Here is a 144,179-nt window from a genome sequence, read left to right as displayed (position 1 = left end):
GCTGGAGGAAAACCTAAGGATATGGGTCCAGATCCTCAAAGGTTTTCAGGTGCCTAACTCCCATAGAGTTTAGGTGCCTACATACCTTTGAAGATCTAGGCCATACTGCCTCTCCATCCACACTGTACAGAATGCAAAAGGAGCCTGTATGTAAGTAAGGAAAAGTAGAAAAGGAAGGGGGCTGGTATGAGAGAACAGAACAGAGACCATGATGTGAGCATAAAGAGGGAGTCTGACTCAGAGGCACAGCAAACAAGGAGAGAAGAGGGCTGGAAGAACAGATTTGAGAGATAGCAATGGGAGGAGAAAAGCAAAGATGATCACAAAAAAGAGGGAAGAAGTGAGGACTGGAATGGGAAAAGACAACTGTCTGAAGTGTTGCAGTGTTTGATTTGTGGTTAATTATTTCTAGAGGGGTTGGGAAAACATCAAAATAAACTGGTGACAATCCTGAATATTTGAAATCTTTGTTCTGTTAGTTTCCAATACTACATTTTCAAAATTTTCTGTGAAGTTTTCGTTTTTCATTTTATTTTTAAAAATGATTTTTAAATGTTTTGGTATTACATTTATGAAAAAAATCCCACCATTTGACTAAACTTATCCATCAGAATTGGCCCCTCTCTTCCTCCTAGTACACCCAAAGAAGTGGCTGCAAAATTAGGGAAGGATGACATTCAAAAAGGGAATCAACAGGTTTAAGGAGAGACTTCCCTCTCCTGGTTAAGACACCAGGGTAAAATCCTTGCCCCACTGAAGTCAATGAAAATCTTGCCACTGACTTCAGTGGGACCAAGATTTCACCCCAGGCCTGGAACACCAAGGAAAGGAGGTCCAATTCCACTAGTACCACACTGTTTCTCAGACCATTTCCAGGTCACTGGATTTTCCTGGGGGACAATGCGTCCTGAGAAGGAGATTCTTTTCTCAACTTTTTCCAAAGATGAACTCTGTGGATGTGGGAACCCCTGCTGAATTGTCTATCCTGACTAAGCTTACACTGTGCTGATTACTCCTAGTTCACAGGGGGTGCTCAGTACCTTGCAGGACTTTCCAAGGAGTCCTGAATTCTAACAGTTATCTACCTCACAGCCCTGAGTGCTAATGCTGCTGGGGAATCTTCTCCAGAGAAAAGGACAATTTTCCATCCTTCAGTAGCAGGGTTGTAATAGGGGGCCTTTCTGCAGAAGAATCTCTACAAACCAACAGGAGAGGAAACGGGAATGGATTTGTTCAAAGCTGGTCTCTAGAGAAGACAAATTGTTAAATTCTGGTCCAGAAGCGAGCCAAGTAGATAGTGTCAGCACCAAGTAGTAGGAGACTCAGCAGGTGCAATCTCTCTCTCTGACAATGTAGTGGTGCTGAACCTTAAACCACAGAGTAGTCTCTGATAAAAAGAGGAATAATGAAAATTAGATTCATATCTGTGATAGGTTTGAGAAGCTGAAGCAGATTCAGGTTTCTCCCTGCTGGCCAGTATAATACTAATACTAATATAATATTGCAAAATCCTTATAAGCCTTGTGAAGGGTTCCCTCCAGAGTACAAAAATGCTATTTTGATGTGTGGTGTCCTACCTGGATGGTGGGATCACTGAGCCCACCAAACTGGGCTGTCCCTCACACTGTGAGCTAATGTCAAGCTACAAGCCTCTGACAGGCACTGCACTTACATAGCCATCCACAGGAAGGGATACACCCAACTGAGTTACATGAATAATCTCCCAGCCATTCATGAACCATCAGTAGGCTTCAGCCAATTCCCCCCAGCTCCCAGCCTTACACGCCTAAACTGTACTGGCTTAAACTGCTCAAGGCTCCCTTGGGCAGTGCAAGTTCATTAAATAGTTCGCCACTGGAATGGACATACACCAGCCTTTGTAATCTGAGCTGAGATTTCCCAAGCACTTTAACCAAAAATGCTCTGTTTTAGGTAAAATATAAAACAGATGTATTAACTGTAGGAAGATAGATTTTAAGTGATTATAAATAGCAGGTGTAGAGATCAGAGTTAGTTACCTAAGGAATAGAATTTAGACTGCAAATTTATTTTTAACTTAAACAGACTAAGCAAGATTTGGATCAGTCTCACCCTAACAGATGGTACAAGCAGCTTACAGTTCCTCAAAACACAGACTGGACCTACTTCGAGCCTAGGACCAATCTTCTCCAGTTCAAAGTCTTTGTCTTCCAGATGATTTTTTAGGTGTTGAAATGGGAGGGGAGGGGGAGATAGAGAGGACAAGTGATGATGTCACTGTCTCTCTTTTTATACCTTCTTCCAGCTGCTAGAAAGATCTTTGCTGTGACAAAGGGGACCAGTCAGTCCCCATTGATCAAGCAGTCTCCATTCTGTACATGCTTCTCTAAGGAGCCTCTGGGATAGTGGATTGTTTTTTTTTAATGGGCCATCAATGCCCGTCTGGTCAGTGATGGGTGCGCCTTTGTCCTTACTGAAAATCTGGCTGTGGGAATCTCACAACATATTTCAATAACATTTATAGCAAAACTTTGTAACTTCACATACAATGATAGCACATACAATCCAACAGGATATTAATTTTCAACAGATCAAGACTTTTAAAATGACACCTCACAAGGCATACTTTGTATAAAACATATAATCATATTGCAGTGGTGAATATGGGGGTTCCAGGGTGCCACTTTGAGGTACAGAGTATCACAGCTATATATTTACATTTTGTGGAAAGTTGCCTTCTAGTCCAGGAATGTAATCTATAGAGGTTAGTGGTTACAATGAAAATAGCTATATTAAAGCAGGGAGCATAAACTGCCTCATGAATAAAGGAAGCAAGAAAATCACAGAGTATAGAGATTCCATGGGCTACATAGATGTGGGTCTCTTGGAAGGTGCTAGCAATTCCCTACCCCAACGCTGTGTAACCATATAAATAGGGAGTGGATTGAAATTACAATTTGAGCAACAGCAAACTCACAAGGTTTTCTAAGGGCCCCATCTACTTTATTTTCTAAAGGCACCATAGGCATGGCGTTTCCTTCTGTGGAAAGGCAATTTTGCTAGAGCAGGAGACTATTGTGAAAAATGTGGTAAACTGTTGGGTTGTTTCCCTAGCCATGGAAGGGAGGCAAATGCCAAACCAAGTACCTTAATGTACTGGGAAAAAGTAGAACGGTACCACCCCTGGTCTGACAGCCTCAGGGGAGGAGGATGGAAGTCACAGGGAAGTAGAGCATCAACTGCAGCAGAGGGAAATGATCCCATAGTTGGGACCCTCCTTCCAGATGATGTTGTAGTATCTTCTTGTACTGAGGATACCTCTCTGTGGGAGGGAACTCCAGTTATTAGGAAGAGACTGGTATTAGTAATGGGCGATTCGATCATTAAAAACTTAAATAGCTAGGTTTGCGATGACTGGGAGAACCGCATGGTGATTTGCCTGCCAGATGCAAAGGTTGTGGATCTCTCAAAGCATCTAGATAGACTTATGTGTAGTGCTGGAGAGGAAACAGAGTTTGTGGTACATGTAGGTACCAATGACATAGGAAAGGATAGGAGAGATGTCCTTGAGGCCAAATTTAGGCTGCTAAGTAAGAGATTGAAGTCCAGGACCTCCATGGTAGCATTTTCTGAAATGCGCCCAGTTCCACGCGCAGGGCCAGGTAGACAGGCAAAACTTCAGGGTCTCAATGCTTAGAAGAGATGATGGTGTAGGGAGGAGGGGTTTAGATTGATTAGGAACTGGGTAACTGTAGAGGGGCAGATTGGCCGCCCACAGACCCAGAGTGGGAGGAGCCCCTCATTGAACCATGGTGGGTGGAGCCACACCTCGCTCAGCCCTCTCGCCAGAAGTTAGTGGGTGGGACAGGAAGTACAAAAGGCAGGCCAGAGAATTCAGTTGGGAGGCAGCTGCCAGCGGAGCCAGATGCCTCCTGTGAGCTCCCGAGCTGAGAGGCTGCTGCAGACCCTGAGGGAGCCAAGGATGGGCCAGGGCCATTTACAGACCCGAGCACGGAGGAGCTGCAAGCACTGACAGAGGCCTTCTTTCCCAATGACTAGGACGACCCTCTACAGAGCCGGGTACACCCTGAGGGGGAGTTAGGAAGTGGCCCAGGCGTAGCCAACCACTCTGACTACAACACTGACAGCAAGTGAATCAGCGTGTTGCGGTCAGGATCCTGCTCTGCCATTGCTAGGGCCCTGGTCTGGGATGCAGTGAAGTGGGTGGGCCTGCATCCCCCCCCCCGCCACCACAATCCGTGGGTAGCAGTCTCCCCCTCTCTGAGGCAAGAAGCCTGCACTTTTCGGCCCTCTGCCAGAGCTAAGAGGCCGGACTGCTTGCTGCTCAGCCTGAATGCAGGCTTCAGCCAGAAACTCTTTGCTGCCCTGCCCCCACCAGGGGCTAGGGCTCCGTAACTGTGTTTGTTGTTCGCCCCTGATTACAGACCCGAACTCACGTCCCCATCGCCCCGCTGATTCCCCACGTCAGGTGACCCTTGGACATGTAGTGGGGTGGATTAGACCCGGATCCGGTGGGGGAAGAGCCAGTCCCTCCAACGGACTACCCTTGGGAGAGAATGTGGGCATCGGCCCGACCCCTGCAGTAAGGGGCCCCACTGCAGCAGTTCGCCGTTGGGAACCCTAAAAAAAAAAGAGAGAAAAATGGAGCTTAAGAAGCTCATCAAATATCTTGCTGAGAGCTGAGAGCCAGCAGCAGTGCAGCTGCTGGGGGCACAGCAGCAGCAGTTAATACTCTTGGAGTTGGGAGCCCAGCACCAAGAGCAATGGCGCCTCCAGCAGCTCTCAACCCTGCTGCCCAGACCTAGTCCGGCCCCAGGGAATCCGACTGCTCCCTCAGTGCCCTTAAGGCTCTCCAAGACGGGACCCGAGGATGACCTGGAAGCCTTCCCTGTCACCTTTGAGTGGATCGCCGTAGTGGCAGGGTGGCTCCAGGAACAGTGGGCCAATCTCCTGGCCCCCTACTTGACTGGGATGGCGCAGACCGCCTACTGGGGGCTTCCTCTGGAGGAGACTATGGGCAGGTGAAGTAGGCCATCTTAGATGCCCTCCACATCACGCCAGAGACCTTCCATTGGTGGTTCTGGACGATGACCTACCCGCTGGGTGGCCGGCACCACATCGTAGCCCAGGCAATTAAAGACCTCTGCTGGCAATGGCTTCTCCCAGAGTGACACTCGGCGAGCCCTAGAGCAGTTCATCCAGGTGCTCAAACTCCGCGGTAGGGCTTGGGTACCCCACCACCACCTAACGACCTAGAGTGCAGCAGTCACCTTGATGGAAGACTTCTTGGCCACAGAGACCCACATCAGTCCAGAAACCTGGAGACCCAAACCCAAGACTGAATGCCAACTGAGGGTCCGCAGCCCCGACGGCCAGCCCCAGGACATCCCTCGGCAATCTGGACCCGTGTATTGCGGACACCCAGAGCAACCCAGCAAGGCGGTCTGGGACTCTCACTGAAGCTCTCCCCCAGAGACGCCACCGTGAGTAGGACATCCAGAAGTGGGACCCTGCTTCTCCTGAAGCCATTTTGGGCATTTACAACGAGAATGTCCTGAGATGGACTGCAGTTTCGGCCAGGTCTGTACCGGAGAGTCCTGTGCCTACAAGTAGTCCACCCCAAAGCTGATGACGCCCATGGTGGTGGGGCTGAGATGAGTCGTGGCCCTCCTGGACTCGGAGTGTGGGCAGACCTTCATCCGTCAAGGAGTTGTCCCCAACCCTAGAGTGATGGAGGGGGAGAGCAGACTCCAGTGTATCCATGTGGATGTGCGAGCATACCCCACATCAGGGAACTCCTGACGATAAATGGTGTGACAGAGGAAATGACAGTGGGGTTGGCCCCCACTCTCGCCTATCTGTCATCCTCGCCTGAGACTGGCTGGGCTTTAATGACCTCCTGGAGGAGGACAGCCTTGGGGTACCTCCTACCCAGCCGGACCTAGAGGGAGACTCCATTGGAGATGGGGACACCAATGCCGAAGATGGGGGACACCCTTGAAAATGTGGAGGGGAGGTTGGAAGGAGAGGACCCTGATGAGTCTGGGATCCTGACTCTGCCTCCAGATCCCCCAGGGGAAGGCCCCTCGATAACCCCCCTACACAACTTCCCTCAAGACCAGCAGAATGACCCTACACTCAGTGATGCCTATGACCAGGTGGCCAGCATTAACGGGGCCATGACGGACACCCAAAGAGCAGTGCGATGGCCCCAATTTGAACTCGTAGCAGATTGCCTCTATTGGGTGGAGCGGGACCCACAAACACAGGCGGTTCGGACCCAGCTGGTTGTTCCCCAGTGTCATCAGAAAGGCTTTTTGAAGCTCACACACGACATCCCTGTGGCCGGCCAATTGGGGCAAGAAAAGACCCTGGCCTGAGCCCTATCCCATTTCTACTGGCCAGGAGACCATCAGGAGATAAGAGACTATTGCTGCTCATGCCTGAATGCCAGTTGGCCACTGGCCCAGGGGTGCCGAAAGTGACCTTGGTCCCCTTGCCTGTGGTAGGTGTTCCCTTAGAGCATTGGTTTCCAAACTGGGGGGCTCTGTTAGATGTGTACCCTGTTGGGCATTAAGAAGCTGCAGACATCAGTGTATTATCCGCAGACAGATGGGCTCATCGAGCACTTCAACAGGACTTTGAAGGGTATGTTGAGGAAGTTCCCTCCACAAGAATTGCAGCAGTGGGACCAATTGCTCCTGCCATTGCTGCTAGCCATCCACAAAGTACCCCAGTCATCCACCAAGTTCTCCCCCTTCAAACTCCTGTACAGACAACAACCCTGCGGGATACTGGATCTGATGAGACACCTGGAAGCACACTGATTCAGCTTCACATGGACTTCTCCAATATGTGCTGCAATTGCAGGACTGACTCACTCGGGCAGGGGCCCTTGTACAGGAGAATCCCCAGGAGGCACAAGGGACCCAGGGCAGTGTTTAAAACCAGGGGGCCTGAGACTGAATTTTCAATCCTGGTTACTGAGTACTCCTCCTTCTCCCCTCTGAGGAGTTAAAACTGCTTGCCCGATGGCAGGGCCCTTATGACGTGGTCTGGTGAGTGGGGCTGGTCACTTACGAAGTCCACCAACCAGACTGAAGAAGAAAGAAGCAGATTTATCACATAAACCTTCTGAAGCCTTGGTATGCACAGGGTGGACTGCTAGTTACCCCTCGCCCTCCCAAGCCGGACTTACGTCCCCAGGTCCTTGATATGGCCAAGACCGAGGAGCCTCAACTGGGGGACACCCTCTCCCCGGGACAATAGAAAAAGGCTTGGTGCCTGCTGGATGCTTTTCATACAACTTTTACCACCCACCCAGGCCAGACTAGCATTGTCCAGCACACCATTAAGATGAAACCCAGGGAGGTGGTTGGGGAAACCACTCGCCCGCTCCTGCGACAGACACGGGAAATTGTTGAAAGGGAAGTCCAAACGATGATTGAGCTTTGAGTCGTGGAATGATCACAGAGCGAGTTGTGCAGTCCCATCGTGTTGGTTCCGAAGCCTGATGGGACCCTCTGATTCTGCATAGATTTCTGAAGGGTGAATGCGATATCAAAGTTCGATGCGTACCCGATGCCCAGGATCAATGAACTCTTTGATCATCTGGGGACCGCCAGATACATCACGACCCTTGACCTCATGAAGGGCTACTGGCAGATCTGCTTGGACCCTAACTCCAAAGAGAAGACCATGTTTGCTACGCTGAGCGGGTTCTATCACTTGACCCGGATGCCCTTCGGCCTCCATGGAGCCCCGGCAACCTTCCAGCGCCTGATGGACTGCCTCCTGGATCCCCACACAGAGTATGCCGTGGCCTACTTGGATGATGTCGTGGTCTACAGTCGTCAGTAGGATGAGCATTTAAATCAGGTGGCCAGCGTCCTCCAAACCCTGTGAGGGGCCGGGCTCACGGCCAAACCCCCAAAATGTTGAATCTACTGGCAGAAGACTACGTACCTGGGATATACCCTGGGCTGGGGCCTCATCCGCCCCCTCATAAGAAAGGTCCAGGCGCTGCAAGAGTACCCAGCCCCAACAACAAAGAGCCAGGTACAACAGTTCTTAAGCCTAACTGGATACTACTGGTGCTTTGTGCCCCAATTTGCATCAATCGCAGCCCCCCTCATGGCCCTCCTCACTAAGGAAAGCCCCCGCTGGGTACGCTGGTCGATTGAATGCGAAGACGCCTTCCAGGATCTTAAGGGAAGTCTATGTCAGGAACCCATCTTATTCAGCCCCAACTTCAACTGGGAGTTTTTGGTTCAAACAGATGCCTTGGAGCCGGGGCTCAGGGCTGTCCTCTCCCACCAGATGGATGGAAAAGAACATCCCATCCTCTACCTTAGCCGCAAGCTTTTTCCCCGCAAGTGTAAATACTCGGTCATCGAGAAGGAGGCCTTCGCCATCAAGTGGGCAATCAACGTGCTCAGATACTATCTTCTGGGGGGCCCCCTTCGTCCTGATCACCGACCATGCACCCCTGAAGTGGCTAAACGCCATGAGGAACCTTTAACGCCAGGCTGATGCACTGCTACCTTAACCTCCAGTAATACACCTTTACTGTCAAGCACCAGGCAGGTAAGGAGAATGCCAATGCTGATTTCTTCTCCCGCTTAGGGTGGAATCAAGAGACTAGCCCTGAAGACTGGGAGCTGGACTTGAGGGTTGGTGTCTGTAGTGGGGCGGATTGGCCGCCCACAAACTCGGAGTGGGAGGAGCCCCTCATTGAACCCTGGTGGGTGGAGCCACGCCTCGCTCAGCCCTCCCGCTGGAAGTTAGTGAGTGGGACTGGAAGTACAAAAGGTGGGCTGGAGAATTCAGTTGGGAGGCAACCGCTGGAGGTACCAGGCACCTCCTGTGAGCTCCCGAGCTGAGAGGCTGCTGCAGACCCCGAGGGAGCCAAGGACTGGCCAGGACCACTAGGGCCATTTACAGACCCGAGCACGGAGGAGCTGCAAGCACTGACAGAGGCCTTCTTTCCCGATGACCAGGACAACCCTCTACAGAGCCAGGTACACCCGGAGTGGGAGTTAGGAAGTGGCCCAGAGGTAACCAACCTCTGTCTGGCTGCAACGCTGACAGCGAGTGAGTCAGTGTGTTGCAGTCAGGATCCCCGCTGACCCAGTGGCAGACCACTCTGCCATTGCTAGGGCCCTGGTCTGGGATGCAGTGGAGTGGGTGAGCCTGCACCCCCCCCCCCCCACCACCACAATCCGTGAGTGGCAGCCTCCCCCTCTCTTAGGCAAGAAGCCTGCGCTTGTCGGCCCTCTGCCAGAGCTAGGAGGCCCGACTGCTTGCTGCTCAGCCTGAGTACAGGCCTCAGCCAGAAACTCTTTGCTGCCTGCCCCCACCAGGGGCTGGGACTCCATAATTGTGTTTGTTGTTTGGGCCTGATCAGAGACCCAAGCTCACATTGCCCATCGTCCCGCTGATTCCCCATGTCAGGTGACCTGCCAGAGACATAGTGGGGTGGATTGGCCACCCACAGACCCAGAGGGGGAGGCACCACTCCCCTTAACAGACTACAGGAGCCTTTTGGGAAAGCGGAAGCCTATACAGGAAGGATGGGCTCCACCTAAACCAAAATGGAACCAGATTGCTGGCACTTAAAATTTAAAAGGGGTTGTAGAGCAGTTTTTAAACCCAATGGCTGGGGGAAAGCCGACAGATGTGGAGGAGCACATGGTTCAGACAGAGACATCCCTTAGGGGAGGATCTATTAATGGAGGTTCTCTATGTCCTAGTAAGGAGGAGAGGATGGAAATATGGATAGGATCTGATGAGAAACAGTCAAATGAAAGTGTCCTATTCAATTACATTACATAATGGCAGACAGCTGGAAAGTGACAATATTTTAAGTGCTTATATACAAATGCTAGAAGTCTAAATAATAAGATGGGTGAACTAGAGTGCCTCATATTAAATGAGGATATTATAGGAATCACAGAAACTTGGTGGAATGAGGATAATCAATGTGGGACAGTAATACCAGGGTACAAGACATATCGGAAGGACAGAACAGGTCGTGCTGGTGGGGGAGTGGCACTATATGTGAAAGAAAGTGTCAAGTCAAATGAAGTAAAAATCTTAAATGAACCAAACTGTATGGGTAGTAAATCCAAGCTTGAATAATAAGATTATAGCAGTAGGGATATATTACCGACCACCTGACCAGGATGGTGATAGTGATTCTGAATTGCTCAGGGAATTAGAGAGGCAATAAAAATAAAAAACCCAATAATAATGGGGGAATTCAACTATCCCCATGTTGACTGGGTACATGTCACCTCAGGATGGGATGCAGAGGCAAAGTTTCTTGGCACCTTAAATGACTGCTTCTTGGAGCAGCTAGTCATTGAACCCACAAGAGGAGAGGCAATTCTTGATTTACTCCTAAGTGGAGCACAGGATCTGGTCCAAGAGGTGAATAGAGCTGGACCACTTGGTAATAGTGACCATAATATAATTAGATTTAACATCCCTGTGGTGGGGAAAACACCACAGCAGCCCAATCAGCATGGTAGCATTTAATTTCAGAAAGGGGAACTACACAAAAATGAGGAAGTTAGTTAAACAGAAATTAAAAGGTACATTGTGAAAAGTGAAATCCCTGCAAGATGCATGGAAACTTTTTAAAGACACCGTAATAGGGGCTTAACTTAAATTTTATACCCCAAATTAAAAAACATAGCAAGAGAACCAAAAAAGTGCCACTGTGGCTAAACAATAAAGTAAAAGAAGCAGTGGGAGGCAAAAAGGCATCCTTTAAAACAGAGTTGGGCAAACTATGGCCCACGGGCCGTCCTGCCTGGCCCCTGAGCTCCTGGCCTGGGAGGCTTGCCCCTGGCCCCTCCCCTGCTGTTCCCCCTCCCACGCAGACTCATCTCACTGCACTGCTGGCGCAATGCTCTGGGCGGCGGGGCTGCGAGATCCTGGGGCAGCGCAGCTACAGAGCCCAGCCTGACCCAGTGCTCAGTGCTCTGTGGCGCGGCTGCCTGTCCTGGTGCAGCCACGCTGCCAGCCACCGGTGCTCTAGGCAGTGCAGTAAGGAGGCAGGGAGTGGGGGCGGAGGGGGTTGGATAGAGGGCAGGGGAGTTCGGGGTGGTGGTCAGGGACTGGGGGTCAGGGCAGTCAGAGGGTGGGGAACAGTGTGGTTTAATGGGGGCAGGGGTCCTTGGGGGGGCAGTAAGGAAGGAGGGAGGGTTGGATGGGGCTGTGGGGGGCAGTCAGGGGCAGGGGTTCCAGGGGCAGTCAAGGAGAAGGGGTGGTTGGATGGGGCAGGGATCCCAGGGGGGAAGTCAGGAAGGAGAGGGGAGTTAGGGGTGGGGAGTCCTGGGGGCGGTCAGGGGACAGAGAGCGGGGGGGTGGATGGGGCAGGGGTCCCTGGAGGGCTATCAGGGGACAAGAAGCAGGGGGGGATCAGATAAGGGGCGGGGGCCATCCATGCCTGGCTGTTTGGGGAGGCACAGCCTCCCCTAACCGGCCCTCCATACAATTTCAGAAACCCGATGCAGCCCTCAGGCCAAAAAGTTTACCCGCCCCTGCTTTAAAAAGTGGAAGTTAAATCCTATTGAGGAAAATAGAAAGCAGCATAAACTCTGGCAAGTGAAGTGTAAAAATATAATTAGGAAGGCCAAAAAAGAATTTGAAGAACAGCTAGCCAAAGACTCAAAAAGTAACAGCAAAAACTTTTTTAAATATGTCAGAAGCAGAAAGGCTGGTAAACAACCAGTGGGGCCACTGGACGATCAAGATGCTAAAGGAGCACTCAAGGATAAGGCCATTGTGGAGAAACTAAATTAATTTTTTCTATCAGTCTTCACAGCTGACAATGTGAGGAGATTCCCAAACCTGAGCCATTCTTTTTAGGTGACAAATCTGAATAATTGGCCCAGATTGAGATGTCATTAGAGGAGGTTTTTGGAACAAATTGATAAACTAAACAATAATGAAACACCAGGACCATACGGTATTCACCCAAGAGTTCTGAAGTAACTAAAATGTGAAATTGCTGAACCACTGACTGTAGTTTGTAACCTATCATTTAAATCAGCTATCCTCCAGTCATTTGGTACAGAAGCTATTGTGACCCCAATTTTTTTTAAAAGGCTCCAGATGCGATCTCAGAAATTACAGGTCGGTAAGCCTAACTTCAGTACCAGGCAAACTGGTTAAAACTACAGTAAAGAACAGAATTATCAGACACGTAGATGGAACGTGATTTGTTGGGGAAGAGTCAATGTGGTTTTTGTAAAGGGAAATCATGACTCACCAATCTACTAGAATTTTTTAAGGGAGTCAACAAGCATGTGGACAAGGATGATCCAAGTGGATATAGTGTACTTAGCTTTTCAGAAAGCCTTTGACAAGGCCCCTTGCCAAAGGCTCTTAAGCAAAGTAAGCTATCATGGGATAACAGGGACAGTTCCCTCATGGATTGGTAACTGGTTAAAAGATAAGAAACAAAGGGTAGAAATAAATGGTCTGTTTTCAGAATGGAGGGACGTTAATAGTGGTGTCCCCTATGGGTCTGTACTGGAACCAGTACTATTCAACATATTCATAAATTATCTGGAATAAGGGGTAAACAGTGAGGTGGCAAAATTTGCAGATGATACAAAACTGCTCAAGATAGTTAAGTCCAAAGCAGACTGTGAAAAGTTACAAAGGGATCTCACAAAACTGGGTGACTGGGCAGCAAAATGGCAGATGAAATTCAATGTTGATAAATGCAAAGTAATGCACATTGGAAAACATCATCCCAACTATACTTATAAAATGATGGGGGTCTAAATTAACTGTTACCACTCATGAAAGAGATCTTGGAGTCATTGTGGATAGTTCTCTGAAAACATCCACTCAATGTGCAGCAGCAGTCAAAAAAGTGAACAGAATGTTGGGAATCATTAAGAAAGGGATACATAATAAGACAGAAAATATCATATTGCCTCTATATAAATCCATGGTATGCCCACATCTTGAATACTAAGTGCAGATGTGGTTGCCCCATCTCAAAAAAGATATATTGGAATTGGAAAAGGTACAGCAAAGGGCACAAAAATGATTAGGGGTATGGAACAGCTTCCGTATGAGGAGAGATTAATAAGACTGGGACTTTTCAGCTTGGAAAAGAGACGACTAAGGGACATGATAGAGGTCTATAAAATCATGACTGGTGTAGAGAAAGTAAATAAGGAAGTGTTATTTACTCCTTTTCATAACACAAGAACTAGGAGTCACCAAATGAAATTAATAGGCAGCAGGTTTAAAACAAAAGGAAGTATTTCTTCACACAACACAGTCAACCTGTGGAAGTCTTCCAGAGGGTGTTGTGAAGCCAAGACTATAACAGGGTTAAAAAAAGAACTCGATAAGTTCATGGAGGATAGGTCCATCAATGGCTATTAGCCAAGATGGGCAGGAATCGTGTCCCTAGTCTCTGTTTTCCAGAACCTAGGGGTGAGCGTCAGGGGATGAATCACTTGGTGATTGCCTGTTCTGTTCATTCCTTCTGGGGCACCTGGTATTGGCTGTTCTCAGAAGACTGGATACTGGACTAGATGGACCTTTGGTCTGACCCAGTATGGCCGTTCTTATGTTCTTAATGGGCCTTGCTTCTCAGTGTGATTTATTGTTTAAAAGCAAAGGACAAACAACACAAAATAAAACAACTCAATTGACAAATGCAGGCTATGTTCCCCAGAGGTTTTCCCCTGCCTCTACCACTCAGGGGAAAAACAGGAGACATCCTAGTCCTGTTGACCTCTGCCCCCACCTTCCTATTCCTTATATACCCCACTTACCCATTTGATACACATTTCTTAACCCATTCCTTTCCAGCCTGTTGCTTCACATCAGTCTTGTAGTTAAGACAATGGAACGGGAACTCAGGAGATCTGGCTTCAACTCAGCTCTGCCACAAATTTCTTGTGTGACCTTGGGCAAGTCTCTTAGTCTATTTCTCTAATTCCTAATCTTCTGCTTGTATCCTTCTCCCAATTCTTGTCCATTTGTGCAGTAATCTCTTCAGGCCGGGGACTCTCTCTCACTACGTATGTGTATACTGCCTAGAGCAACAGGGCATTATTGTTGATTGGGGTTTCTAGGTGCTAACATAAAACTCTTAATATTTGTGGCTACACCTTGGGAACTGGGAACCACAGTTCAATTTCTTCTGTGGGAAGCTTGTAGAATTAAGCTGAATTATTGGGAAGGATAAACTTCATATTAAGGGATGCCCAGATGTTGTTAATGAGAATGCTGACTGGTACTATGTGGTCTGTCTTCTATTATAATAAGGAGAAGCTCCCCTGAGATGATAACAAAGGTGGGCACTATACTTAATCGGAAGGATTTTAGTGCACAGAAAAGGCAGTTCTTCCATAAGGAAGTACTGAGAGGAGTCAGGGGCTTCCTCTGCGTTGCCCCTCAAGTCAGACATGTCTGCCTTTCACATTATGATGATTAGGAGAAGCAGGAGTTGTCCCAGAGGACGAGAAAAGTAAGATTCTGCCCAACTCTGTTCCCTCAGTGGTGGCATTTGTAGTAAGACTCCTCAAAGTTTTAAACTGACCTTATCAGAAGATGCCTGAGTTGCAGCTGCAAACCTGCCCTTGGGCAGTGGTATAACAATGGAAGCCTTCTTCACTGCAGTAGCTGCTCTTATCTCAGCTGGAGGAGGAATGTTTGAAGGACCAGTTTGCACTCTAATTTGCACTCTAACTTCAACAAATCCTGGAGCTAGCAAGAAGTTAGAATCACCAGAGAAGTTAGAGAGGGGGAAGACGGATTTGATCATCCAGTCCATCACCCTGCCAGTGTAGGATTGCTCCCTACAGTCACTTTTAGTGTATTGGCCTATCTTATTTTAAATGTTTTAAGTGATGGGCTTTCTAGCACTTCCCTTGAGAGACAGTTTTACATCCTAATATGTATCGCTATCACAAAGTGTTTCCTAATATTTTTCTTTCTTTCATCCCAATCTGCTAACTCTACCTCTGTAAACTGCGCAGAATAATTACTCTCTACTTTCCTTTCCCATCAAATAATTGTAACTAAAAGTCAGACAAGCTATATTTGATCTTTGCTATTTTAATCTTTGCTCATATCTTCCCTCCAGGCCGCAGCTCATTTTTGTTCCCTTCATCTGAATTGTTTTTGTTTGCAAAAATAATTTTAGTAATGGTTGCCTAGAACAGAATATAATATTCCAAGGGTGAAACCCTGACCCAGTTGAAGTCAAAGGAAATTTAACCTTTGACTTCAGCAGGGTCAGGATTTCAGCTAAGATATCAAACCATAGTGACTGTAATGCTTTCTGCTCCATGACATGATGCCTTTGTGTATGCACTTAAAATTGCACTGGTTTGGGGGGGGGGGGGGGTTTGCCGCCATATTGCATTGTAAACTAGGTGTAACTTGCTCTCCACTCACAGGCATAAAGCCAGGTATGAAGAAGGGAGGGAAAAGCAATACTCCTAACTGATTAGTAAGATGTAGATATAGCTGCAGTCCCATCTCCACTAGATACTTCTGCACAGCAGAAGTAATTTTTTTCAGAACGGCTGAATAGAAGCCCTGGGTAAAGCAGCTGTCTCTGGGTATGTCTGCACAGCAATTAGACATCTGTGGCTGACCCATACCAGCCGACTCAGGCTAAGGCTGAGGGGCTGTTTCATTGCTGTATAGGCTAAAACTTCTGGACACAGCATGGAGCGCAGGCTCTAGGACCCTGTGGGGTGGGAGGGTCTCACACCTTGGGCTCCAACGCAAACCAGGAAGTCTACACAGCAATGAAACAGCCCCTAAACCTGAGCCCTTTGAGCCTGAGTCAGCTGGTACAGGCCAGCCATGGGTTTTGCTTTACTATGTAGACATACCCTCTGAGATCACCTGAAGGAAGGGTTCAGAGTCCAGAGAAAGTGAAAAGCATTAGCCCCAGTGGCCAAAGGGTGAAAAGTTTCTCTGCAAGAAGGATACATTTAACTGTCTCCCCCCCCCGCCTTGTATTTTTTGACTTCTCATTCATCAGTGGATTGTATCCAATCACCAACAGCATAATGGAAGGAAGACATGCTTCTGTGACTTATACTGCAGCATGGAAGATCAAGACTGCAGGGATGCTGGAACAATTTTTGTAGTGGGAGCTGAGAGCTATTGAATCAAACTGTAAATCCTGTATATAATGGAAACCACTTTGAGCCAGTTCCAGCACCTATGCAAGACTGGGAAACTGGAGAGACTCATGTTTTCACCTAAGCCGAGATCCACAAAGGTGCTTAGGTGCCTACACCATATTCTGATGTGTGGCTCCTGAGTCTCTCCTGTTTGTTGAAGCTGTTCCACTGTGTATAAATATTTAGAGTCACTTGGCCAGAGAGAATAGAATGACTGTATAGTCCTGTGGTTAGGGTACCCATGGGGAGATAAGACTCATGGTCTAGTCCCCCTGCTCCTATGTCTCTTAACAGCTTCAACAGGAGAGATTGAGAATTTCCCTCCACCGCCCACATGAGAATATGCCATCACTAGTGATTAGAATACCCCCTTAGGATTTGAACGAGCATCTTTACCTCTTTTCTCCCTAGCAGGCAGAGAGGGGAATTAAACTTGGGTGTCCCACATTCCAGGGGAGTGCTCTAAGCACTGGGCAAAAGCTTATAAGGCAGGTGGCAGGAACTACCACCTTCCTCTCCCCCACATTTTATGTGCAGTGAGGCAGGCCTAACTCATCCTCCACAAGAAACAGCTTAGGTGCCTAAGCTGCCTGGCTGCAGGAGAGAGGATCGCAGTTGTGGATCACAAGCAGAGATAGGGGCCTCCCTCCAGCCTGGACTTAGGTTCCAAACTCTGAGAGGGACAGGACTTAGGACATACCCCTCAGGTTAGCATCTCCCATGGGCTAGCTTAGGCATCTTCCCATTTGGTGTGCTGGCTTTTGTGGATCCCATTCTATCTCTCCCCATGCATCATATAGGACACGTAGGTGCCTAATGTGGGCTTTATGGATTGCATTGTTGTTCCTGTGATTTTCTAAGTGCCTGAAAGTTAGCCTTGTGATGCTGAGTAATTCCCTCCATGGATCCGGGCCCTAGAGTCGTTATTAGGTTTAGCGCTATTGCTTCTCACTTTTGTGGTATCACCAGTACATCCAGCATACCAGAGTGGGGAACAGAACTACAGGATCAGCACTTTTAGGCTGATGTGTCCCTGAATAAAACACAAATGTCCCACCATCCTGTCATTTTACAAAGCAGTGATTTTGTAAACAGCTGCAGGCCCCGTGAGCCTGCCCAGCAACCATCTTCTACACAATTCCTCTACCCAGATGTTCCCTGCACACACAGTCCATTCCACAGGGTGTCAGAGAAGGCAAATTCAGGAGTGCTGCTGGGCTTGGCGGGGAAGAGACAGAAGCAGGAAGCCTTTCTTTCTCTGCTTACTCCACTGCCAAAACCCTCCTGTGCACACCTCCCTGACACCCCACTACAAGCATACTCCTAGTATCCTCGGCTTGGTCTGCTCTACAGAGTTAGGTAAACTAAGGCAGCTTATGTTGGCCTAATAATAGTGTCTACACTACAGCCTGGTCCCACCGATGTAAGTGCTCTACTACACCAACATCATAACTCCACCTCCACGAGAGAGGCAGGCTTATATCAGTGTAGTTAGGGTGAAGCAGTGTCCATGCAGATACTGTGTTATCTACATTGGCTGTTGGCTGTCATTCTTGTCAAGTTCATGGCTCCATTCTGGAGCCGTAAATTTGACAAGAAAGCCCAGGCTGCTGGTGGGCTCCTGCTAGAGTACGGCTGCCCCCCATTCTGGCTCCCTGCTCGGGGAGCTGAGAAACCCAGGCCAGCTGTCCCCTGCTCCCAGTGAGGAGGAGAGAAGCCCGGGCCGCTGAGAGCAGGGAAGCGAGATGCCCAGGTAGGCAGCTGGGCTCCCAGTGGGAGCTGCATGGAGCTGCGAGCCCTGGCTCTCAGCACCCCCCCCCCCCCGCCCCCCGGCCCCTCTCCCCCCACACTTCCCCTTTTCAGTCAGTGCACCACTGACAGAAGGAGGTTAGCGTGGACATGCCCCTAAAGTTTAAGCCCCAAGGGCCTATTAGATTATCTAGTCTGACTCCTGTATATGACAGGCCACCAACACCACCCAGCACCCACACACTAAACCCAACATACTTTGTGTGCCCACCTCAACAAGCGTCCTGTTTTTTCAATTTCAAAATTTGTTCACTATACACTTTGGTTGCCTGATATTGAAAACTCTGATAGGAATTTGAGATTCCAAGTACAGAAACACTGGCTAATTTTAGCTGAAATACATTTGTTGGCTTTGCTTTTGATAGCCTTTCCACAACAAATCATATACATGAAGACAATGCATTTTGAAGATGACAGCACTGCTCCTGGATTACTACATAGGACCACGTAAAGCTCTTACCAGCACCTCAAGAAGCAGTGGATATAACTAGCAGAGACTGAACTCTCTCTTTTTGACAGTGTTTATGTTGCCTGCTTTTTAATTCTGAGGCACTAACTATTTAAACTGTTCTGTTTGAATCTGAGCAGTGACCTTCCACTGCTTACTGTCAGAAAGATAAGTAATGACACTAATTTACAGTGAATGAAACAAATTCAGTTTGCAAGTTCTGAAATTCCAAGATTTTACTGGTATTTTGCTGATTCTCCAGACTATATTAATGGATTTATTTCACTGTTCAGACTGTTTTAATTATTTTTAATATATATGTTCGGAAGACAGCCTCATGCAGAATTTGGTTACTGTAAACTTCTGATATGAATACTGTAGGAGGGAATATGATGTTTAAAATCCGTGTTTCTTCTCTCTGTTGGTTTATGTTTTCAAGGTTATTTTTCTCAATTTAGAAGAGCTAGAAACTTTCTTTTAAACAAAGATTTTAAATGTGTCAAATACAGGAATAGGCTAAAGGAAATCCCTACTCCTACTGTGTGAATGCACAAGGAGGCAATGGGACAGCTTATGAAAGGCAAGCTGAATTTGGCCTTACCAAAAGTCATTCCCCCTAATGATAAACGAAATGACTGCTTGACAAACTTAATACTATCATAAGCAGGGCTGGCCCACAACATTTTGGCACCTGAGGTGGGGAGCTCAAATGACACCCCCATGCTCCCTCGCTTGGGCCAAAACTTTGAAAGGTCTCAATTCTGCCTTCTTCCTGTTCTACTCCTGTCATGGTACTGCTCTGCTACCTACCCCAATAAAGGAGAACTAACAACTTAAAATGCCTTGTTCAAAAATTTTAAGTAACACTTAACTTTCAAATACCTGAACAGCAAAATGTAACTTTTCTTGTCTGCATAGCAAACACTGGCATTTTTATCTGTTTGAATAATCAAAGTGGTGCTTTCCGTGCCTTCTTGGTTGCAAAGATGTGAACTGCTTTCTGAAGGTCCACAGTTTGGGCCAGCTCATGCTCTATTGAGAATGTTGCAAGGCCGACCAGCCTCTTCTGTGTCATTGTGGAGCATAGATGTGTTTTTATTTAACTTCAGCTTGGAGAAGCTGCGTTCTCCACTGGCAACGGTTACAGGAAGTGTTAGAAGTATGCGCAGAGCAACAAAAGCATTTGGAAAGAGGGTGGTCATCTTATTTGTGCACATGTATTCCAGAACAGCCTTTGGAGTTGATCCTGCTGAAATGTATCTTGAAAGGGCTTTCAGTTCATCACCTAAATCACTTGCATCAATATCGTGCATGTCATCACTGTCTCTAGTGCCCTGCATTGCTGGTATAGGCCTTCTTCAGGTATAGTGAGGAGTTTTGGAATATCATACAACATCCCAAATATACTGCTGTGTTCCTTGAGCTGCATGAAACATTCTTCAACTGATTGTATTGCACAGTCTAGCATCTGGTTAAAGAATTCAACTTTGAATTGTTGTTTGGGGTCTCTTGTGGGATTATTCCATGCCTCGTAATCAAAATGTCTTCTTCTTCAGTGACTCTTGTATTCTTGAATGGGTGGGAAAATAGCTTCAGTGTGAAGTTCCTCTGCCAACTTATGTGCACTCTTCAGAACGTTTTGAAATCCCCCGTCTGATCGGTAAGACTGTAGGTGTGACTTTGCTTTGTCCAGTTGTTCCATTGCTCCAGATATATCAAGGTCAACACCTTCGTGTCTCTTGCTTACATTTACTTCAAACAGAGGTGAAAGTAAGCCGGTACGCCCCAGTATGGCGTACTGGTAAGAGCCGGTGCGCTGTACCAGGACCGGCTTTCAGAGAGGGCAATTTAAAGCCCTGGTGTAGCAGCGGCGGGGCTGCAGTGGGGATTGAAAAGGCCCTGGAGCTCCAGCTGCTGCTACTGCCCCCCCTCGGGGCCCTTTAAATCCCGGCCTGAGCCCTGCTACCTGAGCCCTGGGGTAGCGGTGGCGGGGCTCTGGTGGGGATTTAAAGGACCCCGGAGCTCCAGCTGCTGCTACTGCCCCGGGGCCCTTTAAATCCCCGCCACAGCCCCATCGTCACTACCCCAGGGCTCGGGCAGCAGGGCTCAGGCCAGGATTTAAAGGGCCCCAGGGCAGTAGCAGCGGCTGGAGCTCCGGGGCCCTTTAAATTCCCTCCAGAGCTCCGCCGCCACTACCCCAGGGCTCGGGCAGCAGGGCTCAGGCCAGGATTTAAAAGACCCCAGAGCTCCAGCCCCTGCTACCCTCCCGGGGCTCTTTAAATCCCCGCCGGAGCCCTGCTGCCAAAGCCCTGTGGTAGTGGTGGTGGGCTCCGGCAGGCATTTAAAGGGCCGGGGTGGAAGCAACAGCTGGAGCCCCGGGGCCCTTTAAATCCCCGATGGAGCCCGGCCACCGCTACCCCTGGGGCTCGGGCAGCAGTGCTCAGGTGGGGATTTAAAGGGCTCAGGGCTCCAGCAGCTGCTACCATAGCGGAGCCCTAGGCCCTTTAAAGCTCTGCCAGAGTCCAGAGCTCCGGGGTAGCAGTGGCAGCCAGGAGCCCCCAGGGCTCCTCAGCGATTTAAAGCGCCCGGGGATTCGCTGCAGTATGTCATGCCACAACACTAAGCCTCACAGAAATTTGAAGTTATGTATGTTTCTGGTGATTCCATTTCCCTCTGCCTCTGTTCTCCCACGAACAGTTCCTGTTATAGCATCGTCCTCCATAATGGCAACTATGGCATCATCTATCTTCCCAATTTGGTGTTTGATAGGCTTTATTGCCTCCACTCAACTTTTCGATCCTGTGGCACTCAGTGGTTTCAGTGTCAGAGAGGATGTTCCAGATGTTGCTTCAAAATTTGCCATTGAGGAGTTGATGCAGAGAAAAATAAATAGATGCTTTGAATTACATTAAAAAATTCAGCAGCCTCACTAGAAGCTGATGCTGCATCACTGACCACCAAGTTCAATGAATGAGAACTGCATGGGACAAAAAAAGCTCAAGGGTTTAACTCTCGGATCAGTGTCTGCACTCCTCTGTTCTTTCCTCTCATGTTGGCACCATTATCGTAGCCCTGATCTCTCATGTCAGCTATCACAATTCCCGTATCTTCCAGTTTTTTAAGAAGCACATTTGTCATACCAGCTCCATCAACGTCAAAAAATTCTAAAAAATGCTCTCTGACAGTCCCCATTGCAGGGACATTTTCACTAGGTTCTGTTGTTGTTGTTACAAAACGCACCATTAAAGTCATTTGGCTGATGTCAGTCATATGGCTGATGTCAGGTGTGCAGTCCAGAATAACAGAGTAATATCTTGCTGACTTCAGATCTGCCACAATCTTCTATTTGACTTTCGTTGCCAGTAACTGTATGATCTCATTTTGAATTGTTTTTCCAAGGTAGTGGTGTGTGTACATTTCTTGCGTGGTGACTCTTCTTAGATGCTCCTGGAGTACAGCATCAAACTCAGCCATCAGCTCCACAATTTTAAGGAAGTTTCCATTGTTTGGCGCATACAGCTGATCTGAAGTGCCACGCAGTGCTAGGTTTTGGGTAGCAAGCACTCTCACAATGGCAATGAACCTTTTCAGAACATTTTGCCAGTAAAGAGACTCTGATGCAATCTTCTCTTGATGCTTATCATCTATGGTGGCCTTTAACCTTAGTCTCATCTCACGCTCTTTCCACCTATGGAATGCTCTCTGGTGATTTGCTGCCTTCTCATGGCATGCCAGATTTCTAGCCAGATTTTTCTAGTCCTGGGTTCCTGTAGAACCCAATGTGGCTGGAACACTAAACTGGAAGAGGTTGCAACAAAAACAGTATGCAGCATTCTGGGTTCTTGAGTACATAAGCCATGGCCCCTCCACTTTGGCACCATTGGGGATTTCATGCCAATAATGTGTTGGATGGAAACTTCTATTTTCATTGTCTTTGGGGAACATGAAGTTTTTCACTTGCTGTGGCCCATGCAGTACAAGGAAGTCCCTCAGGCTAGTGCTCAAGTGGGTCCACAGTCCTGGATCACCTAGACGTAAGGAACTAAACTCAGCAGCAGCTGTTTCTTGTGCCTCCACCACACTCTTCTCCGATCTACACTTTTCTTCAGTAATGTGCATGGTTACATCCATTTGAGATGGAGATATGGATGCTGCAGCAGCTGCCAGGTCACCTGCACTCTGACTAACTGGAAGATCAGGCATCTCCTCACCACTCACATCCACACTGGGGTGGAAGGCTCACCATGAACATTTGTGTCTATGTATCTCAGGAGAGCTCCTTCCTGCTTAGATAGAAAAGCTTCCTTTGATTTCTTTCTTTTTCTGAATGCCCAGGGGGGCGTTTTCTTCTTTCATTCATGACTGCTGTTCTGTGCCAGCTATAGTGGCTCTCAATGCTCAATTGATGGGGACAAATAAGCAGGCTGGTACCAGGGCCTGCGTGAGGGAAGATATCAGCGTCTTAAGGGCCTAACTGGCTCCTACTACTTCAGTTGACTGCCTGTTCTCCTCAAGTGGGTTCAGGGAAGCAGCAGGAAACAGGAAGCTCCCTGAGAAGCTGGTGCTAATCAGTCCAGGCTCCTGGGGGTGCTAGAGAGGTACATAAGAGGCTCCTCCTCCTCTCTCTCCCTGCAGCTCCTGCTGCATTCTGTTATTCCCTCTCACCTTTTCTCCTGCCTGCCTGTTATGTCTCTTGTGCCCTCCTTCCTCCAGCGCAGCACTTCACCATTTCTGTGCATCTAGAGCAGAGAGAATACACATGCACCAGCAGCAGACACAATTTTCTACACCCTGGGTCCTAGTGGTGCCCCCCCCCACCGTCTGGCACCTGAGGCGGCTGCCTCAGTTCCTCTCATGGTAAGGCCAGCCCTGATCATAAAGAGAACATCTTTTTAGTCATTACATCACCATATTACCTGATAAAGAAACAAATGTCAGTTTTATATTTTCTCAGGGTTGTTTATAGATAAAACATTTTGAATCTTAAATACGTCTGTTTAGCCCCTTTCCACTAGCTATTTGCTACTACACGCAGAACACCACACAGCTGAAGCTCTTTTAAGCATATTGCATAGCTGTAAAGGAATTTCACTGCATTCATGGCTGGGATGCTAAAGAATGTCTTTATTTAATTTACTGGAGGCTCCTACTCTCCTTTACTCCCCAAACCACAGAGAATAGACAGACAGAGTTGCAAGACCTAGTATATTTCCAGGTTAGTAACAAGCTTGTTTTATGTTTGGCTGCTAGTGAATGTATTTGTTTTTGAAACTGTTTTTATGATACAATGCTGATGTATGTTAATTCAACCATCTGTATCATTTCTTTGTACTACACTTTACAGTTAAAAAGCAGATAAAATTAGATAGTGGTAACTGTCAAAGTGCCAAAGTGCCAGATTCCTTCTAATGGGGTATTGATTATACTTGGATGACCTACTGAACACGTGTATTTTTGTTGGTTACCCTGCAGAATAACTTCAGGAATTTAAGTGCTAAAAATAATATTAAAGTATGGTAATATTTTCAGTATGTTATAGACCAATGATGTTTTCCATAAGAGAAACAAAATTAATATGAGTATGAGTTTCTCATGGAAGAGATGTCTAATAATTTATATTTTAATTACACAATAGGTTTATTTTAATATTTGTATCAAACTGTCAAGTACTTTTTCCTTTACATATATTGCTGGCCCAAAGTTAAATGTCCAAATTCTTCACTCTTCTCTGCCATAAAGATACTAAAACTCATAAAGCTGGAAGGCTAAGTCAGTTGATTAGAAATAATTTCCCGCCTCCCTACTTCTTGTAACTCTTAACCCAATAATTTTAAATACAAAGTAAATTTGTGAGTCTAAGGAAAACAGTAATTTTATTCCAAGTACAAAGTATGAGGATCTCTTCGGTCTTGTGGCTCTTACACTGACATGTAATTTTAAAACTTCTTGTAAACTTCTTGTAACTTCTAAAAGAGTGCTTAGAAATCCAAGGAACTATCCCCACTATAATCTGAAACATGCAAGGTTCAATCATATTTAAAGGTACTTGTTACTAGGAGCCATCTAGCAGAGAATTGTGCTATCCAAATAATGTTATAGCTTTTTCTTGTAGATATGGTAGTAAATGCCAATAGTGTGGTCTTACTTTATAACACAATTCTCAGACTAAATCCACAATCACATTGGTCAGGGAAATCATGCTGCCATAGATCCCTGATGGCAACAACCATAGAACAGGGTTTGCATCCACACAACACTGTCACAAACTGTTGTTAAATTAGGTTTTAACTCTGATCGGGACCAATTTCCTGGAACATTGTTGGTGCAGCCGTGGTTTAGATGAGAATACAACACAAATTCCCAATTTCTCTGGGCAGGCAATCCCTCAGACCAGTGTTTCTAAAATTTTAATCCTGAGCTTCCTTCAGGGAAATTAATCTGATTGAGCCATTCCCACCCTGCAGTTCTGCTATATATTATTAAAGACCTACACATCTTTCTTTTACTTCTCACCTGCTAGTCCTTCATGCACCCCACACTTTGGGAAATGCAGACATGATTCTTCGTTTCCTTTCTTACATGTTTTGATTCGCAGATACATAGTTAGAAATGTTGACATTTAAATTGTCATTGACATCACCTTTGTAGGTATAGCTGGCTCCCTTACAACAGGTATGCGTGTCTGTTTCTACTATAGCATTATTAATACGCAACCCACTGACTTCATTCAGTATCTGGACTAGTACATTGCCTGTTGTGGAGCAACTTTGCAGATCACACCTTATTTTGCCTTAAATAAATCCTCTGTGGTTAGAAGGAATGATGATTAACCACAATGGCAAATAACCTTTTTAAACCACAATTTGGAGAGGAAAGGTGACAGTGAATGAGTGAAATTTATCCGGGACAAAATTCAGACAAGCAAAAACCCATGATTACGACAAGCTCCAGATGGATCTAAACAAAATGGAAGTGCTCCACTACTCCTGTCATGAGGGTAGATTAATGTAACTTGAATAAATGTAAGAATTAATACCATTAATACATCTCTAAATTTCTCATATGCTGATTGACTCCCTAATCATAGGATATTTAAGGAAAAAGTCCCAGGATTGTCAGACGATTGTCCAGTGAGGATATCTGGTCTATGTACAGCAGAAGGGAAAAAAATAATATAGAATAATTGGCAGCGTTAAGAGAAAAGATTGAAAAATGATACTCTAAAGCTATGTCCTTGCCTGGGGCCAAATTCTCATTCCTTGTGTGTCCAAAAATCCCATTGGAGTCCACAGGAGCTTAAGGCATGCAAAGAATGCAGCTCTTTGGTTTACAAAATTCAACTTGTCACCTCATCTCAAAAAGGTCATAAAGGGGTGATGAAGATGGATTAGAACAGTGTGATGTTTGTTTATGAAGTGAAACTAGAGAGAAAACTGGGATTAGCCTGAGGATGTGAAGAAGAGACTTGAAAGAAGGTGTGTAAGTGTACTGAGAGTATAGCAAAAAAGCAATCCGATGCTCCATTCTAATTTGTGCCACAGGAAGTCACCATGACTAAGGGTATGTCTACACTACTCAAGTTACAGCGCGGCCACAGCAGCGCTGTGACGTGGGCGGTGTAGACACGCTTTATTGCCAGGGAAGAGCTCTCCCGGCGATAAAAAAAACCCCACCCGAAAGAGCAGTAGTGGTGTTATCGCCGGGAGCCAGGCTGAAACTGGCTAAAACTGAATGAAAAAAGTTTTAGTGCTGAAAGTGATAGTGTAGACACAGCCTAATAGTGTGTTTGGGTTTTGAGAAGACTAGATAATTTCATGATTAGCTATATGCAGTTGGGAAAGGTGATGGCAAGATTCTAACTATATAATAAAGGGAGTTAGTTGATCACCCTCTTGGGCTGAGAAAATAGTCCCACAAGACATAAGATTCTACACAAATTAGGGCTTGTCTATACTTAAAAAGCTACAGCAACGCCATTGCAGCTGCCTTGCTGTAGCACTTCAGTGTAGATACTACCTACACCGATGGGAGGGGTTCTTCCATCAGTGTAAGTAATCCATCGTCCCAAGAAGGAGAAGCTCAGTGGATGGAAGAATTTGTCTGTTGACCTAGAGCTGTCTACATGGGGATTAAGGTCGCCTTAACGATGCCACCCAGGGGTGTGGATTTTTCACATCCCTGACACGTAGTTAAACTGAACTAATTTTCTAATGTAGACCAGGTCTTAGTTACAGTGTTTGTATGTCTTTCTTGGAGGCACAGTATAGGTCATGATGAAAGGCATGATATCAGACTAGGTCAGGGGTGGGCAAACTTTTTGGCATGAGGGCCACATCTGGGAATAGAAATTGTATGGTGGGCCATGAATGCTCACAAAATTGGGGTTGGGATGTGGGTGCGGGCTCTGGGGTGGGGCTGTGGATGAGGAGTTGGGGGTTAGGAGGGTGCTCTGGGCTGGGACCAAGGGGTTTGGAGGGCAGGAGGGGGATCAGGGCTGGGGCAGGGGTGCGGGAAGGGGTGCAGGTTCTGGCTGGAGGTGCACACCCCTTAAATCCAGGGCAACATTCCCCTCCTTAAAGGCCATATATTTTTAATATTAAGGCCTTTACATATACTGTATATAACGAGTTTAGTGAGTTACTTTTGAAGGTTTTTAGCATTAGGCTCAAGGCTTTCGACCAAGACTAAGCAAAAATCTTCTCGCTGGCACTTTCTGGTTTCACCCCTCACCTTCCCTTGTTAAGGACCAAACTCTATGCACTTATTTTTGGGGAGTACTCATGGTCTATAAAACAGCTGACTTTGCAACCAATCACTCTTCCTCTGAATTCAGCATATCAGTACAAGAAGCACAACAACCAACACCACCTGAAACATTAGAATTACCACAATTAAATGTAAGGTCAAATTAAATCCCCAATGCTGTGGGGGACCATTTTAATAATGTCTTTTATTAATTTTGTTCTGAATTTTTGCTAATCCTTTTAATTACTTATTTAATTTAATTAGAAGCATGGTGGATGGTAATTATGACTTTGGGTGCCTTTTGCCTAGCAACTTACAAATAATTTTTAAATAGGAATGCTTAAATAACATTTTTATAATAATTAAATTTATTTTAATAAATACTGGCTTTTTTGTTATTTTTAAATATATATTTTGTGGCTGCAAGGTATTTGTGATTTTTATATTTTAAATTTTTAAGTAGGCTTTAAATTTTTAATGGGAGTATTTTACTTTTATTATTTTAAATTATGTTTTTTACTATATTAATAATTTGCATTTGCATGCATGCCAGGTCTAAGGAAACATTACTCTGGAGGGCACCAACAGCCTGCAAGAGGTAGAGATAGTTCTTCTTTGGGGATTGCTTTTATTTTTGTAAAACTTGTGCCACCCCATCCTGTATGCAGCTTACCTGATTTAAAAATATCCTTGGGGCACTGCTAAATTTTTTAGGTGTTGACCCGTTGCATTTATTTTATTTATAATTATTTTTATTGATATTATTTTGTTGTTTTTACCGTACATTTACATAAGTGACTGTTAATTTACTTTTTATTTGTATATGCTTATTTACATTGGGGTGAAATATATATGCTTTAATTCAATTAATTACAGGTGGTTTTAAAATTTATATTTTTGTATTTTTGACTATTTTATTGAAGCACCATTTAATTATTTTATTATTTAAATATTTTTTTGGTTTTTTATAATTTTTTTGAGGACCTCGGGCCTTTTAAATGCAAGGCAAAAGAGCCTTTTATTCCCTTTATGGTGTTTTTATTTGTAGTTTTGCCCTCAAACTTTCCTGCCCAATGTTTGGGTATAAAAGGGAGTGTTTCAGCCTAGCATAAATTGTCTTTTTTCCTGGTGCTTTCCACTTGGGAATGTCCATTCATAAATGAACTCAAAGGGGTTTACAGGTGGAAAAAGAATTAAAATTTAAACTAAAATTGTCACCAAATTGCAGTCCCAAAGTTCCATATTGCTGTTGCTTTTTCTTTCCACCAAAGTAGATGCTTTGTTGTGGCTTCTGGAGGTGAGTTGTGGGTGGGGTCACTTCTGTCCAATTGACATTTGACCATGTCCAAGAGGTATTGGCAGCACTGCTGGAGATGTTTCTGGTCACCAAGATCTACATTAATTTTTACTGTGTTATTTACTTTGCACGCCACTGTCATCCACAGGAAGTTTTCCCGTGCTGCGGGCACACCAAGTTCCGAATTCAGACCATCAGAGGAGGAGGCCTGCAATCCAAATGCCAACCAAAACAGCACTCAGGAATGCATCATTTCCAACATCTTCCAGCATTCACATAATTAATAATTTAAAACACAAAGCAAAACAAAACGTCTGCCCTCCCTATATAGAGGGAAGTATACTTTAAACATAACTTAAATATTTGACTAACTTATTAGTCTGTACTTAGACCCATTTGGGCCTAAGTCCTTTCCCCCTCCACCTTTTTCCTTTGGGAGGGGCTTTTTAACTCTTAATTGTGCTTTGAGCACCCACTTGGGGCTCAGCAAATTCATCATCTCTAATTTGCTTAGGGCTTGAATGGGCTGAAGACATAACCATTATTAATTTTGCCAGCAAGCACATATTTCACTGGGGAGTGGGCAGTTTTCAATAAAACAGGGGATAATCCCACCAGATATTCCCAGTAATGCAAAACCCAAACTACTGCCAAAACCTCCTTTTTCACAGGGCGTAAACCTGAACCGCGGCCACTGGGAGCTGCGGGGGGCTGTGCCTGTGGACAGTCAACATCAGCAAAATATCTTGCACCTGCAATCAGATTATCCTAATGGGCCATATGCGGGCCGCAGGTTGCCCACCACTGCTTTAAACTAGTTTTCTGAATCTTTTGTAACACCTTATTCAGTACTTTCAAAAAAAATTTTTTTGGGCTAAATACAGAGCAGGATGTTACTTACATTAAAAAAATCACACTGTCTTTCTCAGGCATCCCATCCCAGGTTTTAATTACAGAGGGACCCTGGCAAAACGCAACTGCTTCACTTGAAAGGTAAAGCAAATTTGTAATAGTGGTCCCAAGGTAAAGGGATAGCAAGGAAAGCATTGGCCAAATCCAAAACTGAGAACCACTGTGCTCCCGCCCCCCTGCTCCCCCTCCCCGCCCGCCCCACACACACACAATGGAGGTCATCACCTCCTGATACTTAGCCACTGTGGGAGCTATCAGTGGTGTCACCCGATCAAGGGGCGAAAATTAATTACTAGCCCCAGGTCTTACCATCACTTTTAAGGACCAGTCAGAGAGCAGCATTATTGGGTCTTGACTAAAACCTCTTGGTTTTAAAGCCCATAAATTGTTTCAGGCTGACTTCTGCCTCCTTTGGATACCTGTACTGCTTCTGGGGTGGGGGATCAGGGTCTGTAACTAGGATTTCTGCCTCAATTTTACCACATTCTATTTTATTTTTGGTCCACAAATTGCCAAAATTTCTGGATTCCACATGGGCCACTTCAATTCTTTAGATGCCTTAAGGGCCGCTATCTGATAACTTGCTAAAATCTTCATTGGTTCCCAGGATATGCCAGGAGGCATTTTTCGTAGAATCCTGTTAGCAAAATTAGCTGACACTCTTAATTTTTAAAAAATATTAATTTAAAAAAAATTGATTAAGACAAATTTCTTTTTATTTTATTTTTTTATATTTAATACAAAATATTTTTGCAAAGGGAACAACACTCTTTGTTTCATTAAATCCCTGTAAGGTCTTAACTCCAGCCAGAGGGCCAAAGAAATTCTTATTCTGGATACTTATTGAGGAGTAAGTGGCACCTGTATCTAACAACAAATTCTGTCTGAATGCCCCTCCTTCAAACTCCACATAAACCATGAATCTCCCCCACCCACTGGTGTCCAAATGTGTCACTGCTGAGGAAGTTGAAGGGTCCAGGCCTCCTACAGGGAGGCAACTGGCAGTGGTAGCAGTGCCCTCTGGATTTTCCCTACATGCTCAGCCAGCCTTAACAAAAATTCCAGGGTGAACAAGCCTTAAAAGCTGTCTTCAAATTTCCACCCACCAGGGATTAAGAGCTTTGACTCAACCCTTGAAGGTGCTATCTTCATTTACTTCCCCCCCTTTTTATGTGCCCTCCTTTAAAATTGTATTTAGCAGGAGCCATGGCTTTAAACAAGATTGCTTCCTGTGGACACAAACTTTTCAATCTTTGGGCCTGATCCTTCTCCTGGCAACCATATTTTCAAAGACAGTAAATACTTTCAGCGAGGTGGGCGGAAGGGGGAAACAGAAAGAGAAAAAGCAAAGAACAGGTGGAGACAAGAAAAGCAGAGAGAGAGGGGGAGAAGAAGCGGAGATGGGGAGTGAAAAAAGAACAACTTAGGGAGAAAGGAAAACCTAAGCTGAGGAAAGTACAGACAGCAACAACAAATCTAGAAGTAGGGTTCCTCAGACCAAAGCATCTGGACCCCTAGCCCCTATCCTGGCTCTGAGAGGAGAGTGGGAGTTGCTGCCACATCTGCCAGAGATCGTGGGTGCCAGCTATCTTTGCCTGTCATTTCAAGGCTGTGCTCTGGGTTAACGGGTCAACCAGTTTTCATGTGGCTCTAGCCTGGTTAAGGGTGAAGAGCTTGACCTCTACCCATTCTTCCCCTCTTGGGTTACCCCCTTGGGGACCAATCTCACTTTCAATGGGGGCTGTGAGCAATTTCAGCTCTTCCAGTGTTTCAAGCCAGGGACCCTACGGAGACTGCCTAGAAGAGTCCAAGGGAAAAGGAAGCTCATGGGGATTACACCTCATATCATTATAATGAGAATACGAGTCGATATCCTCATCTGACTGCCCCCCACTTCTAAGGCTACGATTCCCATGAATTGTAACCACTGTTCCCTTTTGCTCTCCCCACATGGAGCTGAGTGCATAACTTTGACTTTTACGTTCCCCGAGATCTGCCTGGCTCTTATCCTGGGATTCCTTTGGTAAGGCTGTAACAACAGATTCACTCAGTTTTCTGTTGTTTCAATCCAGACACTTCCTGCTCCAACCTGTTAATCTCTCTCTCTCACTATCCTGCTTCTTCAGTGCCAATATTTGAGCTGCCCTCAGTCTGGATATTTCTTTGTCTTAACTTTCTTTATTTCTGTCTTTAACTTCTTTATTTGCTTATCTGCTAGCATCGTTATCATATACTAACAGAGCTGCAGAACGCTCTGGGATTGGTAAAGCTCTCAGGCTTCCAAAAACCATTATTATGCACCTACATTAAATTTGCCAAGTTCTTATCCAAATTTACTTCTAGCTTTTCTTTCTTTCTAGGTGTTCCCTGTCCTTCTGACATATCTTTTTACTTAACCAGGCTTTTGAGCCTAAGCCCATAAATCAATAACGGAATGTGACCATAAATTAACTCACAGACTACGGCATGGAGAATTACAGGTTACCCTGTTCCACTGTCCCTTTCACCTATTGCAACAAACAAACATACAAACCACTTGCATCAATTGTTCCCTTCCTCTATACCAGCTCCTGGCTGATGCGCCAAAATCTGTTACCCAGGGTTTTCAGAACCTCCGACAGGGACAACTTAACTATTTCACTTTAGGCAGTGTTAGAAATAAATTAATAGGAACACAGCAATTTCATCTGATAAGATTCATGTAAGAAATATGCTTTATTTAAAACTGCAGTTTATTAGATTTAAGCACACACAAACATAAGCAATAGATTTAGAACATCCCAGATAATTACCTAACATCTAGAACGGTACTGAATAATTAACAGCAGGTTTGCAGTGGCCAGTTGCTCACCCACTGGGGAGAAAGCTTGTTAGGAAAAATGTCTCTCAAAAGTACACTTTATTTACTTTAAAGTACACTGTCATAAATATAAAGGGAAGGGTAAACACCTTTAAAATCCCTCCTGGCCAGAGGAAAAACCCTTTCACCTGTAAAGGGTTAAGAAGCTAGGATAACCTCGCTGGCACCTGACCAAAATGACCAATGAGGAGACAAGATACTTTCAAAAGCTGGGGGAAGGGAGAAACAAAGTCTCTCTCTCTCTGTCTGTGTGATGCTTTTGCCAGGGACAGAACAGGAATGGAGTCTTAGAACTTAGTAAGTAATCTAGCTAGATATGCGTTAGATTCTGATTCTTTTAAATGGCTGAGAAAATAAGCTGTGCTGAATGGAATGTAGATTCCTGTTTTTGTGTCTTTTTGTAACTTAAGGTTTTGCCTAGAGGGATTCTCTATGTTTTGAATCTGATTACCCTGTAAAGTATTTACCATTCTGATTTTACAGAGGTGATTCTTTTACTTTTTCTTCAATTAAAATTCTTCTTTTAAGAACCTGATTGCTTTTTCATTGTCCTTAAGAACCAAGGGTTTGGGTCTGTGTTCACCTATGCAAATTGGTGAGGATTTTTATCAAGCCTTTCCCAGGAAAGGAGGTGTAAGATTTGGGAGGATTTTGGGGGGAAAGACGTTTCCAAACGGACTCTTTCCCAGTAACCGGTGTTAGACATTTGGTGGTGGCAGTGATAAAGTACAAAGACAAAAGGTAAAATAGTTTGTACCTTGGGGAAGTTTTAACCTAAGCTGGTAAAAATAAGCTTAGGGGGGTTTTCATGCAGGTCCCCACATCTGTACCCTAGAGTTCAGAGTGGGGAAGGAACCTTTATTTGATAATTTTTTATAACTAACTTTTATAAAACACATAAGTTATAATGATCCCTACAATATTATTACTTTTTACATTTTTCATAAACGTTTAATATTAGAGCTGTCTAGAGATTTAAGGTTTTTAACCAACAAGGTTTTTAATCTTAATTCTTTACTTATTTGTCCCCTTTTCCCATTCTGGTTAGCAGAAACTGCCAGCTAGATATGACCTTGTTTCTAAAAGCCTGTCTCCAAATTAAACCTTAACTATGTGGTGTTCTATTTTATGAATTTAGAGTGGCTGAATGCATATAATATGGTTGCAATTAACTTAATCATATTCGGGGGTATACACACCCCTTAAATCCAGGGCAACATTACATACACACAGGTTCTCCCAATTCCTAAGGTGTGCAACCCCCTCTGGAGTATAAACCCAAAATTATACCATCTTGCACTGCACAGAGATCGGTACAGTGTAAGTTTTTCAACCTCGCAACATGTTTTGGTAACACATACATAGCCAAACTTCATAACGTCACATACAATGATAGCACATACTGTCCAATGAGATATTAATGTCTAGCAGATCAAGACTTTTAGAATGATACTTCACAAGGCATACTTTATACAAAACATATCCTAATTACATGACAGTGGTGAATATTGGGGTGCCAGGGTGTCACAGTATCAACTGCAAATTTTATTAACATTCTGTTGACACCCTCCTCTGGCTCATTAAGAACATAAGAATGGCCATACTGGATCAGACCAAAGGTCCAGCTAGCCCAGTATCCTGTCTTCCAACAGTGGCCAGTGCCAGGTGCCCCAGAGGGAAAGAACAGAACAGATAATTATCAAGTGATCCATCCCTGTTGCCCATTCCCAGCTTCTGGCAAACAGAGGCTAGGGACACCATCCCTGCCAATCCTGGCTAATTGATTGACCTATCCTCCATGAACTTATCTAGTACTTTTTTGAGCCCTGTTATAGTCTTGGCTTCACAAATACTTTCTTTTGTTTGTTTTGAATCTGCTGCTTATTAATTTGGAACATTTAGCTGGACACACCAGTTGTTTCCTTCTGTACAAGATGATCAGTTAAACATAGAATCAGATAAACAAATTTGGAAAATAAAGTGAAAAAGTCAACCAAAAATCTTTGAGGAGTTAAATAGCTATAGTAGAATCTCGATCTAAAGCGGCAAGTGTAACTCATACATTCATTAAAAAAATCAGATGTTAAATGCAAAAGGACAGACAGGGCTGGCCTTACAGCTTCTGATCCCTGAAATAAGCTAGGTTAAAGACTCCTGTGGGTCAAAGGATGGAACAGCTTTCACTTATGGCTTTCATTAACCAAACACAAACATTTAGGTCTCATCCAATCAAAACTGCAGAAAGCATTTTAAGCAGGGACTACTACACAAGGTGGTAGGGGTAAAACAGGGACCAATCAACTCCATATAAGATACTCTGTCAGGGACTATGGTCCACAGGGCTCTTTGGAGCTAGTAAGCTCCAACCTGCCATCAGTGACCTGCTTATAGTCCTCAGAATAGGAGTGAATTCTGACGGAGGACTCCAGTCATGGAATCTGACTGGCAGAATGTTGGGGTCCTGATTGGGTCACAACTTCTATATAAATCCAGCACAGAAACAGGAAGTTGTCCATGCAACTGGGTTCTCCCTGCTTTGGACTGCTTCCCCTGTGATACCTGCTCCTGATCTCCTGACCCTGCCTGACACCTGACTCCTGGTTTGGACTCTGATCTCCTGGTAACCTGACCCTGCCTGACTCTCAGTTTGCCCTTTGGCCTGTTTTGGACTGTGACCTTCTGGTATTGGACCTGCCCTGATCCCTGAGTCCTACTCTAACCACTAGGTCAGACTGCCCACACCCCAGTTGTGACACTCCATTCCAAAACCTCCATACTCAGAACTGTGTAGCGGAGACCCCTTTGGGGCACTAGGACCTAGGTAGCATCTCCCTCCCGCAATCCATGAGGCTGTGGGGAAAGAAACTGCAGGAAGGATCCAGCCAAAGCCTGAAATCCCACTAGCTGTCATAGATACACATGGTCTGGTCTAAGCCACAGGCCTTGACCAGTCCCATGGGAGTGACCTCTTTAGTATACTGGGCCCTAAAAACCCACACAGTTCCACAGGAGCAATCCCATCAAGCCCAGCAATCCCTGTCTCTGTGGCTCCCTGCAGCAAATCCAGGCCAGTCAGGCTCCTGTTGAAGGCTTGTACTGTACCTCTTCAAGATGCAATGGTCTCAGTGAGTATTTACAGTGACACTAGGCAGCCTTTCCAAAACAAGGTAACAATATTATTAGTCACCGGGCATACAGATTCTGAAAGTCCTTTGTTAGTAAAGATAGAGTTCAGCCTGGCAAACACTAGACTAAGGCACCCTTGAGCCATGCTGCCATCAAAGCCATCTTCACTCTCTCTCCTTGTCTCTGTCTCTTTCTCCTTCATTCCTAGTGAGTCTCTCCAAAGACCAGCTCTTAACCCAGCCACCTGACACCTCTTCCCTTTGTTCTCCAGCTGGGGCCTTTGTCTGCTTCACTGCCAAGGGGGATGTGCAAGGTTCAATTCCCTCCTCTGCCTGAGGAGAAAGGAAATGCCTGTTCAAATCCTACCTACCTCACAGGAGGGTGCCCTAATTACTGGACCACAGCATCATTCTCACCTCCTCTCTCTGTCTAAGCCAGTAACTATTCCAGTGGATAAATACTTAAATAGTCATTGGTCCAGAGAGAGAGAATGGGAATGACTCTGTAATCCAGTGGTTAGAGCACTCACATGGGAGGTGGGAGACCTGGGTTCAGTCCCCCTGCTCTAATCAGTCTTTCATTATTTAGCCACAGTGGAAGAGCTTCAAAAGGAAAGACTGAGGAAGTCCATGTCAGAACATCTCTGAACATCTATCTTCCCCGGTTTGTGAATCGGGGACTTAGGCAGGAGATAGGCATCCAGATGTTGAGAGTGAGGCAGAAGTGTGCATGCTCAGAGGCAAAACACAGACCACTAGTGAACTTTTACCCTGAAAACTTGGGGAGGGAGTTTAGGTACCTACTGGTTTGGCAGGAGTTTTATGGATCTCAAAAAGAAAAGGAGTACTTGTGGCACCTTAGAGACTAACCAATTTATTTGAGCATGAGCTTTCGTGAGGTACAGCTCACTTCATCGGATGCATACCGTGGAAACTGCAGCAGACTTTATATACACACAGAGATCATGAAACAATACCTCCTCCCACCCCACTGTCCTGCTGGTAATAGTTTATCTAAAGTGATCATCAAGTTGGGCCATTTCCAGCACAAATCCAGGTTTTCTCACCCTCCACCCCCCACACACAAACTCACTCTCCTGCTGGTAATAGCCCATCCAAAGTGACAACTCTCTACACAATGTGCATGATAATCAAGTTGGGCCATTTCCTGCACAAATCCAGGTTCTCTCACCCCCTCACCCCCCTCCAAAAAACCCCCCCACACAAACTCCTGCTGGTAATAGCTCATCCAAAAGTGACCACTCTCCCTACAATGTGCATGGTAATCAAGGTGGGCCATGTCCAGCACAAATCCAGGCTTTCTCACCCCCCCCTTTTTCTTTTTTCCCGGGGACACACACAAACTCACTCTCCTGCTGGCAATAGCTCATCCAAACTGACCACTCTCCAAGTTTAAATCCAAGTTTAACCAGAACGTCTGGGGGGGGGGGGTGTTAGGAAAAAACAAGGGGAAATAGGCTACCTTGCATAATGACTTAGCCACTCCCAGTCTCTATTCAAGCCTAAATTAATAGTATCCAATTTGCAAATGAATTCCAATTCAGCAGTTTCTCGCTGGAGTCTGGATTTGAAGTTTTTTTGTTTTAAGATAGCAACCTTCATGTCTGTGATTGCGTGACCAGAGAGATTGAAGTGTTCTCCGACTGGTTTATGAATGTTATAATTCTTGACATCTGATTTGTGTCCATTTATTCTTTTACGTAGAGACTGTCCAGTTTGACCAATGTAAATGGCAGAGGGGCATTGCTGGCACATGATGGCATATATCACATTGGTGGATGTGCAGGTGAACGAGCCTCTGATAGTGTGGCTGATGTTATTAGGCCCTGTGATGGTGTCCCCTGAATAGATATATGGGCACAGTTGGCAACGGGCTTTGTTGCAAGGATAAGTTCCTGGGTTAGTGGTTCTGTTGTGTGGTATGTGGTTGTTGGTGAGTATTTGCTTCAGGTTGTGGGGCTGTCTGTAGGCAAGGACTGGCCTGTCTCCCAAGATTTGTGAGAGTGTTGGGTCATCCTTTAGGATAGGTTGTAGATCCTTAATAATGCGTTGGAGGGGTTTTAGTTGGGGGCTGAAGGTGACGGCTAGTGGCATTCTGTTATTTTCTTTGTTAGGCCTGTCCTATAGTAGGTAACTTCTGGGAACTCTTCTGGAAACTCGTGTTGGAGAGCTGCCGAGCAGCCTCTTTCGACCTTCAGGAGGAGTCCACCTAGAATCCTTCTTTCTGTAGTGTACCAGCAGACTGGAAACAGCAGACTGGACTTCTACATAGAGTGCTTCCGCCAATGTGCACGGGCTGAAATTGTGGAAAAGCAGCATCACTTGCCCCATAACCTCAGCCATGCGGAACGCAATGCCATCCACAGCCTCAGAAACAACTCTGACATCATAATCAAAAAGGCTGACAAATGAGGTGCTGTTGTCATCATGAATAGGTCGGAATATGAACAAGAGGCTGCTCGGCAGCTCTCCAACACGAGTTTCTACAAGCCATTACCCTATGATCCCACTGAGAGCTACCAAAAGCAACTACAGCATTTGCTCAAGAAACTTCCTGAAAAAGCACAAGATCAAATCCACACAGACACACCCCTGGAACTCCAACCTGGGATATTCTATCTACTACCCAAGATCCATAAACCTGGAAATCCTGGGCGCCCCATCATCTCAGGCATTGGCACCCTGACAGCAGGATTGTCTGGCTATGTAGACTCCCTCCTCAGGCCCTACGCTACCAGCACTCCCAGCTACCTTCGAGACACCACTGACTTCCTGAGGAAACTTCAATCCATCGGTGATCTTCCTGATAACACCATCCTGGCCACTATGGATGTAGAAGCCCTCTACACCAACATTCCACACAAAGATGGACTACAAGCCGTCAAGAACACTATCCCTGATAATGTCACGGCTAACCTGGTGGCTGAACTTTCTGACTTTGTCCTCACCCATAACTATTTTACATTTGGGGACAATGTATACCTTCAGATCAGCGGCACTGCTATGGGTACCTGCATGGTCCCACAGTATGCCAACATTTTTATGGCTGATTTAGAACAACGCTTCCTCAGCTCTCGTCCCCTAAAGCCCCTACTCTACTTGCGCTATATTGATGACATCTTCATCATCTGGACCCATGGAAAAGAAGCCCTTGAGGAATTCCACCATGATTTCAACAACTTCCATCCCACCATCAACCTCAGCCTGGTCCAGTCCACACAAGAGATCCACTTCCTGGACACTACAGTGCTAATAAACAATGGTCACATAAACACCACCCTATACCGGAAACCTACTGACCGATGTTCCTATCTACATGCCTCCAGCTTTCACCCTGACCACACCACACGATCCATCGTCTACAGCCAAGCTCTGCGATACAACCGCATTTGCTCCAACCCCTCAGACAGAGACAAACACCTACAAGATCTCTGTCAAGCTTTCTTACAACTACAATACCCACCTGCGGAAGTGAAGAAACAGATTGATAGAGCCAGAAGAGCTCCCAGAAGTTACCTACTATAGGACAGGCCTAACAAAGAAAATAACAGAATGCCACTAGCCATCACCTTCAGCCCCCAACTAAAACCCCTCCAACGCATTATTAAGGATCTACAACCTATCCTAAAGGATGACCCAACACTCTCACAAATCTTGGGAGACAGGCCAGTCCTTGCCTACAGACAGCCCCGCAACCTGAAGCAAATACTCACCAACAACCACATACCACACAACAGAACCACTAACCCAGGAACTTATCCTTGCAACAAAGCCCGTTGCCAACTGTGCCCACATATCTATTCAGGGGACACCATCACAGGGCCTAATAACATCAGCCACACTATCAGAGGCTCGTTCGCCTGCACATCCACCAATGTGATATATGCCATCATGTGCCAGCAATGCCCCTCTGCCATTTACATTGGTCAAACTGGACAGTCTCTACGTAAAAGAATAAATGGACACAAATCAGATGTCAAGAATTATAACATTCATAAACCAGTCGGAGAACACTTCAATCTCTCTGGTCACGCAATCACAGACATGAAGGTTGCTATCTTAAAACAAAAAAACTTCAAATCCAGACTCCAGCGAGAAACTGCTGAATTGGAATTCATTTGCAAATTGGATACTATTAATTTAGGCTTGAATAGAGACTGGGAGTGGCTAAGTCATTATGCAAGGTAGCCTATTTCCCCTTGTTTTTTCCTAACACCCCCCCCAGACGTTCTGGTTAAACTTGGATTTAAACTTGGAGAGTGGTCAGTTTGGATGAGCTATTGCCAGCAGGAGAGTGAGTTTGTGTGTGTCCCCGGGAAAAAAGAAAAAGGGGGGGTGAGAAAGCCTGGATTTGTGCTGGACATGGCCCACCTTGATTACCATGCACATTGTAGGGAGAGTGGTCACTTTGGATGAGCTATTACCAGCAGGAGTTTGTGTGGGGGGGTTTTTTGGAGGGGGGTGAGGGGGTGAGAGAACCTGGATTTGTGCAGGAAATGGCCCAACTTGATTATCATGCACATTGTGTAGAGAGTTGTCACTTTGGATGGGCTATTACCAGCAGGAGAGTGAGTTTGTGTGTGGGGGGTGGAGGGTGAGAAAACCTGGATTTGTGCTGGAAATGGCCCAACTTGATGATCACTTTAGATAAACTATTACCAGCAGGACAGTGGGGTGGGAGGAGGTATTGTTTCATGATCTCTGTGTGTATATAAAGTCTGCTGCAGTTTCCACGGTATGCATCCAATGAAGTGAGCTGTAGCTCACGAAAGCTCATGCTCAAATAAATTGGTTAGTCTCTAAGGTGCCACAAGTACTCCTTTTCTTTTTGCGAATACAGACTAACACGGCTGTTACTGTGAAACCTGTCATTATGGATCACAGTGGAGCCAAAACTAGGAGTTTGGTGCCTGAATCTGGGGTTTAGGCACCTAGTTATGTTTGTGGATCTGGGTGTCACTAACTGCCAACTCTGAAATTCCATATGACTATCACTTGTTCTGCACTCCTGCTTCAGCCTGAAAACTGTGTTGAAGTCATTTATGCACATGCACAGGAAGGTGAGAACCCTCAACTCAGAATGGTCAAAAACTCAGGCAATGTCAGTGAGCAGAAAGTCTTTTAAATTAAACAGCACAGAAATTAGGGTAAACATCTTTGTGGAAGAACAGCATATGTAAATGTATAAGTGCTCCTACAGTATGATTTCTTGATCATGAAGTATGTGGTTAGGATACTCTTGAGGGCACTTCTGTTATTAGTTCTTCAACCCTACTTTTAGTTATTTTTTTATTAATCTTTTCTCTTGTCCTAGCAATATAGGATTGGACCTCAAAGGTCATCTAGTTCAGTCCCCTGCACTGAGGCAGGACTAATTATTTGACCATCACTGACAGATGTTTCTCTAACCTGTTCTTAAGAACCACCAATGATGGAGATTCCACAACTTTCCTAGATAATTTGTTCCAGTTCTAAACTCCCCTTAAAGTTAGGAAGTTCTTCCTAATGTCCAAAGCTCCCTTGCCACAATTTAAGCCCATTACTTCTTGTCCTGTCCTCAGTGGATACAGAGAAGAATTTATCATCCTCTTCTTTATAACAATTTTTACGTATTTGACGATTTATCATGTCCCCTCTCAGTCTTCTCTTCTCCATACTAAACAAACACATTTTTTTCAAAATTTTCTTGTAGGTCATTGTGGCAGGGCAACTGCCCCACACTGAGAGAAGAAGGGGGTTAAAAGTAGCACCAGGGAAGCTGTGCAGAACCCATGAATCAGGAAAAGGGTTATTGAGCCCACCAGTAGGAGGAAGGCTTGCTGTAGCAGCCAGTCAGGGCTGGAGAGGGCCATGTATAAAAGGCTGCTCAGTAAAGCAGAGGGCAATCTCTCCCTGGAAGGCAAGGGAGGAGCCTGCCTGCGCGCTGGGCAAGGGCAAGGGCAAGGGCAAGGGCAAGGGCAAGGGCAAGCTGCTGGCTGACTGACCACTGCCAGGCTGGGGTCTTGCAACAAGGGCTGAGAGGGTACTGGGGCTATGAGGGAAGTGGCCCAGGGAAAATAGGCAGCAGGTTGGAGGAGGGCAGTAGATAGTGGCTGGCTATAGGATCCCTGGGTCAGAACCCAGAGTAGCAGGCAGGCCTGGGTTCCCCCCTCCCCTTCTGCACCGCACTTGCCAATGAGGAAAATGGCCAGTATCCAGACTGCAGTTTGCCCCTGAGGTGAGGGGCTGGACCTTGGACTGCAGTTGGCTGCTGAGGCAAGTGGTGAGACTAAGGACTGTCAGTCCCCCCAGAAAGTGGGGGAGAAAGCACAATGGGGGCATAGCCAGAGAGCTGTGCCCAGAAGAGGACAGTGTGGTCTGGGGAGCGACGTGGGTCTAAAGAGTGGAGACAGCAGTGTTGGCAAGTATGACATCACTAGCTGAAGGCGGACTGGAAGGGCCGAGAGGTCATTCCCAGGACTGCCAGCAGGAGGTGCCATGGTGGTGACTCCTGCCCCATTACAGTCAAGTTTTCTAGACCTTTAATCACTTTTGTTGCTCTCCTCTGGACTTTTTCCAATTTGTCCATATCTTTCCCAAAGTGTGGTGCCAAGAACTAGAGAGAGTACACCAGAGGAGGCCTTCTCAGCTGCACTACCCCTGCTACTCCACACTGGGGGAGAATACAGGCAATCACAGTGGCACATACACTGACCTGTGAAAGACATGGTTGGTGTCCATGTTTCTGAAATGGAAATGACTGTTCTTTCTCCTTTATTTATTGAGTTTTATTCAGGTACTAATTTGTCTGTTTGCATGGGTATGGGATAAAAATCTATTTATGGAAACCTAATTATTCTTTAATAGTTCACAGTATATGCTGGCTGGGGCTGATATCATTCACAAAAAAATAGTAATAGATGCATATGCAATGTTATATTACCATACACAGCACTTATTACAAGGTTCATAGTGGGGTGCAAAAAAAACAATGCCAGGCAGAGCACACTACAGCAACACACATTACTGTGGCTCATTATTGAAATGGGCTTTCAAAAACCTCCCTAAGCTGAATAGCTCTGTGTTGAGCTGTTATAGCCCTGGTATCCAGCTGCTTAAAACTAGCACACAGCCATTTCACCTCCACTTCGGCAGAAACTTTTCCACTTTTGCTTCACAGATATTATGCAGAATACAGCAGGCAGCTATAATTAGATTTTTTTTCTCACTAAGGCCCTATCTTGTGAGTAGACAGCGCCAGTGACCCTTCAGATGACCAAAGGCACATTCAACTGTCATTCTGCATCTGCTGAGCCTATAGTTGAAGGGCTTCTTGGCGCTGTCAAGGTGAGCGGTGTTACAGTTTCACGAGCCATGAGAGTAAAGGGTAGGCTAGGTCTCCCAGGTTCACTATTGGCATTTCACCGTCCCCAGTGGTAATCCGCCAGTCTGGAAAGAAAGTTCCTGTTTGCAGCATTCTGAACAGTTCTATGTTCTTAAAGATGCACATGTCCTGCACCTTCCCTGACCAGCCCACATGGATGTCAATAAAGCATCCCTGGTGATCCACCAGTGCTTGCTTCATACAAAAGTAGCCCTTTCTGTACTCTGTGGCAAAGTGGTCTGGGGCCAAAACCAAGATATGTGTGCCATCTATCACCCCACCGCAGATTAGGAACCCCATTGCTGCAAAACCATCCACTATGTCCTGCACATTGCCCAAAGTCATTTGTAACAGAATGCAATTAATGGCCCTGCCCACTTGCATCACAACAGCCCGCCTGGTGGGTAGCAATTGGGAGTTGCAAGTTTCCACAGAGCGATTGCCATTTGCTTCTCCACTGTCAGTGCATATCTCATTTTGATATGGCTGTGCTGAAGGGCTGGGTCAAGCTCTGCACATAGATCCAGGAATGTGGTCTTGCGCATTCAAAAGTTCTGCACCAATTGCTCGTCATCCCAAACCTGCATGACAATGCAATACCACCAGTCACTGCTCATTTCTCGAGCCCAGAACCAGCACTTCACCATCTGCAGCTGCTCTGTGAATGCCACCAACATCTTCTAATTTTTTTTTCTGCGTCCCACAGCAAGGAATCGGCATGTTCCCAGTGGCTCCTCTGGCAGTTCTGCAAATACTGTGGGATTAGGCACCCCGTGCTTACCATGCTCATCACAATAGTGCAGAGCTGTGCAGGATCTATACTTCTGACACAGGTGGTGGACAGCAAGGAGGGACGTATGGGTTTGTGGGGATTTTGAAAAGAGGAATGAAACCTTAGAGGATGCAAGATGAAACTATGGGATGGAGACCATTGCATTATGGGACCTTGAAATCATGTTCCCAGTCACCCCTCCATGATTTGTTTAAGCCCCAGGAGGCATTGCAAAACCTTTCCAAAACTCCCTGCGATATATGGTGGTGAGTTGTATGGTGGGATAGTTATCCATGGTACATTACTCTCCGCATTGATGCACGCGTTCCTAATGAGGACATGCACTGTTGACACAAGGAGTGTAGTGTAGACACACAAAAGCTATTTAATTACGGCAGAGGCTGTATGCTGATGTAACTTTGGTCACCATAATTTTGTACTGTAGACATGCCCTCAGCGTAGACAATGTGTTGCTTACATAAACTGGTAGTGGCTTTCAGGAGCCATCCCACAATGCCCCACACTGACAGTACAATCGACCCAATAGTGCTTAGGTCGATTACTATGTGCACAGCTGACACAAGGAGCAAAGGGTAGACACACACAAATGATGTAATTACTGCAGCAGCTGTATGCTGAAGTAAGTTAGGTAGACTTTATTTTTGTACTGTAGACATGGCCTAAGTAATTCTTAATTTGATCTTTCCCTGTTTTAGTCTCAGATCCTACCCCATTACACTGATATTCACTCAATCACTGGTAACCTTTTTGGTGAAAACTGAAACAAAAAAAGCATGTAACACTTTGGCAATTGCAGTGTTTTCTGTTGTCTTTTCCTCCCCATTGACTAATGAGCCTACTCTGTCCTTGGTCTTCCTCTTGCTACTGATGTATTTGTAAAATGTTTAATCTCATTTTGTGCCTGGGCGTGAGCTCTCTCTCTGTGTGTGTGTGTGTGTGTGATAGAATATCAGGGTTGGAAGAGACCTCCGGAGGTCATCTAGTCCAATCCCCTGCTCAAAGCAGGACCAATCCTCAACTAAATCATCCCAGCCAGGGCTTTGTCAAGCCTGACCTTAAAATCTTCAAAGGAAGGAGATTCCACCACCTCCCTAGGCAACGCATTCCAGTGCTTCACCACCCTCCTAGTGAAAAAGTTTTTCCTAATATCCAACCTAAACCTCCCCCACTGCAACTTGAGACCATTACTCCTTGTTTCTGTCATCTGCTACCACTGAGAACAGTCTAGAGCCATCCTCTTTGGAACCCCCTTTCAGGTAGTTGAAAGCAGCTATTAAATCCCCCATCATCTCTTCTGCAGACTAAACAATCCCAGTTCCCTCAGCCTCTCCTCATCATTTTTGTTGCCCTCCGCTGGACTCTTTCCAGTTTTTCACATTCTTCTTACAGTGTGGGGCCCAAAACTAGACACAGTACTCTAGATGAGGCCTCACCAATGCCGAATAGAGGGGAATGATCACGTCCCTCGATCCGCTGGCAATGCTCCTACTTATACAGCCCAAAATGCTGTTAGCCTTCTTGGGAACAAGGGCACACTGTTGACTCATATCCAGCTTCTTGTCCACTGTAACCCCTAGGTCCTTTTCTGCAGAACTGCTGCCTAGCTGCTCGGTCCCTAGTCCGTAGCAGTGCATGGGATTCTTCCGTCCTAAGTGCAGGACTTTGCACTTTTCCTTGTTGAACCTCATCAGATTTCTTTTGGCCCAATCCTCTAGTTTGTCTAGGTCCCTCTGTATCCTATCCCTACCCTCCAGCGTATCTATTTCTCCTCCCAGTTTAGTGTCATCTGCAAACTTGCTGAGGGTGCAAACCACGCCATCCTCCACATCATTAATGAAGATATTGAACAAAACCAGCCCCAGGACTGACCCTTGGGGCACTCCGCTTGATACTGGCTGCCAACTAGACATGGAGGCATTGATCACTACCCGTTGAGCTGTACATTTCATATATACATCCTTTCTAACTTGACCTAGTTTCCACTTTTTGTATGACTCTTTTTTTTTTTTGAGTTTCAGATCATAGAAGATCTCCTGGTTAAGCCAGGAAGGTCTCTTACCATATGTCTTTTCTATGCATTCGGATAGTTTGCTCTTGTGTCTTTAGTAATGTCTCTTAAAAAAAATTGCCAACACTCCCAAACTTTTTTCTCTTACATTTTGTTCCTAGAGAATATTACCTACCAGTTTCTGAGTTTGCTAAAGTCTGCCTTCTTGAAGTCCACTGTTTTTATTCTGCTGTTTTGCCTCCAACCATTCCTTAGAATTAATAACTTTCACCCAAGCTGCCTTCCATCTTCAAATTCTCAACCAGTTCCTCCCTATTTGTCAGAATAAAATCTAGAATAGCCTCTCCCCTAGTCACTTTCTTCACCTTCTGTAGTAAAAAGTTGTCTCCAATATATTCCAAGAACTTATTGGATAACCCAGTGCTCTGCTGTATTATTTTCCCAACAGATGTCTGGGTAGTTGAAGCCCCCCATCACCACCAAGTCCTGTGCTTTGGATAATTTTGTTTAAGAAAAGCCGCCTCATCCACCTCTTCCTCCTTGTTAGGTGGTCTACAGTAGACCCCTACCATTATGTCACCCTTGTCCTATAACATCACTGAGCAGTATTTGTTTTATTACCAAAATGATTAGCCTTTATTTGAACAATATGCCACAAATGCAGAAAATCATTACGTTACATTAGTGATTAAACTACATTCAGTGCTATCAGGGACTGCTTAACAACATTATTTATGTTTTGCATAAAATATTACAGAACAACCTCAGACTTTGTAAGCCAATTCTATCCTTAGAATAATTCAAAAAGACTTCATGTTCCACAAAGTCTTTCTAGACAATTTATAGTATAGTTTGTGAGCACTGAAAACAAACTTGATTTAAAATCAGGAGTAAAATTTGTCATGGCAACTGTATATAGTAACTAAAAATAATAGATAATGTCTTGCATCAATTCACCCCCAAAGAATTTCAAAAGTTCCTTTAACCTCTAAGATTCCCAATAAGCTTTACAAACTATGGGCTTGAACTCACCAACTCTTACTTATCTGAGTTGTCCTACTGAAGCCAGTGGGAGTAATGAAAGATCTAATCATGTGAATAGAGGTTTGCAAGACTAGGCACATGCACGTATTATGGAAGCATTTGTAGAGATTCTATAGTGAAGCTTGCATTGAACTTTTCTCTTAATTCAGTATTATCTCTCTCTTTCACAGTCCAGTGACTAAATTTAGTTTTTAAGTTTATCACAATATCTGTTCAGAGGACAAGTGCATTTAATTTTCTATGACCTTTTGGATAAAATAGTTTTTTTTGTTTTTTTCTCAGAGAAAGTTAAAAGGGAATCCTTTGGCCAAAGGATTCAAACTACAGACACCGAACCAACAAAAGTCTCTTCCAATAGGCAGAGAAGCAGCCAATCAGTACACAACATTTGGGTGTGGGAGACCCAGGGCTATGGACACTGGGGCAAAACCCTATTCTTAATGGCTCTTTAATTTCCACAAGGAGACACACAAGGGGCTGAAAAATGCTAACGATTCTTCCTGCTCCGGCACAAGCAAAAGTAGATTAATGGGCATGGCATTACAACGCCTGAAAAAGCCAAAAAAATTTAGCTACCCAAGAGAACACAACTGCTCTAAAGAAAGTGAATACCATCTGTGATGGGCTGCCCATCCCACACAAGGCCTGAAGGATTAAATTAGGTTAATTAACCTGTAGGCTGAACCAGGAGAAAAGGCAGGATATGCTAAAGTCTAATTTGCTGATGTCATCCAGCTGAGGGGAGAAGCTGTGCCAGGTTTATAAAGGCAGGAAGCTAGCAACAGAAAGGGGGTTTGGGGATGAGCAGGCAGTGGTCTGCACTCACTCCCTGTAAAGAGGGAGGTGTATGTGAGGCTATGGGGGTCAATTGTCTGCAGTTACTCCCTGGAAGGAGGGAGTTTAGGCTGGTACACCCCAAGGAGCGGGGAGACAGAAGTTGTAAGAAGGAGTCCAAGGAAAGAGCACAGGCTCTGAAGGGAAAGCAGACCACAGCTGCCAGGTATAGAGTTCTTGGACTGAAACCCAGAGTAGTGGGCAGGTCCAGGTTCCCCTACGGGCCCCTGAGCAAGTGGAACCATCAGGGCAGTGCATGAGAAGACTGCCTGAGACTGTTGGTATGGAAATCCTTTGATTCCCTGGAAGATCTAATCACGTGAATAGAGGAGGGCCAAGCCACGAAGATGGAGTACTCTGAATCGCAGGGAGCAAGAGAGAGATGGCAGAGTGTGCAGCTCACAGAAGAAAGGGGGCCTAAGACCTGAGAGGAGCTAATCCCCAGATGTGGCCACAAGTAGGTGCCCCTGGTGCTAAGTAGAGCTCCCTGCAGAGGTGACATCTGTAGGGGGCATGTGGCATCACGTGCCCTCCCCTGATTTGTTGCTTGGCTTATATTGAGCATGCTCACATGGACTGAGCCTGCCCAGTAACGCTGCTGAAGCCAGCTGCCCTCACTCTATCTTCTCCCCTCCCCCCCCGACTATCAGCAGGCATGGGTCATCTCAGGCGCCCTGTCATATCATCCCAGATCATTTCTGTTCATTATAACCTTGTAATCAGTGACTCAAAGTATTAGAATTAGGCCACAAGTCTGAAGTCATTCCTGTTCATTTTGCATTGTCTCCTGTTAACTGTATGCAAGCTATCCTACAGACCTAATCTGTGCTGGTGACAGCAGGGGAAATGCTGCTCAAACAAATCAGTAAACTCATTGTTCCTCAAAAAAGCCTGTGCAGGATACAGCCTACATTCCTTGAGGACCCAAAACTACCATGGACTTAATTGGCCCCCTTTCAGGATTGCTCACAAGAACGCCAGTTAGTGACAACTGGCTTTTGTGGATAGTTGTCCACTGAGAAATGGAATGAGCCATCTATTCATGTCACATCCTATTTGAAGGGTAAATAAAGGATCAGCCAGTCATAACTGGTAATAGCATCCTGGGAAAGGTGAAAACAGCAGATGAAAATCTGCCCTTATTGCCATTGACTTCAACAGGGCCAAGAGTTAACAGTCTGGTTGTAGACTCTCTGTAAAATAGATCCACCATGCTGAAATAGGAGGATATATGTAGATGAACTCAGGTTTGGGTGGGTTAGGTTAGGGAAACCTGCGTTGATAGGATGCACAGAATAACAGTCGTGGTCATCATACAGAGGCAAGAGATCACCATACGGTATACTATCCTTTCTTGAAAACATTATTATTTTTAACACTTCTTTTAACTAAGTATGAATGTTAACATTAAATTAAAAATGGACTAGCTAAAATAAGGTACTTAAGTTGTTTGGATTACCTGACTTCTGCATTTTCATATTGTCCAAATTTTAAGTTATACCTCAACTTAGAAATTTTCTATCTTGCTGTTTTCATAAAAATTTCAAATATTTTTTCTCCTTAAATGAATAGAAATTTACACCCTTAATTCCACTTATAACATTTATTTACTTTGAACTTTATATAGGTCAGGCATCGGCAATCTTTGGCCCCCAGCCCACCAGGGAAATCCACTGGCGGGCCGGGACGGTTTGTTTACCTGCAGCAACTGCAGGTTCAACTGATCGCAGCTCCCACTGGCCGCGGCGAACCGCGGCCAGTGGGAGCTGCGATCAGCTGAACCTGCGGACGCTGAAGGTAAACAAACCATCCCGGCCTGCCAGTGGATTTCCCTGATGCGCTGTGTGCCAAAGGTTGCAAATCCCTGATGTAGGTGTTTTTGAAAGTGTCAACAAACCATATAAAACCTGTTGTAGAACTATTTATCCTCTATAAAGTATGTACATTTGATTGCGTTATTGATGATAACTGTGTAAATTAGCCTCTTTGTCTTCTGCAACAAAGTTTCTTTAAAGCTCTGTCTGAGGACCTCTTAAAGTCATTCAAACTAGCCTGTTCTAAAGATTGTAAAGAGTTGGCAGGCTTGAGTAGGTCTGAGGAGACTATCTGCACATTCCCCTAAAGTCTGTGAACCAGTCTGAGATCTGGTCTAAACTACAAAGATAGATCAGTATAGGTCACCTTGCATCTACTTAGTTGTGCATGTTTCTGCACTCAAATTTGTCCCCCACTGATGTAAGTGCCCATTATGGTGATGCAGTAACACCACCTCCCTGAGCCCTGGTTGACTGACTGTGGTCAGCACCATTTAAGTGTAGACAATATGTGACCTATGTCTACGTTAACACTTCTCCAGCAGCTGTCCCACGATGCCTGACACTGATTGCTCTAGTCACAATTGTTGAACTCCCATGCCCAGAGGTCAGAGACTGAAAGCTAACCCCGCTGCCTTTTAAAACCTTCATGTGTTTTTGAAATGCCTTTTCCTGATTGCCCAGCTTGGTGAGCACATCTAGCAGCTCTGCATTGTGTGCAACTTCCCAATTGACCATGGTGGTTCCAAGTTCCAGATGAACTCCTGTCTGGAGTAGACGGGTACTGGATTTCCTAGGACTGCGGGGAGAAGCAGCTTTGCAGGCACAGCTGCAGAGCAGTTGTACAAACATGGACATCTACTACAGACTGCATGGGGGATTCAGGCGAAGAGATTCAACAGGGATCAGCAGCAGTGCCAGGGGAAAGCAAAGGAACTTTGGTAGGCATGCCAGAAAGCCAATAATAGATCTTGGGGACAAGCCACATACCTACCACTTTTATGAGCTTCATGCCATATTTTGTGGGCACTGGTGGCATCTTTGCCGCACATTGTGGATCACGAGACAGACCCGTTGTACAGTGTAGAAGATGGGGGACATGTAACCAAGGGTGGGGGTTCCAGCTATGCTGTGAGCCCAGATCTGTTTGAAACACCACTGCAGTCTAATCTGTCCTGGCAGCAAAGCATGGCCAAACCCAATGCAGGAGAAGGAACCTAAGCATGTGAATGCATTTCTCATTATAATGTTGCAATATACTGATGGCACCCCTCCCCAATGTAGCCAGACACAGGTATTGACTTTTCATTAATTTACTCATATTAGAAGCAGCAGTGGTACAACAAACAGACAAAGTAGTTTATCTACTTTTCATTCCCCTGTAGAGTTAGCTTGGGGGGAGCATACAGAGCAGTTTACATATCCAGGGATGTCCCTTGAATCCTCTTGAGAGAACTCAATGAAACTTTCATGTAGGTACTCTGCAATCCTCTCCCAAAAGTTTCTAGGGCCGGCAGCCTAATTTCTTCCTCTACAGTAGGACACTTCCCATGCTGGTGTGCGATGACTTCAGCAGGCATCATTGCAGTAGATGGGCTAGCGGCATATGGGCCGAGGGGGCTTTAATAAGCCAGCAGCAGCTGTATTTTCTGTGCCTTTGTTACCCTAAAGAGCGAGGTATCAGCCAAAAATCACCACTGGGTATGGAGAATAGTGCCAGTTCTCAGTGCCATTGCCTTCCATCCATACCCATTGAAATAGGGGCTGAAAGATGTTTCATGCAATTGAAAAATTCCCTCTTCATTCCCCCTCTCTACCCTCCAAAACCCTGCTGGGCCATGGCTCAGCCTGGAGAGCAGTGCTGTGCACAGGCACCCCAAGGCTGAAATGTCAATAGGCACATTGTGTTTAAAACTTTAGGGGAGCAAGGGGATGGAGTTCTGAAACTTAACTTTCGCTTTCCCCTGTGACTATACATACAATTATATCTGTTTTATCTGTAGCTGCTGCCTTGAGGTTTCCCCCCTCCACACCCATAAAATGCCTGACCATGATGAGGCGGACAAAGAAGAGGATATGGGAGAATGTGTTCAGTGAGATCCTGCAAGCCAGTGTTCCATTAGATCGTGAACAGAAGGCCTTGAGGGTGAATACTGCAGACAATATGGAGAAGGAAAGAGCAGACGTGAGAAAGGGCCAGGAGTCAGAGAGGGAGCTGCACCAGAATTTAATGTGGCTTCTCTAGTAGTAAATAAAAATGCTGGAGACTCTTGTTTGACCTACAGATTCAACAATCATGGGCTCACTTCCCTTTGCAGTTAACGAATAACTCCATTTTAGCATCTCCCTGCACCTCCAACATTCCACATGGCATCAGAGGCAATATCTTTAGCCCTACCATGCCATGCCGGGAGACAGTAAGGACAATCACAGCTCCAAATACACTGAACTAGAAGCCATGCTTTGTTGTATGGGTAGCAAAATGGACATGAATGTTCTCTCCCCTTTAAGTTCTATTCATTTCAGAAGCTTTTATTGTATTTGTTTTTAATTGCATCTTGTTTTGGTAACAATCTATTTGTTGGTAAATAATTCATCCTTTATTACTAGTTCTAGTAAAAGCATCCACTACTTGTCACACTGTACAATAACAGAACTCATAGGATCAGTGACAAACAATGTAATAATTATAAATGTACAGCAAGCACCACAAACTTAACAGGCACATTGACAGTTATATTCATAAGTGTACATCAAGTACCCCACAATTCCTAATAGCCCCCAAAACTTCAGGGCCAGGTGAAGCACAGTCCACAATACCACATTACTATGACTGACTGTTAAAGTGCTCTTTCAAGGCCTCCCTCAGCCTCATAGCTCCGCACTGAGCTCTTTTAATAACCCCTGCGTCTGGCTGTTCAAACATAGGACTTGGACACACTAGCCCTTACTTTAGTATAATTTAAGTCACTTGGAGGTGTGAAAAAGCCAGCCCCCTTAGCAATGTAAGTTACACCGACCTAATGGGCAGCACTATCTCAGCAGGAGAAACTCTCACGCCGACATAGCTACTGCTGCTTGGGGAGGTGGAAAAATTCTTCTATTGAGAAAGCTCTCTCCCATCAGCATAGAGCATCCGCACTAGCCGCACTACAGCGGCTCAATTACATTGGTCCAGCTGCACTGCTGTAGCAATTCTAATGCAGACTAGCCCTCAGATAACGAGACACCCATCTCTGTCCTCCACTGTGGTGGCAACTTTTCCCTCTTTGCCATTCAGATATTATGCGGGACACAACAGGCAGCTATAACCACTGGGATATTTTTCTCACTGAGATCCAATCCCGTGAGTCCTCGGCACCAGTATCCTTTCAATCTACCAAAAGCACATTCAACTATCATTCTGCACCTGCTGAGCAGGTAATTAGATCTTTTCTTGTTGCTGTTGAGGTGGCCAACACATGGCTTCAAGAGCCAGGGGACCAAGGGATAGCATGCATCTCCCCACAGTCACTATTGGCATTTATATTGCCAATAGCAATGCAGTGGTTGGGAAAGAACATCCCTGCTTGCAGATTTCTGAACGGTCTTGTGTTCTTAAAGATGCAAGCATCATACACCTTCCCTGACCAGCCAACATTGATATCACTGAAGTGTCTCTGGCAATCCACCAGTGCTTGCAAAATCCTGGAAAGGTAGCCCTTTCTGTAGCAAGGTGGGCTGGTGCCATAACAGGGATATGCACAATATCTATTAACCCACTGCATCTTGGAAGCCCTGCTACTTCCATTCTATCAACTATGTCAGGTGTGGCCAAGCTGTGGCTCCGAGCCACATGCGGCTTTTCAGAGGTTAATATGCGGATCCTTACATAGGCGCCAACTCCGCGGCTGGAGCTACAGGTGCCAACTTTCTAATGTGTTACAGGGTACTCACTGCTCAACCCCTGGCACTGACCCAGGCCTCAGCCCTACTCCACTCCACTCCTTCCCCCAAGGCCCCTACCCCTTCCTGAGTCTGCTGCACCCTTGCTCCTCCTCCTCCCACCCCTCCACCCCCAGCACACCACAAAACAGCTGATTGCGGCTGGCGGGAGGCGCAGGGATGGAGGGTTAGGTGCTAATCGGTGGTGCTGCTGGCAGGTGGGAGACACTGGGGGCAGGGGAAGCTGACGGGGGGCTGCTGATGTGTTACAGTGGCTCTCTGGCAATGCACATTGGTAAATTCTGGCTCCTTCTCAGGCTCAGGTTGGCCACCTGTGGACTATGTCTTGCACATTAGCAAAAGTAACAGTCCTGTTTAGCAGGAAAAAATGAATGGACCTGAACACCTGCGTGGCAAAAGGCCCCACTGTGGATTTTCCCAACTCCAAAATGATTTCCTACTGTCCAGTAGCAATCTGGCATCACAAGCTTCAATAGAGCTATCACCACCTGCTTCTCAAATGTCAGTGCAGCACTCATTCTGGTGTCCCTGCACCGGAGGGCTGACGGGAACTCAGCACACACATCAGGAATGTGGCCTTGCACAGGTGCAAGTTCTGTAGCCACTGCATATCATCCCAAACGTGCTTTATGATGCAATCCATCCGTCAGTGCTCATTTCTTGAGCTTATACGCAGCGCTCCACTGTCTGCAATGGCTCTGAGAACGCCATCAGCATCCTTGAATCGGCTTTTGCTATGTCTCACAGCTATCTGTCCTCCATGAAATCACCATGTCCCTTGTTGCTGCAGTTCTTCCTGTGGCTCTGCAAATACCAGGATTGTTTGTCCTATGTTTACAATATTCATAACAACCGTTATGGAGCTGTGCAGGCTCCATCCTTCTGCCACAGATGGCAGACAGCGAAAAGAGCTGTGTAGTTTGGTGGGATGTTTAGAAAAGGTCCTGGAAATTATGGGACATGGATAGCACTATAGGATGAAGAAAATTGCATGATAGGGACTTGACCCATTGCTCCCAGTCACCCCTGCAGAACTCGTTTCTGCCCCACCAGACATTGCCATGATTTCCCAAGACAGTGAGTCAGATGGTGGCAAACTGCACACTGATATACCTACCCATGGAGCAATGCACATCAGCATAAGCACTCTTGGGGAATATGCACAACACTGATGCAAGTACGCATGTGCCCATACTAACAGCTTTAAGTTGACATAACTTGCATCGATCAACATTTGTAGTGTAGACATGGCCTTATTTCTGCAGAGTCCATGTAAAGAACTGTGTAGATAGTTTTTCTTTCTTCAGGCTTTTTCCACCAAAGAATAAAGTCTATCATCTCATTGCTCAGCTGACATGAATAGCGCAATGAAAAGCCATTAGTTCCACAATGCAAGATGATTATGATATTTTAGAGTCTGTGAACATTAAAAAGGTTTGCAGTGGAACTACTGGAGCTCCTAATAACTCAGCTTAAGCATGATACTTTTCCAAAAAGGTTCCTAAGGACAGGTGAATTAAACAAATTCTGATTTTCTAGCTCAAACTGCTTTTGAGATGCCATTCCAAAAAATGCAGTCTTAAAGTGAAAACTCTCATACTTTCTATCATATCTTAAATTTGATTCAACAATTTTTCTCTGGCAAAGGACCAAACAAACAATTGGGTGTTTACTGTCTTAGTTTTGACAAAGTTAAGAGGTGGGGTACCAAAATCCATTTTATAATGGAAAGCTATTTGCAATCTTCTAATCTGCCTTCCATAATAGACACATATTCATACAAACATAGGGCAGGACCATGTCATCAGTTATTAAGCAGAAATCACCAATGATATAACAGATTTCTGCTTACAAACTACTGGTGTGATACGGTCCATAACTTGGCAAAAAGATGGACTATAGTATTTTATTCAGAACTAGAAACCTAACTTATAACCGTTTTTTCTTATTAAGCTTTATCAGATACAGCAGAGGCAAAGGTGTTATAAATTGCATAGAGAAAGCAGGAGATATATGGAAGAAAGTAACTCAAAGGCAAAATATAGAGTATTTCACATTTCCAAGTCCAGTCTGTGTAAAGTAGGTAAAATACAATCTCCCACTTCTTTAGTATTTTCTTTACAGTGCAACACACTGTGAAGATCGCTCACGTTTTCTCACAATTACTTAAACTAAATAGAAAAGGAGTCCTTGTGGCACCTTAGAGACTAACCAATTTATTTGAGCATGAGCTTTCGTGAGCTACAGCTCACTTCATCAGATGCATACCGTGGAAACTGCAGCAGACTTTATATATACACAGAGAATATGAAACAAAACCTCCTCCCACCCCACTGTCCTGCTGGTAATAGCTTATCTAAAGTGAGCAACAGGTTAGGCCATTTCCAGCACAAATCCAGGTTTTCTCACCCTCCACCCCCCACACAAATTCACTCTCCTGCTGGTGATAGCCCATCCAAAGTGACAACTCTTTACACAATGTGCATGATAATGAAGTTAGGCCATTTCCTGCACAAATCCAGGTTCTCTCACTCCCTCACCCCCCTCCAAAAACCCACCCCCATACACACACAGACTCACTCTCCTGCTGGTAATAGCTCATCCAAACTGACCACTCTCCAAGTTTAAAACCAAGTTAAACCAGAACATCTGGGGGGGGGGGGGTAGGAAAAAACAAGAGGAAATAGGCTACCTTGCATAATGACTTAGCCACTCCCAGTCTCTATTTAAGCCTAAATTAATAGTATCCAATTTGCAAATGAATTCCAATTCAGCAGTTTCTCGCTGGAGTCTGGATTTGAAGTTTCTTTGTTTTAAGATAGCGACCTTCATGTCTGTGATTGCGTGACCAGAGAGATTGAAGTGTTCTCCGACTGGTTTATGAATGTTATAATTCTTGACATCTGATTTGTGTCCATTTATTCTTTTACGTAGAGACTGTCCAGTTTGACCAATGTACATGGCAGAGGGGCATTGCTGGCACATGATGGCATAAATCACATTGGTGGATGTGCAGGTGAACGAGCCTCTGATAGTGTGGCTGATGTTATTAGGCCCTGTGATGGTGTCCCCTGAATAGATATGTGGGCACAATTGGCAACGGGCTTTGTTGCAAGGATAAGTTCCTGGGTTAGTGGTTCTGTTGTGTGGTATGTGGTTGTTGGTGAGTATTTGCTTCAGGTTGCGGGGCTGTCTGTAGGCAAGGACTGGCCTGTCTCCCAAGATTTGTGAGAGTGTTGGGTCATCCTTTAGGATAGGTTGTAGATCCTTAATAATGCGTTGGAGGGGTTTTAGTTGGGGGCTGAAGGTGACGGCTAGTGGAGTTCTGTTATTTTCTTTGTTAGGCCTGTCCTGTAGTAGGTAACTTCTGGGAACTCTTCTGGCTCTATCAATCTGTTTCTTTACTTCCGCAGGTGGGTATTGTAGTTGTAAGAAAGCTTGACAGAGATCTTGTAGGTGTTTGTCTCTGTCTGAGGGGTTGGAGCAAATGCGGTTGTATCGCAGAGCTTGGCTGTAGACGATGGATCGTGTGGTGTGGTCAGGGTGAAAGCTGGAGGCATGCAGGTAGGAATAGCGGTCAGTAGGTTTCCGGTATAGGGTGGTGTTTATGTGACCATTGTTTATTAGCACTGTAGTGTCCAGGAAGTGGATCTCTTGTGTGGACTGGACCAGGCTGAGGTTGGTGGTGGGATGGAAATTGTTGAAATCATGGTGGAATTCTTCAAGGGCTTCTTTTCCATGGGTCCAGATGATGAAGATGTCATCAATGTAGCGCAAGTAGAGTAGGGGCTTTAGGGGACGAGAGCTGAGGAAGCGTTGTTCTAAATCAGCCATAAAAATGTTGGCATACTGTGGGGCCATGCGGGTACCCATAGCAGTGCCGCTGATCTGAAGGTATACATTGTCCCCAAATGTGAAATAGTTATGGGTAAGGACAAAGTCACAAAGTTCAGCCACCAGGTTAGCCGTGACATTATCGGGGATAGTGTTCCTGACGGCTTGTAGTCCATCTTTGTGTGGAATGTTGGTGTAGAGGGCTTCTACATCCATAGTGGCCAGGATGGTGTTATCAGGAAGATCACCGATGGATTGAAGTTTCCTCAGGAAGTCAGTGGTGTCTCGAAGGTAGCTGGGAGTGCTGGTAGCATAGGGCCTGAGGAGGGAGTCTACATAGCCAGACAATCCTGCTGTCAGGGTGTCTTTTTGCGAATACAGACTAACATGGCTGTTACTCTGAAACCTGTCATTAAACTAAATAGCGTAACTTTTACATCATACGCCTTAAAAATTATTTTTGACCCTAACAAGTGATTAAAACCGTAGGTATTTTTAAAAAATATTTATCACCACTAACTTATATTTGCTGTTGTATTCAACTTGGCCAATGAAAACAGACAAGTCAATTTCATTTTTGTCTCTATCCTATTTTACTATCACTTTCAGGTTCTAGTGCATAGTGCTTCAGTATTTGATTTTAGGGGTGGGGGAAGATTTCCCCATATACCTACCCAACTCACAGTTCATTTATATACATTTTCCTCTTTAAACCATGCTGGTATTATTTTACAGGGTCTACAACTAGCGACTTTTTAACATCTTCAGACAAACTGGAAAACCCCCCCAGCAATTGAGGTGTTTATATTCCATAGCCTAGACTAAGTGATAGAGTACATGGTCAAATGACATTGTACACAGATTTCAGAGTAACAGCCGTGTTAGTCTGTATTCGCAAAAAGAAAAGGAGGACTTGTGGCACCTTAGAGACTAACCAATTTATTTGAGCATGAGCTTTCGTGAGCTACAGCTCACTTCATCGGATGCATACCGTGGAAACTGCAGCAGACTTTATATATACACAGAGAATATGAAACAATATCTCCTCCCACCCCACTGTCCTGCTGGTAATAGCTTATCTAAAGTGAGCAACAGGTTAGGCCATTTCCAGCACAAATCCAGGTTTTCTCACCCTCCACCCCCCCACACAAATTCACTCTCCTGCTGGTGATAGCCCATCCAAAGTGACAACTCTTTACACAAGGTGCACGATAATCAAGTTAGGCCATTTCCTGCACAAATCCAGGTTCTCTCACTCCCTCACCCCCCTCCAAAAACCCACCCCCATACACACACAAACTCACTCTCCTGCTGGTAATAGCTCATCCAAACTGACCACTCTCCAAGTTTAAATCCAAGTTAAACCAGAACATCTGGGGGGGGGGGGGGGGTAGGAAAAAACAAGAGGAAATAGGCTACCCTGCATAATGACTTAGCCACTCCCAGTCTCTATTTAAGCCTAAATTAATAGTATCCAATTTGCAAATTAATTCCAATTCAGCAGTTTCTCGCTGGAGTCTGGATTTGAAGTTTTTTTGTTTTAAGATAGCGACCTTCATGTCTGTGATTGCGTGACCAGAGAGATTGAAGTGTTCTCCGACTGGTTTATGAATGTTATAATTCTTGACATCTGATTTGTGTCCATTTATTCTTTTACGTAGAGACTGTCCAGTTTGACCAATGTACATGGCAGAGGGGCATTGCTGGCACATGATGGCATAAATCACATTGGTGGATGTGCAGGTGAACGAGCCTCTGATAGTGTGGCTGATGTTATTAGGCCCTGTGATGGTGTCCCCTGAATAGATATGTGGGCACAATTGGCAATTGCTATTACCAGCAGGACAGTGGGGTGGGAGGAGGTATTGTTTCATATTCTCTGTGTATATATAAAGTCCGCTGCAGTTTCCACGGTATGCATCCGATGAAGTGAGCTGTAGCTCACGAAAGCTCATGCTCAAATAAATTGGTTAGTCTCTAAGGTGCCACAAGTACTCCTTTTCATTGTACACAGAGATATCAAGTAGTTATGACTCTAGTACTTTCAGAAACATCTGACGTGGACAGTGCATATGTTGATGGAAGAGGATGGGGGCATCTTTACTACATTCCCATACTTCCAGTTTATTTTTAAAAGTTTTACCTTAAACAATAGAAAGCCAGGAATTTAAGAGTTTTTTTTAAAAACAGTCGTTCAGTGACTTTTCTCCTTAAGTTACATCACGGAAGCAAGCAAGCAAAGCTTGACAAACCTATGTTGGCAGTCAAAATTAAATCTCCTTGTAGATACACTTTGGCCAATAATACATAATCTCAGAGAATTCACTACTCAGTTGTGTCAGGTGCTACACGAACCCCTTCTTTTACTATCTCTTTTACCTTCAGTGATACAATCAAGAGATCTGGGTGTAGTATTTTCCACTTTGGAAATACAAAAGGGACCAACCACTTCCTACAAAAGCAGATTTTGTTGATGTTCTTAGGCTGCTTTTTATAATTTTTCTTCCCTGGACTGTCGTGTTTTGTTTTTATTTAAAAATATCCACCACCATAACGTGATGAAGGCTTACTCATGATACCATATATGGCCAGTTATAGTCTTAAGTACCAATCTTTGTTTCATCTGCAGCCTTTAATGCGACTACTGTTTAAGTACTTCCCATGTAAAGTGAGGAATCCTGATTAGGTAAGCACTAATGCATCGGTTCCCAAACTGGGGGGCGTGAAGAAATTCCAAGGGGGGCACAAGGCTGCCCGGCCCTTGAGCACGCAGCCGGGTAGGCTGGCGCCCGGCCCCGCCCCTCCCCTCCTGTCATAGAATCATAGAATATCAGGGTTGGAAGGGACCTCAGGAGGTCATCTAGTCCAACCCCCTGCTCAAAGCAGGACCGATCCCCGACTAAATCATCCCAGCCAGGGCTTTGTCAAGCCTGACCTTAAAAACTTCTAGGGAAGAAGATTCCACCACCCCCCTAGGTAACGCATTCCAGTGTTTCACCACCCTCCTAGTGAAAAAGTTTTTCCTAATATCCAACCTAAATCTCCCCCACTGCAACTTGAGACCATTACTCCTTGTTCTGTCATCTGCTACCACTGAGAACAGTCTAGAGCCATCATCTTTGGAACTCCCTTTCAGGTAGTTGAAAGCAGCTATCAAATCCCCCCTCATTCTTGTCTTCTGAAGACTCTTCTGAAGACATCCCCAGTTCCCTCAGCCTCTCCTCATAAGTCATATGTTCCAGTCCCCTAATTATTTTTGTTGCCCTCCGCTCGACTCTTTCCAATTTTTCCACATCCTTCTTGTAGTGTGGGGCCCAAAACTGGACACAGTACTCCAGATGAGGCCTCACCAATGTTGAATAGAGGGGAACGATCACGTCCCTCGATTTGCTGGCAATGCCCCTACTTATACATCCCAAAATGTCATTGGCCTTCTTGGCAACAAGGGCACACTGTTGACTCATATCCAACTTCTCGTCCACTGTAACCCCTAGGTCCTTTTCTGCAGAACTGCTGCCGAGCCATTCGGTCCCTAGTCTGTAGCAGTGCATTGGATTCTTCCGTCCTAAGTGCAGGACTCTGCACTTGTCCTTGTTGAACCTCATCAGATTTCTTTTGGCCCAATCCTCCAATTTGTCTAGGTCCCTCTGTATCCTATCCCTACCCTCCAGTGTATCTACCACTCCTCCCAGTTTAGTGTCATCTGCAAACTTGTTGAGGGTGCAATCCACATCATCCTCCACATCATTAATGAAGATATTGAACAAAACCGGCCCCCTCCACCGCAGCTACACCACCGCACAGGGAGCGCTGCTTGTGCTCGCCCACCTCCCAGGCTTTCCAATAAGCCAGTCCTGCCGCTCTGAGCAGCCTGGTAAGGGGGCGGTGAGCAGGGGGTTAGATAAGGGGCAGGAGGTCCCGGGGGGGCAGCCACAGGATAGTGAGCAGTTGGATAGTGTGGAGGTTCTGCGGGGGCAGTCAGGAGACAGCAGCGGGGAGGTTGGATAGGTGTCGGAGTCCCGGGGGGCCTGTCAGGGGGTGGAGGTATGGACGGGGTTGGGGCAGTCAGGAGACAGAGAGCAGGGGGGGGTTGGAAAGGGGTGGAGTCCCAGGAGGGGGCAGTCAGGGGACAAGGAGCAGGGAGGGTTGGATGATGGTAAAGGAGAGGTGGGGGTGTGAGGGTTTCTCGAAAATTAAAAAGGGGGCATGATGCCGAAAAGTTTGGGAACCACTGCACTAAAGCATCTAGCAAGAGTACAACAAACATTTTGCTGTACAGTAAAACAAAGAACAAAAGTAGAATAAAAAGCACTGAACATCAAGAAGCACTGGTTGAGTTCTTCTCATCCCATGCATGCCACCAGAAGTATTATGTGGCATGGCTGTTTGTAAGTTAAAAGACTAATTGTAATTGACCTAAATTTTTTAAGGCAGTTAGTGATTTTTGGGAGTCTTAGTTTTGGGATATCAGTTTAAACACACCTTAAAGGAACTTGATTTTGTGAGGGCAAGCAGTGAGATGTCTTTTACAGGGTTTCAAGTTAGCCATCCCATCATGAATAGTTACTTGGGAAAATTTACACAAAAGTGTCTGAACACAAGTTGTATAGGTGTTTCCTCCTATTTGGCTATATACTTTAAGCAGCATCTTCAACTCCTGTGAAACAAAGCAAATAATCTGTCTTTAAGTCTAACTTTATTCAGTATTTAGCATTACAAACTATGTATTTTCCTTTGAAAAAACACCAAAATAACAAAGCATGTTACAACTGAAAGGCATCACTTTTATGGTGCCAAGGAAACTCCTTGTGCTAGGGATTTGGTGCTCAAATCATGGTGTTGTTGATTCATATACCACTTGAAAAACAAAACTGTTTAAGAATATATGTGGTAAAAGTCTATACTTTTTTTTTTTATAGGAAGGAGGGTTAAATATTTGAAAAATGCATTAGAAGATTCAAACTTCTTTTCTCCAATTAAAAATTGGTTATATTTTACAACACAAACTCCTACCTACAGTATTTCCCAAGTAGTATTTGAACAGACCTTACTACTTAGCATACTAATTCTGGGAACCGTATACCTTGTTATGCCAATACTTATTGAAAATGAGTGTAATTAAACACATTCACATATAACAATGCTATTGCAAAAAGAAAGCAAATCAGGAATGTGCTCTAGTCTTCATAATTAGATAGGTTTCAAAGGGGTAGCCATGTTAGTCTGTATCAGCAAAAACAACAAGGAGTCCTTGTGGCACCTTAGAAACTAACAAATTTAATTTGGACATAACGTTTCGTGGACTATAACCTACTTATGCCCAAATAAATGTTAGTCTCTAATGTGCCACAAGGATGCCTCATTGTTTTTATAATTAGATAGGGTTACCACATTTTCCCAAAGGGAAAACATGACACCACTTGGGGTGGGCCCAAGGGCCACCCTGGGGCCCCCCTCTCTCTCCTGCAGGTGGGAGTGGCCCCAGCCCCCCCGCAGTCCAAAGCTCCCCTCTACCTGCTGTGCACGGGGCCAGCCCAAGACCCCCTGCCACCTGCTCACGTGGGGCAGGGCAAGGCTGGCCCGGCCCCAACTGCTCCCGTCCCCTCCCACACCCCACACATTTCTCCGTGCCCTTCTAGGGGTCGCATCCCACTTTTTGGCAAAACTGTTCATTTGTCCAGTTTGCTCTTGCCAACTGATGCTGACTTGGCAAGAGCGAACAGACGGTTTTGCCAAAAAAAAAAAAAAAGGCAGGACACAGCTTAAAAAAGGGACTGTCCAGCCAAAACGGGTCACCCTATAATTACACTATCATGTCCCCATCAAAGAGTGGTTATTAAGAGCCTCCTCCCACCCTCCCAGGTCACATCCCTTGTCAGTGAATTGCTTCTTGAAGAGAGTTACAGTCACAGTAGCTCACGAAAGCTCATGCTAAAATAAATTGGTTAGTCTCTAAGGTGCCACAAGTACTCCTTTTCTTTTTGCGAATACAGACTAACACGGCTGTTACTCTGAAACCAGTCACCGCTTGGCCAGTTTTAGCCACCAGAGAGCAGGATAGCGCTGTCCCAACACCCCCATTCAGTATAAAGTGCTAACAGGCCAGTGCTAACAGGGACTTTCTGCCCTGTGGGCCCTGGGCGAGCCACTTACCCTCCGCGCCTGCTACCCTGCTGCAACACGGGGCTGCCCCGCCCTGCCTCACAGGGGTGCTGTGAAGACAAAGACTCTAACGGCTGTGAGGCGCTACGGTGATGGGCTCCCACACAAGTACCTGAGGGAAGATAACCGCGGGGGCTCCCGTTGACACACACAGCAGCCCCTCCCCGGTACTTTCTACGAGCCCTTCTCCCGCTGCCCCTACGAACCAGCGACAGCCGCACCCACTCGCCCCTGCCCCCTCCCAGCGAGCGCCGAGACACAAGCCCCTGCTGCTCCTACTAGGAACAATCCCGCGGGAGGGCCCTACACGCGCTCCCCGCGCCCAGCGATCCCGCGATCTCTCCCCGCGCTTTCTCGGCGCCTCACTGCCCGTTCTACTCAACCGCGCGCCCTTCTACATGCACGGTCCTAAAAAGCTTCAATCGAACCCCTACGTCATTCCAAGCGCCCAACCAATCGGCAGCAGGTAAAAACTGCGCCCGCGGGTCGGGAGCTGTGGGCGGGCACCGCCCTTGAGCGACAGCTCTGCGTGACCAATCAGCGAGGGTTGCGGCTCCGCCACCTCCCCCCTCTGCGGGCAAATCGCTGCTGGAGAGGAGGCGGGGCCTCCCGCTCCTCCTTGTCAGGGCAGCGCAGTAGACGGACAGGCCCGTTGTCCAATGAGAGGCGAGGCCGCCTGCGCAGCGACCGTGTTCGGAACCAATGGGCGCAGCAGCTGGGCGGAGGCCCGAGGTTTCCAAACGCTTCGCGGCGCCATGGGCTGAAAACTAAACCGAGATGGAATCTCCCAGTCTGAACCGGTTTGAGCCGGTTCCGAGTCTGTGGCACTAGGAGGGGGAGAAACGCTGCGCTCACTCCCTGCCGCCGCCGTCGCTGCCTCCGCCGCTGTGTGTGTGACCTGCTCACAGGGGAGCCCGCAGGGGGAGCCGCCGACACATCCACGGGGGCAAAGTTTAGTGCGAGCGGGGGGGAGATGGGGGTGAACTGAGCACCGGCCAGATCAGGGGGAGCAGCGGGGGCCCGGGCAGGCAGAGACTCAGCCAGAGGAGCCCGGGGCCTGGGGAGCGAGAGACCCGGGGCCCACCAACGCAGCGACTAAGCGGGGCCTGGGGAACTAGGGAATCAAGGAGCTCCAGGAAAGCAACGAGCCGGGGCTTGGGGAGCCAGAGCTGAGCAGCCGGGAAGGGAGGGGCTCCATCCCCTGCGCTGGGCGGCCTTGGCCCTGGAGCGGGGAGTTGGGGGCCGAGTCCTTGTAGGGCGAGCCAGGGGCAGCAGGGAGTAAGTGAGCCTGGCCAAGGGGCAGCAGCGCTGAGCGTGTGTCATACAACCAGCCCCGTGCACGCTTGTCTTGGAGGCGGTGGGGGAAGAAGGTTGACACCAATAAACGCTCAGTAGGGGAGAGGGCGCGCGTGTGTGTGATTTCTCCTATTTTTTTTTTTGTGTGGTTGGAAACTTCACCCTCCCGCCCGTATTTTTTTTTTAAAGGCAGAGGCTGTAATAACTATTTAGGTAAGTAACTCTTAATACTGGGGGGGGTGGAAATCATGGGGTGCGGGGTCAGACGTATTGGGGGACAAAATGGGAGGCCAGAAAGGGGCCAGAAGCAGAAGGGGGGATGTGTGCGGAGGGCAGAAAGTCTGTGGGGTAGGAGAGGCACAGTGGGGTGTAAGACGCGGAGCGGGAGCATAGGGCTCCTTGGGGTACCACCGTGAGACGTGTCGGCTGTGCAATTGACTAGAGAGTACAGCTTCCACCACTGATGCCATGGATGTGGGGAAAGCAGGAGCGCGTGAGCAGATGTTGTTGGGAGGCTGCTGTGAGGGCTCGTGGGGGTAGATTATGGTCATTTTGTGCCCTTCATATAGGTGAAGGCTGGGGCTGGGGCTGGCGTTGAGAACTCGGGAAACTAGGGACATAATCTGTAAATTATTAGGAGTGGAAGTTTCCAGAAATATTTTTGTGTGTCTGTGCAGCAGTATTGAAACGTCCGCCTGGATCACGTGGGGTGGCCCTGTATACAACGCAGGGACCGAGAGGAGGGAGGGGCTGCAGTGTCCCTGCTGCTCTCTGCAAAGAAACCCACCAAACAGCCTCCTATTCCTAACTACCTACACCACCCGCCCCCACCCCCCCCGTCCGGTAGATACTTTAGTATTAACTACTTGCTAGGAAAACCGATTGGCGTGTAGTTGTGTGTTTTAATGGTATAAATGTTCCCATGTACTGCGGTATTCCTGCTGCTTTGCAAGGGAAGTCAGCAACGGCCTTTACATTGGGTGGGTGTGCGTCTGTGTGTTCACGTGTGTGTGTGTGTGCTGTATTTGTGCACATCAAATATCTTGCTGATAATAATTCCAATGAATTTACATTGAATTGGATAAATGTTGGGTAATGTGATGTGTCTGCAGCTTTGCAAGGAAATTTAACCAAAATTCTCCTACCCATTATTGCTATACACACACGTATTCGGGGGAGGGAAACAAGCTCGTTCAAAGAGAAAAGGAGGACTTGTGGCACCTTAGAGACTAACCAATTTATTTGAGCATGAGCTTTCGTGAGCTACAGCTCGTTCAGTAGCGTCTGGAACTGCGGTATTAACTTTAACGTAAATGCGCTATATTTGTGTATGTGTCTATATTGGTGTATAATGCATGTGTGGTGTGCTGTGCATGTCTAATTGTGCATAGGCTGAACAGTTAGAAGAAACTGAACTTTTAATTGCGTGCTATAAATAATCACAGTTAGTGTGGAAGAGTGTGGTGGGATGCTGATTTGACTTTCATTGTAGTTAGAAGTGGAGCTGTTTGCTCGCTGATTGGGGCGGGGTAACTGTATGTTTCTCCTACTTCTGTACTTAAATGAAGCGTGCTGCTGCCCCCGCGCAGCCCGAAGTAGCGTAGCCGTCTCTCTTTGTAGAGAGTTGTATTTGACCTAGAGTTTAACTCCCGTGTTTTAAGCAGATTTTTACTTGGTTTTTGCGTGTATGTTCTAATTCACCCAGCCCAAATCATTTTTAAATTGCTATTCTAATCTCTTTATGAAACGGTAATCGGAACACTTGGTCTAAGTATTCTTGCACTTGATTGCACAAGGCCACTGAGACATCGGGTAGCTATATAAGCATTACGTTTCCGTTCTTCCGGGCTTCGGCAAGTGTCATTCTTCCCATGTTTATTAATTTTCATAGTATTTGGTTTGTTTTCACTCCAGTTTTATTAGCACTGTTGTATTAATATATTTTGCCCTCTAGAAGCGTTTTTAGGTGCAGGCTGATCTATGGATGGGGGTGGGAGTCTAGCAGATTGCATACAATACTGTAGGCTTGATGTAGGCACATTATTGGGAGTAGGGAATCAAGTTAATCGCAGTTGGCATTGACCACAAAGCCGCCATTTTTGTATTTCAGTTCACCAGTAGGTAGGTCATTTTGAAGATAATACTGGGAGTGGCAAAGTGCTCTATTAGAAATGTTTCCTTTCTGCTTCCATGACTAATAACTAATAACTTCTAGTCACGTGGAGGCTGAAGAGCGCTCTTAAAACCGTTTTAAAGCAATTGGAGGCAGCTTACACCTAAATTGAATGTCAATTCAAACGTTGCTTAGATTTAAAAGCAGCTTTCCTACTTCACTGTTTAGCCATGTGCAGCAGATGCGAACGGAAGGGGGCGTGTCTGAAAGTGTATGCAGAGGAGGGGGGAGTTAAATGTAACTCGAAGATTATATGAATTGAATAGTTTTACTGCCTTTTTTACCAGTTGGCACTTTGTCCAAGGAAGGAGGGGTTCAGGGTTAAAAAGAAGAATCTTACATTTCAAATCTGAAGAAGCAGAAAGAAATCATTTTTGAATCTGCCATTTGTATAACCATAGTGGGGTATGGAATTTGTATTTGGAGTGAAGAGAAATTTGACAGCCGTGGTGGATTATTTAACTTCTTTGCACCATGGCCCTTTTCTGACAACAAAAATTACCACATGGCACGGGGGGGGGACCGAAGCGTGAACCCCCTCCCGCCCCCAAGCCCTGCTGCCCTGGGTGGGGGGCCAAAGCCGAGCTCCTCTGCTCTGGGTGGAGGTCGGGGGGCCAAAGCTGAAGCCCAAGGGCTTCAGCCCCAGGCAGGGGGCCTGCAACCTCAGCCACATCACCCAGGGCTGAAGCCCTCGGGCTCCAGCTTTGGCCTTGGGCCCCAGCAAGTCTAGCCCAGCCATTGAGACCCCCATAAAAGCAGAGTTGGGACCCACTTTGGGGTCATGACCCACAGTTTGAGAACCACTGCTCTAATATTTACTTTTTGCCAGCGCACTAATCCTGGAGTGAACTGTCTGAGTTCAAAATAAAGATGTGCCCCTCTGGTATTGGAACACTTATTTAGCATGTTTGGTTATATAAATCCCAATGAAAGAAATTTTCTGAATGAGCGCTTCGATGCACGAGTCTCTCTCGCATTTTGTGTAGTAATTAGTTGGACAGACTTGGGATACAGCCTCTGTCTTCCTTTCTAAGCTAAACAATTCAACTTGGATGGCATAAGTTATACCTGGTTTCTTTTTAAACAAGAAATGGTAACTTTTTAATATACACTAGGAATTATTTGGGAAAGAAGATACAGATTACTTCCAGGAGTTTTGCTGGTGAATCAGGGGGACCTAATCCAACAATGTTTGTAGTATTAAGCTTGTTTTGAAATAGAGCTTCTAATAGTCCTTGTGGCTATGTTCAGCCTCCCAGATATCTCCAGTGCTTCTGCTGCTGTTCAGGGGTTTTGCTGCTGCTAGCCAGTGTTATGGGTATAACTGAAATGGATGGTCATGCTTAATTTCACTCTGTAGCTGTATGGGGAAGTTATGAGCAAGAGGCTAAGGAATGGTAAAGCCATAGAAAACTCCCTTAATGGCAGTGGGAGTGTGTGTGAGTGAGAGTGAAAGCCCTTTCTCCCAGCAGACAAAGTGAATCATGAAGCTGATCAGATACCTACAAATCAAAGGTTGATATGCAAAGAGCCCCCAGCCACACTCCAGGATGATAATTCCCTTCCAAATAATACCTTAATCTGATCTGAGCGTCTTGCCTTCACTGCTGTGGATGCCCCTCCAATCTTTTATCACTTTTTGGCTTGTAAAAGTCCTGTAAATTTTTCGAACTCTGGATTTTACTGCACTGTATTTTAATACATATGTATGTTTGGGTGGAAAATATGTTGTTGGTACGTTTATTCCTTTAGTGTGGGAGATCTTCACTGTCCCCTTTTAGACAGATTTCTTTTTAATTAGAAGTGGGCAAGTAAGTTATGCTGAAAACTTAATGAATACATTTTGTGTTCTTCTGTTTGAAAAATTGCTCCTAAGCCTAGCACTAACTTCTCCAATTTACTTGTGTGAGAGATGCACCAAGAATTATTTCTCAATTGTGAGCAGTTCATTGCAGATATTTGAAGATTGGTCTGGGCTGCTGTTGATTGGATACATAGGTGACAGTTCAGTTCCCAAAAATCATAAAACTAGACTTCAGGCGTGCATATTTGATATGGAAATTCAAAAGTCTGTCTGAATATTCTTTAATATTAGTTTAAATCTAATTTTTTGGCAAATATTCCTGTCAATAAACTTATTTGCTAGAGTATTTGCAAAAAATTAACAAACAAAAAATTACCTCCAGTTGAAACAAATTAGTTAAATTTTAAACAGATATTTGCAAATTTTGTTATTAACCTAGCTTGGCTTTTAGTGTGGCTTGCTAATGCTGTAACATGTTGAATTCTGATTCTGATATCTACAGTCTTACCTTGAATTGGAATGGAAACTAAGGCCAGCTAAACTTAAGTTTATTCACATGTATTAAGTCTCCCAGTGTAAAATCTACTGCCAACCTGTTTGGCATTATAATTTGTAAGTTTTCAGATAGACATAGTCAATATTGAAGCTTTTCTAATATTTACAGTATTGCACTTTCATAATTCAACATGCGGTGACATTGACATATAATTTTATCTGCGAGGTCTAAGAAAAACTACACAGTTAAAAGTTTTCTTTCCAGTTTTTAAGTGAGATGGGTATATTGAACAGGTCGCTTATAAGCAGCTGTAGAAATAGTTTCCAGCAAGTTTGTAAGAAACTATGATTAACTTCTCTAATTTGATCTGATTCATTTTATTTTGCAGTAATCTATGCCAGCAATTATGACAATGTTAGCAGACCATGCAGCTCGTCAGCTGCTGGATTTCAACCAGAAATTGGATATCAATCTCTTGGACAACGTGGTGAATTGTCTGTACCATGGAGAAGGAGCCCAGGTAAAATATATGTCCAAAAATATGGAAGTCTTAATTCAAGAGTATTATAAAGTTGGCCTTATTAAAACTTTACATTAGTCTATAAATCCTTAGAGGAAAGCTAAGTCAAATAGTTCAATTCATTTCAAGTTCACCCAACAAATTTAAGCAAGGAGTGAAACCAGAGGGAATTTCATTCTGATATGACTAGAATTCTCATGGAAAGACTATTTGGTAGTATTGGTGACAAGGTACCTTACAAATCTGGCAGACTACCTGATGTTGATTTGTGTCCCAGTGTTTAAAGGAGGCTTTAAGATAAGACAAACATGAAGAGAACATTTATATCTAAAAGGATCTGCTTACCCAGTCGTTCTTCTGTTGTTGAAGGTATGGAAAAGTGTGCTTTGATAAGAGCTGTATCCATCACAGCCCAACTTCTATACTTTATTCCTGCAGGGAAGTCATAATCATGCCATATTTGACATTCTGTTAGCATGAAAATAGTTGTGATGTCACAAATTCACCATTGACTTCACTCCAGGATCATATTTAAGGGAGAAACCTTTTGTTTAAAATAACTCTGGTTATTGTACATAACAAAAGACATTATAAAAATGCATGTGATGTCTGGACTCTTCTTTCCTTTATACTCCTTCTTTTGCCACTCTTTCCATGTACATCCAATGGATTGAGACTTTTGGCACTTCGTACTCACTGTATTTTAAAGTTGCTTTATGCTACCTGTCTAAGAGTGAACCTTTTATGGCCTTTTTAAATCAGTTTATGTAAGCACTATATAAAAGCTAGGTCTTTCATTTTTAAAGATAAGTATTGCTCAAACAATACTAACATGTCTGTTTTTCTGGCATACTTTTGTTGTTTTATAATACTTGTACAGTGTCACAGATTTTGTGGCAAGTAATGGCTTGTAGCTAGTATCCCACCCTAAAGTATCAAACATTGAACAAGACTTGAAGAATGTGACAGTATCATAAAGAGGCTAAATATTTGTAACCTAACACTTCTTCTGTCCCCTTTCCCAGATCCCCCTTACTAAAATAAATAAAACCAACCACACATATACCCACTTTGTATATTGGTACCTCCATAAAGGGCAGTCTGCTATGCCAGTTTTCTTAGTGTAGATTCTTATAGATGCTAAAATCCATTGTTTGACCTTGTGTACATCTTCTGGGATGTGTACAATGTGTGAGCTCCTTTCCAAACTTAAGCTGTCACAAGTTTACGTTCATAAGATGACAATTTCTCATATACTCTGAAGCTCTGAAATTTCTTATGCAAAGTAACATAGTATAGACTCCTAAATATTTGCTATTTAAATAGTATATGCAGCAAGTCTTAAAGGAGCTCTTAAGATATCTGCTTTCTGTTTAGTATTCAGCATTCAGAGGATATATTCCAGTTGTAATTCCTCCTAACATCTAATACCAATTCAACAAAAGAATACTAAACAATTTTGTTGAAAAAAATGCCATTGCTCTGTCAATGAAAGAGATTGAGTGGTTCCATTTATAAATCAAATGGGTACAATTTCATTGGATTTGTGGGTCTTTTAAGCTTTTGACACTTAGATAAGCTAATGGCAAAAGAATTGAAAAAGGAAAATGAACTAAAATTGTCAAAAACAATTATATGCTTAAACAGTTTGCATCAGAGCATAAATACATGGCTTCTTCATGAAAAGTCTCAGTATGTAGTGTATTAAAAAGTGTGTATTCCTGTGGAAGCACACATTTTTCAGTGACAGGTTTCAGAGTAACAGCCATGTTAATCTGTATTAGCAAAAAGAAAAGGAATACTTGTGGCACCTTAGAGAGTAACCAATTTATTTGAGCACAAGCTTTCGTGAGCTACAGCTCACTTCATTGGATGCATCACGAAAGTTTGTGCTCAAATAAATTGGTTAGTTTCTAAGGTGCCACAAGTATTCCTTTTCATTTTTCAGTGAGTATCTTCATATTACTGACTCTCGTATGTATATTTCCACAACAAGCACTAGTACCAGCAGAAGCACTGCCTCTAAAAGACAGACTTGGCACAGAGCACAGCTTCAAAACTGGCTCAAGCAATAGGAATGCAAAGTTAGCTGAGATGAAGTTATTTAAAATTTCTTCTCTTAAACATTAAAGACTTCCATGCTTCCTCCCCTGAAACCACTTACATGTGGAAAAAATGTCTCTGTCCTTAAGGCTCACTCTTGCCATAGTGATTACAAAACCCTCAGCCTGCTTATCAGGTACGCAAGTGAGAAACTATGAATGCCCATCTTCCCCCTCCTTTCTTTTCCTGTTTACGTTATTCTTACTAACTTCATCATTCCTGCCTTTCCCCAAGTTAGATCTTTTAAAGTTATGATTATTGAGTTCTGTATTTTGATCTGAATGTAAAATATATAAAATTCCATACAGGTGTCTTAACTCAGCCCCACCATATTTATTTTGTCCATCTTGTTTGCCATCTGTTGGACATGTAGATTTTGAGCCCTCTGGGCCAGGGGACTGTCTTTCTTATATGTGTGTACATAATGTATGTAAGGTACATAATATGCTTATTTCCAGTGACTTAAGAATACAAATGTCTTAGTGCAACTGTATTCTGAAAAGTAACTGTAAAAATGCACATACTTATTCAACAGATCTGCTCCTTATGTTCAGTCAGGCCTATTTGCTAATTTGAGTGACAAAAAGTAAGCTTTAATTGTGTTATACTTGGGAGAGTGAGGTAGATTCTATTAGGCCTTTTATGCGCCATTGTTTAGTATGGCAAAAATTTCAAACCTGCCTTCTCATAAAATCAGGTGCCAAACACCAGGTTTCCATTGATTGCAGTGGATTTGTTGGTAATTGCGTTTTTTCCAGAAGTGCCCAGTTACTTGGCTTTCTAAGTGTGGATCTAGGAGTCTGATCTTAAGCACTCAAATATATAAACTAATCTAAATTTCATATAGTTATTTTGCACACCCACTGAAGACAGGATGGTTGGACAGGTCACCGAGGGTCTACTTTGGCCTGTATAATCCTTATTAATAGGGCTGTCAATTAATTGCAGTTAACTCAAGCGATTAACTCAGAACAAATTAACTCGATTTAAAAAAATTAATCACTATTAATCACAGTTTTAATCGCACAGTTAAACATAATAAATTCCAATTGGTATTCTATTATTAAATATCGGTTTTCTACATTTTCAAATATATTGATTTCAGTTACAACACAAAGTGGTCATTGCTCACTTTATATTCTTGATTACAAATATTTGCACTGTAAAGGTAAAAAATTGTATTTTTCAATTTACCTCCTACAAGTACTGTAATCCCTTTATCATGAAAATGCAACTTACACATGTAGAATTTTGTTGTTACATAACTGCTCTCAAAAACAAAACAATGTAAAACTTTGAGCCTACAAGTCCACTCAGTCCTACTTCTTTTTCAGCCAATCACTAAGATAAACAAGTTTGTTTACATTTATGGGAGATAATGCTGCCTGCTTCTTATTTACAGTGTCACCTGAAAGTGAGAATAGGCGTTCGAATGGCTCTTTTGTAGCCAGTGTTGCAAGGTATTTATATGCCAGTTATGCTAAACATTCATATGCCCCTTCATGCTTCAGCCACCAATCCAGAGGACATAACTATGTAAGTGGGGGAATGGCCCCGCTATTGTGGGGAACTTTTCTGGCTTACACACTACTCTGGTGAAATTGGCTAGCAAAAGAATCTGAGTCCTTGCTCCTACTCCCCTTACCCAGAGGCCTGCCTGACCTCAAGGACTCCCCTTCCCCTCTCCTGTGTAGCAGAGTTCTTGTAACCCTAACAAGACTGGGTCCAGAATTCCTGCGGGGCTTGACCCCCAATCTTGTTGTGGTCACTTAAGACAGAGGCTAAGGTGTCCCCTGTCCAGGATTTTCTTTTCGCATTGAATGCTTCCCTGACCCCACTGATGTTACATATAGTTCAAAGCAAATACAATTATTAAACAGCAACCAATTTAAAAAAATAAAAAAAAAAAATTGGAAAGGTTAAAGGAAAACACATAACCACACTCTGTGAGCACGGGGGAAACAAAAACATCTGTCTCTGGAGGATAAGGGAAATTCAGTCTGTTCCTCACACGTGCCGGGCCCTGGCTGTGCCGCAGGCATGCAACAGGTCAGACACTTGCTCTGGCAGTGGCCGCATACCCTCAGGCTCTAGATCGGGGTGGGCAAACTTTTTGGCCTGAGGGCCACATTGGGGTTGCAAAACTTTATGGAGGGTCGGATAGGGAAGGCTGTGCCTCCCCAAACAGCCTGGACCCCGCCCCTTCCCACTTCCTTCCCCCGACTGCCCCCCTCAGAACCCCCAACCCATCCAAACCCCCCCCCCGCTCCTTGTCTCCTGACCACCCCCTCCAAGGACCCCACTCCCTATCTAACTCCTGTGCTCCCAGTCCCCTGACTGCCCTGACCCCTATCCACACCCCCGTCCCCTTTCTGCCTCCCCCCCCCCGAACCTCTGTCCCAGCCAACCGCTCCCTGTCCCCTGACTGCCCCCCCCCCCCCGGACCCTCTGCCCCTTATGCACCCATTCCCCGCACCATGCCGCTCAGAGTGGCAGGAGCTCACAGCCATGCCACCGCACTGCCCAGCAGGAGCGGTGGGCCAAAGCGCTGGTGACACAGTGCGCTGAGGGGGAGGGGGGACAGCAGGGGAGGGGCCGGGGGCCAGGAGCTCAGGTTTGTCCACCTCTGCTTTAGATGGTAGGACCTTTCTTCCCAGTGCCAGCCAGCCCCCACCTGCCCCAGGCCTGCAAGACCTCTTGGCTGGTGGCGTCTCCTTGCTTTGCTCTGCTCTGCTGCTCACTATGCTTGGCTCTGGACTGCTCCAGCCCCAGCTTCACTCTGACTCAGTACTGTTGCTGTTCTGCCTCCAGCTCAGCTCCCTGGGCTGCTCCACTTGCCCTTCTGGCTGGCATGGCTCTGCTCCCCAGCTCAGCTTGGGCTCCTGCTCTGTCCTTAGCTCAGCCCACACTGGCCATTGTCGGCTCCAGCTCTCACAGAAGATGGGACCCCCAGGCTTCTGAGTCCATCATTGGCCTGTCTGTCCTGTCAATGAGGCTGACCTGGAGCTTTGGCCTCTCCCCATTGGACCTGGTACTGTCAGTCTCAGGGTCCTGATTTCTCATTGGCCCTTCCACTTTCTTTTGATACTGGGAGATGGCCAACCAAAAAACCCCACTAAGTTTCAGTAAGGGGTCCACAGTCCCCTTAGATTTCCATACCTATGATGTTGATTAAAAAAAAAATGCATTAATTAAATTTGTGACTGAACTCCTTTGTATGTCTCCTGCTCTGATTTTTTTTTACCTGCATTCTGCCATATATTTTATGTTATGGCAGTCTTGGATGACAAACCAGCACGTTGTTCAATTTTTAAGAACACTGTCACTGTAGATATGACAAAATGCAAAGAAGGCACCAATGTGAGATTTCTAAAGGTAGCTACAGCACTAAACCCAAAATTTAAGAATCTAAAGTGCCTTCCAAAATCTGAAAGGGACAAGGTGTGGAACATGTTGTCAGAAGTTTTAAAAGAGCAACACTCCAATCCAGAAACTACAGAACCCCAACCACCAAAAAAGAAAATCAGCCTTCTGTTGGTGGCATCTGACTTGGATAATGAAAATGAACGTGTGTCAGTCAACATTGCTTTGGATTGAACCAATCATCAGCATGGAAGCATATCCTCTGGAAGCTGAAGCATGAAAGGGCATACAAATGTTTAGCATATCTGGCACATAAATACCTTGCAATGCCAGCTACATCAGTGCCATGTGAACTCCTGTTTTAACTTTCAGGTGACATTGTAAATAAGAAGCGGGCAGCATTATCTCTCATAAAAGTAAACAAACTTGTATGTCTAAGCAATTGGCTGAACAAGCAGTAGGACTGAGTGGACTTGTAGGCTCCAAAGTTTTACATAATTTTGTTTGAGTGCGGTTAGGTTTAAAAAAAAAAAATTGCACTTTTAAGAAAAAGAGATTGCACTCCAGTATTCTATGAGGTGAATTGAAAAGCACCATTTTTTTCCTTTTTTCAGTGCAAATATTTGTACTCAAAAATATGAAGTGAGCAACGCATTGTGTGTTGTTGTAATTGAAATCCATATATTTGAAAATGTAGGGAACATTCATAAATATTTAAATAAATGGTATTCTATTCTTGTTTAACAGTGCTGTTAAAACTGCGATTGTGATTATTTTTTATCTCTCAATTAATTGCAACTAATTTTTTAAATCATTTGATAGCCCTAGTTATTAATGGTTGTAATGAGGGAGAAGGAAAGAATGCAGTGTTGTCTTTAGAAATACCTCTTTTTACTTGTAAGGCAACAGAAATCAAGACCATAAATGTGGAGCTCCTTGATATTGCTTTAAAGTCACTCGAGTACAATAATACTATTTCATATTTGCCCAGTTCTTTACCTGAAGAACTTAAGTGCCTTCTATTTCAGGATGCAGTGGGTTCTAATGCAAGTAGAGTAATGTAAGTACTTGCACTAAAGCCTGTGAGATACAGGAGGTCAGACTAGGTGATCTATTGGTCCCTTCAGGCCTCAAGTTCTATGAATATATGAAAGCTTGTAAATTTAGAGTATTAAGTAGAATTTATTCTGAACATTTTCTCTTTATGGACTAATTCCATTCCATTCTGGTTTGAGAGAATGCCAAAGTGTTAGTTAACAAAACTTGCTGACCCAAAGAGTCAGAAAACATTTGATGTGATCTGTTGCTCCTGGCGTAATTCAAACCGCTTCTGGTTTTAATGTGGTAAGTGTTTAAACTGTTCAAAAAACATTTTTGTTTTAACCTTTTTTTAAATTTTATTTTATTACTGTAAATAGCTTCTAAAATGCATTTAATTGTGTTTTGTTATCCTTCTTTAGCAAAGGATGGCACAGGAAGTCTTGACTCACTTAAAAGAACATCCTGATGCATGGACCAGAGTTGATACTATTTTGGAGTTCTCTCAGAATATGAACACCAAAGTAAGCACCTGGTCTTTAATTGACTTTTCTCCCTTTCTTCCATTCATAAACTTTGAGGAAGGTATCTCATTTTTAGCATTAGCTTTTGTTGCTTCAAACCACATTTTTTATTGTTTTATTCCTAAAATTGCCTTAAATTTAACCCTACCATAAATAGGCCTAGCATTTAAGTTTCCCTTTACATTGACACAGTTTTCTTAAGGAAGAGATAAATTAGAAATAAAGTATTTCAAGGCACATGCAGAATTCATATGAGTTTGGTATATGTACATATCTGAGTAATATAAAATTTGCTAGGGACAAATTTTGTCCTTGAATAAATGTTTGCTCTCATTATTGGGAGCCATGTGCACATAACTGAGGGCAGAATTTGTTCCTAAGTATTTTGAAGGTAGAGCAGAACACACAATGATCAGATTGGGATTATTTGGGGCAGTCTAATCAATACAAGCAAGGCACCCCAAACACTTTGTAGTGTTGGCTATAATCTGTATTGGCTTGCAGAGCACACTAAGTTGTACAACTTTTTAAACCTGCCACCATTATAGTGACTGATTAAGGGGACAGAACTCAGTTTTTATTTGCAATTCTACATGTTTTACTCTAAGACTTCTAAGCAATTTGAACAGAAGAGTTGATCAAAATGTGTTTTGACTGTCTTAAGTTTGACTCACACTTCTCTTTAATTTTAAAGTAATTTTTATGCATGGTTTTCTGCTTGATACACGTTACTTTAATATACTTTGTGTTCGAACAGAAAATAGCCATGTTCAGGTATGTTTCTGAATTCAGATAGTATTCATGAAACAGTCCTAACATTTTAAAATTTATTCTGTAAATTTTAGGGGAAAACAGTTTAAGAACTTCCTCAAAGTGCTAACCTTTAAGTAACAGTGTTTGCCTGTTTGCTTGCCTGGTAAACTTTGCTTTTTATACTGACAGACATTACTAATGTTTAAGTTGATTTATCAACAGTATTTTTAAAAACTCAAATTTGTCTTGTGAAAAATGAGATGATTAGAGGAACAGAAAGAAAGCAACAGGTAAAGAATTCTTCAATTTACATAAATTGCAAATGATTTGGTGCTAAATTTATGCACTATGACATTTGGCTTTTATGCAATCATATTTTATCTTTAAAGCTGTTAACACTATCTGATATTAATCATAATGTTCCATTATGTTGATTGCTTGTAATAGGAAGAAAAGGGGTGTCTTCCTGTGCAACTGACACAGCTAGGCTTTGACGGCAGGCCTCCACAAGGTCTACCCTTTTGATTCCCTTTAACTGAATTCTGTTCATCAATTGTTTTTGTTTCTTGGGAGGTGGGAGGGAAAGGGGATTCAATGCATAGAATAAGTAATTAATAAGGGTACCATAGAAATTTCTGCCATAGGGATCATTTCATGCATTTTTTCATTTAGTCTTTGCTGTTCTGTCCCTCACCTTCATAACTCAGCAGTCGATTTGTGCAATGCTTCTGATATTTAGCATAAGATAAAACCAGAGACTAAATAACTACTAGAAAAACATTACCTGAATTTTGAGCGCTACATAAATGTGCTTGTACTTTTTATAGACATCTATACATTACTGGAATAAAATCCAAGATGTTTAGATTTAGACAGTATTTGCAATTCTGGGCTGAAAAGAATTCCACCTATTGGAGCGGGCAGGTACTTGAAACACAGTGCCAGAAATGACTGACTATAAAATAAAACAAGGCTTAAAAAGACTATATCGTCCAGGATAGGGACTGGGAGCCATCAGCATCTATTCCACAAGGTGGCCTACATAGTCTTCTAGCATGGTATGCCAGGAGGGTGGATTGGGTATGCCAGGAGGGTGGATTGGACACAGTAATGATGTTGAGGCATTTGCCTTCTCTGTTTCAGTTCATGTGCAAGTGGTACAGCAAAGTTGAAGCTGGCAAGGTTCGCTTTGCTTCTTTCTTATACGTAAACTGGGAGAAGTAAATGCGTAAAAAATTAGTGGACAGAAAGGGTAAAAGACAAGGAATCTAGAAAAGGAAATTAATGAAAAACAGGATAATGGTTAGACATTTGCCTGTATCATTAAAAAGTTATGAATTAAGTTTGTCTGGAAGTCTCGGGTCACTTTTTGTGTGTGTGTGGGCGGGGGTGGGGGCTCTAACAAAAAGTTTCCATCCCCCTTTCAAAGCAAATTGATTTGATTTGTTGAAAATACAGCTCTCGGGAGTTGTTAAGGAAGTAAAGATACAGTTTTGGTTAGCCATTAGCTTTAAGTGTATTATTAATGTGACTGCAGCCATACAATTTGGGAACTTTAAAGTGGTTCAGAGCTGCTTTGGGAATGTTAATACTGCCTGATATCAGTGTTCAACCATTGAGTTTAGGTTGAATTTTACCACCAGCTTTTATACTTTTTTTTGTTTTTGTTAGCTTCTGTTTACCTGTAACAGAAACAGAGGCTATACCTATAAAACTATTTTAGTTGCTGAGGTTGCTTGCTATAAAGTAGAGCATGCTGTTTTAAAGAAATTGTATGCTTGTGAATCATTCTCCTATACAAATGTTTCCTTGGCTTCACTTCAGCTAGTGTTAGTTGTACAAATTTAAAAACAAAACCCAGAAGATAAACATTTACTACTGATTATGAAAAAAAATTGGCATTTGTTTTCTGTAATTGCAGAATAACTATGTACAATGTTTTTGAAGTCTAAGGAATATTCTGCAATGTGGAATTATTGAGTGAAACAGGCAAAAATTGGTAGCGAGCAGGAAGGCATATAGAAGTAAACACTGTCAAGATGAGAACAGCAAAAACGTTAATGTTTTTGGATACAATGTAGTTTGGGACAGTCTATATTGTGCTGTTAAAGTGTGCAGTTTACATGATCCCTGTGGTTGAAATGCTAATGAATTCTACTTTGTATAACAACTAACCATTTTAAAGATGAACTCTTATTCTCAGCCAAACTCTAGTCATACTACTAGATAGACATGAATAAGTTTACCTTTCAGGCATTGGTACTGTCTTCCTCCCTAAGCAACCACTGACTAAAGAAACAAAAAATTCCTTTTCCCTTTTTTCCTTTCTGTCTGTTCACTTTTAAAGTGCATGACCTATTAAGTTGCTGGTCATGCCAGAATTCTCTTTACTACTTATGGTGAGTAGGCAGTAGGGACAAAATGGATTGAATGAAGTGGCCTCCCCCCTGCCCCAATAAACTCTTTCCAAATTTTTGGGTCAGAGCTCAGGAAGCAATACCTGAAAGGTAAAAGGATTTCAGAGTGCATGTTAAAATTTTAATTACTTTTGACTGAGCAAAAAAGATCATCTTTAAATTGTAGAAATAGCTGCCGTAGGGGTGGGGATTGAAATTAAGTAAACCTGTGGGTTGTCTTGCTGTTCCTTAAGTAACACACCAGTGAAGTTTGGGAACCACTTTCTTTAGAAAGTGCCAGTGACAATACATATAATGCTAAGCCAAGATTTTTCATCTCAGAGGGATAGTAGAGGAAACCATCCAAGCTGCTAAATTTTTTAGGAGCCTGGTGGTTTTAATACTTGAACATATGAGCAGTCATTTATGTTATGAATTCATATCTGGCTGCTACTTTCTCTTCTACAGATAGCCCCTTTGGCTGCCAAATGGCTTTTTTTTATTTCTCCTCCTGGTGTGAGCATGATCAAACAGCAGGACTTATTTAGAGTAGCAAACAATAAAAACAAGAAAAATGCATGAACAACTCAGTAAATGGGTGAATAGACTTTATTTTTAACTAAATTTGTTAGTTTAATATTTTTGAAATCTTAGATGTTAAGTGTGAATGTTTGCTTGAATGAGAATCCTAAAAGTTATTGTTAGTCCTACAATAACATACTCACATAATGCTCTTCTCCAATTTTCAGTATTATGGACTTCAAATTTTGGAAAATGTGATAAAAACAAGATGGAAAATTCTTCCAAGGAACCAGTGTGAAGGTAGGAAAATACACTACATTTTGTATGATGATTTTGAATTTGATAGTTAACTATGTTTGTTGACATCTAAATAACTTTCAATTTCAAATATAGTTAGTTTGTCTTTTGGATTTAGGAGATGAGGGATCCATACTGTAACATTTGTGAGCCTAGCAGGAAAAGTTTTCTATTCGTTACGGGGCTGATTAGCAGCGATGCTGAGCACCTGCAGCTTCCATTAATTGTAATGATGTTGTAGAGAGTGCTTAGCACTCTGATAATCAGACCATAGATGTGTCTGCTGACCATTATAGAGCTCCTTAGGTAGTTTAAAAAAAGAGATGTGTAAGTTGTTTTGGCAATTTTATTCAAAATAACATTGCTTTTTTGCTCTTAAAGAAATTTTGAACTCATGACTCAGTCTTGATTCTTGGATCTATTCTCCTTTCTCTCACTAGTCTACAGCAGGGGTTCTCAACCTCTTTCTTTCTGAGATCCCCTCCCAGCATGCTATAAAACCTCCACCATCCACCTGTGTCACAACAACTGATTTTCTGCATGTAAAAGCCAGGGTCGGCATCAGTGGCTAGCAAACAGGGCAATTGCTTGGGGCCCTAGGCCACAGGGAGCCCCGTGAAGCTAAGCTGCTCAGGCTTCAGCCCCAGATGGTGGCACTCAGGGCCTCTGGCTTCAGCCCCATACAGTGGGGCTTTGGCTTTCTGACCTGGACCCCAATGAGTCTGATGCTGGCCTGCTTGACGGACCCCCTAAAACCGGCTCATAGCTCTCCAGGGAGCTCTGGACCTCAGATTGAAAACCACTGGTCTACAGCACAAGTTGGGGGGGAGGGATAGCTCAGTGGTTTGAGCATTGGCCTGCTAAACCCAGGGTTGTGAGTTCAGTCCTTGAGGGGGCCATTTAGGGTTCTGGGGCAAAAATTGGGGATTGGTCCTGCTTTGAGCAGGGAGTTGGACGAGATGACCTCCTGAGGTCCCTTCCAACCCTGATATTCTATGACTTTAAAAATTGCAGTGGTTATTATAACTGATCAGATGTTGTCCTTTGCCAGTGAGAAGGAATAGTTGGTCCATCAAGATGTTTCTAGCTCAGGCAAGTCAGGAAATTTGGACCTTAAACTAATTTCCTGGTAGTGTTAGCTATGTAAAAAACCTCTTGACAATGGTTGTAATCGTTCTAAACTTCTTATACTCTTTTGTTACTGGTAGTGGTTTTTGTAAAACATTTCTGAAGTTCCAGGAGACTTAAAAGTATAATTTCTGCTGTGATTTTTCACAGTGAAGTTTTGTGATGCCACATGAACTTGTGCTGCTGCTTCTCTTCTGCTAAGCACTGCAGTTTCCAGGTTTTAAAGAGGACCTATTCTTGATGAAGAGTACTATCTGATGAAGACTAATGAAAAAAATCATTGTTTCCCATCCCATGTGATATTTTTGTCCATTTTTAAGATTCTCGCTCCAACAATAGATGTGGAAGTGGAGTTTGTTTGTGACATCAGTAGAGGGAAGTCACACAATCTCTCAGGGAGTGGCGTCAAAGCCAAGATAAAAACACTAATCTCTGTAAAACTTTAGAGAAATTTTCAGGGCTCTAAAGGGACATCTTCAACTTGAAATCTAGTAAATTTTAACAGTAGGTTTGGGTACTATGCTTGTTTAATTTTATGTTTGCTTTTTTCTAAAAAAAAAAAAAAAAAACCCCAAAAAACAACAAAACTTCTTGCTGTGTGTAAGACAAGCAAAATGGGTCACTGAGAATAGAGAATTGGTACAGGCTATATATGAAGTTTAGTCAGATGAACACGTTTAATAGATGTTCAGAGGTAGAGGATGGAACCACTGGCAGGGCATAATTTACTATGTAGATTTATTTTAAATTGGGGGGAAGAAATTGGCTGTAAACATGCTTATTTGATTCAAGAAGACAAACGCAGAAGGCAGAGAATAAGGCAGTTGAAATTTTGAATAGGATCGTTGTGGGAAAGATTGTTGGATAAGAACTAAGATGCCCACAATATCAGATAGGGTCCCCAAGTAAAATAAGCTCTCTGTTCCTCTCCTCTTGCCCCACTTCTCTATACAGTGCTTACCATAGTTACTCTCCTTCACCCACTCTGTGTTCACTTGCAAAACAGTTGGCAGCTTGATTGAGGTGTTTGATGCTTATTCAGACTTCCTTACAATTGGAGCTGGAAGGTGAGGGAAAGCTGGGGGGTCAGCAGTTGATGCTGAGGATAGAGTAGTTACTAACTCAGCACCGCTTGTGGCCCCTAGTGGAGAGAGGCAGGGGTAAAACAGTAGGTGGCAACAGTCCCAACATCACAAGATGTGGTAAAAGCTCGGGATATCTGGTGCAGGAGTGAACTGGTTGACCAAATATAACACATTTTCATGAGTAAATTACTTAAACATGCATTGGATTAATGAGTTCACAGGCCAGATAAAACCAGTTGTGTGAGAGGTATGGGGGGAGAGAGCGTGTAGATTGCCGTTTAGACCAAACTGTCTTAGATGTTACTTGTAACAGTAGATGATGATCACTCTATTGAAAATCACACTCGTCTACACTGTACTCTTTAATTTCATTTGTCTTTTGGCAGATTGGGACTATCAGTCCAATATTAGGGCTGGGATTGTATTTTACTTTCAGCTACTGCTATAATAATTATCATAGTTGGACTAGTGGCTAAAAAAACTAAAATACAGCCCTAGTTCTAAAACTAAACAATCTACTTCTGTTTTTTCCTCTGTTTTCTGCCCTACATCCTGGGAACTGTTCCGGGAACAGGAAAGGGGCCAGATATGCGGAGTTGTGGTATGGCTCTGTGGCTCCATCTTTTTGGCTTTAGCAGCGTCAGATAGAGGAGGGGTAGAGCCTGCTGAATGGGTATTTCAGCTCTGCCGTTTTTTCATCTATTTTGTCTTCTAAACTAATGGCTGGGACCTGATAGCAGGGAACTGCACTTTTCCAACCTTCATCTGGCTATCTAATTGCCCAGCAAGCTGAACATACTGAGGCCTGCTCAGTTTGACCCAGTCATCCAGTTGAAGGGCAAGACTCTCTCTAGTGGGTAGAAGTAAAATACAGGGCCAGATTTAAGACTGACTTTTTAGGAGTTTGCCCTTCAGTAACAAAATAAGCAATATGACACCCAATACGTCGGAACGAGAAGCTGGATATGAGTCAACAGTGTGCCGTTGTTGCCAAGAAGGCCAATGGCATTTTGGGATGTATAAGTAGGGGCATTGCCAGCAGATCGAGGGACGTGATCATTCCCCTCTATTCAACATTGGTGAGGCCTCATCTGGAGTACTGTGTCCAGTTTTGGGCCGCACACTACAAGAAGGATGTGGAAAAATTGGAGAGAGTCCAGCGGAGGGCAACAAAAATCATTAGGGGGCTGGAACACATGACTTATGAGGAGAGGCTGAGGGAACTGGGATTGTTTAGTCTGCGGAAGAGAAGAATGAGGAGGGGGGATTTGATAGCTGCTTTCAAGTACCTGAAAGGGGGGTTCCAAAGAGGATGGCTCTAGACTGTTCTCAGTGGTAGCAGATGACAGAACAAGGAGTAATGGTCTCAAGTTGCAGAGGGGGAGGTTTAGGTTGGATATTAGGAAAAACTTTTTCACTAGGAGGGTGGTGAAACACTGGAATGCGTTACCTAGGGAGGTGGTGGAATCTCCTTCCTTAGAAGTTTCTAAGGTCAGGCTTGACAAAGCCCTGGCTGGGATGATTTAGTTGAGAATTGGTCCTGCTTTGAGTAGGGGGTTGGACTAGATGACCTCCTGAGGTCCCTTCCAACCCTTATATTCTATGATTCTATGAATCAGGTAATTTTAATTACAATCTTATTTTCACAACACTTACCATCTTCTGGCTGGATTTTCGCAGTAATTTTTACTGAAACGTAGTTAAAGACATAATGACTTATAATCGTGAAAGCTGGGGTTGCCCGCTATTTTCAGATGGAAAAAACGTTGGTTTCTGCTGGTAGCTACAGCACTTCTCAGTATCATGGCTGTTAAAATCAGGTCTGGATTGAAGTGTGAACGGAAGAAAACAATGTTATTGGAATGACCTGACTTAAAGATTTGGGGAGATAAGTCTGTGGGGAGATAAACCAATGCCATGTACCATTGGAAAGCTGAACCTCTTAATTTTTCCTTCGGGGTACAGCATTTGTTTCTAGTCTTATTTGTGAGAGAAAAACTAATTAAACTGTTTAAAAATTATTATTGGTTCCTCAGAATGGCCACATTTATTGTTACTGATGTGGGCTTAAGTAGTAGTAGGTCTTGGACCAGTGGAATTTCCATTCATTGGGATTATTTTTTTGCCTTCAGTCCAAAATTCCAAATACAGGAAGCTATCTTCTGAAGACGTGTCCTTTGGACTTGGATTTCTACTCTCATTTTGCCTTGAATTTCTCAACACCGTACAGCCCTACTGGAGATTGGCATTTTGAGATGTTCTGGGACTGTTGCGTTTGAAGTTGGGCACAGCTGCGTTTGGTTTTCTCAAGTATTGTAGTTTAGTTTTTAAAATTGATCAATGTGTTGGTCATTTTTGTGCAGATTTTAACTGTATCCTTCATGATTTGATTCCAGATCAGGAACAAAGATAAAGTCAGTGGTCTAAACTACTTTACAAATTTAATGTTTTTAAATGCCTGTCAAATTAAAGCTGTCTGGACAAACCTGGATTCTTGGAATACAGAACTCTTGGGAAGATGTTCAGATTTAAAAAAAATAGTATAAAGACCAAGTGTCTGCACCAGTGTACTGTTGGCAACTTGGTCTCTGCCATGTTGAGGTGTCAAGATACGGGTCACAATAGGGATGAGCTAGACTTGCTGTTAGGGTGCTCAGCCCCTGTGAGAGTGCATTGCTTTTGTCAATTCCCAGTGTACACGGTGACTTTGCAAGCTCTGGAAGAAAATATATTAAGGCCTCTGAGGGGTAGAGTGGGAAGAAGGATGTGTTGGTTCCGTCCATACATTGAACTTGGGGCAGTCAATCCCCTCTAGTGTCTTTTGAGTATATGAGCAGTAAAATGGCACACAGTCTTGAATGTAAGCACTTGAATTAATAAAATCAAGGAAAGAATACTACATGTTCACTAGTGATTGCTTATGCAGTCTTCTGATGCTTATTTAAATTTTAAAAATTTTTATAAGTGGTTTTTGTATTGGGCTGATTAGTATTAGGAATTTTGTAGTCCACTATTACATTACTCTAAACTAATGAGAGCACACATATAGGGAGTGTCCCATAATAATGGGAACTTGAGAACTAGGTTGGTTTTCTGCTACAAAATATGGAAAGCTTGCCCAGAAAGATACCTTGGTTTTTTGTGCTTATGGTCCAATAATAGAGAGATAATTGACTTCGTAATGTGAAATGAAATTCTACTTTTGTGTTGAAGGTAGCTTATCTTTCACTGAGTTAGTGTGGACACTTGTTTAATCAGTCTGTTATGAAATATGAGCATTTTTCTCTAGCATCATTTAATAGTGAACATGTTCAGTGACAGTATAACGCATTGGCTCAGAGCAAGGGGCTTAGTTTAGAACTAGCAAAGGCAGGGAACTGTAGAAGCAGCTTATTCCTGGGGTGTGATGAGGGACTCTTCTCCTCCCCTCCCCCCTCCATTTTACAGCTCTTGTGGGTTATGGAATTAGGTTGGCATTAGGGCTGTCTATTTAATTGCGATTAACTCCAATTAATCACAGTTTTAATTGCACTGCTAAACAGAATACTAATAGAAATTTATTAAATATTTTGGATATTTTTCTGTTTTCATATTGTATTCTGTTTTGTAATTTATAATCAGTGTGTATTTTTATTACAAATATTTGAACTGTGAATGATAAACAAAAGAGAGAGTATTTTTCAGTTCACCTCATACAAGCACTGTAGTGCAATCTCTTTGTTGTGAAAGTGCAACTTACAAATGTAGGTTTTGTTTTTGGTTTTGCTACATAACTGCACTCTAAAACAAAACACTACAAAACTTAGGAGCCTATAAGTCCACTCAGTCCGACATCTTGTTCAGCCAATTGCTAAGACAAATAAGTTTGTTTACATTTTCAGGAGCTAATGCTGCCCTCTTCTTACTTACAAGTGTTACCAGAAAGTGAGAACAGGCATTTGCATGGCATTTTTGTAGCCGACATTGCAAAGTATTTATGTGCCAGATATGCTAAACATTCGTATGCCCTTTCATGCTTTGGCCATCATTCCAGAGGACATGCTTCCATGCTGATGACACTTGTTAAAAAAAAAAGGTGTCAATTAAATTTGTGACACAATTGTCCCCCAAGGAGTTTAATGTCCCCTGCTCTGTTTTACCCACATTCTGCCATATATTTCATGTTATAGCTGTCTTGGACGATGACCCAGCACATGTTGTTGTTCATTTTAAGAACACTTTCACTGCAGATTTCACAAAATGCAAAGAAGGTACCAATGTGAGGTTTCTAAAGATAGCTATAGCACTCGACCCAAGCCTTCCAAAATCTGAGAGGGATGAGGTGTGGAGCATGCTTTCAGAAGTTTTAAAAGAGCAACACTCTGATGCAGAAACTACAGAACCCAAAATCAAACTTTTGCTGGTGGCATCTAACTCAGATAATGATCATGCGTCAGTCTGCTTTGGATTGTTATTGAGCAGAACTCATCATCACAATGGATGCATGTCCCCTGGAATGGTGGTTGAAGCACGAAGGGACATATGAATCTTTAGCGCATCTGGCACGTAAATACCTTGTGACACTGGCTGTAACAGTGCTATGAGAACACCTTTTCTCACTTTCAGGTGACACTGTAAACAAGAAGTATTCTCTCCTGCAAATGTAAACAAACTTGCTTGTCTGAGTGATTGGCTGAACAAGAAGTAGGACTGAGTGGACTTGCAGGCTCTAAAATTTTACATTGTTTTATTTTTGAAAGCAGTTTTTTTGTACATAATTCTACGTTTGTAAGCAACTTTCATGATAAAGAGATTGCACTACAGTACTTGTATTAGGTGAATTGAAAAATACTATTTTTTTACAGTGCAAACACTTGTAATCTAAACATAAAGTGAGCACTGTACACTTTGTTCTGTGTTGTAATTGAAATCAATATATTTGAAAATGTAGAAAACATCCAAAAATATTTAAATAAATGGTATTCTATTGTTTAACAGTGCAGTTAATCGCGATCAATTTTTTTAATTGTTTGACAGCCCTAGTTGGCTTACTTCATTGATGAGGAGAGGGCACATACTGATATACTTTAGTTGGGGGAATAAGTGTCTGCATAAGATTTTCAGGGAGAGTACATAGACAGGAAGGGAAAAAAAGATCTGTTTTTTCCCTACTTTTTTATGAGAACAAGAAAATAAGATGTTGTACTAAATGCCACTCTTTTTTATTATTCATAATTTCCAAAGCCAGAAAGATCATTGTAATTATCTAGTCTAGTGGTTTTCAACCTTTTTTCATTTGCAAACCAATCTCAACTCTAAGGTGTTAAAAGTAATTTAAGATAGTGGGGAAAGTATTATAGCTTTCTAAAGAGTACTCTAAAGAGTAAGACGACAGTATTTCAAAACTTGTTCATGTACCTTGACCAATTATCACAAGAGTCATGGATCTCGATCTGTGATCTTGGAGGTATGAGTATGGGATTGGGAGTCCAGAAGTCTTGAATTCTAGTCCTAATTATGATTGGTTTTTTTTGGCCATTTACTTCAGTTTTGCTTTTGTTTCCCTTTCTGTATAAAGTGGGGGTATTTATTTGTCTGTCTCACAGATGGTTAGTTTATTTTTAACAGTACTTTGACTATAAAAATATTAAACTTGCTTTTAGATAGATGGGATTTCACTGCTATATATCTGTTTTAAAATTCAGTATTATGCATAAAGGTTTTACGTTCACATGATAGTTTTGTGACATACTTGTCACTTACGTAGTACCTTCCTCCTATCTGAGGATCTGCATGCACTTGTATAATCCAGTTAAGGGTGCACATTGTCATGTAATAGAGGATAGGAACAGATGTTATAGTTTAGTCAGGACTGAGGCCCTGTTGAACGTGGGTCTGTTCAGATACAGACAAGGGATTACAACCTAAAATGTGTTTGGTTTTTTTTTTAAAAAGCAGCAAACATGCCAAAGTGTGGGAGGCATTTCCCATTTCTCAGTTTAGTTAAGTTTATTACAGTATTTATTAAACTTAGGTATTGTATCTGCCGCTGTTGTCCAGCTGTTCATTCAACCCATTGTTTAGCCAGGGTCTCCCCTGAAACCCTTTCCTTCCAGCATGGCTTCCAACTTCCCAGTACAGACTTGCTCCTCCACAGCGGAGTACCTTCTGAAAGATCTTTAGGATATGTCTACACTGGAATAAAAGACTTGTAGCTGTCCTGCGTCTGCTAACTCTGGCTGCAAGGCTAAAAATTCTGTGTGGGTGTTTGGGCTCAGGCTGGAACTTGGGTTCTGGAATCCTCCCCTCTTGGAGGGTCTCAGATCTTGGGCTCCAGCTCGAGCTTGAATGTCTTGCATAGCAACTTTACAGTCCCCCTGAGCCAGAGTTGACTGACTCAAACACCTGCGGCTGGCCTAATTGCTATGTAGGTGTATCGTTACAGTCAGTCCTGTAATCTTCTAAGATGGCTCTAACTGGTGTCTTGGTTGAGAAAGAGACATTCTGCTCTTGTTCATTTGTGGTTTATGAACACTCCATTCTTTTCTACAATATGGGGGAAGACCGCAAAATAAACTTCTATGAAGCTTTCAGTGTGCTTCCAGAGTGTTAAGAAGCTTTGTTAATAGATATTAAACAGAAGAAGTCATGGAGAATGCAGTTTATGAAACAAGTTATTCATGTGCTTGACTCACTGTTTAAACTTGTTTAAACTTATCCTGTGACAACAGTTCTGTTGAGTTGCTCTCAAAAATGAAACATTATTGTAAACTTTATGAAAGGGTTAAAGTTAAAATATTTTTTACTCCTATGTAGAAATATGATCTTTGACTTGGTCTGTTAAAAGAATGTGGAGTAGTATTGCATAATACTCCCTGTAAGTAATATATAGTTATAGTAGAAATGCATAATCTCAGCCCCAAAAAGCAATGGGAACTAGGTAGTTTAGGCTCCTTAATGGGTTAAGGCAGTGGTGGGGAACCTATGGCCCACGGGCCGAATCTATCCCGTTGGTTAATTTCATTTGCCCCCTGACCCCCCCGGGCTGGATCTGCGAGTGCCAGCTCACCTCGCTGTGGGGAGAAGCCCCAAGCCTCCATGCCCTCCTGAATGGGTGAGTGGGCCTGTGATTTTGTGTGGTTTTTTTTGTTTTGTTTTTTTTTTCCTGTGGGTCAATGGCCTGTGACAGAAAAAAGGTTCCCACCCCTGGGGTAAAGAATATGTCACTTCTCAGTAACTAGGTGAAATCTATAAACAGTCACTTATGTTGGTCATGTGACCATTTATATGCAAAGAACTTTTAGTTCCTAGTCCATTGTTGTCTACAGCAGTGGTTCTCAACCAGGGTGCATGTACTCCTGGGGGTACATCAGCTCATTTAGATATTTGCCTAGTTTTTACAACAGGTTACATGAAAAGCAGTAGCAAAGTCAGGACAAACTAAAGTTTCATTCAGAGAAAATGAGGAAGTAAGCAGTTTTTCAGTAATAGAGTGTGGTGATGCTTTTGTATTTTTATATCTGATTTTGTAAGCAAGTAGTTTTTAAATGAGGTGAAACTTGGGGGTGCACAAGACAAGTCACTCCTGAAAGGGGTATGGTAGTCTGGAAAGGTTGAGAGCCTCTAATCTAGTGGCTCATAAACTTTTTCATGCCATGTCCCCTTTTGGGCTTAGCTCTGTTAACGCGACCCCTGGGCTGGAAGAGGGGGAGTGCTTCCTTGTGTCCTGAGAGGGAGATATTTAGGATGGGGTTGGCTGAAAGAGGAGTTGTGTGTGTCTAGGAGAGCACAGGAAGAGACTTGTTGGGGTGGGAGGAGAGGAGATGGGTATGAAGGGGGCTGACTGGAGGTGGGATGGAAGGAAGGTCTGGTGGAGGTGAGGAGATAGTTGCTTGGATCAGCCAGGTTTGTGGAGAGGCACCAATACCATGTGCAGGGAGCACCGAAGTGGATGGAGGATATTTATTCCTGCTGTGGGCAGCTGCTAAGTTTGTCCCAGCCCTGGATGCACTTGTGCAGCCCCAGGTATCAGTGGCTGCTGGGGTAGAAGGCGCCGAGTGCCCACACATCATCCCCACTACACCACACTGCTGGTGGTCTTTGCCTAGCTTTCCATTCCTAGCAGTGGTCGCGCAGCACCTGTGTGTTCAGGCACTGGACAGACACATTGGCCCTTGCACAGGTTCCCACTGCCAGAGGATCTCACCAATACAACCACAGGGAGTATTTGTGCCTCACCCTGAGCCTGGTTAACAAAGTGGTACACACAGTGCATGACATGTACATGACTTCCAGCGCCACATGGGCCTGCTCAGGTTTGGCCCATCAGCTTTTGCATAGATTTGTCAACTCCTTATGACTCTCAGTTTGGGAACCACTGCTCAGATCACTTCACAGCAGGCAATGGATCCAAATGGTACATGGCGTTAAGTGGCTATAATATCTTGTTTCTGAAAATAGTGTATTTAAACTATTATTCAACAGAAAAAAATATTTCTAGAAAAGTTTCTTTTCAGTTGTCTAGTATGTGACAGATTCTCTAATTGCTGTGTCAAAGTCAAATAGAAGTGGGACTGTTAATGAATAAATATTATATTTGCTTTAAAATCAAAAAAGCAAAGTGAGTTCAATCTGTGGCAACCTTGTAAAACTATTACAAATATATATCAGTCCAGGCCCAATCTGTGGACGTGAACTGATGTGTTAGTGACTCGTGTCATGATGATGATGGAAAAAGTTAATGAGACTGTAGGGAAGCATAATTTTGATAGGCTCACACATGGCATCTGATGTTGTAAAAAATATGACTGAAACTTTTAAAAATGTGTTACATTTTTCCAAATGATTTAAAATGGGTAAGATTAAACAGAATAATATCTCTGTGTCCGTGCCTGTACAGAGGGAAATTTACAAAAACATTCCCACTAGATGAGTTGAAATGATATTAAAAATGGTCAGAAACATAATGTAGAGAAGGCCGGGCGTGTTTTTACCGCCATTTTTGTTAAACCAACTGAAAAATGTTTAAAGTGGTGGTTAAAACAGGTCTGGCTGTAGGAGCCTTGTCTGCATAATATATTTCCCACCATTTTAACACCAATCTAGCTAAACGCATGTGTGTTTTTGTTTTGTTTTTGTTGTTAAGATTTCCAGTGTGTAGACAACCCCTAAAAGTGATAGGGGATGGGAATACACTGTACTCGGTGAACTCTCTTGCAGCATTGCCTTAGCTGCCAATTGCTTAAGTTCACAATATTGTAGCCGTGTTGGTCCGAGAATATTAGATACACAGGGTGGGTGAGGAAATATCCTTTATTGGACCAATTTCTGCTGGTGAAAGAGGCAAGCTTTCGAGCTACACAGAACTTTTCTTCCATTGGCTATATTTGACATTTTTGACTGGTTAGCGTGAGACTCAGTTCCTGGGGAAAAGTAGCCTAATAGGCTTTCCACAGGTGGTACCGGGGGTGTCTTTTCTTTCAGATTTTGCAGCAGCCTCCGTATTTGTGAAGCCCGAGAAACCTGGCAGAACTTCTATGGGCAGTAAAGCACATAGATTCATTTGGATTAGAGCACGCAGTCTATTTAAATTTAAAATATGAAAATTTAACATTTTAATCCTTAGTCATTCTGCAGCTTCCTTTGTTTTAATAGCAAGAATTCCATCTGATGCAGTTCATGCAACTAAAATATGCGTATGATTGGAAGACACTAACTGATATTCTTTGGAGATGTTTTTGGTTCTTTGATATTCTTTGGAGATGTTTTTGGGTTGTATCCTCCAGTTGATGTGCATGTGTAATTAAAACTAGCTTGAGGTTGTACATGTGCACGCTGCTGAGAGACTGTTTAATGCTTCTGGATTCAGGTTTTCCATGTGTAGGTGATTTATCCATAGTAACAGATCAGGTTGAAAATTTAATTTTTAACTCTCTTCGTAGGAATAAAAAAGTATGTTGTCGGCTTAATTATCAAGACCTCATCTGATCCAACATGTGTAGAAGTAAGTGAATTCTCTTTAGGGGAAGTGGAATGGGAGGGAAGCATTACTGATAACTTAACTCTCTTTTTCTCTACTCTAGAAAGAAAAAGTGTATATTGGAAAACTGAATATGATTCTTGTTCAGGTAAACGCTAGCTCCTAGTGCATTTTTAATCTTGCATTAAGAAAATTACACACTTAACAAATCTAACAAGAAGAACTGGTTTTGCATATGGAATGTTTAGAAAGAAAGCTGTACCAACCACATGGATGTTCTATGACTTTCAGATACTGAAACAGGAATGGCCCAAACACTGGCCAACATTCATAAGTGATATCGTAGGGGCAAGCCGGACAAGTGAGAGTCTTTGCCAGAACAATATGGTGATCCTTAAACTGTTAAGTGAAGAAGTTTTTGACTTCTCTAGTGGGCAGATAACTCAAGTGAAAGCCAAGCATTTGAAAGACAGGCAAGTAAAATATTCTGTAATATTTCACATACTCCTAATGTACATCACATTTTCAGTTGCTGCTCGAGAATCGCTCTCATCGAAGGTTTTTGGCTAGCTACCATAGTAGCTTTTTAAATTTGAGATTTGACTATTTTGATGATTCCCTTTTTCTTAGTGACACTGTTAAACCTTACCAGACTCATTTAGCTGCTGTGTACACTTCTGCTTTATCAGCTTCTACATTCATAGGTATTGTAGTTCTGCCCTCTTAATTGTGAGCAGGTATGGTGTTTCGTGTTCTGTGCCTGTGATTGCAAACCAAAATTTGCATGTGGAGAGTTATTTGTATAATTTTCACAGAAACTTTTCTCTCTTACTGCAAAAGCACCATTATTGAAATGTGTAGTGTAGTTCACTAAATGTGGCGATGCTGAATGTTTAACATCTTACTATTTTAATTTTTTTAGTATGTGCAACGAATTCTCTCAGATATTTCAACTGTGTCAGTTTGTGATGGTAAGTTTAATTTCAGTAACTTTTTAAAATAGAGTGGAATTTCGTAGGAAGAGGGTAAACTAGTTTATGTATTGTTCCATTACAGGAAAATTCCCAAAACGCTCCTCTTGTTCATGCAACTTTGGAAACTTTGCTACGATTCCTTAACTGGATTCCACTGGGATACATTTTTGAGACCAAGTTAATCAGCACATTAATATACAAGGTAATCGGGGGTTTGGTTTTTGTTTTCTTTTATTGATGTCTACTAGCAAATAAGATGGAAGCTTTGGTTAGCTGAAATAAAATGCTTAATATGTAATTTGCTTTTTTGTACTATCTATAATCTTCTTTCTGAAATCTTTCTTATAGTTTTTAAATGTTCCCATGTTTCGAAACGTCTCTTTGAAGTGCCTCACAGAGATTGCAGGTGTCAGTGTAAGCCAGTACGAGGAACAGTTTGTAACCCTCTTTACGCTGACCATGATGCAGTTGAAACAGGTAACTTTTTGAACTTAATACAAAATAAACTTTCCTGATTTAAATTTTGACTGCCTTTTATTTAGCAAAATCAATTTAATAGAGGAAGCTTAGCTTATATTTGCCAATACACATTCATTATAGAAAGCTAGCTATCTTTTTGCAGCAGAATGTTATACTGTAAGTTTATTTTTAAAGATGTAACTAACAACTTTTGAATAAATCTTAAAGGTTCACAAGCAAAATAGTTTTTAAACTGAAGTTAAGATTGTAAGTATCTATTGGTTACTTGAAGAGTGTCTTTTCAGGCTACTATTATATTCAAGAGTTGAAGATCAGGTTAAGACAAACAAAACAAAAACATCAGAAAACATGAAAATGCATAGTTGAGATTATCTAAACCGCCATTGTTTTTGTCCTGCCCTCATTGACTTGACCTTGCAAGTTCACCTAGCTTGTGTTCTAAAAAAAAAAAAAAAGTTAATGCGTTTGATGGAAGCGTTCATAAGGACTTCAGAAAACGCTGCAGGCTGTTGTGTAGTAAATTCACTAAATCAGTGCATCTTGAGTGTGTACGTTACATAATATTTTACCTGTCCGTTAAATTTGTAGCCTCAGGTATGGTAGTTACATGTCTAAACTAAGGTTTCAGAGTAGCAGCCATGTTAGTCTGTATCCGCAAAAAGAAAAGGAGGACTTGTGGCACCTTAGAGACTAACAGATTTATTTGAGCGTAAGCTTACGTGAGCTACAGCTCACTTCATTCACTAAGTCATTCAGAAGGATGCATTTCGTCAGCTGAAACCAGGAATCGCCCTGGAGATTATCCTGTATGATACTCTTGGAAGTGTTTGTGTTTATTTAAATTATATGAAAGCAGTGTGACTTTTTTTTCCAGCTGATTGACCTTAAAGGATGGCCTCTCTGTAAGAACATGCTGCACCCTGGTTCAGTCAGTCTATCAATAAGTGAATTTAGATTACTTTTAAGTTTTCAGTTACTGGTATATTGATGTGCATTGTTTCAGTACAGAATTGTCTTCTGGGTTTTAGTTTTGTGGTTGGTCTTTATATTAGAAAAAAAAGATTTGGTGTTTGATGATGATAGTATAGCAGTAGGAATATACTACCGACCACCTGCCAGGATGATGATGGTAATAGTGAGATGCTCGGGGAGATTAGAGGCTATAAAAACAAAAGCCAATAATAGTGGGGGATTTCAACTATACCCATATTGACTGACTGGGTGTATGTCACTCCAGGATGGGATGCAGAGGTAAAATTTCTAGACATGGTTAATGATTGCTTCTTGGAGCAGCTTGTCCTGGAACCTACAAGAGGAGAGACTCTTCTTGATTTAGTCCTAAGTGGAGCATAGGTTCTTGTTCAAGTGTTTGCTCATGTCCATTCCATATGGAGGGTGGGGAGGGTGCACACTGTGTGCCTTATTGCTGGAGATTTTTCCCTCAGTGGTATCTGTTGGGCTGGCTCTAGTACCCTATGGAGCCGCGTATGCTCATGTACCAGTGTAAGGGGTGCTGCCAGCCACACATTCACTCAGTTCCTTCTTACTGTTGCTGGAACGACCCTGCTTACTTTGGCAAGGCTTCTTCCCAATGGCTTCTGGATTCTAATTTTTAGTTTGTTGTTTAAACATAGCTTTTTGTGTACACAGATTTTGTAGTTAGTGTTAGTGCTTATCGTCGAGGGACTCCCTTCGTCTCAGAGGCTGGGTATGCCCCAATCCCCGAGCTTCAAACCTTGTGCCTCCTTTAGCAAATGTATGCCTGTAAGCGACCCGTACTGCATCTGCTTGAAGTGCTTAGGAGAACTCATGTAAGGGACAAGTGCCAGATTTGTCAGGACTTTAGACCCTGCACCAAAAATGACAGAGAAAAAAGACTGAAGGCTATCCTAATGGAAGCCACTCAGACCAGCCTCAGAGCCAAGTTGCTACCATTCTGCAGTGAGCATTTTGGCTTTGGTACAGTGCCAGAGGAGTGCTTTGTTCATCATCTCTGGTGACAAGGAAGAAGGACAAAAAACAGTGCACCGACAGAGGGGCACTCACCGGTGCAGAAAAAGGACAAGAATGGGGAAGACTGCGCAGTGCAACTCGTGCTGGACTGCCACTCCACCCTCAGTCCCTTGGTGGCACCATCAACTCCGCCCAGAGCACTGAGTCTGGTGCGGGACCCTCCGCTGAGACCCAGAAACCACCGCAGCGCCAGAAGCCTTTGCAGCAGTCGGATTTACTATCACTCCCGGTCCCCTGTCGTGTCCGTCGTCTTCTCCCTCCTCCCCCCACCCCCCCCCGACTCCGATGGGACAGTTGCTGGCTTTGATGACTGGGAGCAGGGAGCGTTGAGCTCCTTCTGGGCACCAGGACCCCGGCACCCTCTAAGGGAAAATCAACCCTGATCCTGTCGTCACAACTTACGGTCTGCCACCGGTCCCGGGACTCTCTGCACTGTATGGAGGCAGAGAGGTATACCACTCCACTGTAGTCACCAAGGGAGGACCCTTCATCAAAGTCCAAAGGGGAAACCTAAGAACCACCACTGGTACCCAGCAGATTCCCCCCACCAGCACCTGGCCAACGGGTCAGTGGCCAAACTGGAACCCTTGGGGTTTTCCCCCAGTACTGGATTCTCCCTCCCGTCGATGGCACTCTGTGGTCTTGAAGAGGTGGGCTACCACCCCTTCTCACTTATCGCAACCCCGATACTAACAGGATGTGGCTCCCATAGATGTTATTGAGGAAGCCGCCGCTGCCGCCTTCTCCCCCCTCAAACAAGGTCATCTCAGGGCCCAGTAGCTTGCTCCTGCAGGATGACTTCAAGGTCCATCAAGACCTTTTGAAGTGGATAGCAGCTAACATGGGGATGGAAATTGAGAAGCTTAAGGAAACATCCCACAGCCTTATTGACATTCTGGCTGTGGCAGCTCCCTCCAAAGTGGTCTTACTCATTAACGAGGCTTTACTGGGTCCAGTCAAGGCTCTCTGGCAAATTCCTTCTCTGCGCCCCCTCCGCCCCCCTCCCACCTCAGAGGTCAGAGAAGAAATATGTGCCAGCATGTGGGTTCAAGTACCTATCCTTGCTCACACACCCCACTGTGGGGATCTGGTTGTGTCGGCAGCCAACAAGAGGGGATAGGTCCAGGTTTTTTGCGCCCTGCCTGTTTTGGGGGAGAGATTTATTCAACAGGTAGCCTTCAACTGTGTATCTCTAACCAGCAAGGTGCCAAGGAAGAAGGACAAAAATCCGTAGGACTCCCTGGCCAAATTTTAAAACTCTCTCTGCCTCTAGATTCAAGGCAGGAATTCAGTGACCTCTTGGAAGAGGGTAAGAATGTGACGTGACCTCTCTCCAGGTGGCTCTGGACACAGCCAACACAGCAGCCAGGACAATGACCTCAGCTGTCGCCATGAAGCGTTGCACGTGACTCCAGTACTCAGGACTTCCTTATGAGGTCCAGCAGTCTATCCAGGACCTCCCTTTTGAAAGCTCCTTACTGTTCTTGGCACGTCGGACATGAGGCTTCATGGCCCGAAGGACTCAAGGGCCACCCTCCTGTCCTTGGGCCTCTACGCGCCATCAGTTTCAGGAAGCTCTTCAGGCCCCAACAGCCACCTCATTTCTCGGCACCACCTCTGAGACAGGAACCCTGTAAAAAGAAAGGGAGCGGTTACAAGCAGCGTCAGCCTCTCCTGTCCACTTCAACTTCCCAGGTGGGGTCTCATAGATGCTCCGGTGGGCCTAAGTAGGCCTTTTGAGGGTGTGTCCGAGGGCACTATACCAGTTCCTGCTTCAGATCCTGCCTCCCCATTATTTTTGGACCATCTGTCCCACTTCGCTCCAGCATAGTCCTGCATAACATTGGACCACTGGGTGCTGAACACAGTGACAATTGGCTATACCCTCAGTTTTCATCCACCCCCATCCCTCTTCAGAGACCCTTCTCTCGAGCAACTCCTTGCCCGTGAGATGTAGTCTGTTCTGGAACTGGGGGCTGTGGAGGAAATAGCTGAAGACTTGAAAGGGAAGAGGTTTTACTCCTGATATTTCCTAATCCCAAGGGGGCCTCCAGTCTGTTTTCGACCTACATCACCAACAGTCATCTCAAGAAATTGAGGTTCTGCATGGTTTCCTCTCCTTCATTATACCCTCCCTAGATCCAAGGGGCTGGTACACTATCCTCAACTTAAAGGACACATACTTTCTCATTTCTATTTTCTGTGGCCACAGAAGATTTCTTTGATTTCTTGTGAACCAATGCCAGTACCACTTCATCGTTCTCCCCTTTGGCCTGTCTACAGCCCCACGGGATTTCACAAAGTATATGACACTAGTAGTGGCCTTCCTCAGGTGGTGAGGCATCCAGGTCTACCCATACATTGTTGACTGGCTTATCAAGGGTCGGTCAGTGGCTCATATATGGAACAGCATCAGCATAGCCCAAGCCACCTTCCGAACACTGGACCTGTTTTTAAATGAATAAAAGTCAACTTTTATTCCAGTTCAGAGAATAGAGGTTATTAGGGCAGTGCTTCACTGAACCCAGACCAGAGCCTTTCTTCCAGAGGCCTGATTCCACACAGTTGGATCTGATATCCAAAGTCATAGTCCACCCAATTACGACAGCCTGAGTTTGCCTCAAGCTGCTGGGGCACATGGCATTCCATGCACTTACATGGTTCAGCATGGAAGGCTGCTTCTCAAGTCTCTACAGATGTGGCTGGTATCAGTTTACTCCCTGAACAGACACTACCTGGACTTTGTGGTCACTGTTCCACCCCTGGTCCTCACCTCTCTGGTCAGATGGAAAGATCCAAGATTAGTGTTGATGGGGGGTACTCTCTCGAGCCCCATAGCCATTGGTTCCCTAGTTTTGGACATGTCAGACCGAGGTTGTGGAAGTAAGGCTTCCCAACCTAAGGACTCAGGGCCTGTGGTCCCAGGAAGAACTCGCCCTGCACATAAGCAGCAGGGAACTCAGGGCTGTACGTTTAGCCTGTCAGGTATTCCTCCCCCAGATCTTAGGCAAGGTGGTGCAAGTTCTGACAGACCATGGCCATGTTCTATATCAACAAACAGGGAGGAGTTTGATCCTCTGCCCTGTGTCAGGAGGCCATCCGCTTATGGGACTTCTGTGTGAAGCATTCCATCCGCCTAGAGGCATCAGACCTTTCGGGAGCCTGGAATGCACTGGCAGATCGCCTCGGCAGATCCTTCTCTTTTCACCGCAAATAGTCTCTTCACCCAGAGATCGCCAGGCTCATCTTCCAGAGGCGGGAGTCTCCCCAGGGGACCAAGCAGAACAGGAAGTACCATCAGTTTTGCTTGCTGCCTGGGCGCAGTCTAGGCCCCCTCTCTGATGCGTTTCTGCTCCATGCTTTTCCCCTGTTCCCTCTGATTCACAAAGTCCTCCTGAGAATCAAGAGTAACAAGGCAAGAGTTATTCTCATAGCTCCAGCGTGGCCATGTCAACACTGGTTCGGCATGCTGCTGGACCTATCAGTAGCATCTCCTCTTTTGCATCCACTCCACCCAGACCTGATCTCACAAGACCATGGCTGGTTGCTCCACCCGAACCTTGCATTCCTTAACCTAACTGCATGGATGTTACATGGCTGAACCCAGAGGAGCAGGCCTGTTCAGAGCAAGTTCAACAGGTCTTGCTAGGTAGTAGGAAGCTTTGCACTGGGGCTACCTGCCTGGACACTGTAACGATGCTGCCTTTGGTAGGACACAACTGGGAGTATCAATTCAGGACAAATTGCTTAGAGCAGGGCAGTTACAGCTCAAAACTGGGTGTTCTTTTATTATTAAGGCATGCCAAACCAGCCAGCCAGAGAGTACTTTGGTTTTACCCCATTGGCTAACCATAAGTCACACAAGAAATTCCTTTAGGTGCTCCAGTTTCCCAGTATTGCCACCAGCACCGCTCTCCTTATGGGGATGACCAGTTATGAAAACCAATACCCCAGTAAAAGAAAAAAGGTTCTGATATCAAAGGACCAAGCCCCAGACCCAGGTCAAATGATAACTTAGATCTTACCCCAAATACACGCTTATAGCCAATTCTTATTAACTAAACTAAAATTTATTAAAAAAGAAGAAAGAGAGTTGGTTGAAAGATTGATATACATACAGACTTGAGTTCAATTTCTTGAGGTCCAGATACATAGCAGAGATGGTGAGTGTAGTTGCCAAAAATTCTTTTAGAAATAGTCCATAGGTTATAGTTCAATGTCTCTATTCAGGGTGACTCTAGTCAGTGACTGGGGATCTCAATTCTTATGGCTTAAGGTTTCCCCTTCTTGAAACCCAAAGCAGATCTGAGATGAAGAAGGGTCGTGTCCCAGGATTTTTATATATTTCCAGCAGCCTCTTGGCCTGAGAAAACAATAGGCTTAACTTTCCGTCTCTCAGACATCATGGCAATTAGCATAGGGGGTAATTTATCCATTATACAGTTCAGATACAGGTTACCACAACCTTCAAAGAGACCTATAGACAATAATACTGTTTCACTCAAGTGTCTTCCTAAATGTTAATACTCCTTTTTTGATCTTTGAATCAAAGCCATAGTAATAGACACGACTTCTTTGCTTACAACACAAGACCTGAGCAAACAGCTACTCTTCTATCCCTAACAATGCAGGCTTGCATTCAAAGCTCTATTATTTACATATCTTCCTAACAAGTCTTTAAAGTTCAGCCATGGGTCATGTCAGTCTGTGAGTTAATTAACTCTTTCTGGCCCAGTGCCACCTTTCAGTAAGAAAGTATTACACTTAACGTCACAGACACATGGAAGCGCTTCTCATTGTGGGCATCTCAACGAGGTCTCTCTGGTTTATTCTTCCCTTCGTCTATCTTGGACTACGTAATCCATTTGAAGCAGCAAAGTCTGGCCCTGGCATCTATCAAGGTGCACTTAGCAGCAATCTCAGCCTTCTGCCTGCCAATGAACGGCAGGTCAGTGTTCTCCAGTGAGATGACTGTCCGGTTTCTCAAGGGACTGGAGAGACTTTACCCTCACGTCTGCAAATTGATCCCTCCTTGGGACTTAAACCTGATTCTGTCAAGGCTCATGGGCCCTCCTTTTGAGCCACTAGTTTTGTGCCCTCTACTACTTCTCTCTTGGAAGGTGACCTCAGCCAGAAGGGTCTCTGAAATCAGGGTCCTTACATCAGACCCACCATACAGAGTGTTCTTCGGGGACAAGGTCCAACTGTGCCCCCACCTGGCTTTCCTACCAAAGGTGGTTTCACAATTCCATACTATCCAGGCTATTTTTCCTGCCAGTCTTCTTCCCGAAGCCTCACAAGAAGTCTGAGGATCAGCGGATTCACTCATTGGATATTAGACATGCCCTTGTCCTCTATATTGAGAGAACTACATCCTTTTGAAGATTCATGAAACTCTTTGTAGCAGTAGTAGAAAGGATGAAAGGGCTTCCGGTATCAGCCCCAGAGGATGTCAGCCTGGATAACCGCATGTATTTGGGCTTGTGACGAGCAGGCCAGTGTTACCCCTCCAGCCATCCTAACAGCTCACTCCACGAGAGCTCAAGCCTCTTCAGTGGCATTCCTTGCACAAGTCCCAATCAAGACATCTGTAGGGCAGAAACTTGGTCATCGATGCATACCTTTGCATCCCACTATGCCATCACTCAACAAGCTCGAGATGACCGGTTCGGAAAAACAGTGTTGCAGTAGCATTTCCATGAACTCCAGGCCCACCTCCTAAGCCCACGACCTGCTCTGATACCCCTCTGTTGGAGCTGACCAGCAATAGAGAACCGAAAGGGTGAGTGGCAGATGGCACCCTTATACCAGTGCATGAGTGCATGGCTCCAGAGGGTACTAGAGCCAGCCCGACAGATACCACTGAGGGGAAAATATCCTGCAATGGTGCACGTGGCGCCCACGCTCCTAACATGGAATAGACATGAGCAACACATTCCAAAGAACAACAGTTATGTAAAGTTAGTAACCATTTTATCTGTTCAAGAGGTAAACATAGCTGAACTGCTTGGTAATTAAATGTAAGTAGGGTTATCAAGTGATTTTAAAAAAATTAATCACAATGATTAAGAAGATCAATCAATCAAAATTGTCAAATTATGGCTAAACAACCAAGTAAAAGTGATTAGAGACAAGAAGACATCCTTTAAAAATTGGAAGTCCAGTACTAGTGAGTAAAACAGAAAGGAGCATGAATTCTGGCAAGTCAAGTGTAAAAGTATAATTAGGCAGACCAAAAGAGAATTTGAAGGACATCTAGCAAAAGACACAGAAATGAACAGCAAAAAGTTAAGTACATCAGGAGCAGGAAGCCTGACAAGGAGTCAGTGGGGCCTCTGGACAATCAAGGTGCTAAAGGATCACTCAAGAAAGACACAAAGTCATTGCAGAAAAACTAAATGAATACTTGTATCTGTTTTCACTGCAGAGGATGTGAGGGAGGTGCCTACAACCTAGCCATTCTTTTTCTGTGACAAATCTGAGGAACTGCCCCCAGATTGAGGTGTCAGATGGTTTAGGAACAAATTGATAAATTAAACTGTGTAGTAAGTCACCAGGACCAGATGGTATTCACCCAAAAGTTCTGAAGGAACTCAAATATGAAATTAAAGAACTCGTAACTGTGATTTGTAACCTATCGCATAAATCCGCTTCTACACCAGATGACTAGAGGATAGCTAATGTATGCCGATTTTTAAAAAAAAGGGAGGGGGCGGTTCCAGGGGTGATCCTGACAATTACAGTCAAGTAAACCTAACTTCAGTACCAGGTAAATTGGTTGAAACTATAGTAAAGAACAGAATGATTTGACCTATAAACACAATATGTTGGGGAAGAATCAAAATGGTTTTTGTAAAGGGAAATCATGGCTCACCAATCCATGAAAAATCTTTGAGGGTATCAGCAAGCATGTGGACAAGGGTGATCCAGTTGATACAGTGTAGTTGGACTTTCAGAAGGGTCTGACAGGGTTTCGCACCAAAGGCTCATAAGCAAATTAAGCAGTATGGAATATGAGGGAAGGTCCTTTCATGGATCAATAACTGATTATAAGATAAAAACAATGGATAGGTATAAAATCAGTTCTCACAGTGGAGAGGTAAATAGTGGGGTCCCCTAAGGATCTGTACTGGGACCTGTGCTGTTCAACATACTCATAAATGATCTTGAAAAAAAGGTGAACAGTGAGGTGGCAAAGTTTGCAGAGACACTAAACTACTCAAAGTAGCTAAGTCAAAAGCTGACTGAGAAATGGATCTATCAGAGCTGGGTGTCCGGGCAGCAAAATAGCAGATGAAATTCAGTGTTGATTAGTGCAAACTAATGCACGTTGGAAAAAACAATCCCAACTATATAGACAAAATGACAGGGGCTAAAGTGGCTGTTACTATTCAAGAAAAAGATCAGTCATCGTGCATAGTTCTCTGAAAACATCTGCTCAATGTGTAGTGGCATTCAAAAAAGCTAACTTTGTTAGAGACCATTAGGAAAGGGATCAGAATGCCAAAATATAAATCCATGGTATGGCCGCACCTTGAATACTGTGTGCACTTCTGGTTTCCACATCTCAAAAAAGATATTTTAGAATTGGAAGAGGTACCAAGAAGGGCAACAAAAATAAGTGGTATGGAACAACTTCCATACAGGGACAGGTTAAAAAGACTGGGACTGGTCAGCTTATTAAAGAAAAGAAAAAAAAAAAAAAAAAAGACCCCTAGTAGGGGATATGATAGAGATCCATAAAATCACAAATGGTATGGAGAAAGTGAATAGGGAAATGTTATTTATCCTGTCACATAACACAATAGTTATGAGATTAATAGGCAGCAGGCTTAAAACAAACATACGAAAATAGTACTTCACACAGCATACAGTCAACCGGGGATGTTTTGAAGGCCAAAAGCACAATGAGGTTCAAAAAAGAATTAAATAAGTTCATGGAGGATAGGTCCCTGAATGGCTATTAGCCAAGATGGTCAGGGACACAACCCCATCCTCTGGATGTCCCTAAATCTCTGATTGCCAGAAGCTGGGACTGGGCAACAGGGTTCTGTTAATTCCCTCTGAAGCTTCTGACACTGGCCACTGTCGCAGACAGGATGCTGGGCTTGATGGCCCATTGGTCTGACCCAGCATTACTTAGGTGATTCATGACAAACTTAAGTTGGTTGGTGACCTTTAGTGCTGACTGTGACTTTCTATGAAGATCACAATGTTCAAGGGTTTTTCCTTCAGGTAACACAAATTTACAGCATTCACTGTAGCTTAATGCTTTTTTGACAGGAAATTTCCTTAAGTTTATGCATAAAAATTGCTCTGGCTGAGCTTGCAAGCTGTTTGGACTAAACAGCTTGTTCCTCTCCGGCCCCAAACCATCTCGTGGGTTTTCTCCCACTGACATGGGGACAGTAATGGATCTAGGATTTTACGGTGTGGTGTGCAAATTTGTTTTGAGACAGTGAAGCAGTTGAGGTGTGTGTGGAATATAGCATTCATACCAACAAAAATCTTTGAGATCAAAGTTTGCATTTTCTAGCAATCTGTTCATGTTATAGGTCAACTCTTGATGAATAAAAGTCTCATAGTGACCTTAAACCAGCTTTGGTGGTGGTGATAACAATTTAAGTTTCAACCTTGGCGTAGATTGTACTACTAAAATGCATTTTTGAACAAAGTAGTACTGTATCTTCTTCTGGTTTGGCATTCAGTGGGTATTTAAATGAATAGCTGACTTGGATTTTGTTAGGATAAAATCTGGCTTTGATAAAAAGGGATGGAACTCAGGGTTGTGGTTTACCCAATCTTGGTGGGGCAGGGAGAAAAATGGTTTGAAATAAAATACATCCCATGTGATGTGTTTAATTACAGTTATTCCTCAAACACGGACAAACTTTATCCCAAACGGAAAGCTATTCTGTGAAACATAAGTGTATTTGCTCTAATATATCAAAACACTTCTACCAATGTACTTGCTTTTTCAGCATCTAAGCTACTACAAAGCTTGAGCCAAATTTATCCAAATGAGCTGAGAGCATTTCTGATGCCAAGTTTGCTGGACTGAAGTGCAGAAATCAATTCTAAATACAACACTTTGTTTTCAGTGGTTCTGTCTTCCATGACTTTATTTCCACAATTAACAATCATCCTCATGCAGCAAATTATGCTCAACCTCTTTCACAAGTATAGGCTATTGGTTTGAATTTTGGATCTTCAATTTTAACTATTGGAAGACAAGAAATGAACTAAATTATGTCCTCAGTAGTCAATTTATTTCCTCTTGTATAGACTCAACGGATGGCCTTGTGTTTGAGACAATCATGTTGGCTAAGTAATGGAAAAGGTTCCTTAGCTTTGATTCAGTTCTTGGTTTGTATGGGTTTTTTTTGTTGTTTTGATTGGTTGGGGGTTTTTTGATAGTGATAGTTCTTGGAGCAAGACAGATTTCCACTGAGGATGTGACAGTAGTGTCAGCCTGTAATCTGACAAGTCTCTCAAAGCAACTGGAAAAGGTTTAAGTTCAGTGGCTTCTCTGATGAGAAGCATTCCTTGTGTAATATGAATGCTGCTATTTTAATCAAAGTACACTACACTTCTACCCTGATATAACACAGTCCTGGGGAGCCAAAAAATCTTACCACAATGTATCGAACTTCCTTTGGCCTCCAGCATTTCCGTTAATAGTCACTTCCCACCTCCTGACTGTCCCCTCAGAACCCCCAGCCTGTCCACCCCCCCCCCCCCCCCCCGCTTCTTGTCCCCTGACCGCCCCCTCCAGAGAGGATCCTCCCCATACCCCCGGTCCCTAATCACCCCCTACCCAACCCCCCGGCTCCCTGTCCCCTGACTGCCACGACCCCTATCCACACCTCCACCCCCTAACAGGCCCCCCGGGACTTCCACTCCCTAGCCAACACCCCCGTTCCCCATCCCCTGACCACCACACACCCAGAACCTCCAAACCATCCAACCACCCCGCTCCCTGTCCCCTGACCATCCCCTGAGACCCTCTGCCCCTTATCCATCCCCTCGGCCCGGCCAGGCACCCTTAAAACTCCACTCAGAGGAGTGTGTCGGAGCCTGATGCACTGATCCGCTGGAGCGTGTAGCCCTGCCCCCCAGAGCGCTGGTTTACCACGTTATATCTGAATTCATGTTTTATCGGGATAGAAGTGTAGTCCTCATGCTCAGTGTGAAATCTAACATGGTAGTTGGATGCAAATGTAGTAACAGTCTTCCTGAGTTTCTTGGTGTGTCAGTGAAAATCTGGGGCACCGGTTCTTTCAACCAGTCATTCACCAAGCAGTTGCTGGTTGCCTAGGAATTTATTTCCACAATATGCATTAGGCTGATCAAGTTTATTACTTTCTCAAACTCAAATAGCATGCTGTGCACCCAGATATGGTTGTACCTAAGTTTGATTGTACGTAAAGTTCACCTCTCATTTTCTGATCAATATCCTTGTCATATTTTATTCTGCATCCTTAGATGGCATTTTCAGCAACTTGAATACTGTATATTTTTATGAACAGATCTTCCTCGTGTGGATGCTTATAGTCCTTTTTAAGTCATCTTACATAAATGACTACATGAGTTTTTCTTTTAATTTTCCTCTGTTTGTTCACTTGCAACATCTAGTGGACCTGCAAGTTTTAAAGCATCTGGAAACATATGGCTAGTGTTTTAAACAGGATTTTTTGCAATCCTAATGTGGCTCCCATTGAAGAAAATGGGGATTATACCCTTTTGGGCTAAATTCAGACATGTCAGAGTTCTGAGTATTACTCTTTGTTTAATTTGGCAGCTGGTGTTCTGTTCTTCCATGCTCCTGTTACGTGCTTTTACTTCTTTCTACTTAAATTTGCCTGGCTTATTGAGTTTTTATTCAGTTTATGTACCAATTGAATAAGTATTTTAATATACCACAAATTGGGTAAACCCATTTTAGTACCACATTATACCATTGCTGAATTTGGCCCAGAGACTTCCATTTGAATTCCTTCTTCTTACTCTAAGACTTCATTTGACTGAATTAGTTTGTTTTATAAAGATAAACTATATTAGAACCAAACTAATTTAACACTAAAATATAATCTTGGCAGATAATTAAAGATTTAGGTCCTCTGAAACAATTTAATGTCAATACTGTTTTTTTAAGGCAGTCATCAAACGTAAGGCATTGAGATTATTTTTATTTATATTGTGGGTAGCCCTTGAAAGCCACGGCCCTATTATACAGGCACGGTATAGTATATTAAAGATTAATGGAATTTGTTCCCATTTCTTGGGACCTTTCCATACAGATATATCTGTGTGCTTTTGGTGGGGTGGAGGGGAGAAGCATTTGCAGAGTGGTTGTAAGGAGGGGAATGCAGTGATTAGCAGAAATGTTTTTTCCTAAAAGGGACAAGTCATTTGTTGTTTAAAAACACCCAGATGTTCCCTGTCGTCTTCAGGTAATATTGCACAATTGCAAACAGGAGGAGATATTGTTTGAGATGCCTATTTGGTGTGATCTGTACTATACAAAAGTTTAAAAACTGCTGACCTAGAAACTTCATTCCTGTTTTTTTAGATGCTTCCTTTAAACACCAATATTCGACTCGCATACTCCAATGGAAAAGATGATGAACAAAACTTCATTCAGAATCTCAGCTTGTTTCTTTGCACGTTTCTCAAGGAACATGGTCAACTTATAGAAAAGAGATTAAATCTGAGGGAAACGTTAATGGAGGTAAGTTCTCTAGTGGCAGTTAATGTACTTTGTATGTCCTTGTGCTGGATGAGTACCTCAAATGATGTGTCTCTAGTGCAGTTACTTGAACTAAATCTGTAGCACTCACCACAAAAGAAATGCAGTTAGAGAAGTAAGTACTTGAATTTCCTTCCCATAACTAACAAATACTTAAACCCCTGACTGAGACACATTAAAGATATTTCACTTGGTAACACCTGCTAATTGCACTTTTATATACAGTGACCTTACATTATTTATATCACGATGCCCAAAGACTGCAGTCATGATCAGGGCCCCTTTGTGCTATATGTACAAATTTATAGGCAGATACAGTTCCTGCTACTAAAGAACTACATGGTAAAACTTGAAAGCTGTGTGAGGGAGGGGTGTATGTATGTGTAATATAACATTTAGCTTTCGACTTAAACTATCCTAGTGTCTTCTCTGTATTTATCATAACCTCCGTAAAGTGAGCCGTTTCAAACTTTCAGTATTAAACTAAGCAACCTAGTTGAGGGAAGTATCCCATCATTATGTAGTAACAGAGAAATACATTGCAGTAATACATGCCATTGGGGTAATCTTTACAGGTTAATAGTGGCGGTGTTATACCAATAAAAACCAGCAGGATCTTATTAAAGGGGAAAAGACAAAATGCCACATTTATTGTGAATACAGAAAGAATCATAGTAAGCAGTTAGTTATAGCTATAACATTCCATTCAATTTCATATTTATTCACACACACTCACTCACACACACACATATATTCTGTAAGGTTGTTATCATAGGTACCAGCCTTAGAGTTGCTCATGTCAAGCCACTGGCCAGGTGGCCTGGACATGAGGAGGGAGCAGGGCCTTGTCAGATGCTCATCTGATGCTGCTGGAAGTTGGTTTGCAGAATCAGACCCCAAAGTTCTCCCTTTCTAGAGTCCATTTTTATAGGAATTTCTTCCTATGCCAGTCTATGGGAATTGCTGCTTCATTCCTGATGGCACCATGCTGCCAGATGTTATCTTGTTCTTTGGTTCTCCCATTCTTGAGGCTGTCGGGTGGATTCCAGTCTGCCCTCTGGGGGTCCTCTGGTTATTTCCACTTGATGCCTTCTTCAGCCGATGGACACTGGATTCTTAGGCTGGCCACCTCCCTGATCATTCAGTTATTATCCACACCAAGCATCCATCCACATACATCCTCTATCTCTATTTTAATCACAATTATTAACAAAGCGAGATAAATACAACAAAAGGGTGGGGAGTCTCTGGGTGTTGCTTCTGTTGTTACAGACTATTGCTTTGAGAACAGACTCTGTCTTAGAATGTACTAACACAATTAGCAGCTTGCAAGTTTCACACAGAGAGGGAGAGAAACAGTACCAAAAACCAAGAGACCTCTTAATACCCTGGAATTTAAACTATGGGGAATCAAACTCATTTGTGATTTTAATACAGAACTTCTTTAATATGATCCAACAGCGGAACTCTAAGCCCTATTTACCATGTACTCTTGGTGACCATATTTGCATTGCAGCAGGGTGTGTCTACACTGCATTTACACACTTGTGGCTGATCCATGCCTGCTGGCTCGGACTAAGGGATCGCTTAATTGCAGTGTAGATGTTTGGGCTGGGGCAGCAGCCTGAGCTCTAGGATCATTCCACCTTGCAGAGTCCTAGAGCCTGGGCTGAACATCTACACTGCAATTAAACAGCCCCACAAGCCCCAGCCTGAGTCAGCTGGCACAGGCCAGCCATGGGTGTTTAATTGCCATGTAGACATATCCCTAGAGGTTGCAGTTAGATATTAAGGCCTCGTGCTAAATGCTGTACATATGTTGTAGTAGTCAAAGCTTACAGTATTACTATAATTCTGCTTGCTCCCTTCTTTTCCTAGTTGCTGCTGCATTCCTTTTTCCTCTCAGTCATGAAATATAACTAAGAGCAATGCAGTGAAATAGAATAAAAGAAAATTTCAGTTGCAGTTGAAAAGGGTGTGAAACTGAAACCCTGGAAGATTTTATCAAACACTTAAAGGGCAATCTATCTAAGCAGCAAGTATAGAACAGTTACAGTGGAGTCCCCTGAGTCTGTTTGTAATCTAGACAGGCCCTTAGACTGGGGAATAATCTTGCAATGGAAGTGTAAGAAGCCCCATTTTTTCAATCATTTAAAACTGAACTGGGCAAGGTACTTGTGAATATTTTGCAGAAAACTGCTCTGCACCATCAGAAGTATTAGAACAGTGGTTCTCAATCTGTTTTGGCCCATGGCCCACAAGAACCTAAAAGATGATTCTAGGATTTGAGTCGTAGGATAGGTCTCTTTAGTCATGTGTTGCGATTCAAAGTTGTGCTGGGTGTCGGCTGTTCTGTGTTGCTGCTGCTTCTGCCTCTCTCCTGCTCAGCCCTTCAACAACTAAGTATTTTCATATTCATGTGCAAAGTTTTATGTGGAACTAGATTCACTTTCTGCCTTTGTTGTTTAAGCACCACTATGGATGCATATTAGCTGACATGGGTCTCCTGCTACTTCAACTGTTGTCCCACATTGTAGTGTGGTGGCCTTTTGAAATCTCCCTCAGTGCATTGCTTCTGGAAGCTGAACTACTCTGATCAGGGTTCAGAATATTGCAGCTGACAATGTTTAGGACAATGCTAGTGAGGACATAGGGCAGACACTGCAAAATATCTTAAACTGATTCAGCATAGCTAGCATGAATACGCTGAATTGTTTGTCGTTAAATTGCTTCAGTACAGTGAGTTTAGTTGCAAAAGATTCACATCTTTAGTAATGACAAGACCTCTTTTTGAGGTGTTCTTCATAGCACAGTTTCTTCATTCTGGCTTCCTAGCTCTGTCAGGTGCAACTGATAAGATTATATAGATTTGTTTTCTTCTTTAGAAAAAAATCAGTATTCTGAGAATCCAGGGACCAGATTTTTAAAGGTATTTAGGTGTTGCTTGGTCACCAAGTGTTGATGGAATTTAGACTAAGTGCCTAAATCCCTGTTGAAAATGAGATTTAGGCTCTTAAATCAGGTGTTGCAACAGTGACCCAGCAAAGCCTGAATACCTTTTAAAAATGTGGGCTTAAGTCCCTGGGATGCTTATGAAACACTTCAAATCCTATGCAACTGCTTCAACTGGTTTTACAAAAGTTCTTAAAAACTGGTTGCGAAGACTCTGCTTTTGGAGTTTTAAGAACTGATTTATTCTTCAAGTGCTTGCTCATGTCTTTTCCATGGTAGGTATGTGCATGCTGTGTGCACTGTTTCTGGAGATTTTTCCCTTAGTGGAATCTGTAGGGTCGGCTCTAGTGCCCTCTAGAGTTGCGTACAGACGCATTGGGATAAGGGGCGCCACCGGCTTTGCATCCTCTTGATTCCTTCTTACTACCCATGATGGTTGCTGGAACGATCCTTCTTGCTGCGGCAAATGGTTTGGACTTTTCTCCATTTATTCTTAGTGTAGTTATTGTAGTTAGTTCTCAGTATTAGCGTATATACTAGTGTGAATAGTTGTCTCTGTCATCGAGGGACTTTTTGCCACAGAGGCTGGGCATGTCCTGATCCCTGGGCTTCAAGCTCTGGGCCTCTTGCCACTAGCAAGCTAATGCAAGGTGAGTGACCTGTACTCTAGCTGTTTAAAGTGTCTGTCTGGGGGAGTCTCAGGTTAAAGATAAGTGCCAGATCTGCAAAAATGCAGCCCTCGCACGAGAAAAAAGTGTCCATCAGCTGAATGTCCTACTCATGGAGGTGGCCCTCAGACCAGTCTCGGAACCAAACTGTTCCACATCGGTGCTGAGCATTTCGATATCCATGCAAAGCACTCCCTCGGCACAGTGCTCTTTCTGCCACCGTTCCTCGTCTCCGGTGCTGAGGAAGAAGCATAAGAAACAGGACACAGAGAGAGGGCGCTCTGTGGTGCAGGAAATGGACAGCTCAGTGAGACCCATGTCAGGTCGCTTGTCCTCACCGAGCCACTGATGGCACTGCCAACTCCACTTAGAGTGCCTAGTCTGGTTTGGGACCCACCATAGGCTCCTGGAAGCAACCATGGTGCTTAGGTGTCCGCCACCTCTTTCAACGCCAGAGGCATTTCAAGTGATGAAGGACCTGTCTCCCCCAATTCTGCCAACCCCACAAGGATCTCCGGCAGCCAGGACAGCCGGGGATAGGAAAGCAGGAAGCGCTGAGCTCCATGCTAGGACCAACCACCTCTGCACTGTCTAGGAGCAAGCCTTTCATGATCCTGGCACAATGGCCACTGATCCGCAGGCTTTTTAAAGGTGCATCAGAGGGCATTACACCAGTCTGAGTTCCAGATTCATCGCCTTTCTTGGTTTTGGACCATCTTGTTGCCCTTCAGCCAAGCATGGTCATAGATAATGTTGGACTGTTGGTTACTCAGTACAGTAACAGTTGGTTCCACCCTCCAGTTTGTATCTGCCCCTCCCTCCCATTCCCCACCCGAGTCCCTCTTCAGGGGCCCTTCTCACCAGCAACTCCTCGCTGGGGAGATGCAATCCCTCCTACTTGTGGGGGCCTGTAGTCCATTGGGGGGAATAGCCCCTCTCCCTCTGGGTGAAGCCAATCGGCCTCACTACGTCTCTGGGAGTCTGCCTGGCATGGGAAATGCAGGGCAGGTCTGTGATCAGGGCCAAACGACAAACACGGAGCCCAGCCCCTGGTCAGGGTGGGGCAGCAAAGAGTCTCTGGCTCAGGCTTGTACTCTGGCTGGGTAGCCAAACAGTCAGTTAGCCCAGGCCCTTGATCAGGGTGGGGAAGTAGAGTCTGAGGGCTCAGGCCTGCACTCAGGCTGAGCAGCAAAACAGTCAGGCCTCCTAGCTCTAGCGGAGGGTCAACGAGTGCAGGCTTCTTACCTAAGAGAGGGGGAGACTGCCACCCACGGGTTGGGGGTGGCGTGGGGGGTGACGCAGGCCCACCCACTCCACTGTATCCCGGCCCAGGGTCCTAGCAGTGGCAGAGTGGTCTGCCACTGGGTCAGCGGGGATCATGACTGCAACTCACTGACTCACCTGCTGTCAGGATTGCAGTCAGACGGGGGGGTTACCCCAGGCCACTTCCTAACTCCCCCCTCAGGGCATACCTGTCTCTCTAGAGGGTCGTCCGGGTCGTTGGGGAAGAGGGCCTCTGTCAGGGCTTGCATCTCCTCCATGTTCAGGTCTGTAAATGGTCCTGGCCAGTCCTCCACTTCCTCAGGATCTGCAGCAGCCACCCAGCTCTAGAATTCGCAGGAGGATTCTGGCTCCTTTGGCAGCTGGGGCCTCAACTGAGTTCTCCGGCCCGCCTTTTGTACTTCCTGTCCCGTCTACTGACTTCTGGCAGGAAAGTGGAGTGTGGCGTGGTTCCGCCCACCAAGGTTCAGTGAGGAGCCCCTCCCCCTCCGGGTCTGCAGGTGACCAATCTGCCTCGTTACAGGGTCATAGAAGAAGTTCCTTGAGAGGGAAGAGGTTTTTTTGGTGTTTTTTTTTTACTCCCAGTATTTCCTAATCCCAAAGGAGGCCTACTGCCCATCTTGAACCTGCATCACCTCAACAGATATCTCAAGAAACTAAAAGTTCCTCATGGTCTCTCTGGCCTCCATCATACCCTCCCTAGATCCAGGAGACTGCTACGCCTTCCTCAGTTTAATGGAGCTTACTTTCACATCTCTATCTTCCACAGTCACCAAAGATTTCTCAGGTTTGTAGGGGGTCAACGCCACTACCAATTCACCGCTCTCCCCTTCAGCCTATTGGCAGCCCCACAGGTCTTCATGAAGTGTATGATAGCAGCAGCAGCCTTCCTCATGCACTAATGTGTCCAAGTCTATTCATGCCTCAATGACTGGCTGATCAAAGGTCAGTCGCATGCTCAGGTACAGCACAGCATCAGTACAGTCCGGCCCACTTTCCAGGCACTGGTTCTGCTGATTAAACAAACAAAAGTCAACTCTCTGGTCCCAGCTCAGAGAATAGAGTTAATTGGGGCAGTGCTTGACTCGACACAAGCCAGAATCTTCCTTCTGGAGGCCCAATTCCAAATTTATGTCGGATCTGATATCCAATGTCACAGTTTATCCAATAATGACTGTTCAGGTGTGCCTCAAACTATTGGGACGCATGGCAGTATGTACTTACGTGGTATAGTATGCAAGGGTGCAACTCCAGCCCCTCCAGATGTGGCTGACATAAGTCTACTCCCTGAGTAGACAACATTTAGACTCACTGTCCCACCTCCAGTCCTCACTTTCCTGACTTGGTGGAAAGATCCAGAATTGGTAATGTTAGGGGGTACCCTTTGCTGCTCCTCAACTGTTTGTAGCCTTAATCTCGGTTAGATTTAGGGTAGGGAGCCCACCTCAACAACTTCAGGACCCATGGCCTCTGGTCTGAAGAAGAAATCTCCCTACACATAAACGTCTGGGAACTCAGGGCTTAGCTTGCCACGAGTTCCTTCCCCAGATCTCAAGCAAAGTGGTGAAGGTCCTGACAGACATGACTACATCCATGTTTTACTTCAACAAGCAGGGAGGTGCTCGATCTTCAGCCCGAAATGTACTGACGGATCACATCAGCAGAGCTTTTTCCTCTCACCATGAGTGGTCTCTTCACCTGGAAGTCATCAGTGTCATCTTCCAGAGGTGGGAGCCTCCCCAGTTGGACCTATTTGCCACTAGGCAGAACAGGAAATGCCATCAGTACTGCTCGCTGTGTGGGCTCCTCCTCTTTTGCGCAGACCATCTACTATACAGACCTTTCCTCCAATCCCCTTGGTTCACAATGTTCTCCTAAAAATTAAATAAGACAAGGGAAGGGTTATCCTGATAGCACGCTAGCATTGGTTTGGCACAGCTCTGGACCTCTCGGTGGCAGCACCTCTCACGCTCCTAGTCTACCCGGACTTGATCTCCTGGCTTTACTGCACCTGACTGCATGGATGCTGAACCCCGAGGAACAGGTCTGCTCGGTTCAGGTTTGACAGGTCTTGCAAAGTAATAGCCTTCCACCAGGGCTACATACTTGACCAAGTAAAAACATTTCTTTTTTGGGGGCCTCTGAATGGAATCTCTCTCCATTCTGATCTTCTCTGCAGTCTGTCTTGGACTATCTACTCCACTTAAAGCAGCAAGGTCTGGCTCTCTCATCTATTACGGTTCATTCATTCAGCCTTCCACCCTGCAGTGAATGGCAGATTGGTGTTCTCCCACGAGATGACAGTCTAGTTTCTCAAGGGGTTGGAAAGACACTATCCTCACGGTTGCAAACTGACCCCTCCCCTACCAAGGGCCTTAAACTTCGTCCTGTCGAGGCTCACAGGGTCCCCCCCTTTAAGTTGTTAGCATCGTGCTCCGTACTGCTTCTCTCCTGAAAGGTCACTTTCCTGCTGGCTGTTATCTCGGTCAGCAGGGTCTCTGAGATCAAAGTCCTTATGTCGCAACCTCCTTAAATGGTGTTCTTCAACAACAAGGCCCAACTGCACCCCAATTCAGCCTTTCTATCAAACGTGATGTCACAAATCCATAATCAGATCATTTTTCTACCTATCTTCCCAAAACCCAACAAATCCACTGAGGAACATTGACTTCGTACGTTGGACATTAGGCAGGCCCTCGCCTTTTATATTGAAAAGAATAAGCCCTTCCACAAATCGCAACAACTCTGTAGCAATAGCGGAAAGGATGAGAGAACTACCTGTGTTATCCCAAAGAATCTCGTCCTGACTCACCACGTGCATTCGGGCTTGCTATGAGCAGGCGAATATCCTGCCTCCGGCCATCATGACTGCTTATTCCACAAGAGCCCAGGCTTCATCAGCAGCATTTCTTGTGCAGGTAAAGTCCAGGACATTTGGATGAATGGACTATAAGGTGGATAGAAAGCTGGCTAGATCATCGGGCTCAGTGGGTAGTGATCAATGATTCCATGTCTAGTTGGCAGCCGGTATCAAGCGGCGTGCCCCAAGGGTCAGTCCTGGGGCCGGTTTTGTTAAATATCTTCATTAACGATGTGGAGGATGGCATGGATTGCACCCTCAGCAAGTTTGCAGATGACATTAAACTTGGAGGAGTGGTAGATTGACTGGAAGGTAGGGATAGGATACAGAGGGACCTAGACAAATTAGAGGATTGGGCCAAAAGAAATCTGATGAGGTTCAACAAGGACAAGTGCAGAGTTCTGCACTTAGGACGGAAGAATCACATGCACCGCTACAGACCAGGGACCGAGCAGTTAGGCAGCAGTTCTGCAGAAAAGGACCTAGGGGTTACAGTGGACAAGAAACTGGATATGAGTCAACAGTGTGCCCTTGTTGCCAAGAAGGCTAATGGCATTTTGGGCTGTATAAGTAGGAGCATTGCCAGCAGATCGAGGAACATGATCATTCTGCCTGTGTGACATTGGTGAGGCCTCATCTGGAGTACTGTGTCCAGTTTTGGGCCCCACACTACAAGAAGGATGTGGAAAAATTGGAAAGCGTCCAGCAGAGGGCAACAAAAATGATTAGGGGTCTGGAGCACATGACTTATGAGGAGAGGCTGAGGGAACTGGGATTATTTAGTCTGCGGAAGAAGAATGAGGGGGGATTTGATAGCTGCTTTCAACTACCTGAGAGGGGGTTCCAAAGAGGATGGATTTAGACTGTTCTTAGTGGTACCAGATGACAGAACAAGGAGTAATGGTCTCAAGTTGCAGAGGGGGAGGTTTAGGTTGGATATTAGGAAAAACTTTTTCACTAAGAAGGTGGTGAAGCACTGGAATGAGTTACGTAGGGAGGTGGTGGAATCTCCTTTCTTAGGGGTTTTTAAGGTCAGGCTTGACAGCCCTGGCTGGGATGATTTAGTTGGGGATTGGCCCTGCTTTGAGCAGGGGGTTGGACTAGATGACCTCTTGAGGTCCCTTTCAACCCTGATATTCTATAATCTGCAGAGCCATGACCTGGTTGTTGGTTCATACCCTCACAACCCACTACACCATCACCCAACAGGCACAAGATGATGCCAGTTTTGGGAGATCAGTGGTACAGTCAGTATGTCCATGAACTCCGAGCCCACCTCCTGGGGTACTGCTTCTGAGTCACCTAGCATGGAATGGACATGAGCAAGCTCTCGAAGAAGAAAAAAGGTTACTAACCTTTCGTAACTGTTGTTCTTCGGGATGTGTTGCCATGACCATTCTATGACCCACCCTCCTACCTCTCTGTTGGAGTTACCAGCAAGAAGGAACTGAGATGGTGTGGGTCCGGCAGCGCCTCTGATACCAGCACATATCCAAGTGAGCCAGCCCTATGGATACCACTAAGGGAAAAATGTCCGGCATAGTGCATGTAGCATGCACACGCCTAGCATGGAATGGACATAAGTAACACATCTCTAAGAAAAAGTTACAGAAAGGTTAGTAAATGTTTTTTTGCCAGTGTGAAGGCAAACATATAGTAGTAGTTCAACTAGTCCTTCCACTGCTACCCCATATTGCATCCAGGACCTTTTGAAATCTCTCAGTTCTCTGCCTGTGGGAGCTATACAGGGTTCTGTGCTACTCACATAGCATTGTAAATGAAACTGTTTAGAACTGTGTTCATGTCATTTTGAAACTGAGTTGACATAACTCTTGTGAACGCATTGCCTTGTTTTAAATCAGTTCAGTTATGGATCACTTGATTCTCCTAGTGTGCACAGCCTATGGGGACTACATCTAAAGATATTTCACCTCCAACTGATCTTGTCCACAGGTGGCTGGTGATATGGGATGCTGTGATCAGCTGAAGGGAAAGGTTAGCTAAGAGAGCATTGAATGTTGGAGCGTGTAGCCCCATCTCATGATTCTATATCAGAAATATACCAAATAGATTCCTTTTAAAGTTGTGGTCTGTATGTTGGTTAGCACCATTGCAGTAAAGAGTGTGACAAAGTTCCTCCTTTACCTTGGCGGGTCTTGCGCTTATTGGCAGATTTGCTCACCTTGGAGCTTCACAGCAGCCCTTAGTTTGGCAGTTTTCGTGAACCCACAGTCCAGGTCAACTCCTCCTGTGTCTGACCAGGAGTTGGGAGGTTTTGGGGGGAACCCGGGCCCACCCTCTACTCCAGGTTCCAGCCCAGGGCCCTGTGGAATGCAGCTGTCTAGAGTGCTTCCTGGAACCACTGTGCGACAGCTACAACTCCCTGGGCTACTTCCCCATGGCCTCCTCCCAACACCTTCTTTATCCTCACCATAGGATCTTCCTCCTGGTGTCTGATGATGCTTGTACTCCTCAGTCCTCCAACAGTATGATTTCTCACTCTCAGCTCCTAGCGCCTCTTGCTCCCAGCTCCTCACATGCACACCACAAACTGAAGTGAGCTCCTTTTTAAAACCCAGGTGCCCTGATTAGCCTTCCTTAATTGATTCTAGCAGCTTCTTGATTGGCTGCAGGTGTTCTAATCAGCCTGTCTGTCTTAATTGTCTCCAGAAGGTTCCTGATTGTTCTGGAACCTTTCCTGTTACTTTACCCAGGGAAAAGGGACCTACTTAGCCTGGGGCTAGTATATCTGTCTTCTGTTACTCTCCTGTAGCCATCTGGCCCAACCCTGTCACAGGAGATAAAGGAAGTTATAAATAAAAGTAACTTTTATTTCCCTTCATATGTCCGGATAGAAATTTTCATTGAGTGCAAATGAGGAATGGTTTCAGAGTAACAGCCGTGTTAGTCTGTATTCGCAAAAAGAAAAGGAGTACTTGTGGCACCTTAGAGACTAACGAATTTATTTGAGCATGAGCTTTCGTGAGCTACAGCTCACTTCATCACGAAAGCTCATGCTCAAATAAATTCGTTAGTCTCTAAGGTGCCACAAGTACTCCTTTTCTTTTTGCAAATGAGGAATGTCTGCCTTTTCTCTGTCAGCAGTCTAGACATCTACCTTCTGTGAGCAGCAGAAGATGATGCACTCAACAAAGACTTCTTCAAAATGCTGAGCTCCACAACACTAAGGCAGTAGTAATCTCTAGTAGACAGATATTGGTATTGTCCTGTTGACAAACACCTTGGTTAGGAGACTGTAAAACCACAGTGTCTTGCAGAGACTCAAGAGATGATTATCTTAATCAATCAAGAATTATACATGGAGATTCAATTATTTTGAGACATTATCACCTTTTAGTCAGGTTATTGTAACTTTTCAAAAGTATAGGTGCATATGTTGGAAAAGTTCCCTGTGGTCATAGTCATGGCTGTTGAACAGTTCTTGGGATGCTGACCTCTAATTGTAATTATAACATATTAATTCCTTTTATTTCTAGAGATTATGGCAAAAATATATAAAAAGCCCTTCACTAGAAATATTTGGATAAATTAACCTTCAGTGTCAAGGTATTATCCACAAAAAATACTGATTGACCAATCACCCAATTTTTGTGTAAATCACATTTCTGTAGGCTCTTCACTATATGTTGCTGGTGTCAGAAGTTGAAGAAACTGAAATTTTTAAGATTTGTCTTGAATACTGGAATCATTTGGCTGCTGAACTGTATAGAGAGAGTCCATTTTCAACATCTGCTTCTCCATTGCTTTCGGGAAGTCAACATTTTGATGTTCCTCCCAGGAGACAGCTTTATCTGCCTGTTCTGTCAAAGGTAATGTTTGTTTAATTAAATGCACCATAAGTAGGGCTCTGTTTTTGTCACGGAAGTCATGGATTCTGTGACTTCTGTGGTAGCCAGTGTGGCTGACCCTAGGGCTGTGGAAGCAGCTGTCTCTGGGGCCAGCTGCACCAGTTGCCGCTTGGGCAGCTCCGCAGCCAGCCGCTTACTAGAGCGGCCCTGGGGCCAGCCACACTGACCACTGTTCAGACAGCCCAGGGCATTTTTTGGTCTGTTTGTGTGAGAGGTGCCCAGTTGGCATGTCAGGTCATCTAAGATTATCCTTGTCTACTGGTTTAAAGCATATATTTTGAAGTCCTGTTTGTATTTTGGTTAAAGTGTGTATGTGCTCTGCATTTCAAGGCCAAAATGTAGTCCTTGTCTTAGCCTCTTCCACTGAGGCTTCCTCTTTCCACTATTTTCTAATTGCGTCATGCTGCCTTTCTTTTAGAGCATTGTTTTTGGCATTCTTCTGAGTTAAAATAACTCCGTTAGTACCTTCTTTTGTAAGTAGGCGTAAGTGTCTGTCTAAGGCTAAACCTATTGGAGACCATGAAGTCTTTTTTTTTTTTTTAAACTCTCCTAACAAATAAGTGCTCTGAAATATTTGACCATATTTGACTGGTCAGTTGACCATTTACTCTTGAACTGGTCAAATGCCCAACCCTAAATTTTTCTTAATCTAAAACTGTTGATTCTCTGGTAAACACAGGTCCGGTTGTTAATGGTTAGCCGTATGGCTAAGCCAGAAGAAGTGCTGGTTGTGGAAAACGATCAGGGGGAAGTCGTACGAGAATTCATGAAGGATACAGATTCTATAAACTTGTACAAGAATATGAGGGAGACGCTGGGTAAGTTAATGACTTATCTTATGAATATACAGCAACAAAATATGAAATCCTTTGACTAAATGCTAGCTTATAATCTAATTTAGATAGAAAATGCAAGGAAGAATAACTACTGAACGAGATAAGTGGGGGGGGAAGGTATGAGGGAGAGGAAATGCAAGAATGGGGAATGGAGTGCTACTCTAGGAAGACTTTTTTCCCTGAGAATCAGTTGACTTAATTTTTGGAGTTTTTTCCTTGTCAGTTTTTTTCTTGAAGTTTATCTTTCACTTTATTATGATCAGATGCAACCATCTTAAATAAGTAGCACCAGAAAAAAAGTTAAGTTAATGGGAAAAGAAATGTCTTTAGGAGGGAAAAGTAGCTTAGGGCATTATCTTAAAGGTTTTTAATTATTGGGACGTAGGACCAAGCTCTGCAGTTAAAGCTCATTGCTGAAGGAAACTAAGGTCTTGTTTATGCTACACAGTTTTGTTGGCAAAAGGCAGTTTTTGCAAACAAAATAGTGGAGATGTACACAAAACAAAGCTACTTTTGGCAGCAAAACTCTCACTGTGTTGCTGATAAAATAAAACCACCTCAACGAGAGGCATAAAGCTTTTTGTGGCAAAGTTAAACTGACAAATCGTCACTGTAGATGCTGCTGTTCATTATATCAACATTAATGGCTTCCCTCAGTGCCCACTGTGACCGCTCTGCTCGCTGTTTTGAACTCTGGTACCCTGCAGGTATTCACCCTTCCACTTTCAAAAGTTCTAGGAAGGTTTGACATTCCTTAGCATGGAGTACGGTTGCCGGGCGTTCAGTTTTCGACCGGAATGCATGGTCGAAAAGGGACCCTGGCAACTCCAGTCAGCACCACTGACCGGACCGTTAAAAGTCCAGTCAGCAGCACAGCTGGGCTAAGGCTCCTGGAAGCAGCCAGAATGTACCTGGGGCCCCTAAGCGCAGGGGCAGCCAGAGAGTCTCTGTTCACTGCTCCTGCCCCAAGCACTAGATCCGCACTAAATCCACTAGGACCGTGGCCAATGGGAGTTGTGAGGATGGTGCCTACGGGCAAGAGCAGCACGCGGAGCCTCACTTGCCACCACTGAACCTAGGAGTCAGAGGCCATGTTGCTGCTTCCGGAAACTGCCTCGTGTAAGCGCTGCCTGAACCCCACACCAAATCCCCTACCCCAGCCCTGAACCCCTCCTGCACTCAAACTTGCTTCCAGAACCCACACCCCAACCCTCTGCCCCAGCCTGGAGACTCCTGCCACTCTCTAAACCCCTCAGCCTGGAGCCCCCTCCCGCATCCCCAGCCAGAGCCCTCACCCCTTCCCGCACCCCAACCTCCTGCCCCAGCCTAGTGAAAGTGAGCAAGGGTGGGGGAGAGTGAATGACTAAGGGAAGGGGAATGGAGTGAAGGGATGGGGCGTCGGGGAAGGGGCAGGGCAAGGGTGTTCAGTTTTCTGCTATCAGAAAGTTGGCAACCTAGCATGGAGAACTGACAGAGCTGCTGAAGATGGTGCTCCTGGTAGCTGAGGAGGCTGAGGAATCACAGAACCATTAATGTGGAATCGGCAGGCAGGCAGAGCGGGCTGCTGCTAGGGGGAGGGGGAGAGTAGAAGAGACTGCTGTGCGGAGCCAGGGGTTGATGTGGGAGGGTGTCCTGTTCCCCCAGGATTGGTTGCTCAGGCCACTGTCTGATCTCGGAGACAACATGCCCACACACTCTCCCCTAATATGCCCACTGTCTCTGTCTCCCCCTCACGCTCCCTGTCACACACTCTTCCCCCCCTTTCTACTACATTCGCTTCTGTTGAAAAGCAGCTGGCAGTCTAGTAGGATGCCCATGGAACGGTGGGATTGAGAAACCTGCATCATATACTGTACTTGCCCCATGAGGCATTGCAAACCCTTCCCAAAGCACCCTGCAACCAGTTGCACAGTGGAATAGCTACCCATAGTGCATTGGTCTCTCTGTCGATGCAAGAGCTGCTGGTGTGGATTCACTCTGCCAGCACATTCAACTGCAGTTTGTTTAAAGCCCTTTAATTGAAGTGGCATAATTTTTGTTGACAAAACTCTGGTGTAGACAAGGCCTAAACAGTCTTGGGGGCTGGACCAAGACTGGAAAGCCTATAGGATGTAAGAACCACCTATAGTGTTGTCACTTTCCTTTGGCAGTACAAGGCACGTTTTGTCTTTGATATCAAATGAAACCAGACGGCACATCATAATTCTTCTAGAATTCCATATTCTTGTTTTCCTCTGAGAAGGAACTACTCATGACACATGAGTCCTGTTTAATGCATTGCTGGAAGGGGCTCAGGTACCATGGTGGTGATGGGTGCAGTAGAGGAGTCTGAATGGAAGAGAACAGCATGAGTACTCATTAGTTCTCATTTTATACATTACTTGGTGCCTATCTTTGTAGCTTTATGCTGTACCAAAATGTACAGCTCTGGCCCTGGATGAAGGCGGGGGGGTGCACAGCCCTGGCTCAAGGGGTGGACGGGGGCACAGCCCACACTCTTGCTACAGCTGTGAGGAGGGTGCATAGCTCCAGCTCTGCCTCTGTCACTGACCGCTGAAGTCATGGAGGTCCAGTAAAGACACTGAACCCATGACTAAATCATATCCTTAATTCTAGTAAATAATTCTAAGTGATTAAGTTGAAACAAAATGTTTAGATTTTGATCAAACTGCATTTTCTGACAGAATACTGTTCTGTCAGAATTTTCAACCAGCTCTACTGCTTAACCTGTATTCTAATAATTTATTGGCTAGACTTTTCTCCTTATCCCTCTATACTCAGCAGCAACTGTGGCACCACTGATCTTCCCCAAAAAACTCACCTGCCAAGCTGGACACTGCTAGCTCCACTCACTTTGGGGCAGTGCTTGGAGGCTCATTGTTCTTGTCTTCCTGAGCTGGGTTAGGAGAATATGCAATTTCCCAATCTGTGTATGTCACATGGGGGAAAAACAGCTCTGCCAAAATCTTAGTAAATGCTCTTTGAGCATTCACAGAAACATTTTTTTCCTAAGCTAGCTGGGAACTTTGTGGAGATCTACAGAATGACATGTTGGTTTTAAATTTTATTTTCAGTTGTATTTGTGTTATTTTTGAGCAGACCCAGCACTTTCAAGCTAAAATAGGTAGATCTTAACTCTCCAGTAGCTCAGAATGAATTGGTTTGTCCTTGAATAGCTTTTTACAAATCTCCTTGTCTGAGACATGACATACCAGCTCCAGAGGAGAATTTTTCAGAAGGTGTAGTCAGTTAAAAAAAAAAAATGCAGTGTAATTCTTCATAACCTTAACTATTCATTTGAAAAAAGAACCAGCAACAAGCTACCATCTTGACAGTATCATGCATAGTTGAAATAAAATTGGTTTTCCCATTACATCACAACTTTGAAAGATATTCAAAATCATTCATACTAAGCATTATGAAAGAGTCAATGCTGCTAGAAAATATCAAGATGTTTGCTGAACAAATTTACAAAATACTTCAGTATAATTTTAAAAAAATTAAATATGTTTACTAAAGGAAATTCAAAAAAATTAAAAACCCTACTTTGGGTTATTAGAATACAAAATGTGCATCTATTAGTCATGAATAATTCTGGCAACCACTGTGAACCACCATATTTAAGACCGTCTGAGAGAAATATCTGTAGGAGTTGTGAAAATTATCGGTTTCAGAGTAGCAGCCATGTTAGTCTGTATCCGTAAAAAGAAAAGGAGTACTTGTGGCACCTTAGAGACTAACAAATTTATTAGAGCATAAGCTTTCGTGAGCTACAGCTATAGCGAAGTGAGCTGTAGCTCACGAAAGCTTATGCTGAAATAAATTTGTTAGTCTCTAATAAATTTGTTAGTCTCTGAGGTGCCACAAGTACTCCTTTTCTTTTTGTGAAAATTATCATATCCTTTGATTTTGAACACACTGTAGAATACCTGATCAGTGTTTTTTACATACCTAAGAAACAGTAGTCTTCAGCATTTTGTTCTAAGTATGTGATATATCTATTCTTCTGCTTGGTATCTTCATCTGTTCAGTGATGGTTCTTCACCTTCCAATTTGGTCATTGAATGCTAGCCATGTACTGTGTTCATCTTATATATTCCTAGACCAAAAAAACTTGATGTTGAAAGTGTGCATCAGTAACTTCAGGATTAAAAAAAAAAATTACACTGGTGTAATTTTCTTACAACAGTGTTATAAACCCTAGAAATTCAGAGTTAAAGATATACTTAATAGAAATCTAAACATAAGACACCCAACTCTGCGACATCGTGGAATAAATACAGATTTATGAGTAAGGCATTTTAATGGTTGTTGTCCCAGATTATTTTAGTCTGTTTGTTTAATCAACATTTTTTCCTTTTTTTCCCCCCTCCTGACGTTACAGGCAGAGTTAAGGCTGCGTGGGTGCCTTAGTGCTTAGTTTTGAGACCACCATCATATCCCTGTAATTTTTTTTACGTTTGTTACTGATGCATATGCTCAACCTTAACTCCATCTTGATGTAGTTAGTTTCAGGGAAATTCCTTATCTCTATTTTTAAAAAAATAAAATAATAGAATTTCATACACGAACACTAAACAAGAAACATTGCTACCCTGCAATACAATGTAAAGATACGTGTCAACCTTAAGTCACTTTTTATTTTTACTGTAGATTTACTGGTACACCAAAGTAGCCAGAGTGCACCAGCTAGTTAAACTGGGTTTAGAGCGGACAGAGCAGCCAAAGCATATTGGTGAATCTGGCCTTCAAGTTACAACTGACTTACTAATGTAGAGGACAGTCAATGAGAGCATTGCTGTGTAAAATTGAGGGTTGGGAGAGCTGTCTCTGAGTCCCAAAGTGCCTGTGTGCAACTGGAGCTCAGGCAGCACTGCTGTGAAGGGCTTTTTATTGGGAGGCCCAAGGTAGCATGCATCCACAGACTCTTTAAAGAAGAGTGACAGTTGCATCGAGTAATCTACCAGTGGGAACTCCATCTCCATTATAGCACTGAGTCATTACAACCAATAGAATTATTGCATGCAAACTAACTAGGGGGATGGGTTGATTTACCACTTACATCACATTGGCCTCACTTATGGGTTACCGGAGCCTATATAATCTTAACAATTAGATACAACCATTATTAGTAATTTAGCTTAATAGCAGTCTAAGTTCTCCACATACAGTTTATGAACAAGATTTCAATTAACGTTAACTATATAGAAAGTGTGAACTATCTGCATTATGTTTAGGACAAAGAAAAAACTTGACATAGATGTAAAATTTTTATAGGACCCTGTTTTTAATTATTTTTAAATCCTAAACTAACGTTTACTTAAATCCTTCCAAAATTCACACTGGACTGTAACTTTAGGAAGGATATGCTGTAGTTTTCATACAAAACATATGTTTTGTATGAAAACTACAGATGTATGAAATAGAACTCAATCTCTGCAATGGAGTTGTGACCAGCACCTCCATAATGTACTGTGGCTACTTAAAAAGTGGATTTGTAATATGTTAAAATGTAATTGTTTCTTTTAGTTTATCTTACACATCTGGATTATGCAGATACTGAACGAATAATGACAGAAAAACTTCACAATCAAGTGAATGGAACAGAATGGTCGTGGAAGAATTTGAATACTCTGTGTTGGGCTATTGGGTCAATCAGTGGAGCAATGCATGAAGAGGATGAAAAACGATTTCTTGTTACAGTAATTAAGGTATAATGTCATAAAACTAGTGGGTTCCTCACATTCACGCCAGAACAGCTGGTAGGTTCAAAAAGTGCAATGGCGATTTCTTTTAATTTCTTTGAAGATATTAACATTTGATGCACGTGTTTTTGTTTTGTTTTGTTTTTTGAACTACATTGTAGAAAAAAGCAAACTGACTAGTCAATTTTACGAAAATTTAATATATCCTATGTGAAAAGGAGCCTTGGCTATCATGCCTATAAAGGAAATTAGCCCAGATAAGTTTTACACTGGGTGAATTCAGAAGAAGTTAAGTTTATCATGCATTTCTCTTTCCTTTAAAGTTGTACCTTTCTCTACTACGGTCAGTGAGGGGAGAACAGCATTCTTACTATATACATTTTAGATTTATTAGAAGTTTAGTTTTATCAATAGATGTTTGGCAGAGTGGAAAACCTGTCAAAACTGAGGCTCTGCTTGGTAAAAACTCAAGATTCCTTAGAAAAGAGGCATTTCTTACCATGTTTTAAAGATTCACACAGTAATTCATATTAAATTATTTCTTTCAATTATCATTTATTTTACACTCACCAATATAAGACTAGTAGGTAGCCAGTCCCTTGTGCTACAGGAAGAACTTAGGACTGCTTGGTTTTTGTTAAATAAATTTCGCAAACTTGAAATTTGTGCTTGCCTTCATTTGGTATAAAACACTGAGGATTGCTTACGCTTTTATATCCATGCCTGAAGTGAATTTAAGTTCATGTGACACCAGGTATGAGTACATTCGTAGCAGAGATTAATGTTACATGTTGTTGATTGGCTTGAGGTTTTTTCTGTGTTTTTCAGACAACCTATAATTCACATTAAGACTGACTCATGTTACTCAAAACTATACTGTAGGCTACTTTTAAAAAAAATCAGTTTGAAAACTCTTAATGAGGTGTATTTAAATAATTTCTGGGTAGAAAACTGCTTTCTTGTCCTTCCAAAAAGTTTTAGTAAATCTCTGTATTTCTAATATCCTAACTTTAATCTACATTGTTCAAATGCATTGAAACAACTATGAAGCCTGATTTGGTGATCTTTTGGGTATTTGTCAGGTATTGCCAAACTACAGTTTTAGCATTGGTTATTATAGTACTTTAAATTTTGCCCCATCACAGTTCTAAGAAAATATAAACATTAAACTTGAAAAGGAAGACAAGTATAGGTTGTTTTTTCTTTGCAGGATCTTCTGGGACTCTGTGAACAAAAGCGAGGGAAAGATAACAAAGCTATTATTGCATCAAATATTATGTATATAGTAGGTCAATATCCACGGTTTTTGAGAGCTCACTGGAAATTTTTGAAGACAGTAGTCAACAAGCTATTTGAATTCATGCATGGTAAATATGTTTGTTTCATCACTTTTCTGCTCACTAACACTTAAATTTTTGGGGACCTAAATTTTCAAATATTACTTTCATATTGGAGCTGCTGATCGAGTGTGTGTGTGTGTGTGTGTGTATACACGTGTAGAATTTTTGTGAAGAGCATAAAAGTCACACACAATTCTGTTTTAATTTAGAAACCCATGATGGTGTCCAGGATATGGCTTGTGATACCTTCATAAAAATAGCACAGAAATGCCGCCGACACTTTGTTCAGGTGCAAGTGGGAGAAGTCATGCCATTCATTGATGAGATCCTGAACAATATTAATACAATCATTTGTGATCTTCAGCCACAGCAGGTATGTTAAATACAGCAATTTAAGTAATGATATGTAGTGGCTCTGGCTAATATTAAAAGTTATGGTGAAATGGTGGTGGTGCTTTCTAGGGGATTTGAATTCAGTTTCCTAGTCTTGCTAGTAGGGCATAATCCTGTGGCACTAGAAGAATGCTTATGTCATTGTGTGGGGGTTTAGTTAACACCCTTCAGCAGACTTTGTTCCTCGTCCTCTCCAGGAGATTAAGTGGGTTTAATGGGTTCCCATTTATTTCTTTAACAAGAATTAAGTTCTGGTTGAATAATTTTTGGGATAAACATTTTAAGATTCCCCACCTAATTGTTTTTATTAGTTAATGGTTTTGACATGGCATAGAGTAGTATCCCCACTAACAACATGCAGCTACTGAAAAGTTCAAGAATACAGGTAAAACAAACAGTACATATTATGCCAAGTGGGAACCATAGTTTGATAAAACTAGAGACAAACACAAACTTACTATATATGGTGTAGCAATAATACTTGCAATTTTCTCTGTGCGTAAAATGGCTTAGCATCTGGGGAAGATCTATTTTGGGGTGGGCAAACTTCGGGCCGGACCCAGCCCGTGGGATTGCCAACGCCATGGCGCAGCAGGCCCTGTGCCGCTCCCGGAAACAGCCAGCACCATGTCCCTGTGGGGGGAGCAGAAGGCTCCACGTGGAGAACACGGAACCGCAGCCAATGGGAGCTTCAGGGGAGGTACCCACAGGCGAGGGCAGCATGCAGAGCCCTCACCCCCCTCCCGCAGGGACATGCCACTGGCCGCTTCCAGGAGCGGCATGGGGCCAGTACAGGCAAGCAGGGAGCCTTCCCTGGCCCCAGTGCATGCTGCTGCCACCCTGGAGCTGCTCCAGAGCCCATACCCCAAACGCTTCCTGCACCCTGCCCCTCAAGCCCCTGCCCTGAGCCCCCTGCTTCACTCCATACGCCTCCTCTATCCCTACCCCTTGCCCTGAGTCCCTTCCTGCACCCCGCACCCCTGCCCCAGCCCTAGCCCTACATTCATGCCCCTGCATGCAATTTCACCACTCAGATGTGGCCCTCGGGCCAAAACCCCTGACTTTAGGGAGTGGTGGTAGCCACTCCATAGTTGAAAGATATAATTAGCTTCCCATTGTAAGTGATTTTTTTTAATCACCCTCCAAATGTACCCTAGAAGAAATTGGAGGGAGACGTACTAAAAAGGAGTTAGTTGGCATGAATATGAGCTGCTTCGTCTTGCAATTTGTGGCTCTGTGAGGGGTGCAGAATAAGGATGGAAGACAGACTGATAGAATGTGAAAGGAAGATGAAGGCGGTGCAAAGGAGTGGAAGGAGAGGAGGGAGGTAAATGGGGTGCATGGAGAAGGACTGAATAAAATACTCTTACCCATGTTGAGTATTCTATCTAAACAGTTTTTAAATGTTTCAGTATTTGTTTCCCCATTCCTTCTCCATTTTCCCCTACAGTACACTGCACTATTATCCCAGCAACGTATAGCCTAGTGAGTCAGTAGGACAGGTACCTTACTTTGATGGACCTCATAGGATTTGTTAAAACAGTCCTTCCTCCCTGCTGCACACCTGATACCCCAGTTTGATATAAACCTTGCTCTTTCAAAACAAACAAAAAAAAAAAACTGGGAACTTGCAAACAAACCTTGTGAAATAGTCTGATGTTTGAAAATGTTTTAATCGAGTCCAGCAAACATCCAAAAATAGTCAGTTTTGATGTTTGGTTAAAAATGTGGAATCTTTGTAAAGTGTGTATTGGGGATATTTTTAGATTCAGTTAAAACATACTTTCTGCTTCAACTCTTTATGAACAACTTTTAAAAATTGTGCATGTACCACTGGAGATACAGGAATGGCTGCGTAAAGAAGTGTTGTTTTAACATTAGGTCTTAACTCTGAAAACTTTCCTTCCTATCTCACTTGTTTCTCATTCAAATCAGGTGCATACATTCTATGAAGCTGTTGGATACATGATTGGGGCACAGACTGACCAAACTGTACAGGAGCATTTGATCGAAAAATACATGCTGCTCCCTAATCAAGTGTGGGACAGCATAATTCAGCAGGCAACAAAAGTAAGAGCACTGTGGAAATGTTAACTTCTAAATATTTTATGCTCCGCTAGAGAGAGCCTGCTAAATGTTAGATTTTTAATAAGGCTTAATTTTGTGCTTCATCTGGCATTGTGTGGACTAATTCTGGCGGTACCTGGCCAAACATTGGGTAGTAGGATAATTGGCATGATTGTAGAAGTATTGCGAAAATGGGGAAGGGAACAAAAGGGAAGTGTCTTTTTTTCATAGTCTTTTAAAGAACTTAGCAGCATATTTCTTGTAGTAATATAAAATGGTGTTTACCTGTCTGCGGGCTTAATTTGTGTCTTCAGAGGAGATCTACTCTTTTTTCCCCTGCTCACATGCCCCACACATTTACTGTAATACTACTCCAGGTAGGAGAGTTGTCTTCTCCTCCAGCCACTGCTAATAGCTATGCACTGAAAAACAATCCTCCCTTTTATGAAGGAAAGTAAGAGACCTATTTTTCTTTGCAGATCCCTGCTGTGACAAGAACAAGCTTTGTTCTCTACCTTATACTGCCATTGGACCATTGTTTCTCCTCACTTTTTTTTTCGCCCTCTCGTGTGCCTTTTCTCCCATTCCTCTGTCCTTATGTTCTTCCTTCTTTTAGGGTTATACTTGTACTGCTGCTCATGTACGTGATACTTCTCCAGAAAAGCAATATTGAAGTAATCCCAATTTCATCCCATTGTTGCTCTTGGCATCACTAAGTGCCATGAGTCAGAACAGCAGTATAGGGGCTGTCTCCTGCATTGAGATAGTCTTAACACATAGATGGGATAAATGTTTGAAATGACTGACTGAATTTTTATTTCATAAAAAAATTACTAGAAGCTCAGTCTCATTAACTGAACAAAACTAACTTAATTACTATTCTTCAATAGAATGTTGATATTCTAAAGGATCCTGAAACAGTTAAACAGCTGGGTAGCATTCTGAAAACAAATGTAAGAGCATGTAAAGCAGTTGGACACCCCTTTGTGATTCAGCTTGGAAGAATTTATTTAGATATGCTGAATGTGTACAAGTGCCTAAGTGAAAATATTTCTGCAGCTATTCAGGCTAATGGTAAGCATTTCCATGTTATTTCTAACAAAATGGGAATAATACTATCTACTGTTATTACCACCTTTTAATCAGTAAATAACAAAGTGCTTATTGTAAGAAATAGCTTACTTAATTTTATATTGACTTTTCAGATTGAGAGACTTATTAGCCTTTATAGTCAGATAAACTTCTGTTGTCTCTTGATGGAAAAATAGATGATACTGTTAAACTATGAATAAGAAGAATTGTGGGGTTGTAAAACACAGTAAATATTTTTCTGTGGAAGTGAAAACTCATCCTAAATTTTGTAATAAAAGCCCCAACCCACACTTGGAAATGTGTCTTACTGTAGTTTCTTTAAATCAGAGCCAAGAACTCCCTTTTCTTTCTTCAGTTATCCTGTTTGAAAAGTGCTAATATATTAAGCTAGTATTTTGATGTTAACTAAGAGCATTTTGTCGTCTTAATAAATGATCTGTACTGAAATTCAAGGCCAAGACTTTATAAATCAAAAGTTATTGCTGGAAAGAAATTAACACTTGGATAGCATTTTTGTCAAACAAAATACAAATACTACATATAAGGTGTTTTCTCTCAAAGGAGGTGGGTGGGGGAGGGTGGTTGCAGTAGTTTGGGAACAGGTCTTGCTTTCCCTTTGGTGTGCCATGGGATGTTCTAATGGAGCAATTAAAGGCTTTTCCATCTCTGCTGTACCAGTCAGCACTACCCACGTGCTGTTTTTTGGGAACATGCATATTCATCACATAATGCAGGTAGAACTTGCTCAGATGAATAGTGAGAGTAGAGTTGCAGTACTTGATGTTTATAGAGTTGCTGTACAATTGACCTATGTGAAGCCTTCCCTACCAGAGAGTATATCTTTGATTCTATGCAACTCCAAAGGCCAGAAGTTGTCCATGCCTAGAAATGTGTAGTTATGAAGTTCAGAAGTTATTGCTACGTAGTTCTTGAAGCTCTGTCTGCAGTTTAGGGGTGCAGTGCTGCATTTGCAACTACTGGGTAATCCCACAGTTTGGATCACACCTCTCTCAGGATTTAACATGGCTCTGACAAAATGTCTCTAGGATTGTAAAGTAAGACCCACTCCAGTCAGTTGTAGGTAGTGTGGAGGTCCTGCAATCTCTGAACAGATGATAGGGGGAGAGGGCAACTAACTGTTTAGGAGCGAATGTACATGACGGGCCAGTGTGTCTCATAGTATTTATAGGTTGGAATGTGTAATGTAATAAAATCACAGCTGGAGGCTGTTTTGAGCATGTCTGTCTGCCAGTGGTAGTATACTGTAGCAGATTAGCAGTTATATTGCACGTTTGTAATGCCTTTGACTTGCTCTTGTGACATCATATGCCATGGACAGAGCAAAAGGAAGGAGACCAAAATATGTGGGGCATTGAGTGAAAGGGAAGGGAGATTAGAACTGATGCAGTATTTTCCCAATTGAGAGACTACTTGGTGCATGGGATAGGCATGTACAAAGAGCGTGAGCTGCTAAATGAAATGTGGGATTGACAACAGCTTGACATAAAACTTCTGTGTAAAAAGTCAGTTTTCTTTATATTCAAGTATCAACAAACCCTTTTAACTGAGTTGTAATAAAATTTAAAACTTTTCAGGTGAAATGGTTACCAAACAACCTTTGATTAGAAGTATGAGGACAGTAAAAAGGGAAACTCTAAAACTAATTTCTGGTTGGGTGAGCAGGTCCAACGATCCGCAGATGGTAAGTGGATTTTTAAAGTAACAAGCAATATTCATAAATAAGACACTCTGGGAGAAATCTACAATCTTTACAGCAGAACAAAAATATAATTAAGACACTCTGCTTTTGTCATAGCAACTCATTTTCAGGAGGTCCATAAAACATATGTAATGCACACTCTAGGACTCAAGGCCGAGTGAGAGTTACATAATTTAAGTGATATTGCAACAATTTTATGAGCTATAGCCTAGAGGATTTAATAGATCTGGATCTACATGATCAATAATCTAAAACAATGATTGCTAGGGTAGAAGTAATTCTAAAGAAGTCACTGCTGCTTACATGAAAAATATGCATGTATATATTTGGCAAGCTACTTTTAAAAAATGCATTTAGGACCTAAATTATTTGTAGGTATGTAAAATAGCTCATACTCTGCTACAAAGCATTAATTATGCAATTATTATAGGCAGTCTTTTAGATATCTAACAAAGTTCTGCTTTCTTTACCAGGTAGCTGAAAATTTTGTTCCTCCTTTGCTGGATGCAGTTCTCATTGATTACCAGAGAAACGTTCCAGCTGCTAGAGAACCTGAAGTACTCAGTACAATGGCTATCATTGTAAATAAATTGGGGGGACACATTACTGCTGAAATACCTCAGATATTTGATGCTGTTTTTGAATGCACGTTAAATATGATTAATAAGGTAAGTATATTAATCTTTTGTGTTTGGATACCTATAGTCTCCATAATACATCACATAAAACCAACCAAATAAGATATCCCAAGCAGAGTTCTCCTCTGAAATGGGACGAGAATCAAACATTCCACAAAGCCCGCTAGGGTGTTGGCTATTGCTGTTGATTATACAGAAGGACCATGATGGGTGATATTACAGCATTTTCCCAAGTATAGGAGCCAAGTACTATATTCACAAAGAAACTTAGGATATGTCTATACAGCAATGTAAACCTAGGGTTAATGGGACTTGCGTCAGCTGATGTGTGTCAGGAAACCATGGGCTTCAGCATCTACACTGCATTTTAACCCTACGTTCAGAATTTTCTGACCCGTGCTTGAACCTAGGGCTCTGGTGCCCATGTTGCAGGACACAGACCCTATCCTAGAGTGCCTAGCACACCCACCACCCTGTGTCAAAATTCTAGCACTGGGAATGTGGTGCATTGTGGGCAAACTCTACTTCCCACCCTGTTTCCCAGCTGTGATGGTGCTATTGATGAGATCAGGTGCCCATAGGGAGCACATGAATACTTAAACTGCATAATAAGCTCCTTTGGTGGCTATCTCAGTAGAATGACTGCAGTCTGAGAAGGCTTTATACTGAACTACCATCTAGTCTGAAAATTGGGCTCTCCAGCTCTAGGTTGAGTCACATTGGCAGGAAAATGCCCACGTGCACCTGTTCAAACGATAATTAGGACATCAGTCTGCATGACTGTCAAACTATTAAAATGAAACTTTGTAATTCTTAATTTTTAAAATGGTATGTTCAATTAAGGATTTGGTTGATTGGTTTATTTTGAAATGACATAAAATGTAGGTTTCAGAGGAAAATCACTCATGCACCCCATCCTGGCTGTTGCTCGCTGCGGAGTGGTGAAGTGCATCCCCTGGAATTGGGGTGCAGTGTGCTCCAGCACCCCTCAGGGATCCCTTATTCCTGTCCTTGCCACATTCTGGGAGGCAGGGATAAGGGATCCCTGGGAGGCTGGGGGGATTTTTCTGGTCTGGCTCCCACTCACTGCCCTCATAGTGCATGCTGCTTGGGCACCTCTGCACACGCAGGTCCAGGAGCAAGGGACAGAGAGCAGACTCAGACCAAGTGGCTGCCCTGCAAGGAGGGGCGACAGCAGAGCTGCTGGCTCAACACGTCCAGGGGAGGGCTAAACCCCAACATCCTGGCAGCCAGAAGCTGCTTCCTGCCTGTCACCTTTGCTTCCTGCTCCGGGCAAGCTCCACACAGCAGCGAGGAGGAGCCAGAGCAGGAACTGCCACCACTGTGAGAAGAGCAGAAACAGGAAGCAAGCTCAGCCATGCAGTAATGCTTTCAGTGCTCCTACTCTGTCTCTGGGACACATCCAGAGGACTTCTGGGAGCCAAGTCAAGCCAGGGCTATGTGCACACAGGAAAGCAATAGGGCTTGGCCCCTAGGTCCTCCCTCCAGTCTTGTGGGGTCCTGGGATCCTAGGTCCAAGCTCTAGGTTAGCACAATTGATGTATGGGTGCAAGGAGGGAGTTAGACTTGAGCCTGGGTTCAAGCCCGGGCTTACACTGCTGTATAGACTTACCTTATGCATGATGTTGAGTGTCCTCATACATCACTTTTAGGTGCCTAGAAAATCACTGGTATTCACAAAGCCGGAGTTAGTGCCTCGGCTCCCTTTACAATGAATGGGAGAGAGAGGCCCTTCAGAATGGTGTTTACAAAAGCCAGGAAGCTCTTCCTCCCAAGGTAGCCAGTGAGAGGTGTTAAGCTAAGGGATGTGTACTTAGCCCCTCCCCTGTTGGAGATAGGTGCCTGGGTCCAGGCTGTGGTGAGGCACCTCCCTCTGCTTGGGATTCTCAGCTGCAAACCCTCTCTTGGTGTTAGGTGCTGATGTGATTTTTGTAAGGCAGGGGAGGGCCTCCCTCAACTTTTCTCACTTGAGATCTGGGAGATCCCCAGTTCAAGTCCTCCCATCACCATCTGAGGGGAAGAAGGGATTTGAACAGGCATCTGCCACTTTTCAGATATGTGCCATAGTCACTCGGCTATAAGATATTCTGATGTGAATGTTCCCTCAGTCTCTCCTGTGGAGCGGGGGACTGGATGCTAAGTCTCCTACCTCCTGTGAATATTCTAACCACCAGTCTACAGAGTCATTCTTGTATTTGTCCTCTCTTCGGCCCAATGGTGAAGCAGTTGCACTGTGGGTAAATACAGAAAAGAATAGTTGGGCCAGAGAGAGCAAGCATGAGTGTGTCTATAGCCTGGTGATTGGAGTACTTGTGAGGTGTAGGGAGACCCAGGATCCAGTTTTTCTGCTCCAAGTGGAACACTGTCATAGGGGCTTGTTTAGTCTCTCCTGATATTGGAATGCCTTATTGCCTAGTGCAGGGGTGGGCAAACTTTTTGGCTCGAGGGCTACATCTGGGTGGGGAAATTGCTTGCAGGGCCATGAATGTAGGGCTCGGGCAGGGGGTTGGGGTTCAGGAAGGGGTGTGGGAGGGGGTGCGGAGTACAAGAAGGGGCTCAGGGCAAGGGGTTGGGGCAGAGGAGGGGTGCGGGGTGTACGAGGGGGCTCAGCGAAGGGGGTTGGGGTGCAGGAGGGGGTGCTTGGTGCACGCAGAAGGCTCAGGGCAGTGGGTTGGGGTGCAGGAGTGGTTCGGGCTCCGACCCAGTGCCACTTACCTGGAGCGGCTCCGGGGTGGCAGCGGCACCCACTGGGGCCAAGGCAGGCTCCACTCCGAGAAGCAGCCGGCAACCGTGGCTCATGGGGGTGGGGGAGCAGAGAGCTCCATGTGCTGCTGTTGCCTGTGGGTACCTCCTCTGAAGCTCCCATTGGCTGTGGTTCCCAGTTCCCAGCCAATGGGAGCTTTGGGGGACGTACCCACAGGCAAAAGCCCTGCGTGGAGCTCTCTGCCCTCCCTCCCCCAGGAGCTGCAGGGACGTGGTGCTGGCCGCTTCCCGGAGCAGCGGGGGACCCATGGCACCACAGGGGTGACAATGCCGTGAGCCGGATCCAAAGCCCGTGGACCGTATTTTGCCCACCCCGGCCTAGTGGCTAGATCACTCACTTAAGCGGCAATTCTTGTTCAAAATCCTTTCTCCCTGTCAGTGGGGAGAGAGTGGCTTGAACCAGTGGTCTCTCACATCTCAGGTGAGTACCCTGACCAGTGGACTAAAAGTTATGAGGGAGGGTCGCCTCTTCCCAACTACTGGCTGTTTTTGTGTAAGCTCGCCTATAAAGATTCAGGGTAGTAAGTTTGGTCTGAGCACGCTTATTGGATCGGGTCCCAGAGACAAGCTAAGTGGAGGAACACTTATTTTCTCCCAGTTTGTGCGCTGCTCTGGGCTTTAGGCATCTGGACTTCTGGCATGGGGCTGTACAACACATGCTCAGAGACAGAAACATAGACATCTAGGGAATATTTACTGCAGTAATTCAAGTGCCAAATGATTTCAGGTGCCTACAGGGTTCAGGGGCCATTAACCGGGGTTTTGTGAATCAGTGGGGCCTGATTCTGGGCCTTAAGGGCGTAAGTGCTTTCGTGAATCCAGCCCCGAATGTCAACACTTTGGGGTTCTCAATTTTTTTCACAGTGATCCACATGTGAATAGTGTCTTGTGGATCACCTCCCCTCCTTTTTGAAATTATGTAACAATCCTGTAGCAATTGCAGCAAGTGCTTATGTAGTAAAGAAATTAGGAAACTATTGATTTTTATTTTTAAGTGCTGAATGAGCTTACTTTTTTGAACATAGGTGCCTTAATGTGGATTTATGCGTCTTGTTTTTAGCCTCTCAAGACTTAAATTTTTTATTAATGACCTGGCTTTTTGAAAGGGAACTTGCAATTAAGAGCTTTTAAGTCTGTACAGCAGGAAGCTAGTAGGAGTCAGTCTTGTGACATTTTAGGTCCCTGTAGATTACAGTTGGGAACCACTGCATTAAACTTCCAAAGACTTCTTAATTGAAGAATATTAAGACTTCTACTTACTAGTCCTTCCTTTTTGGAAGCTAAGAAAAACAACTTAACTTATCCTTAGAGCAGTTATATGGTAAAATACCTTGTGTGATTAAATCCTTATGGTATAACCTGCAGTGATATGTACATAATTTCATAATGTTTGACATGTGTCAAAGTGAGAAGTACTATTAGAAAGGTAGTATACGAAGAAATAGCCAGAAATAATTCCCAAAATATTAACACCAGAGTTAGTGCTGTTTCTGAGCCACACATCAAGCTACCTCTACTTTGCGGATTGTGACCAGACTTACGTTACTAATGAAAACTTCTTGCCAAAAGCAACTAAGGTTTTCAGACTCAAGGAACTGGAATTTTGTCCCAGCTCTTCCTACAGCTGTCAGGTGCACAAGACTCCAGTCATAATTTTGTAATGAATAGCCCTTGAATCTTCGTGAAAAGTGATACCCCATTGTGAGAAAATACAGCAATTCATTGTATGAGACAAATTGTTAACCTGCTTCTAAGTGTCTTGTTTATTTAGTAGCTTATAAACATTAGAGCGCTTTTTTTTAAAGAGGAGAAACATACTTTGGATTCATGCTGTCCTCAGACCTGTACCCAGATCTGTTTCTAGACTATTGCCTGAACATTTCTCCAAATGTTTTTAAATTATAACTGTGTTTATCATCTTCTTAGAAACTGGTCCAAAGTCCTTTTAGTCTCCTTTATGGTTTTCATACTTCTCTAAGCATCCAGGAAAAGATTGTGTGGTTTGGAGTTAACAATTAGGTCTAAATGGCTGTCCCCTTTTTTCCACCCTTGCTATCCTGATAGGCAATAAGAAAAGTTCAGGGAAACTTGTGTTTCATCTTATGGGAGGAAGTGTGTGTGTGCAGGGGGGTACAGTTTCCAAACCCTGTAGAGCCTGCGCATCAGTGTAATCAGGTTCCATCCATGCAGAATCCAGAGCACCTTGGAAGAGGGTCTGCTCTGCTACTGTACTATGGCATTTACCATTGGCTTCCTCCTGCACCCTTCCCCTGGCCTTCATGCATACTAGTGAACAATGTAGCTTCCACCAGATTTGGAGGGAGCATGCTATGTAAAGTAACTGACTTGTGGCTACACCAAACACCTAACCTCACAAAATAGTAGTGGTTGTACGGTGGGACTCTAATGGGCTTCTGGTGCTCTAAGGCAAGCATATTGTGAAACTACCCTTCCCGCTTCTGCTGCAACCATTCTGCCCCTTTTCTGTGCTGTGAAGTGTCTGACTCTTAAGTTTCTATACAACAGTTAAATATAAGTGGTATGTGAATGGCTTGCACAGTTCTTACATGCTAACTACAGTAGAACTCCGGCTTGAATGATGATTCAATTTGATGAACTCATCAGAACATAAGATTATCAGACTTTAAGTCAAAAAGCATTGCATTGGGTCCACATGCTGGCCTGAAATTGTTAATATTTCCTTTTATAATAATTTTTTATAAGGAAAAAGGCTGTCCTGGGTTGGAAAGCTGCTGCTCTTTCTGCTACTGGATCAGATTTTTGTTATGGTGATAGCCGGTGGTGTGTTGTATAGCTGCTAAAGGAACTTGGAATTTCATTATGTATTTCTCTTTTTAGGACTTTGAAGAGTATCCTGAACATAGAACAAACTTTTTCTTGCTACTCCAGGCTGTAAATTCTCATTGCTTTCCAGCATTCCTGGCCATTCCACCTGCACAGTTCAAACTTGTTTTGGATTCTATTATTTGGGCTTTCAAACACACAATGAGAAATGTTGCAGATACAGGTGAGTAGAGTTTGGCTATATTCAAGTTTAAAAATACAGATAGTTAATTGGTCTGAATTTTATATTTTGAGGGAGTATGTGTTAAGTAGGTCAACTTAGGGAAATATATATTTGCGGAGGTGGTATTGCTGTATTGTATCAATATTTTCCATTAGTCATTATTTTCACAGGCTTTTGCTGTCTGTCCAGGTGTATAAAGCTAAAATATTTGAATGTAGTTGTCTCCTACAGCCAGGGAGGGTACCTGTTGTTGTTGTTGTTGCTCCCCTTTCTAGCTTCCTTTCCTTTCCTGTAGCTCACTATCTCCCCAGCCTTCAACAAGAAGGAAACCCCAATAGGAGGCACCCATATTGGGACTAGAAGGGTGTCCCTCAGGAACGGGGAGATGCTGGAGCAGGCCATCTGAGTACCTTCAAATACACTGGCAGAGTAACAGGCCTTAGACTTCTCTCCCATTGTAGGCAATGCAGCCTGTTGTATAGAGATAGAGGCAAGGTCTGATGAGGATGTCTGTTTTTTAAATAAGTATCTAGCTATAAGATTGTTCTCTAAATCGTTGCCAAACAGTGGTGGTGGAGGGGGCTTGGTGTCTGCCATTTTTGTAATGTTAATGATGTTGGTTGGTTGTAGAGCTGACTGGGAAACCAAATTTCAGTTCTGCAAAAACTACTTAATTTTCAGGCATTTTATTATCATCCCAAATCGGAATGAAAAGCCAAAAACTTGGAAAAAATGTGCAGAACTGAAATCCTATAATGTTTTCTTTTGGAACAGCAAAATGTGATGTTTCCAAAATGAAATATGCTGTCCGAGGTCCCCAGCTGTCTGCTTGGTCGCTGCAGCGGAACCAGGGACTCCGAAAATCATAGCTGCTGTGGATTGAAAATGACAGGAGTCTGGTCAATTTTCAGGGCAGCAGTGAACCTGACAAGAACTGTCATTTTCAGTCTTGGCTGCCATGGCTTCCGAGGTTCCGGGCTCTGCTGCAGCCTGCCATGTGAGGAGCCTGGATGCATCTTGGTAGCCCAACTGACAGGGAGCCAGGGAGCGCCAGCTCTGAGAGTTCCAGGAGCTGAGGTTTCCAGCCCTCCTTCAAACCATATGGCAAACTAAAGGGGAGCCTGAGAGTGCCAGCTGGGCCACAGCCCACCTGGTGGTCTGCTGAGGAGCTTGGGAGCCAGGGTTCCTGTGGACTCAACTCCCAGAGTCAGGAATTTACCTGGCCCCAGAAGTCTTAGAAGCCACGGGGTCCCTGGCTCCAGGAAAGTGCCTGGCAGTTGCCCAAGAGTTGTGGACCCTAGAAGCCTGGTCTCAGCAGACCACCAGATGAACTGTGGAGAAGCCAGGCGGGCAAACTGAAGGAAATCTGGATTTCTTTGGAAGTTTGACTAAATCTAACCATTTCTGCAAAACGTTTAGATGTCAGCAAATTCCAACAAACTTTTTTTTTTAGGAGTTTTACAGTCCGCTTTACTTGACCTGCTTTTATGATTTTATGCTTATTGCAATTAAATATACGCTCTCACAGCAAAGGTAGGACTTAAGTGGACGGTTTTTGTTTGGTAAAGGCCTGAGGTCTTGATACTTAGTAATCATAATGAAATGTAAAATCCATAAAAATATGGTAGCTGCTTGAAGAAATTCCTGAAAAATCTTTCAATATTGGTTCTCATAATTCTGTCTAGGTCAGACTTCTCTGTGCACAAATCTGAACTTCTTGATTATATGCAATTTTTTCTGGAAAGGAAAGCTAATGTAAAGGATTTTGGTCATCTTCACCCTTTTGCTTTCTTTCAGGTCTTCAAATACTTTATACTCTATTACAGAATGTTGCGCAAGAAGAGGCTGCTGCTCAGAGTTTTTATCAGACTTATTTCTGTGACATTCTGCAGCATATTTTTTCTGTTGTGACAGATACTTCACATACTGCTGGTAAGAGTGCTTGAGGTTGAGGGAAACGGTACAGCAATCATTAAACAATAAAGGAATTTATTTTGACTAACAAGTAATTTCATTTCTGCTTTACATATGCAGGTTTGACAATGCATGCATCAATTCTTGCGTACATGTTCAATTTAGTAGAAGAAGGAAAAATAAGTACACCTTTAAACCCTGGAAATCCATTGAACAACCAAATGTTTATTCAGGAGTATGTCGCTAATCTTCTTAAATCTGCATTTCCTCATCTGCAAGAGTAAGTGTGCTGTGGCCGTTAATTTTTTTTTTTTTTTTTTTTTTTTTTTTGAGTGTGGTTCTTTTGTTTCCCATGTACTAATTAGTATTTTTACTCTTAGTGCACAGGTTAAGCTATTTGTAACAGGACTCTTCAGTTTAAATCAGGATATTCCTGCCTTCAAGGAACACCTTAGGGATTTCCTGGTCCAAATTAAGGTATGTTTGGAATGTTAGTGTAAATTTTAAATGACCGTTGAACGTGATATTCAAAACTAAAGAGCCTGGTTCATCACTTATAAAAAGTCATGCAACAAACAGGTCAGCATGTTTTTATATTTCACCGTCTCAGAGTTGTAGGGCACAGTCTTGACTATTGGCCACCTCAGTATGGGTGCAGAGGAATGCCTGTTGCCTTAGACTGAGAGACTGGATTGATGCACCTTATGGATTTCTATGAAGCTGTGAGTCTTTCCAAACTGGGAGATGTGTAGTAAGCCCATTTTTAAACAGAGGCCATATTGCAGTCCTGGTTTTGGAATAGTTTCATAGTTTAAGGCCAGAAGGGACTATTATTAGATCTTCTAGGCTGATCCTCCTATGTATCACAGGCTATTATATTTAACCCAGTAAGCTGGGATAGACAAAAGCATTTCAGTCCTCAGAACCCTAAACTTTTCTTTGTTGGGATCTCCTAGAGTCAGGGTTTCATTCTATTTCCTTTTAGAAATAAGTTGGCCTTCAAGAGGTAATTAAAGGAAGGAATGTCCCTCAGTAAAGTATCCTAAATAGAATTATAATGTATATTCAAGTTCTAACATTTTGATGTTATAATGCCTACATTTCAATGGGACCCAAAAAACTGACCACTCAAAACTTGAGGCTGGTATCCCCACCTGCAGCAGCTAGTGAAAATGCAAATATTATGCAGGATGCTACTACATTCCTTATACTGATTTAGGTTTTAGTGGCAACAACTGTTGCGTAAGAAAATACTTTTTTTAAAATTCTGGTTCTGACAGTCAAGTGTGAAAAATTGATTTTTCATATTTATGTATAAAATGTCTGGATTTTGGAAGCTTCTTACTTTTTATTCTTGGATTTCAAAACACTTACGTTGAACTAACTAAACTACTTCTTTATGTAGGAATTTGCAGGTGAAGACACATCCGATTTATTCCTGGAAGAAAGAGAAACAGCCCTTCGACAGGCTCAGGAGGAGAAACATAAGCTTCAGATGTCTGTCCCTGGCATCCTTAATCCACATGAAATTCCTGAGGAAATGTGTGATTAAAATGCATAAAACCAGTTATGCAGTTTTCTTTCTGTACAGCTGCTTTGTTGTGGTAGAAGAAAACAGCACTTGGATATTGACCAAAATGATGCCAATTTGTAAATTAAAATGTCACCTAGTGGCCCTTTTTCTTATGTGTTTTTTGTATAAGAAATTTTCTGTGAAATATCCTTCCATTGTTTAAGCTTTTGTTTTGGTCATCTTTATTTAGATTTGCATGAAGTTGAGAATTAAGGCATTTTAAAAAAAAACAAAAAAACCAATACTTCATGCCCATTTTGTGGCTAAGGGGAAAAGAGAGGCAAAACATAACTTGTTAAGTCTATTGCAAAATTACACATTTTTCCTATAAGAGTACCAATTTTTAATGAGGGGATCATTTTCTTTCTAACCTGCCCTGCAGTCTAGAAGAAAAGGTAATGAGTAAAACATATTGAGTTGATGGTAAGCAGAGGAGTATAGTGCTGCATTACCTGAACAGTTAGCAGCTTTTGGACTGAACGGTAAGGCTAGGCTACATGTATTTGCAAGTAATATGACAAGTTTGCATCAAGATCATGTGCATATCATCCCATTGTAAAGCAACTTCAAAAGACTATGGGAACACAGTACAGTTAGTTATTTTTACACAGTTCTTTTGTTTTTGTGTGTGTGCTGTCGCTTTGTCGACAACAGCTTTTTGTTTTCCTCAATGAGGAGTGTTGCTCATTTGTGAGCCTTCATTAACTCGAAGTGAAATGGTTAAAATATTTATCCTGTTAGAATAGGCTGCATCTTTTTAACAACTCATAAAAAGAGAACTCTGGCTTTTGAGATGACTTATACTAATTTACATTGTTTACCATGCTGTAGTGCTTTAAGAACACTACTTAAAAGCAAAATAAAATTGGTTTACATTTATTTTCCTTCTTTTGGCTTATCTTTTATTGGATAAAAATGCAGTGATCACTTCAATGTTTGACTCTATAGAAAAAGAACCACATAAGAGGTAGATGAATATCAGGCTAGATAAATGCTCCTGTAACTGCAGTGACAAACTTTAACATGCAAGAGCTCTTCAAGAAGAGCTTACACTTGTTTTCAGTTCAGAAATTAAAAATGAGATGCCTGATTTTGACTAGGCTAGCATCAGCAGGTCTGAACAATATGAAACTATTTTCACCTACATTTTTGTAGTTTAATGCCTTTCAAAGGTATATGAAGTAGTGAGACCAAAGGCAAGAAAACTGAACACTTTGATTTGACATCCTAGCTTCCCCTCTCTAGCATTTCTCCTTTGCCATCTAACAAAGGAATGTATGTCTATCCAAACTATTGATGTCTTGATTCTTGGAACAGCTTGCATTCCTCTGGTCTGCAGTCTTAAGACTGTCACAATGATACTAAAATACAACATTCATGTGAAGTTGTAAAGGAAATGAGGTTAGTTGATTAGTGTGATCCTTTTTTATATAAAATTTGAATACTGTAGTTACTTTTTTGTATTGTGCGTTTATTTTCAAATCAAATTAAAGTTCATTAGTCAGCAAGTGTCTACGTAGAACATACTCAACCAAAATGTTTGTGGGTCTGGGCATTTTCCCCACAGTTGTGCCTAAGAACATCTCTGC

General features: G+C 43.7%; 1 protein-coding gene across 2 annotated transcripts; it reads left to right on the top strand.

Moving 5' to 3' along the window:
* Positions 1 to 64,198: 64,198 nt before the first annotated feature.
* XPO1 (exportin 1) lies at positions 64,199 to 143,469 on the top strand. 2 transcript variants are annotated; one of them, XM_077813989.1, is made up of 25 exons: positions 64,199 to 64,707; positions 69,356 to 69,487; positions 76,414 to 76,515; positions 80,414 to 80,486; positions 92,617 to 92,678; positions 92,758 to 92,802; positions 92,946 to 93,127; positions 93,577 to 93,625; positions 93,711 to 93,830; positions 93,977 to 94,105; positions 107,694 to 107,852; positions 119,264 to 119,461; positions 120,180 to 120,318; positions 125,866 to 126,047; positions 127,252 to 127,408; positions 127,591 to 127,754; positions 129,710 to 129,844; positions 130,732 to 130,915; positions 132,529 to 132,635; positions 133,127 to 133,321; positions 138,935 to 139,103; positions 140,901 to 141,035; positions 141,138 to 141,297; positions 141,398 to 141,494; positions 142,423 to 143,469. In XM_077813989.1, exons 2-25 carry the CDS (start codon positions 69,362 to 69,364, stop codon positions 142,567 to 142,569), a joined length of 3,216 nt encoding a protein of 1,071 aa, XP_077670115.1. In that variant the 5' UTR covers positions 64,199 to 64,707; positions 69,356 to 69,361; the 3' UTR covers positions 142,570 to 143,469. The 2 variants fall into 2 exon arrangements, with proteins under 2 accessions (XP_077670115.1, XP_077670116.1); XM_077813990.1 differs by lacking the exons at positions 64,199 to 64,707; positions 69,356 to 69,487; positions 76,414 to 76,515 and adding an exon at positions 77,750 to 77,779.
* Positions 143,470 to 144,179: the final 710 nt, after the last annotated feature.

This window comes from Eretmochelys imbricata, chromosome 3 (genome assembly GCF_965152235.1).
Source record: "Eretmochelys imbricata isolate rEreImb1 chromosome 3, rEreImb1.hap1, whole genome shotgun sequence".
In the NCBI taxonomy this organism is placed as follows: Eukaryota; Metazoa; Chordata; order Testudines; family Cheloniidae; genus Eretmochelys; species Eretmochelys imbricata.
Note: the sequence above shows the minus strand (reverse complement) of the source record. Positions and strands in the feature narration are given on the sequence as shown.

Coding starts and splice junctions, on each gene's coding strand:
- XPO1 (XM_077813989.1), top strand. CDS start 69,362: ATGCCAGCAATTATGACAATGTTAGCAGACCATGCAGCTCGTCAGCTG. Junction 132,636..133,126: donor GGTCCAACGATCCGCAGATG/GTAAGTGGATTT, acceptor TTTCTTTACCAG/GTAGCTGAAAATTTTGTTCC. Junction 133,322..138,934: donor CGTTAAATATGATTAATAAG/GTAAGTATATTA, acceptor TTCTCTTTTTAG/GACTTTGAAGAGTATCCTGA.